General features: G+C 42.0%; 5 protein-coding genes and 3 long non-coding RNA genes across 12 annotated transcripts in view; 3 read left to right on the top strand and 5 right to left on the bottom strand.

Moving 5' to 3' along the window:
* Nucleotides 1-900: 900 nt before the first annotated feature.
* Nucleotides 901-7,380, bottom strand: LOC119008452. 2 transcript variants are annotated; one of them, XR_005071426.1, is made up of 3 exons: nucleotides 6,368-7,380; nucleotides 3,716-3,901; nucleotides 901-3,626 (listed from the first exon to the last, which is right to left on the bottom strand). It is a non-coding gene; the product is annotated as an uncharacterized LOC119008452 (long non-coding RNA). The 2 variants fall into 2 exon arrangements; XR_005071425.1 differs by having other exon boundaries at nucleotides 901-3,901.
* zcchc2 (zinc finger, CCHC domain containing 2) lies at nucleotides 4,340-29,117 on the top strand. 3 transcript variants are annotated; one of them, XM_037078768.1, is made up of 14 exons: nucleotides 4,340-5,337; nucleotides 9,275-9,392; nucleotides 10,462-10,529; nucleotides 13,201-13,272; nucleotides 14,278-14,378; nucleotides 15,869-15,972; nucleotides 16,543-16,605; nucleotides 17,284-17,344; nucleotides 17,831-17,951; nucleotides 20,207-20,274; nucleotides 20,578-20,654; nucleotides 21,229-21,345; nucleotides 21,431-23,059; nucleotides 24,832-29,117. In XM_037078768.1, the coding sequence occupies exons 1-14, from the start codon at nucleotides 4,543-4,545 to the stop codon at nucleotides 24,891-24,893; spliced, it is 3,456 nt and encodes a 1,151-aa protein (XP_036934663.1). In that variant the 5' UTR covers nucleotides 4,340-4,542; the 3' UTR covers nucleotides 24,894-29,117. The 3 variants fall into 3 exon arrangements, with proteins under 3 accessions (XP_036934663.1, XP_036934664.1, XP_036934662.1); XM_037078769.1 differs by having other exon boundaries at nucleotides 10,459-10,529; nucleotides 21,437-23,059; XM_037078767.1 differs by having other exon boundaries at nucleotides 4,341-5,337; nucleotides 10,459-10,529.
* A 394-nt stretch (nucleotides 29,118-29,511) lies between these two features.
* ift74 (intraflagellar transport 74) lies at nucleotides 29,512-45,412 on the bottom strand. Of its 2 annotated transcripts, none has more exons than XM_037079534.1 (20): nucleotides 45,226-45,412; nucleotides 43,653-43,795; nucleotides 42,752-42,887; nucleotides 42,546-42,594; nucleotides 42,289-42,387; nucleotides 40,515-40,575; nucleotides 40,143-40,202; nucleotides 39,918-39,979; nucleotides 35,055-35,193; nucleotides 34,833-34,895; nucleotides 33,599-33,742; nucleotides 33,320-33,360; nucleotides 32,809-32,888; nucleotides 32,265-32,318; nucleotides 31,746-31,843; nucleotides 31,423-31,549; nucleotides 31,141-31,304; nucleotides 30,789-30,914; nucleotides 30,237-30,297; nucleotides 29,512-30,109 (listed from the first exon to the last, which is right to left on the bottom strand). In XM_037079534.1, exons 2-20 carry the CDS (start codon nucleotides 43,779-43,781, stop codon nucleotides 29,994-29,996), a joined length of 1,809 nt encoding a protein of 602 aa, XP_036935429.1. In that variant the 5' UTR covers nucleotides 43,782-43,795; nucleotides 45,226-45,412; the 3' UTR covers nucleotides 29,512-29,993. The 2 variants fall into 2 exon arrangements, with proteins under 2 accessions (XP_036935429.1, XP_036935427.1); XM_037079532.1 differs by lacking the exon at nucleotides 45,226-45,412 and adding an exon at nucleotides 45,043-45,219.
* LOC119008848 (leucine-rich repeat-containing protein 19-like) lies at nucleotides 35,538-39,249 on the top strand. The gene is made up of 7 exons (XM_037079535.1): nucleotides 35,538-35,690; nucleotides 36,600-36,707; nucleotides 36,893-37,143; nucleotides 37,335-37,446; nucleotides 37,624-37,711; nucleotides 38,358-38,549; nucleotides 38,663-39,249. Exons 2-7 carry the CDS (start codon nucleotides 36,603-36,605, stop codon nucleotides 38,980-38,982), a joined length of 1,068 nt encoding a protein of 355 aa, XP_036935430.1. The 5' UTR covers nucleotides 35,538-35,690; nucleotides 36,600-36,602; the 3' UTR covers nucleotides 38,983-39,249.
* A 5,510-nt stretch (nucleotides 45,413-50,922) lies between the features above and the next one.
* Nucleotides 50,923-63,060, bottom strand: LOC119008296 (major histocompatibility complex class I-related gene protein-like). Its single transcript, XM_037078396.1, has 7 exons — nucleotides 63,012-63,060; nucleotides 62,471-62,740; nucleotides 61,727-62,005; nucleotides 61,231-61,533; nucleotides 52,792-52,893; nucleotides 52,336-52,431; nucleotides 50,923-51,949 (listed from the first exon to the last, which is right to left on the bottom strand). Exons 1-7 carry the CDS (start codon nucleotides 63,058-63,060, stop codon nucleotides 51,930-51,932), a joined length of 1,119 nt encoding a protein of 372 aa, XP_036934291.1. The 3' UTR covers nucleotides 50,923-51,929.
* On the top strand, nucleotides 53,404-54,634 carry LOC119008298. Its single transcript, XR_005071387.1, has 2 exons — nucleotides 53,404-53,476; nucleotides 54,165-54,634. It is a non-coding gene; the product is annotated as an uncharacterized LOC119008298 (long non-coding RNA).
* On the bottom strand, nucleotides 55,767-56,587 carry LOC119008297. The gene is made up of 2 exons (XR_005071386.1): nucleotides 56,455-56,587; nucleotides 55,767-56,353 (listed from the first exon to the last, which is right to left on the bottom strand). It is a non-coding gene; the product is annotated as an uncharacterized LOC119008297 (long non-coding RNA).
* Nucleotides 63,061-69,024: 5,964 nt separating the features above from the next.
* The window catches only part of LOC119009118 (microtubule-associated protein 4), a 116,337-nt gene continuing 63,465 nt past the window's right edge, over nucleotides 69,025-121,896 (bottom strand). Inside the window, exons 7-19 of the mRNA XM_037080139.1 lie at nucleotides 118,481-119,923; nucleotides 84,112-84,395; nucleotides 83,230-83,970; nucleotides 82,320-82,574; nucleotides 80,528-80,708; nucleotides 80,223-80,285; nucleotides 77,150-77,454; nucleotides 76,470-76,526; nucleotides 74,668-74,760; nucleotides 73,664-73,745; nucleotides 72,061-72,173; nucleotides 69,503-69,695; nucleotides 69,025-69,169 (exon numbers count right to left, since the gene is read on the bottom strand). Of these exons, the coding sequence (XP_036936034.1) occupies nucleotides 69,162-69,169; nucleotides 69,503-69,695; nucleotides 72,061-72,173; nucleotides 73,664-73,745; nucleotides 74,668-74,760; nucleotides 76,470-76,526; nucleotides 77,150-77,454; nucleotides 80,223-80,285; nucleotides 80,528-80,708; nucleotides 82,320-82,574; nucleotides 83,230-83,970; nucleotides 84,112-84,395; nucleotides 118,481-119,923 (3,818 nt within the window). The 3' untranslated portion in view covers nucleotides 69,025-69,161. The remainder of the gene's footprint in view (nucleotides 69,170-69,502; nucleotides 69,696-72,060; nucleotides 72,174-73,663; nucleotides 73,746-74,667; nucleotides 74,761-76,469; nucleotides 76,527-77,149; nucleotides 77,455-80,222; nucleotides 80,286-80,527; nucleotides 80,709-82,319; nucleotides 82,575-83,229; nucleotides 83,971-84,111; nucleotides 84,396-118,480; nucleotides 119,924-121,896) is intronic.

The following is a 121,896-nucleotide window of genomic DNA, read 5'->3' as shown; positions in this document are numbered from 1 at the left end:
CTTCGAACACTGTGTTTATTGCAGAGGGAGTCTGAGGGAAGTGTCAGTCCAGTTCAGTCTGGGATGCAGGGTCCCCTTGTAACGCATTAAGTCATCTTAAATAGACTCACTGTTCTACTAAATGTACATGCTGTATTTTTGAAAGACTTGTTCTGAATGTAGGTGGAGTAATTGTCCAGAACTTAAATCATGGTCCATCAGAGGACTATTCACATTTGTTCCTGACTGTATAAATCCAGAGAAAATTATGTACTACCAGTATTTTTTAACTCTACGCTCTCATTCACTGTTCTTCTGCAATGAATTTCAGAACGGATAATAAAACCATCCCATGACATGGACAAATTAAACAATTAAACTTTGGCACAGAGTGTGTAAAAAGGCTGCTCCTCACAGCTTTTACTGTACAGCCCTAGACAGTCTCATTAAAACTAATGAAAAACCAGACGCTAATTATGACTATGACCCTTCAGTCTATAAATCTGATCTCACTTTGTTGGAGTAGAGCTCTTTATGTCACACAGGGTCATGCTCAGTGTGGGACTCAATGGTCGTCTTATCTTTACAAATCCGACCTCATGTGTCTTGGCGAGCTGCGGGTCATGTGCTCTGCAGAAAGGATGCGGCTGTTTGACTTGTTTGATCCAAACTAAGCAAACACAGAGGAAGTAAAGCTGCACCAACCAGCCACATTTACACAGTCGGGTTTCCCTTTCTGTGTAACTGTCAGGTTTGGTCTTCAGAGGGCAGTGTTGCCCAAGTGAAAGTGAGTGAAAAACCTACCTTATAAAATATGCAAGAATGTAGATAAGCTTCTATAATAGAGAAAGAAATAGAGAGATCAATAGAGATGAATAGAGAGAATTCTGAGTTTTAAGAATACCTTATTAAAAATTCAATATATTCTAAAACCACAATAAAAAACACAGCAGAGCACATGTTTATAACACCACACACTGTAAAATGTTTCCAGATCTTTCATCATTCTATAATAATTCAAATCTATTTTCAAACGGGCTTTCAGCATTTTTACAAAAACAAAAACAGCATCATCATCATCATCCACGGCTGGCTCTATTCTGTTCCTTCTGCTAATCAGGTGGATCGGTGCCTTCCTCCGTCAGTCCTCAGCAGATACAGCACACTCTGAGGCACCCAGTGTAATGTGTCCCTGAAGAAGTCCACAAGAAGAGCCTGGATCTTTGACAGCAGATCAGGTGGGGGGGTCAACACATGACAGGCGATGCCATAAAGTGGACGATACTAAATTGTTGGTCATGAGCACTCGACCTCTGTATGACATTTTAGTTTTCTTCCATTTCCACCTTACTAAATGGCCTTTAACTTTTTCGGGAACATTCTCCCAGTTAAGAGCAAACGAAGGATTACCGAAACACTCCTAAATATTTCAGCCCCTCGTCTTCTAGATCGACCCCCCAGGCAAACTAAGCTTCCTCTCCACTCCACCAACACTGAGAGCTGAGAGTATTGAGCCGAACTGGATGACATCTCTTACCAACACATCAGTATCCTGCTGGCTGTCCGCCAGGATGACCACGTCATCTGCATAGGCTGACAATTTTAAAGTTTGCGCAACAAAGTCTCAATTGCTAAAGAGTATAACATGCCAGAGAGGGTGCAGCCTTGTCTAACTCCCCTCTGAACATGAAATGTGCTCAAACCATCATTTATCTTCAGGATGCACTGAATGTCACAATATGAAACCTTAATCTTACCAATAAAACCAGGACTAAAACCAAAAGAACTCAACGTAATCCATAAATATTCACGTTTGACACGATCGAAAGCTTTTTCTCGATCAGTTGATATGATGCCAGCTTTGAGGCCAAACATCTTACTGATATCTAAAATGTCACAAATTAAAAAGATATTATCAGATATCATCCTGCCTGAGGTGCAGTAGGTCTGATCACACTGAATCACTGCTCGGCCTGGTCGCCAACACCTTGGAAAGGAGCTTATTGTCGGAGCAGAGCAGCGACACAGGCCTCCAGTTTTTAATGAGCTGCAGGTCACCTTTCTTAGGCTGTAAGGTCAGGAACGCCCTCCTGCAGCTCAGCGGTGAGACTGTCACTCAGAAATGAAAGCAGATCCCTTCCCACCACCGACCAGAAACACTTGTTAAAGTAAACAGGTAGGCCGTCTATTCCTGGAGCTTTCCCACTCTGCATGCTCTGCAGAGCAGCATAGAGCTCATCAGAGGAGAGAGCTGCTACTCTGCTACTCTGCTGCTCAGCCTGAGGAAGTCCAGTGTAGATGCTGTGAAATGCTGCCTGCTCCTGTCTGCACTCACATTTGACCAGCTCACGGTAAAAGGTGACAGCATGTTTTTGGATTGCAGTGTGATCAGTCAGCACCTGCCCAGTGTCAAACCTTAAACTGTCTGACACTGGGCACTGGACTTTCTGTCCATTCTTACGCTCCAGACCAAAGAAGAAGTGCATGGATGGATGGAGCATCCATCTGGGCTACAGTCTGGAAGCAGGACCAAACCAGAATCCCCTGAGCTGAGACACCCAGCAAGTTGGCTAAAAGAGACTTTTTAGCTCTCAGTGTCTCAGTATGGTTCAGGTCTCCGGTGGCCCCAGATAGGTCTCAGAGTTCCTCCACTTCAGACTCCAGACCCTTCTTGACATTCTGAGTGTACTGCTGACAGAGTTGCACCATTTGGACTTTACCAAAATCCCACCACTGTTGTAAAGACACAAACTCAAATTTCATACTTTGGTATTTTTTCCTAAAAAAGACAAAAGTTTCTTTGAAGTTGAAGCCCTTTTCTCATCATCCCTTGCTCCATTTATATTCAAGCTGCCTATTCTTCTGTCTCCCATAGCATAGTCACTGTGAAGAGACACTTTCTTCACTTTCCCAGAAGGCTGACACACGCCACTGCTCACTTTCATCTTCATGGAGGTTTCATCAACCAACGTGTCACCTTCCTCCTCCAGAGGACATTCCTTAGTTTCAGTGTGTGTGTCCACTGTGTCTCTGTTAATACTGTCAGTGTGACTGATCAGTCACCTCCACAACAGCACCTGAATCAATAGAAACTTGACCAGCTGTACCTGAATCAATGGAACCCAGCTCAGCAGCACCATTATCATCAAAAACTGTGCCGATCGCACCTGAACCACCAGCCTGTGAACCAACAGAACCTGAACCAGCATCCCCTTGATGCTCAGTCTGCTGTGAGTTCTTGTTCTGGACCTGGTGCTGCAGTCTCACCATTACTTGTACAAGCATCCTTTTTCTGTGGACAGGTCCAAATGAGGTGTCCCTCCACTCCACAGCCAAAACACTTCATCCTCTCAGAAGACGCATAAACAGTATAATTAAAGTCATCCACCCTGAACTTCAACATCAAGTTTAACTCTTCAGTGTTGTTCTTCAGAATCATGAAGATTTTGCCTTCTGAAGGAGACAACATGTTTCTGGTGTTGAGATTTACAGCCCAGAGGTATCAGCCTGACTGGATGTTAACTGTCCATGTCTCGCCAGTGCAACATTTCATCACTAATGAACGGAGGAACTTTGGACAGAATGATCTCTTTGGCTGGATTAACCAGCGATACCACCTGAAAAAAGGTGTCCTGGATCATTTACACCTCGAGAGAAACAGATAGACAGGTGTTAGAGACAAAACTAAGGAGAAAACAAGTGTGTCTGCAATACTTGAAAGAATTTTTGTACCGACCTGGTTTTCACCATTACACTAAAATAGATGGTTCAAAAAGAGCAATATCGTATCTGAGCAGCATCCGAATACAGACTTACAGCTTGTAGTCACTCCATGGAGCGTACCTGACATTCATATTGTATTAGCGCCAGTTTGGTGGTGATATTTTGAGAGAGTCTGGGCTGAGTAGTGCTCCCTGGATAGCTGGACACAAAATGAAGATTGCAAATGTCAGAAATGAGTAAAAAAAGAGTGTGTATACATGTAGGCTTGCTGATATGAAAACCAGTCTCTATACTACTATGCAGCTTATACAACTGAATTTACAATTAAAAATAAACACGTCTGAAAACACAAAATATTTTAACAGACTAACTGGGCTACAGAAGAGCACACTAGCCAGAGGTAGCCAAGTTACATCCTGTTTGAAAACGGTGTAGTAAATTGCTGGAGGGGTATTAAGCTCACTGCAGTGTAGTGACCCAGTGGTTAAAAAGATCCGAGGGACAGCTGGAACAAAGATATAAATAGCAGTCCAGCCTACATGATCAGTTTGATTTATATAGCCTCCTGCAGGCTGCAGCAGGTCCGCTGACAGTCGCACGGTGGCAGCACCGTGCTGACCGAGCACAGCCACGCTCCCGGAAATGAGGAGTAGAAGAAGAATCCAACGTAGGGAAGGAGCTCCAGCCCCGTCGCAGCGTCGGATAATTAGCTAATAGTAAAAACACTGATACATGACTGACAGTTCGCCTCTATTTTCAACGTTACGAAACGGTGTAAGTTGTCAATAATGTGTAGTGGTCCGTTATTTACACTTTGAAGGCTCTCTCGCAGCGCTGATAATGCTGAAAATGAAGCTACCGATGAAAACGGGCGAGGAAGGAGGCGACGAAACGGCCGAGGACGATTCATTGGATCAGTCGGAACATATTCCCAGGACCGTGCCTCCCTCCTCGGTGTCGGACCGAGTGGACGAGTCTCCGGGACCGTATGTGCACCCATCCCAGCTGGACAAGGAGACTGTTTTCGAGTGGTTCGGCCTACATCTAAACCCCGCTAAGCGGATCGAGTTCATGTGCGGGCTGCTACATATGTGCCAACCCCTGGAGCTCCGCTTTTTGGGATCTTACTTGGAGGATCTCGCTCGAAAAGATTACCATGTTTTACGGGACTTCGAGTTTCGGGCAAATAGTCCGAGCGATTTGGGAATTTTAACGGATGTGATCGACCCAGTGGTTATGTCCAAACTCCTGGTCTGCCTGTCCCTCCTCGGGTCTGACAGCAGGGAATGTGCTGGAATACTCTTTCGGATACTGAGCCATGTAGACCCGGCCTTGTTCTACAAGAATTACGAGTACTCGCTTCCTCCATTCAGGGACACTCACCACCACCCGTCCCATCCACCGTGTCAGGACGGGAATGTGTACGGGCGGTCAGAGCAGACCTGCGGCTTCTCCTCTAACGACGCAGCGGCAGGACCTCTGGAACAGTTGGCGCTGCTTTTCACCATGGCCTCTCTACACCCAGCTTTCCATTTCCACCAACGGGAGAAAGTCCGAGGGCAGCTTGACAAAATCGAGCTTGCCGTAGAGGAGGAGAGACGTCAAAGACGGCTAAGAATAAACGCCCAGACGACGGTAATGTACATCAGTAACAGTTACCTTTTGAAGCTAACTAAGCTAGCTCAAAACTTGCTCAACTTAGACGTGTGCTTTTCAGGAGCAAGTTAATGTTTTATAGCTCAGTTGGCTAAAGTTATGATTTTTTTAAAGTGTAAATGTATAGCTAGTTAATAGTACGCGGTGTTTCCTATCACAAGCTGTCCTCAAAAGGCAGGACCGCTATTGCTAACATATGCTAGTTGGCTAACGTATATAACGTTAAGCTCGCCAGTTAACCTGCCAGCAGCTAAAGTTCGGCCGCTGGTTTCAGCCAGTTACACAACCCATGCTCAAATGTACGGGAAAATGCCATGACTTGTTTGCCTCGGTCCAATGATCTAACGTCGTCTTTTGATGGTGCTGTGGCTCTATACCGGCAACCGGTATCTCGCTGTAAACTACGTACGTTACAGTGAAAGTCATTAACAAGCTTATCGGATTCTTAGCTGTGCCCCTATTAAAGCTACATCCACGAAATGCCAAGTGCTAACAGGCTGCACCTTCAGACCGTCTCTCCCTGCTGCCCTGTGCTGGAACTGTTGCAGAACGAGTCTGACAAAGTAATGATTCACTTGTGGCTTGCACCTGTTACTTTTCATTTTCATTTAGAAGTAACAATGTTACTGAGTCCAGGAAAAAAAAAAAAAAAAATCCAAGTATGTTCAAAGAGAGGGGAAGTCAAAGTGGAACCACTGTGGGAAGAACAAGTAAGCAACCTACAGGGCAGATATCCAATCAAGCAGACATTAATGTACCCATACCTCTATTAGGGGTGTTGATGACTACTAATTAAATGAGTAATCACAGTTGAGAATTTAATCAGTTAAACATGTTTTAACTGAAAATCAGAGATGGGCACCAATACATTTGAAGGTATATTACTACAAATTACAAATACTTGCTTATCAGTCAGTATTTAGAATTGAAAAATACTAGAATGAGAAAATGTATTTAATTAAAACACAAGTAATCGGTAATTTAAAACATACAAAGAGACATTCTGTACCAGTGTTCTTCAGTCCTGCTCCTCCAGGACCTCTGCTCTGCATGTTTTAGATGTTTCCCTGCCCCAGCACACCTTTAAATGATGAGCTGATTGTCAGGCTCTGCTGAAGCCTGATAAGGACACATTCATTTTATTCAGCTGTGTTGGGGCAGGGAGCCATGATTGAAGAACACTGTTCTACACAAACTGATATTATCATATTTTAGACATTTATTAGGCTAAATCTAGCTTGGATTTTGTTAGGCTAGTTGTTGAATAGTGACATACTGGAGCTTTTTTATTATTCATCTTTGTAATTTAGTTTTTTCATTTAATTCAGTTTTTATTTTATTTTTCCATTCTTTTTATTCCTAATGTAGGTTACTCTGTTTGCATTTTATCAGGTTTTGTTGAAATCTACTTCCAAACTGGTTCTAACTGCAGATTTTATTGATTTGACCTATTTCCTTCCCTCAGGTTGGGGTTAATGTTAAATAGAAGAAGCCACCATAGAGTTTTTTTTTGGATTAAGAACTTTCATTTGAGCACAAAGTTACTGTACTCTGTGCCTGTGAGGCAGGAATGGATTACTGACTGAGCTAATGAGACCTCTTACCACAGACAGCCCATGGTTAATTAGCTCAAGAAATTATTTAACAAAGGTTGTAAGAGATTTCTGACAAAATGATTTAATGTTTCTGGCTCAACACTTACTAATGAGTACTGAACAAATACTTATAATATTATCAGTATAACAATATGGCCAATTTCCCAATCGTAGATGCTACATTTTTATGATGAATGTAAAATGTGTCGGAACATATAATATAAATGAAGCTGTGTGGTGCTTCATCTAATTCTCCTGACATAAGAGAACATGATTGTTTGAAACAAACCCCAGCAAATTATTGATTTTTTAGAATCAGTATACCTTTATTGTCCCACAATTGGGGACGTTTCTTTACTACAGCAGCAAAAAGACAGCAGTACAGTAAACATTAACAATAGAGAAAAATAAACAAAATAATAAAGGTAAGAAATAGAATAGAAAGAATAAAATCCTATATGCATAACACATTTAGTGTACAAAAATTACAAAAAAAACCAGCGTGGCAGTGAATTTACAAATAATAATGAATATGGGTATTTATAAAAAATGTATGCAGATGTGTGCTTCTGGGAGCAGTGCTGATTGTAAAGTCTTACAGCAGCAGGAAGGAAGGACCTGCGATACCGCTCATTCACACACTTTGGGGGTATCGGTCTGTTGCTGAAGGAGCTGCCCAGTGCTGTGAATTTTTTTTATTGTTATAGAAAAAAAATAAATACAAAATTTAGCCTTCCAACTAAAATAATTACTTAAATCACAATGGTGTTAAAATAATCAGAATATGAATATGTTTGCATATCATTCAGCCCTATTTTAAATTTAAAAAAAAATCCCATCCCAAATCTGAAGTCATGGTAGGAATGCAAAGCTGTTATGCAGCCAACTCTCAAGTGTCGGAGCTTCCCAGTTTGTCGGGGACATTAAACGTCAACACAGCGAACATGGAGACTCATCTTCTCAGTAATCCGTCTTTGCAGGCCGACTTTAGAGGGTTCCCTCTCTGTGGCACTTCCTGAGTTTTTTTCCCTGCTGCAAGGGTTTTTTTGTTTGTTTTTTTTCATTATGGGATGTTTTTCATTACTCGAATCGGGGGGTCTAAGGACAGATGATGTTGTTCACTGAAGTCCACCAGTGCAATATGATTTTGATTTTCAGGCAATCTAAATGACTTTGATTTGATTTGGTTGCAAACCATTGTAACTCTAACTTTTCAACTTGTAGATTGATACATTTTTAGTAAAGTTCATATTGATTATTTTGGTAAGAAGCTTCAAGGTGGTGAAATCATGCAACAGCGATGTCATTTACTGCATAACATCAGCTTTTTAGCCATGAAGAATATTGTGCTGAACAAAACATGACAGTATTTTTATCTAGTTTTTGCCACAGAACTTATTTTGTGCAATAATCAAAAAATTCCAAATGGAAAATCCCAGAGGCTTTTTGTCGAGGGAACCAGGGCGATGCTAACTTCTTGGTTAGCCTAAATAACCACAATCTGTAGTGTCACAGAGAAGTCATTGTAAAATGTACGCAGATTACATTTTTTTAAATTAAATTTAAAATGTAAGCTTTGGTGTCTGACTTTTACCCTTATCACAGTGGACGTACCTTTAGGCAGACATCCAGTTGATAAAACACTCCACAGGGCACTGTGTTCTAGATGAATCTAATGTGAATCAGGCCTGGTCTGAAGATGCACTGCTCATAATAAAATCACACATGTCATTTTTAGTCTCTAGACTGTGGCACTGTTGAATGTGGTAAAAGACAGAGGGAGAAAGCAGTGAGTGGGGGGAGAGTTGGAAACAAACAGTGGTTATTGGTGTTTGTTTGTGGTTACATCATGTCTGTTTTGTATGTATGCTTGAGTTGCCTTTTTGAAATCTGACATGGATGGTGTAGCTCGGCTGTTTTGCTCATGTCCTTTACTTACATATTATTTTTGCTGTTTACTGTTTGTAGATATTCAATTTAAAGTGGGTTAGTGTGGATATAATTGTGAAGATTATGAATTATTGGAGATGAATATGAGAATGGGCTGTTTTAATCCTATTTCGCGGGTTTGCCAAAACTAAATGATATTACCAAAAAATTTTACAAGAGAGTTACACTGTCCTGGGCCCAAGGAGACTGACCTTACAAGGGCCTTGTTTGTGTGTCTTCGATACTGCCGGTATGATTCTGCAAAACATAAATGTGTGTCAGTGTATTTTGAAATTAGCTAAATATGAAACCTGTGACACATCGAATGGACATGCTGTAATTTATACTCATGATTGTCACAGGCTAACTTTGTGTATTTTTTTTTTCTGCAGGAGCTAGTGGGTCAGAAGGCGGATTACCTGCCTTCCACAGCAGGTTTTGGGGAATTTGCGGCCTCCCATCCTCCGTGCCAGAGCCGTCGCTCCAGCCGCTGGGCAACACAAAGAGAAGGTGAATGGAAAAGGCAACCACATTACACATATACATAATCATTATTTATTTGCGGCAGGTACAATAGGGAAATAGAAACCTTTTTTTTTTTCTTCAGTTTGCTCATTATTTTTGTTATTAAAAGTCTTTGAATAAAGACGATGTAAGGTGCAAAAACATGCCAAACTAACAGGTTTCTACAATAAAACAGGAACATTTGTCACTATAGCAGGAATTCATGTTGTGTAATTCATTTTTATTATTTATCATTTAATAGAGTGCTACAGGGATGACACATTTTTGTAGGCTAGACTGAAAGTTGGCATAATCGTGGTTGATAAAAATCTGAAGGAATTGTTTTATTGCAGAAAATAATACACGTTTTGTTCAGCAAGATGATCTTCTCAAGTGAACACTGATTTTTAAAGAAGTAAAAAGTTAACGAAAGGCTATAAACAAATACATGGTGGTCGCATGACTTCAGTGTCACCACCACTAACCTTCTACACTGTACTATACGCACTTAACTATTAATTGATCCATCTACAAGTTAGAGTTAGATCAGTTTAGTTTTGGCCGGTAATGATGAAGTAGTGAGAACAGTTGGATGCGATGACCTTTAAAGACACCCTCTGTAATCTCATTTAGCCACTTTTTAGCAATTGTTTCTAATGCACAAATGCTCTGTAATGTCTAAAATATGTCAGCAATACTTACTGACATATTTTATGTCGCAAAATAAAATCTGAAAATCTCTTCAGCTTGTTTTAACTGTAGACCTTATTTCCAACATTTAACCAAAAACTCATTCAAAAAACCCCTCTAACTTTTAGACAAGGGAACAGAAAGTTCAGAATGCCAACTTATTTCTGCTTTCTGGGGCTCATTCTTGTGGCACCACATTGGCACATTTTTTCATGCTTTTTTCAGTGGTATAATAGTATATAGGTTTTCAGGAGACTCACACAAGAATGTTTTTTGTGAAGACGATATTTGCTAAGTCCTCATACCTGCGTAACTCTTGTCCTGCTGAACTTGTTGGAGGGATGGATTTACAATTGTTTCTTACTGGTTTCTGTTGTTGCAGCAGTGCATATAGAAGGAATTGTGCTCAGGGGCATCTCTCGGACCAGAATAGACAAGGAGTACAACTTTGAGGTAGGTAACACCCCACCCCACCCCACACACACACACACACACACACACACACACACACACACACACGCACACACACACGCACACACACACACACTGACTGGTCTCCCTCAGGTTAAGATATCTGGAGTAACTTTTCAGTCTCAGCTTTGGAGAATGCCAGATTCATGGTATTTGAATGGTGCAGCCAAAGTTAGCTTGATAGTGGAGTGTAGCATTAAAAGCTTGGTCAAGTTCAAACAACCATCATGAACATCAGACTGGCACAGAGACACAGGGGACAATGGTACTTCCTCATGTTCAGACATGGTGTTTAACAGTAAAGACCTGTCTTTACAGGTAACACAGATGCATATCCAAGCACCATATTTGGTCTTGCTCCAGCAACATTTTGAAACAAGTGTTGTTGATTAGTTTTTACAGTCTGAATAGAGTTACGATTGGTATATGTTAGACAGCAGCTTCTGTTGTAGCTGTCTCATCGCTGAATCACAATTGGGTCAAAACACATCATGGACTCACCTGTCCTCTATCTGTAGTTAGCAGCCTTCACCTGCTATTCTGTGCATGATGGAGCTTTCTGAGGTGTGTACTATTCCTGTACTACTCCATTGTCTCCCTCTGGTGCGGTGTTTTGGTTGTATTCGTGCCAGCCTGGAAGTAAGGCTTTCTTTTTTGCTCCCTCTTTGTGGCTGTTGCCTTGTATGTTGTAGCAGCCACTCTAAAAAAATGCAGTTTCTGCTTGTGTGTGTATTTGTTAGAGGAACAGTTTTTTTTCTTTTTTTATATCAGTTGGCCAACTTAATTCCATAATGAGTCAGTTTAGTGCCAAACTCATGGCATCTCATCACTGCTAATGAGTTTGTCCCTTTAAAAACAAGGTTGACAACCATGGATTCACAGTAACAAATAGGAGTATTACTGCTCATTTACAGAAATAAAATTTAGTTAGACAGATGGAGAGATAGAGCAAGCCCCCTTGGCTTGACTGAGCTTCAACAGTAAAGCCAGAAGCACTCACAACAGTGAGCAGTTCTCTCTCTCCATCTGTTAATACTGGACCAAACCACTGATGGACACACACATTGTAAAACATGTATGTATCCTGCACCTAGTTGCTAAATAGGCATGTGCCGTTTCCATTATGCTGCATGCGACTGTTTGCACAGCTGATTATTATACTTTAGCTTTTATGAAGGTATGAAGAATTTAAATGTCATCAACATGATTTTATTGTAAAGCTATAATATTAGTGTAGAAGAAATAGACTCACAATGGTATAGTCAGCTTTCTTGTTGAGATTGTTGGGCCATAATGAGGTCAGACACAGAATACACAGTTGCAGTGACATTTTACTGATCCTTAAACAGCTGATTACTGATAATGGTTTAGGTACACAAAGCTTAATGAACATTGCTGTAGTCATTTCTAATAAATTTTAGCCAACTGTCATCAGTGGCTATTTGATGTTACGCCATTCACAGATGACTTTGTTTTAAGAATAACCCAGCAGTGCTGTTTCTTCCCTTTTATTAATGTGTTCCAAAAGCACACACAGTTACTCATAGCATTGAGTAACTCATGAGCTCAGACTGCTCAGAGAAGATATCACTTCCTTCTGTGTCTATTTTCTGTACAACCAGACCTGACATACCCGTGGCTATTTTTCTTTATCTTTTCTTTTATGATTTTACTTTGTACACTAATACGTATATAAATGAATATATCTATAAAGTACAAGTTTTAGAATCTCAACCATGTAACTTTATCACAAGAGGCTTCTGAATAGGTATAACTAAAGTCACACATGATTATACAGCAGGATGAAAAGGGATGACTTCAAGTGTGGGGAGCTGACCTACTCTTACTTCTGTCTTATCATCATTCCCCATAATGCTTACTATTGTTGTTTTTTTTATACTGCATGGGACCATTTTCCATTGGTAAAAATCGTGGATGGTACTTGGTAGCTTGTACTATTTTTTAGTATTGTGTCAGTCTGGGTTCCAGCGAGCTGAGCCGATATTAAAAGATGGAAAGGTTTGCCTTTCAATCAGTGGTTCAGTAAATTTAATAACATCTGGGGCCTTTTTTCATAATGTGTCAAAAGGATTAAATTCTCTTCTCAGTATTTAGAATGAATAGGACTGTAAGTTTTATATGTTGATGTTCCATTTTCTGATGTGTTTAGTTTAGTTTTTTTTTGTCTTTTCTGTCCGTTGTTATTATTTGATCTGTACAAACTATTATTAGTCTGTATCTGATTACTGTGATTTGATAAGCCTAATACACACATTTTTAAAAATGAACAAGATCATATCACACAGTTTTAGACAGCATCACTCTGATGATCAGCTAAGTGGTAGTATTTGTGCTAGAAAACGGAATCAAGAAAAGCTTCTTGAGTTGAGCTGAGCCATTCCCATAGAATGAAACTCAGCGTCATTTTGATGTTTTTATGTCCGTTGTCTCATTTTTGTCCTTTCAACAGGTAGTCACCTAAAATAGATCACTTCAATCAATATAATGTAATCATGCCTGTTTGGATGTGTATTATTTTGTGTGTGTTTTATTTTTTACTGTGAGATTGTACCAACATTAGCATGACTCCATTTCCTGTCTTACTGTTGTAGTCTGTGTAATGTGATGAAGAATGTCCTCTGCTGTGTTTCAGGTGAAGTGGTCGGACTCTTCTTCTAGCAGTGTGACCAAAACCCATCTGGAACTAGAGAATTTCCTTCTTAAGGTGAGCACTCTTGTTGTCTTGCTGTGCAATGACAAAATTGCCAAAGCTGCAGGTCATCCAGCCAGTCAGTTGCTTGTCATGACTCAGACTTTTAGCTTCAGCAAGAACCAAGTCAAAGTAACACTGGCCCCATTCATCGGGCATGTCGATCTGATGGCATTCACAGTCTGATAACTAAATGGATCCTTCACTCAACAAAATGAAGAGAAATGACTCACAAAGCAATGTTACAGGACCAAACAACAGTAACGTATAAGTGGTAGTGTCTTTGGCAACTTATATGAGGATAAAAATACTGCAGTTATACATGGAGAAGTGTCAGTCATCCTTTCTGTCCTACTAACTCTTCATCACATTTCTGCCCGAAAAACAGCGTCCATCCCCGGCAGAAAACTTTAACTCACCAGGTGTTTGTCTCCTTCCATTATTGTGTTGTTGTAGTTACTGTCTTGAAAACAAAATACAGCAACAGTCAGCCCTCCCGACTGAACTTTCCCCCAGAAAACGGCATCCCTCCCCGCGAGTGAGAGTCAGACAGCCCCCCATTTATTGATAGCGATTATGTAATTTAGAGTGAAAAACATAGCTTTGTCGCTTTCCAGGATGCAAAGAAAACACATTTTGTAATTATTGAGTGCAGAAGAGAAGTTGGGAAGTCGGAGAGATGTCGCCCTGTAGTTTGGTGGTACCTCAGCAGATAGTTCTGACTACTACTTCTTACTAACTATACGATGGTCCATTTATTGTCTCAGCCATTTCTTAAGTAAGAAATGATTCTAGGTTCTTAAATGTAAGGATTTAAAGCTTATCTTTGGTCTCTGGTAAATTATAATGGAAGTTTGTCAAATTTTTGAGTATTATGGTATCCACTTAATGTCAGAGTCGATGAGTGACACAAATTATTTCAGCTCTAACTTATGTCTGTATTTGTTAAGATAGATGGTGATGATTATGGTGTTTTGCAGTGTGTCCTACCTGTTTCAACTCCCCTCTTTTTCTCTGCAGCTTCCTAAGGATCAGTGTACCGAGTCTTTTGAGAAGAGCATCCTGAGGCTTCTGAACCAGGGGGACCACAGTGAGAGCAGGGATGTGGAGAAGAACCTCAGGTACTTTACATTTAGCCTAGATATAGATCTATTATTCTGTATTAAGATGAATCTGGCCTGATTATTTGAGTATTCTATTATGTATATTAATATAATACTCAATTATCTTGGGTATTATGAGACTATAACATGAATGATTTTCAGGGCTATTTTCAATTAATTGTGAATGTAATTAAAAAGAAACTGTATACACATTGCTTTCAAACAGACAGACTAAGATGGGGCAGTTAGTTTGGGTATTCTTTTTTCATATATTCTTTCAAGCATTTATCCTTAGATTTCCTTTCGTGGGATTTATTGCCAGTCTTCCTGCTGTAAATCTGATTTCAGTTACATCAGCAAAACATGATGGACTTGTTGTGTGATCACATGAAATGCTGCAAATTGCAGCTTTGACCGAGGTCGACTGTGGTCATTTCATTTTCATTTCAGTCAATATCTGTATCATTTTTCTATTTTTTGGGGGGGGGGTCATTTCCTGTATGTGATAGTTCTGGAATACATTCTTTCCCCATACTGTGCCACAGTTCCCTTAGGAGACAACTGAAACTTGTGCTTTCTGGTACTTCGAAGCAGTCCAAAGAATGATTCTTAGGCAGTTTCTGATGTGCACAGATGATTTGTAAACAGATCTATTGAAGTTGTATTTGTTGTGAACATAATCATGTTGATAACGAGAGAGTGAGTCATTCTAAATCTAAAAATACATGCACCGTGACTGTGTGCTTAGATTTGACAGAGTTATGTCAGAACAACATGTCCCCCCTTTCATGTAGCATATTTAGCTCATGTCTTTTCCTTGTGCTACAGATACAGCTTCAATAAGATATATTGATTTTCCAAGACACAAGTCACACACACACACACACACACACACACACACACACACACACACACACACACACACACACACACACAGACAATGGTGTCCATCAGTTTCATTTTTTGCAAAGTGATACTGTGGAAAGTGAAACTTAACTGCCTGACTTCAAGCCTTTCCTCTGTAGTCCAGTCTATAACTGGGCTGCATTGCAAGGAAGTGTGAAACTTGATAATCTGCCTCCCTCTAATGGGTGAAGGTTTAAACGCTACCAGGGAAAGTTTTCGTTTTTATTTATTCTAAAGATTATGTCGAAGAAATGTTAACGAGAAGAGATTCTCAATACAATGACATAGTTCTTCACTGGCTGATTTTTCTCTGCCTATCAAACTAAATAAATAAACTCTTATTGTCTTTATGACTGAATAAACTGAGTAAACAGACTGACCTTAAAGGACAACACAATTTCATACTGTTTTATTTTCTTTATATGTGGCAGACCCTGCCACCTTTCTATCTTCAAACTGTTCTAAATTATAAAATTCTCAGTTTGAATTTCTTTTCCAAACTACTACTGTGACCTCACGTATTCTTCCTGCAAAGAGAAGAACCGTGACAGTAAGGTTCACCGTATTTACTCTCTCTGTGTCTTCCCTCTATCCACCTTTAGGGAAAGGTTCCTGTCTGCCCCTCCAATCTTCAGACAGACCAGAAAGGTCTGCAGCTTCTTCAATTGTGACTCCAGCTACTCAACAAAACCTACTTGCTGCAGATGTAAGTATCACACTGAGGGAGGGAATGTCTATAAAGATGTAAATGTAAGATTTCTTTTTTTCTTTTTCTTAAATCACATGCTCCTTTTTCATGTACCGTTTCCATTTAGTGGCACAACCATGTCTCCCTTTTTTGACTTGGTGCCTGGAAGCAAAACTTTTCACAGGGGGGCATTGGGGTGTTCTGGAATGAGGGGGCGTTTGTGAGTTTACACCAGAAATTTGCACAAAGATGAGTTGAAACTCATCAACATTCAAGGAATATAATTGGCCTACATTTTATTTGACAGGGATGTAAGGGGCTTGGATAAGGGATAGGGGAGGACTGGCCTAAAAAATGTTGAGAATCACTGGTTTAGATAGATAATTGTCAAGAGACACAGTCAGAGCCAGAACACATGGCGGTGTGGTTAGGTAATGGGCCTGACATCACCATGAAACATCTGGTGTGCCTTTATTTTATTTTCATACTTGACACAATGACATTGACATCACAGAAACACTCTTTAGCGAGCCACAGTCCAAAATGGGATTACTGTCTAGTGTAACAAAGTCATCTTTTTGTTTACAGGCAACTGCCAACTGGGTAAAGCCTACCAGGGAGACTGCTCTGACGCCTCCAGTCAGGAGGAAGGTGAGAGGAAGTGAAATGATTCTACATTGATGGCTTTTGTGTTTTTCTCTGTGGAGAGTAGTCAATAGGGGGCGAGCACGAAAGACATGCACAAGAGCATGTATAGTCAGTGAATGAGGCCTGATTGTGTGTACAGACAAAGGAACCGGGGCTGCAGTCGTAGCCTGAGCTGCATAGTAAACATGAAAAGTTAACTAGTGTTTATTTTTGGAGGTTGTTTGGAAAGGCTGAGCCAAATCCTCATATTTCACAGCTATATTTGCCTCATCGTGAGCTGGACAGAGTTCTGCTCGAGCAGCACTAACCAAAGCTCTGACCTGCTTCATACTTACACCACAGTTGTCAACACTCAAATGATCTTGTGTGTTGGATTGATGTTATACTTATTGATGTTATACTTTTGTAAACAAACACTTCCCTTTAAACTTGAAGAAACTGTGCAATGGAAAAAACATTACATTTTTTGTATGTATAAGCACAGTGACAGCACATGATTAAGTGAGATAGACAGAAGAAAGGTTAAATGATACAAATCTGCCAGCATGGCCCCATTAAAACTAATTTGGTGATGATTAGATGTTTGTTGAGTGTCTGGCTATAGGTTGTCTTAGCTATGCTTTACATGCAGACAAACAATTAGCCATGGGTATAATGGAGTGTTGTTCATCTCTCTTTCAGATGTAGAGTCATATGTTCAGGGACACAAGAAAAAGCACGGGACCAAGAGTCCATGTCAAGGGTAAGTAGGTCTTCTGGTTTGATCTGTGCCTCAGAAATGTAAAAAGAAAACATTATAAAAAAGGTAAAGATTGGTTATTGATATAACAACACCAGTTAACTATTGCCACTTGTCATGTTGTTGTCATGTTTTGTAGAATGATGTGTAATATTCATAAGACAAGGCTCAAAGTGTCACACATTCCAGCAGCATTTGAAATAGGATTTGGTTATTTGGGAATGTGATTAACAGTTTCAGATGGCTATTATGATATATGCAATATGTTGGACAAGGTTTAAATGGATATATTAAAGTACGGTTTCTTGTGTTTTCTCACTTTTGGTTGATAACACTTAAACATTGGTAGACTAGACATTTGAAACACCCAACCAATACTACTTAATATTAAATCATCACCAACAAAACTTTTTGCATTTTTTTTCAGTAATTTATGATCAGATACACACTTAAATGGACAACACTTACATTTTTTCTATTCTCCACCAGGCTGTCTAGTGCCAAGGGCTCCCAGGGTGATAGTCGGAGAGGTGGCCATGCTGCAGAGCTAAATGGTCCAGCAGAAAGGAGGAAGAGCTGCACACTTAGGAGCAGTCAGGAGGCTGAGCAGGTGAGGTTTGAGAGCTGTAGGATGCTTAAGAAGGCCGGATATCTTTTCACTTTACTTTTTGCATTTTGAAATATTTGCTGAAAAACAAGTTAATTCTTATCAGCGGCAGTACTACTATACACCACTGAAATACATATTTGATCATTTTGTTCTGTGCACAGATTCCTTTCTTAATAATCCTTCTAAAAGTGTTTGATGTGCGCTGTCCTTTTATAATTTCCAGTAGGAAGCCCATTTTCTTTTTAAATTTTAGTTTAGTTATGTTGGAAGATGAGTGACATCTGCTTTAAGCTGTGATAGTGTATTATTATATATATTAAAGGCAAACAGAATCTGTTGGTCATACAGTGTTTCCCATAGAATCCTGCAGTGGCTGTGCAGCTGGGGTGCCATAGAGCATGTGCACTCCAGACTTCCGATCTGATGCCGTTCACAGTCTGATAACTAAATGGATCCTTCACTCAAAATAAAGAGAAATGTTCCACAAACAACATTACAGGACCAAACAACAGTAATGTAGTAACTGGTAGTGACTTTGGTCAACTTGCATGAGAAAAAAAAACACTCCAGTTATACATGGAGAACTGTCTGTCACCCTTTCTGTCCTACAGACCCATGTCACATTTCTGCCTGAAAAACAGCATCTGTCCCCAGCAGTGTTTGTCTCTTTCCACTATTGTGTTGGTGTGGTTACTTACGTGAAAAAAATCACAGCAACAGTCAGCCCTCCTGACCGAGACTTGATAGAACTTTCCCCAGAAAACAGCCTCCCTCCCTGTGAGTGAGAGAGTCAGATAGAGTCCTGTTTACTGATGGCGAATATGTAATTAAAGTCAGTGTTGCCGTAGTTATCTTGAAAAAGTAACATGATTTCTCCTTTAAAAAGTAACTTTGTTACTTTGCTGATTACTTGTTTTTAAAAGTAACTAAGTTAGATTACAAGTTACTTTCTTAGTTACATTCAGCAGCTGCTGACAACACCCCTGCCGCCTCAACATAAAAATGACAACCGTTACTGAAAAAAGTGGTCAGATTAGAGCATCACTGTTAAGAGTGAAAAATGTAATGTGTCACTTTCCAGGATGTTTGGTGGGTCAGGATCTCAATCACAACACATTATAACAGCATCCATATGATTCTAAACAGAACTGTTTGCATGTATTAATAAAAATATTACCAATAACAAGGAAAAAGGCTTACTTGACTTAAAACTAATTGTGAAACATTAAGGTGATGGATGTTTGTGGGTGTGTCAGCAGCAGTTATTGAGCAGTGTTGGTCAAATGATTAACTCAACTGTAAACTTCAGCACAGCACAGGTCACAGTTGAGGACAATTCCATGAACACCAGTTAATCATTAGAGGTGGTAGTTACATGCTACCCCTTTGTATAAATTGGACAGCTGTGTGTGTGTGTGTGTGTGTGTGTGCGCGCGTGTGTGTACAAGCTGGTTGTGTCACACACTGCCACGTGAACAGGGGTACTCACTACTAATCTCACTGATATAGGTCAAGACTACATGTACGTGTGTGTGGGGGAGAGTGAGAGCACTTTGCTGACAAAGCACATCCTCTCTCTCTCTCTCTCTCTCTCTCTCTCTCTCTCCCTCTCTCTCTCTCTCTCTCTCTCTCTCTCTCTCTCTCTCTCTCTCTCTCTCTCTCTTGGAAATTTTGTGATATTGTCCATTTAGATCTGTAAATGCAATCACTTTGGCAAATAACATGTTATCCGCCAAAATTATCACATGTTCCATGTTTGATTTGTACTTTTTGTCCGTGATGGCTTCCTTATTCCTTCTACTCAGTCCTTGAGTGAATGTCATGTTATTTCAAAGAAAGCGTTTTCCGTTCTGCTGTGTAATTATGGACATTAAACTGTAAAATATCCTGCCTTCAATAAGTACGTATTTTTTCCACAAGTTTTTGAACCCATATTTGAGGGATCATCAAAAAAAAAAGTATGATATATTCTGTGTATGTAAGAAAATCATCCAATTACACTGATATTGATAATATGTTCCCCTTTTATCAATATATTGTAACTACTGTATATGTAAATCATTTTATTGCTAGTAGTGTCTCTTTAACCATATGATCTGTGGCTTTGATCGCATTGGGCGATACGTCGTTAAACAAAATTACATCACCAAAAATGCAATAATGGCGGTAAGAAGCACACAAAGAATTCTCTGTGGTGCTGTGATGGTTTAGTTCCAAACTTGTGAAGCTGTTCTGACTGACTGTTGTCCTCACAGCACCCGGACACTGAGAAGAGAAACCACCCAGCCACTAAAACAAAGAGCAGAGGCCTGCCCACAGACAGGTCAGTCATGTAATTGTAACCCTGCAGATATCAATGTTACAGGCTGAGACTGTTGAGTAAGATGAAAGATAGGAAGATGGAAGTAATGGCACTGTATGTCAGATTAAAGTCATTAGTGGATTTTTGAAAGTCATAGTCAAACATGTTTATGACAGAGTGCAGTGCCACTGACACTAAAGTTACATAAGTGCTCTGTCAGAGGCTGTTCAGTCCATATAATCTGCCTCTGACTCGACTCTTCACATACCACAATTCTATCCCCTATTGCTGTGTTTCTGTGTTGACATAACTCTCTCTTCTCAGGGACAAGGGAAAAGGGAGGGCTGCTACCTTTGTAGCCAATGGGAGGTTGGCACCAGCCCTGTCACCTCAGAGGAAAGGTGAGCGTGTGGATGGCCAGTTGGATGATGACATGAAACTGTCTCCTGTAATAGAACTTGCACAGAATATATTACTTGAAAAAAACAACCTCCAAAAGCATGCTGACTTTTAGCTTAGCGACTACAGAGGATATTTCTGCTTAAAAAAGGATGTGAACAGAGTCTTGTCAAATCAATTTGGGGTTTAGTTTAGTGGCCCCTGGAGACTTGCATTAGCATCAAGGGTGAATAGATATGACAGAATTTTTACTCCCCCTAAAACTCAGAAAAGACCCACCAAACAGAATAGTAAAAAGATGGATAAAATCTACATTTTGATCTCTGATATTTAAAGTATCACATTTATAAACAGTTTCTTCTTATCTAATCAATCACAATCCAGACCAAATATAAAGTACTCTCTGGTTGTAAGTGATGTTTTTACTACATTTGACCAAAACCATATGTGTTCGATATGTCACATTATCTGACATTCATCTTTTAGTTCCAGTTTTTGCTTGAATGGGTACATACATCCTCTATATCCTGATGGTTGTTGGATCCTCTGATATTGAACACACACATGTTGTTGCAGACGGAGGTTCTGGTCCAGATACCTTTGGTGAAACCTCGTCAGAAGGCTACAGCTCTCCATCGAGCCCCCAACACAGAGGACCAGAGAGCATGGACAGTGAGGACGACAACAACAAAGGTACAACTCTCTTCATTATCATCTGTCACATCGATGTTGTAATATTATCTCAACCTGTGCTAATCTAATGTTGTCTCTCTGTAAGATACAGACAGCCACTCTGATGATTCCAGCAAAGGTCGGGGGCCAGAGATGTTCTTCACCCACCAGACTGATCCAGCTGCCACAGGGGACGTCTCCTCCAGCCATCCTTTGTCTTCCAAGAACCACCGGGCCCAGATGGAGCTGCTCTGCACAGAGACCAGCACAGATTTCCCCCCACTGTCCCTCTCCACCTTCATGCATCCTCTCCCCCCTGTGCTCCCCAACGGGGCCGCTGACTCTTCTCTTCCACTGGCCCCTCCTCCCAGCCAAAGCATCATCCCCGATGTGAAGCCCTCGTCTGGGTCACTGATGATGCACATGCCCCTCGTGCCTTCAGGAATTGTCGGTGACCCAGAGAAAAGGGAGATGCTCCCAACGTTTGGGATTCCACCTCTTGGCCTCCACCCTTCAGGAAGCCCTGCCGTGCAGCCCATGGTTCAAAGGTTCAAAACAGCCTTGCCTCACAGCCAAGGTGGCGGTGATGGAGCTCCGGGAAGTGGTTCTACTCCTGCTGCCCCACAGGCTCCACACCAGGTTCCTGTCAGAGCCATCAGTGTCATGTCTCCCGGTCCTACATCATTCTCTGCTCCACCTCTGCCCTGCCAAGACCCGGCTGGTGTCAGCTCAGTCCTGGCCTCGTCTCTGCCACATGTGGAGACTCCACATGCCAAGCACCCCGGATTAAACTTGCCGTCTGGCCTGCCTTCTCCCTACACTCTGCCCCCTGTCCCCACCTCTGTCATGCCTACTGTAGGAGCCCCTGCAGCCACTGGAATAGCACCATCTCCTGGTCATGTACAGGCAGCTGTTCCTCCAGCTGTGCCCACCCACACCCCTGGACCTGCTCCCAGCCCCAGCCCAGCGCTTACTCACAGCACCGCACACAGCGACTGCACATCGTACAGCAACAGCAGTGCTTCTTGTGGAAGTGCCCCTGTGTCCCCTGGCAACCTTCAGCATACCCAGCAGCAACAGTTGCCCCCCCAGCAGCCAACACCACCGCCACCACCGCAGCAGCCGCAGCAGCAACCCATCGGCTGTGGGACCTGTGGGTGTCACAACAACTGCGGTGGCCGGGTCAGCGTCAGTAACAACAACAGTGTGAGTGGTGCCTCCGGCTGCCAGGCGCCCTTATTCTTCCCCGCCCATCAGATGGCAGCACGGCAGGTGTTCAGTGTTCCTCAGTCTCTCTTCCATCTCACAAACCTTTGCAGTAACAGTTACCTCACCCAGGCTCAGCCTCCACACCAGGCCAACGGTGGTGCCACCTTGTCCCCCTTCTTCCCCACCGCTCCACCTCCAGCACACCCGCCCCCCTACGGCCCCCTTCACACTCACTCCCACAGCCATGCGGACGTGCCATCACATATGCTCAGCAGCCAGGCTGCGGCCGTGGCAGCTGTGGCGGCTGCAAACTACAACCTCCAGCAGCAGATGGCGCCGGCAGCGTCGTTCTGCCAGCGTGTCTACCAGCACGTGTACCCAAACCCCCTGGGTATGCTGCCCACTGCTACGCTGGGAGGAGGTGGAATCAACAAGAAGAACGGCAACGTGTCCTGTTATAACTGTGGTGTGAGCGGCCACTATGCTCAGGACTGCAACCAGCCCTCCATAGACTCCACACAGCAAGGTAGAGCAGCTACACGGAACAGAGAGAAACAGAAGAGCCTGTAGTTTCCCTCCCCAGAACCCCCGAGCAGTCACTGGCGTCACAGTCCGTTCTCACCAAGTATCTTTTGAGCCTTTCAGTTTAAACTCTCCTGACATATCTCCTTCAGTTTGGTTCATTTGGCCATAAGAGAAGGGGTGCCACTGAAACAATCAAATTGCACCAATTTAAAGCACTAGAATCCTTTAAAAATGCAATTGTCAGGTGCACTGGGTGGAAGGAACGTGGCTGAAGGTTCTTGTTACTACCTGGAATGAACGCCAGAGAAGGAAAAACATGGCAACAAGCAGACAAGCTTGTCATACATGACTGTCATTGACAATAATTTTTTCCGGCTACATTTCTGCAATCACACTCCTCTGTGATTAGTTATCCCCAGAGTACCATGTCAGAATGAAGCACACAGTAGGTGTGACCACTATAGATCCAGAACAGTAGCCATGGTGACCACAGTCTTTCTAGGCATTTTAGGAAAATGTGAGACAGCATTTCAGGCCCCTGGCTGAACTTTAACACAATGCACTAATGAAACTCAGTGATGAAACAAATGGGTAAACAAATGAGCTCAGCCATTCACAATTATCAGCCTGAAAATGTCCCGTATGTGGGAGCTGTTCAGTTTTTGACAGTTCACTGCCAGCCTGCACCACCCAGAGCAGATGCAGACAACGTCCTTCATGCCAATCAACTTATACTTAAGTAGTTAAATACTGCTGCCACCTTCAGTTTTGTGTTTCTGAGGTTTTAACAAAGCTCTAAAGAACACAAGTGCGACAGTTCACCCTCTCTCCATGAAGGTGACACAACTCTAAACATTACAAACTCTTTATGTATATTGAATAACCTCGTTGGGGACAGTCTCAGATGCAAGTCTTCAAGACTTGAAGTTGCAGCAATGCTTTGAGTGTAGCAACACAGAGCTGCCTCCCTGAGCACCCTGTGGCACCCACTCGCACCGACTGGTTTTAGTTTTTGCCATGTCTCCAGCACCAGTGGCACTAGTCTGCTCTCGTTGACAGCATTTCACACATTGAGCGCGTGAGACTGTCTGTCTCTGGCTGTTCAGCGAAGCCAACCAGTGCACGACAAGAGAAATAACATAAGATGCATCTATGATTTCAGCCACTGGGTGCTTATTTTTTTTATCTCTGCCTCTTCACCAGGGCCAGTTGCAAATTTGGTGCCAGAGTGGTGTTAAAAGCCCTGCCTGGTGTATATCCACAGTTTAGATTGGTATTGTCTCCCCCGTTTGAATACAAATACAGAACACAGAGCGCACAGTCACGTCAGCCGGTGGCTGTAGACTCCGTGTTGTGTTGAAGTGCAGTTTTTGGCCGAGACAAAGGCGACACAGCGGTCAGCCTCTGTGTGGGATTGTTGTGTCTGGGCCCCGAGCTTTTCCATGGGAAGCATGTCTGCCACACACCGAATGACTGTCAGTACCCGACCTTATCTGTCGGTCTAAACTGATGCTGCTTTGTTATTGATGGCAGACATGACGTTCATTGAAACGTCTGCAGTTAAACATTCATCACAGCAAACCGGTGACTGCCAGGGGCGTCCCTTGAGTTAGATTAAGAACCCAACAGTGTACATGAACAGCTGAACAGAACACTGAGAGCCGCCACGTAGTGATGTCCACTGTTGTTTTTCACCTGTCCACTGATTGTGTACCCTCTGTGTGTTTGGATGCATCTCTGTACGTGTGCATGTGGTCTCGTGTGTGTTTGCAGGTGGCTTCCGGTTAAAGTACGCCGCCTCCCACATTTCAGAAGCACTTGACAATGCTGACTGAAGAGGAAGAAACGATGAAGAGGAGTTCCGCCGGTCTGGTTTCCACAGTGACGGCCCTCTGTTCTTCCACAGCTCTGTATGTGAGCAGCGCACTGAAGCTTCAGGAAAAAAAAAAAAAAAGGAGAGAGCGAAAAACATTGAGAAAAAGAAAGAGCGACCTGCCAAGGGCTCAGTGGATGAAGCCTAAGTACTTGTGCCTGAGAAAATCTTGTTACCATGGAGATGATTCACTGTCTGGTGCACAGCAGCAGCCCACGTGACTCCCGATCCCTTCCCTTTCAGTTTGTTTTTGATATTTTTGCACTGAGGGTTGGAAATGATTAACTTATTACTTAATTATTAGGATGTTCAGAGATTTGGGGGTTTTTTTTTTTTTTGTTATGTTTTTACATGAAAGTGGAGACTAGTCTCGATTGAAGAAAAGGTTCTTATACACTTATTTCTAAAATAGCGTATTTATGCTTTTTCCTCATTGTTCAACTAGGATTTTATTGTCAGACAAAACTGTACAGCAGTTTTCAAAGATTACAGAAGATTCAAAAAAGTATTGTAAGCAAAAAAATGTTTTAGGTTTGTTTTCATTTTTAATTTTGTTGTAAGGTTTTTGAATGTACACCTTGTTTAAGGCATTGGACTGTATCACAGTCTGTTGGTCTCGTGCATCTTTGCCACTTGATATACTGTATGTTTAGTTGGAAGGTAATTGCTGCTTTGTCTGTTATTTTCTCCAATTTTAAAATTGTTTTACTCAGTGAAATGCACTAAAGAAAGGAAGGAACACAGGTGCGCTAAAACAGGAGTCGTTTTTCACTCATTTTCATTTTCTTTTCATTATCAAACTTGAAAATACACTTGAAATAATCACTACCTTCAACATGTTGATTGCTTTTACAGTACTTGGGTATTTCAACTGGATATCAGCTTTTAATGGCTAACATCACTCAGTCCCAGCTGACTCGTCAATAATTCATTTAATTGGTCAAGAGCAAATTGTCATGACGACCTGCCAGAATGACATTATTTTTAATTGTCCTCCCTCCCTGAATTTAGGCTCAAGGCCACAATTGGGCAGTAATTCCCACATGTACACAGATACTGTATGGGATTTATTCATGAAGCTGTACTGAACACTCTCAAGACAGGTTTGTTAACCACTACAGGGACGATTGTTAAGGCCTCTGTTTGCTTCAAACGTACTTAACTTATCCAAAATGATTTGAGTTAACACTACAAGTAGTACAGCGCTCTAGGATAGAAGGTTATATGGTCAGTTGCAGTGGAATGACTCAGTAATTAGCAGTATCTCTCCAAATGTAGCTACCATGAGCCGCTTCATGCTCCTCCATACCAGACCAAGTGAGGTCTTTCAGTCTGTGATCAGTTTTGGGGGGAAAATAATATTCAAATGATTGTGGACACAACGAGCTCCCTGTTTGAAGCACACCGACGCTTTAAGAACATATAGTTTGGTATTGTTGACTGCTTGTTGGTGATGGTACACGGTCAAGCTTGTTTTCTTTTTTTCTTTCTAATGTAAGACAAGTACAGAAATTTCAGCCGTCGCTGTCATCAGTGTACAAGTCACAACACTACGAGGGTGCAGCCAGCTTCAAGCTTCACTACTCTGTGGAATCATAGAACGACAGCGTGGACATCAATCCTCACATTGTATAGACTGAGTCATCAAGACCGCTGTTACTGCACTCTGGTTAGAATGCGGCAGTGTGTTTGTTCTTAGCTGTGTTTGTGTTGGATCACCTCTAAAGGTGTAAATTGATCACAGCAGGTTCCGTTTGAAGCCTACAAGAAAGCAGAATGTGTATTGAAGTTGAAGCACTGGGGAGAGAAATAACTGACTTGCTACAGTTGATACCGAGGAAATAAATCTGAAATATCTGTTGAGGGATTTTTTTTGTTTTGTTTTTTCCTTGCAGAAATTGTCTGACAAACTGAACTGATGTCCCTCTGTGTAACACTTACAAAACAGCAATTAGCTAAATGTTCCGAATGCCTAAACAAGTTCGTCAACATTCTTTGAGGGCTCAAAGAAGTATCTTGGGAAATGAGGCAACGTGTGGGAGTGTGGAGGCCCAAGTGTACAGTATTAAATTTTGAATTGTAGAAGTCATTATTGTGAATTGATATGCCATCATTAGTTTTGGTTATATAGTTAATGTTTCATAATGTCGTGACAGTGATGTTTGAACTCTCACCTCTCAGCCTATCACACACATAAGCTAGCAAACTCCACTGCATCTAGATTTAGCCAGTTAACCTCTTAGCTAGAGCAACAACAAACCTTATTCTGAATCCACCACCAAGCTGTCACTGCTAAGAAATGCAGAGCAGACAGAGACTAGATTGTCCTTCTACACATAGTTTAACAAGGCTGCACATGCTACCTTCCTAGCTTAGCTGGTTAACTAGCCAAGTAGAATTGCGAGCTTGGTTTTCCATTAAAGCAATGACACAGTTAAGTTATGTCAGTAGTGTTTTAAATGAAATATGTTGGACGCAATTCTACTAGTAGAAAGGCAGTCTTTCTTTGTGGCTGCTCTTGCTAACAGGAGCTAGCTAACATGGGTTTTACAAGCCAGCTGGGTTGGTATCATGAGCAGCCATGTTGAGCTAAGTTACATATTTTCGCTGCTGTTTATTTGTAGCAGCAGGCCTGTTGTTGAATCAGAACGACTTTGACATTGTCTTGCTAAGAGGTGCTAAATGTGGCAGCAGTTGTCGAGTTTGCTGTTCAATGAGAGGCTTGAGATCAGTGGAGAGGCCACTGTCATGAAAAGTGAAATTATGACAATAACAGATGATGAGGAAATGTTTGGTTTATGTTTTACACTTTTTTTTCCATGTGTTTGTCACAAAATACATTTTTAATTTATTTGATATTGGCCACATCGGGGTTCCATATGAGAAAGTGTTCAAGGAGTTAACAGTTAGGAACTGTGAACAGCGGGCCTGTTGATAGACGTGAGCATCTGTGGGTGTTTTCTTGTCCCATCTCCCTCTGAAGATGACAAAAATATGTAACGTTTATTCGTTTGAAGCCATCAGATTTTCTGGCAGCCCGGAGGACGCCATTTCTCCTCAGTGAGGCTCTCATTTGTTTTATGTTATTCAAGTTCCTCCTAATTACCGTGGGATTGTAATTCTTCCCTCAGCATCATTTTGTCCAGCTGTGTTGTTCCTGGTGAGGGGGGGTGGGGGGGGTTGTGTGTTTGTGTGCGTGTGTGTGTGTGTGTTTTCAGGGCTGCGTCACGCTCTGCTTGTTTGTGTTGTTTTGTCTGCCTTCACTGCTCAGCCTACTGTCAGTGCATTAGTTGAATTTAAATCTATGCATACACACTTGTTTTTCCTGAACGCTTAAAAAGCTGCAATATGTAAGAATTGACCATCTGTCTGATTTATACTTCCAACAAACAGAGTGACCGCTAACTGTAGCTGACGCCGCTAGCTCGTTCAGTCAGCCATGCAGTCAGCCATACCTAGCTGACTCCAAAGCCAGAGCTGGGTGAGAGGGCACGGGACCGCGCTCGGCAGTCTCCCATTGGGCAGACTGTGGCTAGCTGGTTAGCATGCCGACTTCCATAGATATCTCTGCAACACAGTACATAAATGTGTTTTTACATAACGTCGAAACTGTTATTTCTTCACATTCTGTTGATAACCGAGTTACATTTTGAATGTTTGAAAACGAAATTTTACATATTGCACTTTCGAAGTGTCTGTCAGGACGTCAGCCGTGAAGACGTTGTGATATTTGATGTAAATCTGTAAAGGATGCACACCCTCGAGCACACTGCTGTCAGATCGGACTGTGCCCTAAAGCTGTTTCCCAGAAACAACTTCTCCTTTTCGTTTGACACTTGAAGTGGATCTGGAGATCCCAGAGAGTTCTGAGATCCGGTGATCACAAGCAGTGAGCAGATGTGGACCAGTCAGACTGGATTGAGAGAGAAGTCCAGTGTAAATACTGAGGAAGCACCAAACAAACCCAAGTGTAGTTTTGTTAACCGTAATGGTTTGAAAAATGCTGTACTGTACATTTGCAAGGGGTCACTCTGCTGCCACCCTCAGTTGTAATGTTTACTGTACTCTTTGATATGATCTGTACTGGAAAGGTCAAATATATTTCTAGAGTGGAATTTGGATTTTATGCAAATTGTTGATGTTTTTTCCTGTAATTAAAAGCAATAAATATAAAAATGATAAGTGACTTTGGCTCGTATCACATGTCATTTATTGTTGGGTTATTTCTAAAGGTTGGGCAGCCTGATGTTGGTCATGTTTCCTGAGTTTTAAAAGCTGTGCAGGTGTTTCATATGAATTGTTAACACTGAGGAACAGCCCTCAGGATAATCACCCACACACTATGATACCTTATGGAGTAGATTCCTGGTAACTGGATTTGCTAATGTAGATTTAGTGACGAATTTAGGAGAAAGTTGGTTTCAAAAATGTTTTTGTGACTACACAAGAAGACCATTAGCTGTCATGAAGAGCAAAAGTGGATGGACATCACCATTCTGGTATTCTGAGCCAGTGACGAGATGCAGTGTTAACTTCAGACAGAAGCAGCTGGCTTTTCATTGGCTGATATGAGTAACTTACAACATTTGAATTTTTCTCTTCTCTTTATTAAAAACACCAGACCCCTTAAAACTACATTCATAGGAATCTACACTGGATGCAGAAGAATCTCCCAGACATTCTAATACAAAATATAGCAGATACATACTTATAATATTTGACTAAATAGATAAATGTAGGTCACTCTCCTCTAAGTCCATCTGTGAGAAGTGCCACGCTCATCACAACCTGAAAAGTACTCAACTGGCAAAACACACGATCTTGTGTCTGGACAGAAAAACTTCATAAGAAGTTTGAAGTTTCTGATACAACTAATGAGTCTTTTTGTTCAGAGTGAAAACAATGAGACAGAGACACAATTAAGTACAAGTGCTTTGTCCAGAGACGAAGGAGCGTTATCATCACGACCATTAACTGAAATGTGTTGATAACTGAGTGGTAACACAGACACCTGATGTTGGTCTGTGAATGTCTTCAGCAGAACATTTTCTTCACTGTGTGTTTAACTCCTGTTGTTCTGTACGGAGTCTATGAGACTCTTGTTGTACTCGGCCACTTGCTGGTAGACGTTGTTGGCGACTGAGTCGTAGTCGCTCTCCTGAAGTTTAGAAGCAATAACTGAAGCTACAGTTAAGGGAGGAACGCTGACGTAACGCTGGGCAGTTCTCACAGGGACAAATCACACGTCTCTCAAAACTGTCATCTTCAGAGTGCGGTGAGTAACATCACACATTGAGAAGGATACATTCTTTCATCACAAAGTTGTTCTGCTCCAGGTGCTGCCATTTCCTCTCAAGGTTAGCCAGCTGAAACACAAAGTGCGCGCACACACACACACACACACACACACACACACACACACACACACACAGTGGGAAAAACACGAGATAAGCATGAGCAGAATAACACAAGTTGGTATTGCCAAGGGCACTTCAACAGCAGCACGTCTGTGACATCACCTGTGGGGTCATTACAATGTAGACTAAATCCCTCAAAGAACAAATTCAGCCAGAGTTCAGTTGCTATCACTAGCTTCACAATACAAAACTCCCATAAGGAAATTTCTGATTGTACATCTTGTGTTGCACCTCTGCTTTGATGGAACTGGATAGGCCAAACTTTATGTTTTGTATTTATGTATAGGTATGTGTATATTTTCTGCTGTAATACAAAAAGCATACAGTATACAATAAATATCGTAGGGTATCATCCGGTGCAGATATATACAGTATGTTAAAAACAAACAACAAATTAACATCTTTATTATAACTGTTGTGAAAAATGCACTTGTACTAACCTGAGCGTGAGTCTCATTTTCCTGCAGTTTGGTCTTCAGAGCTTCATATTTCTGGTTCATTTCTTCCAGCAGCTGTTTGAATGAATCCTGACGCTGAGTCAGTGACACACGCTCCTCCTGCAGTCTCTGCACAGGCACAACATATGCTCAGTTAGCTGCATTTAGCACAAGAGAACAGTTTTAATTGACAGCATGTAGATGTCACAAGTGAGCTGATGGGACTGATATCTGTAACTACAGATAAAATAGCCAAAACGTTCCCGTAGTGTACAGCTGTGTGCAGCACACTGGGTGCTACATCTTTCTCAATGTGTCACACTGCTGCACATCTCTGCAGCACAGGCTGTGGTACCTTCTTCTTCTCCTCCGCTGTGTGCCTCAGCGTGTCCAGGTCTCTGTAGGTGGTCAGCTCAGACTCCATGGTGCTGACCCGCTCCTTCAGGCTGCTCAGCTCACCTGTGATCTTCCCCTCCAGCTGCTGCACCTTCTCCAGGTCCTGCTGCAGGCGCTGGGACTCTGGGTGGAGGTTAAAGCAGGGACAGAGAGACAGTTTGACAGTTAGCATTGGCATGTTTTCAGAAAGACTGTATCCTCTGTGTATGTGTATGTGTGTGTGTGTGTGTGTGTTACTAACCAGTTGTCAGTCCCCTGGCGGTGCTCTCTGATTGGACCACCTCCGTCTCCTTGCTGACCAGCACTTCCTGCATGTTCCTCAGCTCACTAGCAGTTACTGTATCCACCTGACGTAACCGCAGCATGTTCTGCACACACACACGCACCCACACACGCACACAAACACACTTAGTCTTTTCTACCACACTTTCTTTTGGGACATCCCTGTTGTCCATCTCCCACTCCTTGTCTTCCCAGCCATTTGTTCTCCCCCCCTTTTGCTCTGTTCTTCATTGTCTCTTGTGTCTGTCCTTCACTGACATATTGACACCCCCTCCTCCTCACCCTGCTGCAGTGTTCCAGGAGGGAGACGATGTTCTCCTGGCTCTGTGTCATCTTCTCCTGCTCTTGAGTTCTGGACTCCTGGAAAGACTCCAGGTACCCTGAAACACATGTCATCATATTTACAAGATGTGGTCATGCAGGATTTGTCGCCTCCTGGTGGTCATTTCCAAAGCGGCACTGTAAAGTGCATGTTACAATAGAACTGTCAGCCACCGCATCCCTGTATTAGTTATGGCAGTTTTAAAATCAACATCAAACTCTGCTTGGCACTAGAGCAGTTAGACAAGAATGTTTTACACAGTAACTCGATATTGTCTAAATAATTACTTCTTCTTGTTATATCTACATAAGTCAACTGTCATGCTGTTTTCCACCCCTTATTCACTCTAAATATATGAAAGAATCAATAGTCCTACCCACGACCTACCTGATCTACATCATGTACCGAATAAATAAAATTGTGATCTGATACAAGCTGACTCCTGTCGAATCAGTTCTGTTGTCAAATGTCCGACTTACGGTCAATTTCCTCCTCTTTCTTCTTCAGCTCCTTGTATTTCTGCTGACATTCCCCTTATGGGCAGACATGAAACTGTTAGTTAAGCAAGCAATCACATGGTTATTAAACAGAATTATTGAATGTATTCTTTACTTTATATGGCAGTTTGTGTGTAAGAATGTGTCCAAGTAAAGACACATTTAGATAAAACTGTCGATTAATTATTTGGTTGACTGGTAGAAAATTAATAACATTTTTGAGAGTTATGAAATACTTCAAATTACATGTGTCTTTGTCAGTTTTCCCTTATCTTTGTGTTTTGGACTGTTGATCACACAGAAAAAGTCATTCACAGATGACACCAAGATAAAAAATAATCAGAAGATGAGGCCCTAATTAAAACTATAGTTTCAGATCATGGTATATTAAAAAAAAATAGATTTGTGTCTGTCATCTTATAGTTTGTAACATTTAAACTATAAGATGACAGATTTTAGAGGAAACATTGGGCTGAACAAAACTGTGAGAGAGAAGTTAAAGGCTGCAGCAGCTGTCCTGTGTTACCCTGTGCCTCCTCTGAGTCCTGCTCCAGCTGACGGATCTCCTCTGTGATTTGTGCGGTCCTGTCCCTGATCTCTGAGAGTCTGAGTTTCAAATTTAGAAGCAAGTTAGGAAGAGTTCAAAGGTCACAGGTAGAATGAGGTAAAACATATACAGTACATAAGGACCTCTAAAGCACTTCATTTAGCCTTTTTTAAACCAGTTCACAAGAACTTCCAACTGGATCCATTTATGACAGCCAAACATTTGAACCAGAAATGAAATGCCAAAATGAACCTTTTGGCATAAGATACTGAAAATATGCTGACTATGTTGTTGCCTGATTTGATTTGACTTCTTCAAGTAATTCATAGAAGAAGAAGTGAGATTGGAAGTTGTGCCACAGAGCTCAACTGCTGTCAGTGTTTCATGCTTGAACTTCTAATCATAAGTAATACATTCATCAAAATACAAATGAAAATCAAAGGTAACAATGCAGACACAGTGACATGTTGTGTTCAATATGAAGACATACTGTCTCTCCATGCTGGCGATTTCCTGGTTATCCTCCTTCACCTGGAAATAAAGCAGCATCTTAAATGTTGATGTCTCACTGTGTCATCACGAGTCATCACTACTTCCCCAAGAGAGTCTGTTATCAGTCCATTGTTTAGTTTGCTTGAAATTAATGTAATTATGTGGAGTTTACCTCCTTTTTGTCAAAAATGGTTTTAATTGTGTTTTGAATAAATGCAGCTAGTGCAGGTCTGATAGAAACTTTGTTGTTACATATTGTCTATGTCAGTCGACTTACCTGTTTAAGTAATTTATCTCTCTCCTCCTGTGGGGAGCCCAGGCTCTTGTGCTCAGCCTCCTTGGCTTCCCGCTTGGCCTCCAGCTCAGACAGAGTCCCATGAAGCCGAACCACTTCCTGCTTTATGTGTGAGTGGGCCAGCTCCTGCACAGAGGAGACCGTAAATTAAATCAGCTTATAGTACTACTACTGTTTACACGACTGCTGCTACTGTTAGTACCACAGCCAGTGATGTTACTGCTGCCACAGCAGCTGCTATTTCACAACACAGCAGTGGGATGTGACTGAACAGCTATTTGAATTTACTTCACATGTGCATTTATCTACTTCTTGTCTGCTCCTTTCTTCCTGCTTCTTTAACACACTTCATCTTCCTCCTTTCCAGGCTTCATCCATCTTCAGGTCTTGAAAAGTCCACAGGTTTCCTCAACCTATAAAGGCTTAAATTTAATTTAAAAAGTTATGAGCTATCTTTTCGAGCATGTTGTGTGTCTGTGAGTACTAAACCCGCCAGGAAAATCTACTATTGTTCCACAACTCTGAGCTTATGTCAATTTTATATGTGGACCTTGAATTATGTAGGGTCTTTTATGAAATTGGTTATCCATCCATTCACACAGCAATCCATTTTCTGCAGCATGTGATTAATTAATTATATAATTGGGAATATTTCTTTTTAAATTTTAATGAGGATACCAGAAAGTAGTGATGGGCAGACAAAGCTTAATGCAGCCTCAGGGCTTTCTTTCTATTTGTGCTGAAAAAGATCAGCACAGTGACACCTGGTGGTTTATTGTCTAACTTGCAGCAGCCCTTCAGGACTGGAGCCAAACCATCACAACCACCTCACTGTGCTATTAACAGTGCTGTTCTCTTTTTTCTTTGTTATAACATGTTTTGTCCAAAGAGCTTCAATAGAAAACATTTTTACTGACATGAAAAAGTACTGTTTGTTGTAGTTTAGACCGGTTGCTACTGTGGGCTCAGGTTTTAGAATTTGTGGTTGATATTTATTTTCATTTCATGAGTCAGAAGTGAATGGTAACTATGATTGATTAGAAACTTCACTTTTATGAAATAATTACTTGATACATCACCACGTTCCACAATTATTCTGGTTTCTTATCCCATTTAAGTGCTAACCGCATAGCTCAGCTGTGAAACTGTAGCACTGAATGACATCTGAAGCTTCAGATGTATTCCCTCCCTGACTAAACTCTGTAACTCCACTCACTGCTTCATAATCCTCCTTCCTGGTTATCAGCACGTCCAGCTCCTCCTGGAGAACAGCTAGCTCCTGCAAAAGAAAGAAAACCAGGAGGAAAGGAGAGGAGGTTGAGAAAGGAGAAGAAACACCAAGTACAGTAACACCAAGTACAAACATCACACTTATACTTCAGTAACACAAGGAAAGGAGCAGTATCATCACAATATTAGACTAAAACTACATTAACACCTGTAGCAGTTCCTCATTGGCTCTTGTCATGGTGAAATACTTGTCCTGCTTTGCAGCTGGCATGGCCTGGATGACCTCATCAGCGACGCGTCTCTCCCTCCTGATCTCTTCCTCTATTGCCCTAATGGCCTCCTCTCTCCTGCACAGCAAACACACATGGCAGGGTGGAAGAGTTTGTTTAAGTTTGATTCATTTTTCATGTTTGTTTTACCTTAATAACTTAACAGCAGGAGGTTGGAGGCATGTGACAAAGGTCCTTGGCCTCATAGGACAGATAATACACACAGATATCTAGATAAGACAGCAGGATAGATGAAGAAAGGATGTCGTATCGGAAGGGTGGAAGTGACGTCAGACAGACTAATAAACAGTATATCAATGCTACCTTTTTTCTTTCTTCCCCTCACTGATCCAATACTTTAACCTTTCTCTCTATAAAACCTGAAGATACTTTCAAAGCTAAGAAACAGAGTAAGGGAGGAGGACTGACTTCATCGATAATAAATGTTTAGCTAGCTCTAACAGTATGTGTCAGCCTCTAGCTTTTACAACAAGGAACAAAGGTCATCTGCTGTGCTGGCTGCATCACAGGTGACAGGTTAAAGAAAGTTCGTCTGAGTGCCGGTGGACGGACAGGTAAGTGTATTCAGTTAATATTCAGTAATATGGAATAGTGACAGAATGAGACAACCAGCATTACAGGAACACAACAGTAACACTGTCAGATGTAGATATGTGTCTGCTGAATAACCTTTAAAATTACAAATACAGGTGTTCATAACAGGAACAGGTGTCTGTTCACTGAATCTCAGTCTCAAGAACTTCAGTGAGTTTTTTTCTCTAATAATCTCTAATAATAATTAGGAAAAAAAGAGACATTCTAGTGTAGGTGTATCAGTGTAATTGATGACTGTGTGATGTGTTTTAAAAGAGATCAAATAATTCAGGAACACTGCTCTGATCAAGGTGTTACACAGGCAGATTTCTCAATCTGTAATATAGTCATAAAAGTAATGACGAGGACGCAAGGATTCATTGAAACATTTTGTCTGGTGGGGATATAAACAACAGGACAGCCATGATTACTCTCATTAAGCTGTGCAAGTGCAATAGTCACATCCCAGGATGTGCAATGAGGTCAGATTATAAAACATAAAGCCACTGCTTTTTGGCTGCCTGATACAAAAGTGAAACTTGCTATTTACTACCAAATACAAATACTCAAGTTATTGGGAGGAAATTTGTGTACATTTTTTAATATCTCAATATTTATAGCAGGGAACCAAAATATCACAATGTCAGTTATTTTTCCTGTATCATAGAGCCCTGATATTCAGGCATGTGCCCAAAACACATTTTCTACAGGGTCATGTTTTTTGTTAAAGTAACAACATGGATTGTGATAACCCTAATTCCAATATACATACTGGAATCGGGAATGCAGATTCAGTGGTGAGGCAAAACTCTGAACTCAAAGTGACGAAAAAGGGATGGAAATAGAGAAGTCTATATTCCATGTCAAGTACAGAGTGTTTTTTTCTCCAGGGTATGGAAAGGAGCCGGCGCCCTCTTCTGCAGTGGTTGACTGCAGTGGTAGCAATGACTGTACTGGGAACTAACGTTGTGGAAACGAGTGTGGAAAACAACATACCAGTAGGAGAACTTCTTTCTAGTCTATTTGTGAAGCTGGTGGTCTTCCAGTGAGAGGAAATACATTTCTGAGTGATGATGTGATATCTGGATCATAACTGTTTTTGTTGTGCTCCTAGTGCTCTGTCAGTAAGTGTTTATTCGGAGTGTTTATTTAGTCTATTAACTGTCCATCCATTACCCATCAGCAAGAAAAGGACTTGATCAGAACGACTCTGCAAGCCATTCCTCATGGTAACAGCACCTCCAGTGTTACTAAACTGGTGATTGAGAGCAGCCTCATCACTCTGAACGAGGCTGACAGAATAGCCTTGGCTACTTATCCTGGACTGGTTGAACTCCACCTTGATGGTAACATGGTGACTACTATACCAGCAAAATACTTCTCTGTGGTACCACAACTCAAAGTGCTATCTCTGCCCAGGAACAAAATCAGCAGGTAAGTAAGAAACAGATAAAGGAATCTGCTCTCCACCTTTTGTATATAACAAGGCAAAACATTTGTTACTGATTAATCAAGAGAATGACAACATCACTGGTATAAGTACAGATGTTAAAGTACTACTACTGCTAACATAATAAAATACTGCATATATGCACAACTAATCCTACAACTGGATGTTACTGCAGCCTGGACCCAGAGTGTTTCTCTGGCCTAGATAAACTGACAGAGCTGAACCTGTCCCACAATCTGCTGACAAGTCTCCATACACAGCTATTTACGCAGATCAAACACCTAAAGGTAAACTGAAAATCTTTCAGTAGCTTTAGACACAATCTTGTCGAAGTTTTTATTTTCTCTCATTCCTTAATGCTTAAAGTTCAAACTAATGACACTGCAGTTGATTATTATTAAGTGTAAATCTGCTGATCTTTCAGAAATCTGATAGTATTAACCAAGTTATAATTGATCCATCAGGTGCTGGACCTCAAGCAAAACCCCTGGAATTGTTCCTGTCCTCTGCTGAGCAGTACTGGAAAGGTCAAAGCAGCAAGAGCCAGTATTGGTAATAATTTCCTTCCTGCAACGTTTTTGTAATATAGCGAACATGTAATTCAGGCTTTAATCATACACTTACACATCTATATTCAGGGTTTATAATTCAAATTTGGATGAGTACAAACTGGATAGAAATATATATTAAAGTGATTCAAGTTAGGGATGTTAATGATGAATGATCATTAATCGATAAATCACTGTTAAGAATTTAACTGATTAAAAATGTATTAACCCACAGAGACTGAAGAAAAAACATCACAAATACTAACAAATGACAAAGTACATGCTTATGAAAAAAACGGTTTTAAAAATCTGGGTCTGTTATTTCAGTTAAACTCAGCCTTAAGATAAAAAAATATGCACAGCTTGTCTGGCGGTCTCAAGTTGACTTCCAAAAGGTATGTACTTTTTGCGATGATCTTCTGTGTCAGTTATCTTCCACCTATGCTGTTCTACAGACATCAGGCCCATATCAGCAAGTGAAAATGAAAATGCAAATACAAATATATATGTGTAATCGATAATGCTATTGTGGAATTACGTTTTCATTTTCAATGTATATCATCATCTTAGTACAAGTCCTTGATGGGCAGATTAAGTTTAAGGGGTGCATTTCTGAAAGGAGCTTTTCTATGTGATGTCTGGCTCTACAGTGGAACCAGAAGTGACCTGTGCTACTCTAGACAATCAGGCTGGAAGGGAGTTTTTGCAGGCTATAGCTGCGTGTCCCCCATCACCACCACTCACCATTACTAGACCCCCACAGAAACCACCATCAGTCAGTTTTCAGCACTCTTCCACTATTCTGAGGACCACACTGACAAGCCAGAACCATATCAACAAAGGTAAGAAAAATACATTTGACTCAGTTTCTTATTCTTCAACCCTTCTTCTATTATGGGTTGTAAAATCAAGCATAACAGTCTCTCTTCCCTCTCTCCACCCAAACCCAAACTAGACCAAACACCTGTGCTTGGCAACACATGGAAGTTCACAGCATGTGTTGTAGTGCTGGCACTATTCACCTCCATGCTCATCTTATGTGGCATTAAGGGGCCATCCTGGTACAAGCTCATCCACAACTACCGTCATCGGCGACTACGCCAAGAAGAGGGGGAAGAGGAGGAGGACGTTGTGTCAACAGTGTTCTCAGAGACGGAAAGATACCAGAACCATTTAACATTTACCTTTGAGCAAGAGCACGAGCAGATAGAGGCGGAGGAAGAAGAGGAGGAGGATGGGTATTTTGAGGATCCATACATTAAGAGGGAAGAGTGACATTTAGAAGAGGAGGCATTGACAGTACCATGAAGAAAGAAACATCAGCAGAAGACGGGGAGGTTATCATCACAGACGGATAATCTGTAACAAGTATAGTCATGCTCACTGGGGGATGCTGTATGGTAGCAAACAAATAGTTCCTCTACACGGGACATGTACAGTACATTGCTATGGCAGGCTGATTAATCTTTGTCTTTTTTTGTTTTTTTTTTATGATTTTGGCCTCCAAAGATATTAAAAACAAGCGAACTGTGATACAAAGATTATTGTGCTGTATTCCATTTCACAATGTTGTTTTGTCTTACAAATCCAGAGCACCCCTTTCCCGTACAGTGGTGCTTTAATCCCTCCCTAAAAGAAGAAACCTACTCCCAGCCAGGCTGTGGCAAGCGACATTCCATGTTTAGGTCTACTTTCAGTTGAACTTCGGGGCCAAACATCACTGTAGCCACCACACTTCTGAAGAATGTTAACAAGTGGGTGAAAACTACAGATTCTTTCTTCTGCTTCATTCAGTTTGTGTAATGTAACATTTACAGCTATTTTAAAGGTAATGACAATTTTAAAAGACTGACATGTAAATATGTTGATTCCACAAACTAGATAGATGAACTTGTTGTTCCAATAACTCTATATACATGTATATAATAAAGATATATATGAGACATGACCACGACATAAACAGTGAATCCATTTAGTTAGCTGACTGTTGACGACACTAATTATAAACCACTGAAATCTTACAAAATACTAAATGTATGTTTCTTTCCATGATATTAGATTTCTTTCAACATTTATCATTGAACCATCATAAAACACAAGTTTAAGAACAGGGTGTCCCAAAATAAATTCTTTCCTCAGAGATCTGAGACTGTGTTTGAGGGGATCCCCTGTAAAAATAATGATGATAAGAAGAGGAAGAAGTCGCTTACTCTCTCCTCTCAGTGAAGATGCTATCAATGCCTTCAGCCTCGCTGTTATTTTGGTCTTTCACCTAGGAAGGAGGAGAGGATAAAAAATTAAGATATTAATGGGCATTCTCATTATATTTGTAATAAGGAAAAGTCTGTCCAAAACCAGCCTGCTGAATGACATCTCTGACTTATGAAGCTGGAGGTGTTACAAAAATAATCATATTGCTTTCACGGTGTACTTACAATGTTGTAGTCATTGATCATTTCCTCCATCTCTGTGTTGGTGTTGAGCTTGTCCACCAGCTGGAAATAGAAATAAAAAAGTTACACCAACATGAATTTAAAGAAATCACCTACATATTAGTCCTCATCAGGGGTTCAAAAAGTGCAGCACAGACCTTCAAACCACCAAAGATTTTTCAAACACTTTATACACACAAGTTTTGTTACCTTTTAACTTAAACAAAATGGCTGGACAGCTAGGACCAAACATTTAGCATCATTTAGCTGTTACTCTGGGGGGATATTTATTCCACCTGTTCTTATTTGCATTTTCTATTTTTACTTCTGTATACAGTAAGTGAAAATAATTAAAAACAACAGCTAACACCTTACCATGTTGTAGTCAGCCAGCTGCCCCTGTAGATCCTTAATCTCTACAGCCAGGCCTTCAGCTCTGAGAGGGAAGAAAACAACAAAGGGTTGGTGAATTGTTGGCATTGTATAGTACTGTTAATCAGTATATACATTCATTGTTTTAGAGGAGCTCTCATGGTCATACATGACTTGTACCATTTTTACACCCAAATTAGCATGTATGTGCAGTTTTGACTGTGAGTAAACACGCTAAAAGTTGGTGATTGACTCCTTACAGCCACTGGATGTTTTTTGGTTCTGGTTTTAGATGTCAAGAATGTGCCAGAAAACAGGAAACATTTTTAAAAAGCAGCCGATCAAATAGGTTCAGGTTAGTTTTTAAAAAGTCTTAATCAATAATGCTTTAGAATTAGACACACTGATTCTTCCAGAGTGGATTATGGAAGTAGCTAAAGAGTGAGTCATCCCAAGGCAAGGATCCAGTAGAGACACAGTCTCCCTTTCCAACTTTAGCGCCGACTGAACGATGTTTGAGCGCTGCTTGAACAGAGAAGGATGGAATATAAACAAGCCAGCGTCTTTCACTTCAACACATGTCACAGCATTATGTTTAAAAATGCACAAAAATGAATTTGTCCAGCCAGGTGTTGTGTTTCCATCAAAGTAGAAACTACTGCAGAGTCATGTGATGTGGGAGTGAACATCGCTCATACACCTTCACATTAAAGATAAAAGCCAGATGTCAGCAGATGTTGGTGTTTTTTGTTCTCCAGTGTAAGAGGGGTGTTGGTAACACAGTGCCAACAGGTTTCCACCACTCTCATCTAACACTTCTGGACTACTGGGCTGCTCTTATCAATGAATTACCAAGACATTTATGCACTATCATAGGTGTGATTGGCAAAGGACAAAAAAACAGAAAAATATACGGCTCTCTTTACGCTTATTTTGTCCCATTGTCGGCTTCAGCTAAGAAAGAAAGAGTTCACCCCACACATCCAAAATTCTTAGTGTTTACCCTACACTTTTTTGTTTAAGCTGTGCTCTTAGTCTGTAACCTAGCAACACTAGGGGGGTCGGGGGCAGGCCCCCTCAGAAGAAAATTTTGAAAAATAAGCCTTTAAATAGTGACTACTGGTGAGATTTTTGAAAAAAAAAAACATTTTCAGAATTTCAGAATCTAAGACATGAGACAAAATGGTTGACATTGCTACTTAAAAATATTTTAACCTCTTGAGCATTAGAGAACTTTTTTTGCCATTATCTTCTTTATTATTATATTTTTTTATGGAAACAGAATCTGCTTCAAAAGTCAGTGGACCACATGACATGGAAGCTATTGAGAAAAAAAAATCATAATTTCTGCATATTCATATTCATATAAAATAGAGAATGCACTAAAGTACATTAAAAAGCTGTGTCTCATTCATCCAGTTTACTAATATAATCTGCTGCTGGATTGGAGTCACTGAGCCACATGATGTGGAAGATATTGAAAAAAATGCAATTCAATGATAGTCTCTAAATCATTCTCCAGCGATTCAGTGTGAGGCTCTAAGAGGTGAGCTAACTGTCCACCTGCTGCTTACACTGGGCGAACCTCAGTAAAGTCAATGAGGTAGTGCAGTCCACAAACATCTCCATTTTTGTTGCACAATGAGTGTATTTCATTGTATTTATGAATATTTTAGGGCTGTGGTATCCAATTGGGCCAAATGAAATTGGAGAACATGCTCTGTTTGTAATTGCAAGTTGTACAGTGTCAGTCCAACCTTGTAACGACAGCACTCACCTCTTCTCATAGGAGAGATAAACAGAGTTCTCCTGGTTGTAGTTGTCGATCTCTTTGTGCAGTTTGCTGGTCTCTGTGGTTAACTCGTTGATCTTACTCCTTACAGCACAACAACAAAGACATTTACTTTCAAATGGTAAAAGTTTCCAGTGTGTACCAACAGGTACTCTAAGGGAACACTTGCTTAGGATAGGGCGAAATACATTTTTCACAACAATTTTGTCCCTGGCAGTAGCATCAATAGTAGCATGTGTTACCTCAGAAGGCCCAAATAGTAGGACTTATCCAGAATCTGTCTCTGAGGACCTTTTGAGGATGGAAGGAGGAGGCAGTTAGCGGAGAGAAGTGGGAGAGAGGTGTGACACCATGATGTTGTGTCTGTTTTAACATGGCTCACAATGACTACACCAACATTAAACCATACAAGTACACATCTATCCATGTGAGCTGATGTCAAACTTACCTTTCATGCCAGTCTTCATCCCACTGAGACCCTGTTGGGTCACAGGTCTGTCGGTCACTTTGATTGGTGCTGAGAGGACTCCAGGGGTGGGGATCCCACCCCTCATACCAGGGTGTCCGCTTGTACCTGGAACCATCTGGAATGAAAATAAACGAATAAAATTCAGTGAGACTGGGTTTCTTACCACTTAAATAACAAAAAATTGGTATTAAAAGTTCAGACTAGTTAGCATCCCTGCAAATTGTAGCGATATCAGGTGCTAACTGCATCACAGATGTTCAGATCACAAATGCAGGCACAAACTTTCCTTGAACTAAAAGTAGTCTGTTTGAGAGTTGCAAGATGAATAAGTTGAACTTTTCAGAGATATAAGTCAGCCAGTCAGTAATGAGAGGGGGGATGCAACAGCTACTTTCACATCTTTTGTTTTTTCTTTTTCTCAAAACATGTTGACCTGAGACATGTGCAACTCCTGGTCCAAGCGCTGGTCAATTCCCGCCCGGACTACTGCAACTCCTTCATGGCTGGACTCCCAGCCTCTGCGAATAAACCGGTGCAGCGTATCCAGAATGCTGCAGCGCAACTTAATTACAATCTTCCCAAATTCTCCAATGTGACCCCCCCATCCTCCGTGACCTCCACTGGCTTCCTGTTGTGGCTTATGTACTTATTGTAAGTCACTTTTGGACAACAGCGTCTGTTAAATGCCCTCAATGTAAATGTAAATGTACATGAAAAAGACCATCAGGGCCAGGAAAAGGAGAGATACATTTGGGTTTTTGCACCTTTGCTATTCTGCTGTAGTACATATGTTGCTGTGACTTTAGCAGTGTAACCAATACACTCACAGGAAGAGCACTTATCTTAAAACTAAAATCCATCCAAACCGTGGCTGACTTACCCCAGTTGCAACACGAATCGCTGTAGGGGGAGGTCTGATGGCTGTTGGGGGTCTGCCGGCGCCTGGGAGCACAGACCCACTGCGGCTCCCTGGGCGGCCCATGCTGGAGGGAGGCCGCTGGCTCGCCATGATGCCTTAAATCTCTGGACATGTTAACAGTAACAATAACAAGTGCAATTCAGATTTTTGGAGCTGATGGGTGGAAACAATCTCATGCATCCTAGTGGTGCTGCTGTAACTCAGCAGTTGTTAGCATGTTTGCTTGGTGACAACAGGTGAGTGCTGTGCTGTATATTTTCTGTCATTCCCTGTTCTGCCCACAACTGATTAGCATTTAACTAGCTGAACACAACTGATCTAACCTGATTGGGTACGAGAAACTGTACTTCAAATATGAAGAGCAGCATAGGTCTTCCAAAGTGGTAGTGAGTATTTGAAGACACAACATAGTGAAAAATGTCAAGGTGTGAGTGTATTGTGTCATACAAATGTTGTTTAACAGAAAAAAACTTCATGAACGCTGACATAAAAGTAGGAGAGGCTCTTCAGATGCAAAAAGCCTCATGTTGTCCAGTTTTGTCTCATTTGTCTAAACTTTGTCACACATGGAATAAATAGAATAGTTTTGAGTCTAAAGTACAGTAGAATCTTCTATGATGAATGATATCATTTGTGTCACATTTTACCCATAAACCGCAGCTTCCTTCCATTTAAATATTGCATATGGCCATATTGCACTTTCGATGATACTTCGGTAATTGTGCAGCCTTAGTATACACGCAAGTGTATAGTATGCTATCGAACTGTAATTATTTTGCTGCTTACTTGCCACTATATCTGTGAACCCCGTATTTCAGATGTATGCACCTTGACATAAAAAAAAGTATCTCATCAACGAATGCTGCCCAGTGTGAGCCAGTTTGAGGCTGAATTGTCGGAAGAAATTAAAGACATTTTCTCCTCGTGGTTCATCAACATGATCTTATGTAAGCGTCGTTTTTTTCTGTTATGAGAAGTAAATTACGCTGGATCAGTAAGTTATGCGCTGCTGTTCATTAGCATAATACAGCAATAACGATGAAAGCCAAGGTAGCCTAATAGTTAATGGTAGCTTGGTGTAGCTTTACAGTTAAATCCACTTATCAAAAAAACATCAAGCATTGACTTGATGATACTGACCCGAAAGCTTGACCAAGTATGACGGTAAGTTATATGTAACATCAGCTAACCTATAGCTAAACTCATGGCGGCCGTAGCCTTTGTAGTGCGTTAGCCATTTTAGTTTTTCTTTAACGTAATTTAATGTTAAGATAACTTTGGCATTAGCTTGTTACGACGGGGGAGCTAGCTGTTAGTAGCACGGGCACGCTAGTAATTAAACGTTTCGTACCTTAAATTGAACTGCTTCCTGGTCGTTTTGGCAGACTGTAAAGGCGTATAAAATGTCCAAACGAAGCGACTGTTTAGTACGCTTGTCTCAATGCGAGGGCAAACGTCAACTAGCGTTACTTCTAAAAATGTGTTAGCTGTTAGCTTAAAGACATTCAGTGGCTGGAGATGATGTTGTCGTTACCCCAGTAACCGTCTTCTTCTACTGGCTGAATCACGGTTGGAAGAAAGCAGAAAGTCCCACTGCTGCCCCACACCGGTGTGGCGCCAAAAAATGATCGGCCGACGGAATATATCTCCGTCCGCGGAGCTGTATCGACGTCTACTGCTGCTTTTACCTGGATCAAACAGTCATAATCACACATACAAATAACGATATGTCCGTGGTAATAGCAAAAGTGTGACTGTAACGTTTCTTGTAACCGAATAATCTGTGGCCAAAGTGTTTGCAGTTTATATCGTGATCAGAAATGACGTGATCACAGGCACAACTAGACTGTTATTAACATGATTTACAGATGGGTTATGTATAAAATGAAGAACTAATCTCTATTGCAGTTATCCTTATGACTCACCGTTACCTTTAAAGGGCCAATACAACTCATGAAAGTCAGTATTTCACCTGCTAAAAAGTGATCGCAGCTCCTAAGGTGACTGAAAGGTTGTTTGTGCATCAAATGACTTCATTTCATTATTGGTGGTTATATTTATCAGATTAAAACCAATCCAGTTGAAACCTGTTGAAATATCTTTATAGCGCCAATACAACTCATAACAGGCTGTATTTCACCTGCCAAAAAGTGATTGCAGCTCTAACATGTGACTGAAAGCTTGTTTCTGCACCACAATGATTGATTTCACTCTTGGTGGTTATATTTGACATGCTGTCTTGCATCATGTATCCTACAGAAATATTATTCCTTCTGGACACATAGAATATTTGAATAACCACAGAGTCAGAACAAAACACTCTTAAAAACTATAATGCAACTATAAACAATATACCAGTGTATCTAAATACACACAGAAGCACCACAACTACTGTGTGTATTTAGGTACACTGGTGTATTGTTTATAGTTGTATTATAGTTTCTAATATTGTTTTAAAGAGGAGCAGCAGTGGATACGTATCCGTACCAACTTAGCAACTTTGCCTCTGTACTTAGCAAGTTTTCCTCTGGTGATTCTTTCTCAAAAAAGTGAATAGTGACAGATCTAGTGACTTTTTCTGGTTCTTACTCTTCTCACAGGACAGCGGGTGCACCGTGGGCCCCACCACAGTCCCACAGTCTGGACTGACGCGACCGCGTCCAGACCACAAATGAAGCACAGATGCGCAACACCACCACTGGCTGAAGCTGATCCCGCCTAGAGTCCTACAAATTGAATGATATCAACCTGAGAATCACAGGACTTAAAGGAGAACTTCGGTTGATTTAATCATGCAGCTTCAGTGCTCAAGCTACCCTTAACTTGCCAGTGCCGAAGACACGAACACATTTGGTCCAACCATTACACCATGACTATGCTGTTAGCTGTCAATGCTAACTCTATGTTCGCGTCTTTGGTACTGGCAAGTCAAGGGTAGCTTGAGCAATGAAGCTGCATGTTTAAATCGACCAAAGTTCTCCTTTAACTTTTGTGGAGAAAAAAGTCAGGAGTATCAATTTGAAAGATGTGTGAGCCTCCTTTCATATTAAACAGAGGGGGAACAGTATCTGACAGTAGTATTTCAAGCGGTCGGGAATGCCTTCCCCCTGTTTTAAATGGTTAAACATGATAATATGAGCCTGAAAATCACAGGACTTATCTGTTGTGGGGAAAGAAGTCAGGAGTATGAATTTGAAAGAGGTGTGAGTCTCCTTTCATTTTGAACAGGGGGGGAACAGTATCTGACAGTAATATTCCAAGCTGTCAGGATGCGTTCCCCCTGTTTTAAATGGTCAAATTAAATGATATCAGCCTGAAAATCACAGGACTTATCTGTTGTGGGGAAAGAAGCCAGGAGTATGAATTTGAAAGATGTGCAAGCCTCCTTTCATATTGAACAGAGAGGGAACAGTATCTGACGGTAGTATTCCAAACTATCAGGATGTGTTCCCCCTGTTTTAAATGGTCAAACTGAATGATTTCAATCTGAAAATCACAAAGCCTTGTTGTTGTGGGGAAAGAAGTCAGGAGTATGAATTTGAAAGATGTGTGGGCCTCATTTCATATTGAACAGAGTGGGAACAGTAATATTCCAAACTGTCAGGAGGAGTTCCCCCTGTTTTAAGCAGTCAAACTCAATTATATCAGCCTGAAAATCACAGAAAGAAGCCAGGAGTATGAATTTCAAAGATGTATGAGCCTCCTTTTATTTTGAACAGAGGGGGAACAGTATCTGACAGTAATATTCCAAACTATCAGGATGCGTTCCCCCTGTTTAAAATGGACAAAATGAATCATATCAGCCTGAAAATCACAGGACTTAACTTTTGTGGGGAAAGAAGTCAGGAGTATGAATTTGAAAGACCTGTGAGCCTCATTTCATTTTGAACAGAGGGGGAACAGTATCTGACAGTAATATGCCAAGCTGTCAGGATGTGTTCCCCCTGTTTTAAATGGTCAAATTGAACGATTTCACATTGAAAATCGTATGACTTAACTCTTGTGGGGAAAGAAGTCAGGAGAATGAATTTGAAAGATGTGTGAGCCTCCTTTCATATTGAACAGAGTGGGAACAGCAGAGATGGGGGACTCGAGTCACAAGATTTGACTCGAATCGGACTCGAGTCACAAATTTGAGGACTTGAGACTCACTTGACTAACACTGATGAAAGACTCGACTTTGACTTGGCATTCATAACTTGAGACTTGACTTAGACTTGACACAGATGACTCATAAGTCTTGGCTTTTCTTTCTTTATTTTGTTGCGTATATTGAGACATTTCGTTTTTGATATTTTGCCCTCTGTCACTGGATGACCCAGGGCACGCCAGAGTGGCACTGTGGCAGACAGGGTCAGAGGAGGAGAGCTCTGATTCAAAGATTATTTCATGCCTGGGCGATCAGTGGCGTGCACAGACATTTTGGGAGGCAGGTGCTCAGTGAAAAATAAGGGCACTTTATGCGGCATGTAGAACTGATGGCTGCCTTTTTATAGCAGTGTGAGATTTAAAAAATAAACAAACATCACAGGCACATGTTGAATATAATTGCATATTTATTTATGTCAATATCTTAATAAAATTACTTGACCTTTGAACTGGTACAGTTTCACACTATGGCACTCATCAGTCAATCATTATTGACTCGTCTTGACATATTGACATGGGCCGACGCTGCAGCACATTGAAATGTAGCTGTCATCACACTTGATATTAAACGTTTCAGCATGTGAAGGATCTGTTGAATATTGCATAGCTGCTATCTTTTTAATTGTGTCATCTGTTTCACATGCAGCTGCTACATCATGCCTTTCTTGTTCTCCTGAATTTTGGTCATCAGACAGCACTTCTGATTCTGTAACTGTGCATAGACTTGGTGCTGCTATGGACTCTGCTTTATCTGTAGATGAATCTCTAGATTCATCTATCTCAACTTCTTTGTTGGTAGATGGCCTACTGCTTCCCTGCTGTAGCTGCCTAGAATAGAATAATAATAGTTTTAGTAATTTTTTTTAAGGTTGAATATAGCCTATTAAGGTAAATACAAGATTACTGCAAGTCTTGTAACATAGAAATAACTTGCTGGTACAAAATAATATAATTAGCTAAAATAGCTTAACGCCTAATTTAGTACAGCCAAACCACTTTGTGTAGTTAAAATAAAATGTGGACAGCTTTTAAGATATTTCAGTAAAATTAGAGGAACAGTTCAACTTTAAAATCTGAGCTTTCAAATGCCCGAAACAGTGTACATGACTCTTGACTCTGACCGTTCATCTTCATCTTCCTCTTCCTCCCTGCTGCTGGTGGATGCTTTTATCCAGGGAAGCAGAGAGCTGCTCCCCCGAGAGACCAATAGTATGAATAAGACTGGTTATATTTCAACAAGGCACAGGGCTACGTTTTCTGCAGGCAATTGGGAATTGCCTGTTTGTCATTTAGCAAATAAATTACTGCAAGTGTTAATTATGTAGCCTAGTGTAAACCTACACGATAGCCTACGAAATATTCATCTTAAGTAGGTATACTGATAGATTCACAGGCTGTAGGATACCAATGACAAACTCTGCCGGTGGTCATCATCACGTCATATCTATTATTTATTTTGGGTGGCGTCTAGCTTGTTAAGTAGGTGAGCAGTCGGGCAGCTGATGTAAATGTAACATCAAGCTGATATCAAAATTGAATCCAGACTTTCAATAGGGCACCTGCTTGGTCCAGAGGGCAAAGGGCAGGTGTTTTTAGCGCCACCTAGTGTCTACCTGTGCATACCACTGGGTCCCAGTGTGTGTGTGAAATATTTATTTTATTCACTTGAAAGGGATATACAATACAGTTGTCATGGCCCTCTTTTTAATACTGTATATAATACCACAAAACACCCTTTAGATGGCAGCAAAAGACATGTATGAAATAGAGGCTGAGAGTTTTACTTGTATTTGACGACTTGGGAATGACTACAACTATATTTCTCCAGAATCACCTACTGCATGTTTAACTGAAGGCCCTGAAAATACATCTCCTCACTCCTCAATAAAAGTAATGAACACACACTTTCTGCCACAGTTAGACCAATTCTGGTCATTTCACTTGAGACATTTTCAGTGCTTTCCTCACCATCTGAAGAGGACAGAGCTCTAATGTGACATCACATATTTGTATGTTTCTATCAGGGGCAGGCTACAGGTGGCACCATGTCACTTTGTATCACCACTTACCATTTTGACAATTGGTAGTTACCTCCTGTTTTTATGTTATTTTTGTGTGTATTAATCTTCATCTATCCTGTTTCAAATTTTCTTTGTGCTTACTTTTTCTATGTTCTCTTTGAGCTTCTCCTCTGGCTATCAATAATACCACATCCATGCAAACCTGATGAGGATTAAGATTCGTTTTTAAGACTTAAATTCCTCATAATAATATCGTGAGACTTTTTTGTTGACTTCTGCTTTTTTTTGCAATGTCTTGTGATTGTTACAGAGAAACACTGGAGATTTCTCAGGGCTTTAACACAAAGCTATTTCACTTTGCTGTGGGAAAGTAACTTTGGCAAAGATTTTCTTTAAAAATCTGGAATGAATTTGGAAACAATTGGGCTCTCTGTCTTATCATTTCTGGGCTCTTTACCTGGAGATGTGACTAGGTCCTGTCATATAATTAATAGTATTGCCATCTCATTTGAAGTCATCCAGTATGTGTGTGTAAATGACACTTTCTAAACGGATCCTCTGACCTACTCGGAGGCAAAGAATTACTTATTTGCTCTGCCATGCTGACACCGCTGTCAAAAATACTAATCCCAGGTCTGACACAATCTGTCCGATGAAATGTAAGTGCTGACTACAAACAAAAGTCACTCCGTCATAACAATGATCAGTGCTGAAAACTTGCATGTTAAAGTAAACGTGTATACAACGCTGTGATCCTACCGTTCACTGATACACAGTGCAGACACAAGTGTTACAAGACACTGCACCATCAACATGATTTTTAAGCTGTTCTTTAAAGGTAAACAAGTTGCATAATGTTGCTTCAATTGTCAGAAGGCTCCTTTAACAATTGGCTAATCTCTTCCTTTAGTGCTCATGCTAGGCTAAGCTAACCTTGTCTGGGAGTGAACTCTTCTCAGAGTGAACACTGATATCACTCTTCTCACCCAAAACCCTCTGTGAGAATACCGAATGTTCAGGTAATATAAATGAGCATGTGGACGCAGAAAAAGAGCCAAACTTTGACGATTTTATTGAAAAGACAAAACATCAGAATAAAAAAAAGAAAGAACAATACATTTGACTTCGACATGCATTCATGTTCATCAATGTAAAGGAATCAGGCATATTTAGATATACAAGGTGCTGTCACCCAAACGGGTCACATTCTGTTCCTCCAACATCAAAACTGTCACTATATCTCATAATGTTCTGGCTCCTCCATATTGTCCCATCTTGAATCCCCTTCCTCACCTGGGTTAATCAGATTATTGTTCATTCATCAAAAATCAATACATAGTAAAAATGTGACAACATTTGGTGTCACAGTCTTCATGTTAAACTACATTTGGACCCATTTTTGAACTGCAGTGGGTATCAGACTGTGCCACTACGTGTCCACTGAGCCCTCTGACAGGAGACGCTACTCTCTAACCCTGACCTAGACATCTTTAAGCTGCCTTTAAATCCTTCACTCAGCCAAACAAACACACAAACAAACAGCAGAAACTCTGCAGTATGACCCAGCCTTATATCTGCACTGGAACTACTCAGTCTAAACTGGGTTAGGGTTAACAACCTCGTTCCAGGCATTCAATCATTCTGTTTGGAGGCTAATTTTCCCATTCATTACTTCTTTCTATTTATAGTCACAAAATCGCCAACAAATCAGTTATTAGAAGTCCAAATCCAAACTGAAGAGAACGTAATGTAAGATTACTTTCTCTTCATATGGTGAGGTGCATCGCTCTTCTAACTCTCTCTTACTCAGTGATAATTAGAGCGCATCATCTGGCATCACCTCAGCTGTATATCACTAGAGGAAGAGAACAACAATCAATAAAACAACCAATCAGAGCCATAGAAAATAGAACAGTCCCAGCCAATCCTTTTATATATATATATTACTTCACTGTTATTGCAGGAAGCCTTTAACCTTTTACTCTCTTTTAGCTCTGCAAGGCTAAATAAAGGCTGCAAGCGTCTCCAGGAGAGTGTGTTTGTCATTCAGGTCTCTGGATTCAGCTGCTCAGAGAGCTCTGCGCTTGTCTGCAGGTCAGAAAAAAACACCCATATTAAACCTTTATAAACAATACACACACGGAAACAATGTTAAAAAGTTTAATCTGCACAATAATGTGAAACATCTTTTAATCTAAAACATGAAGTGTGAGTCAAATCAGCTGAAAGAGAAGTAAGTTTTTTGAAAAAGACAAATTATATCAGTCACAGTTGTCTATCTTAAGTCACTTTATTCCCTCTTCCACTCACTCAAACTGAGTATCTGTATACACTCAGGCTGTTTACTGATAACTGTTTAGTGCTTACTGTATTTCCTTTCTCTGATGCTTCTTTTTAATTTTGCAACCTGAATAAAACATTTTAACTCAAAGACTGAAATCCAAGTACTGAAATCTTTCCTTTTTCTTTCTCACCTTTCTTCTTTTTGTGAACGATGAATCCAGCAGCACAGATGAAAGTGAGAGCAAGAACTGCAGCAGTGATGGGGACGGTCTCCTCAGTGGGCTTCACTGGTGAATAAAGTCATTAAAGTAGTTCAGATAAAACAGGTTGGAGCAAAAGTACAACACTTTATTCATACAGTTATGCGGGTCAGTGTGAAGATAACTTTGAGCTGGGTTAAATCACTATAATCAATTTTTTTGTGTCTGTAAATCGACATAAAGACCTGGAAATTGATTTAAAGAAATCATGCTCATTTCTAGCTCTGTATTTTTATTTTTGGACTGCACTAGAGTGGCTTCACATAATTCGCAGTTTAAAAAAAAAAAAATCCATAATTATCTTCGGTTCATCCTGTCTGAAAACACTTAACTTCTGTCTCATTAAGAGAGACCCTAACCCTGAAATCGTTCCTTTTTCTCCCTCACCTTTCGTCTTTCTGTAAACGATGAATCCAGCAGTACCGATGAGAGTGAGAGCGAGAAGAACCACTGCGGCACTGATGGGGGCGGTCTTTTCACTGGGCTTCACTGTTGAATGAAATATAAATACATGGAACTGGTGCAGATGAAGCAGGTTAGAAGAAATTCAAACAAGTAATTATGTTTGTATAACTGTTTTCTTCCAAGATGAATTCCCACGCACTCCCCTTCAGCACCCTCTGATCTCACTCTTACCCCAGCTGACCATGATCCGATCTTTCTCCAGTTTGGTGACGATGTCCTCCGTCACACCATCGAGCTGGAACACACAGTCGTACCTCGACCAGTCCTCAGGTGTGACTGATGAAACGTCCAGGTCGACACTCATCTGGAAGGTTCCGTCGTGGTTGGGGAGGATCTCTCCGTGGTCCACCTCCTCATGAAGCTCCTCTCCATCTTTCCTCCAGACCAGTGAGGCTCTGTGAGGGTAGAAACCTGTAGCGAGGCAGCTGACTGGAGAGGAGGGAGTCTTCTGGAGGAGAGACACTGAGGGAAGCTCTGGAGAGGAAAGACAGAGATATTAAGGGGGGTGGGGGGAACAAGGTGAAGGAAAAGATGAATACATTTAATTTGGAATCAACAACAGAAGTTGTGAAAGTTGATTTTTTTTTTCTTTTTTACTCCATCGACGGTGATGTCTTTCTTGTGACACATGTCGCTTTGGACAAAAGTGTCTGCTACATGCCCTAAATGTAAATGTAAATGTAATCCTAATTCATTTTCATATTATCTGAACCCTGAGCTGGGCAGACTTGTTGATCTGTAATACAAAGCTAGGCAGCCTCCACCCTTGTTCACTGGTGAACTGTTAAATGTTTCATAAACTGCTCTCTGGAAGTCATTCAAGGAACGTTACCTTACCTGAAAATGCAAAGACGCACGAGAGAAGCGAGAGAAAGAAGATCTTCATGTTTTATCAGAAGTGAGGTTTATCCGTGTTAGAGCTGAGTAGAGTCAGCGGAGTTGAGTGTTTATGGTGTGATTAAAGGGAGGAGGTGTTTTCTATTTGGCTAACACACCTCCTTCCTTCCCTCACTGTGTGGGGGATGAGCGGTTTAGACAGAGGTAAAAGTTCTTCAAAAGGTTTTCCTGTTGTCTTTGGTCCTCTCTTAACTCAATAAATGGAAGTTCTTGTACTCAAATAATGTAGTTTCAGATATAGAGGTGTATACTGATATACATTTAGATATAGATATAGATATAATTAGATGTGTTAAATGTTATTTGATGGCAGTTCAACTTCATGAAGGACAACTTAATACTTTTAATTTACGTGTGTGTCTGAGTGTAATTCCTTACTCTGATACTTTTTTTTGCAGACTGAATTTTATAAAAATCAACTCTAAGAATAAGCGAGGCAGCTGACTGGAGAGGAGGGAGTTTTCTGGAGGAGAGACACTGAGGGAAGCTCTGGAGAGGAAAGAGAGAGATGTTAAAGAGAGCAGAGAGAGGGAAAGAAACAAGATAAAAGAAAGATGAATACATTTAATTTGGAGTCAATAACAGAAGATGTGAAAGTACTACAAATTAATTGAATGCATTGAAACATCTGCAAACCCTTTGAAATACAAAAAAGTGTGCATCATATACATCCTATTTCTTTACTTTTATAGCAGGATTTGTCTGCACTGACTATTTTGTTGCAATACTATGTTTGTTGGCACAACACTGCTGTAAACTGTTGATCAGGGGAATCGTGTGAAACCGGCAGCATGATGTACATCACGTTGCCCATGTGCTCGCAACAGTTTGTAATAGTGTCAGCTGACTAAATATTGATTTCAATGATTTTCATTTGTCATGAAGTCTTTTCAATCATAGCCAAACTGAGTGAAACCTTTGACCTCTCCAGTCTCATCATCCCACGCGCAGCCATCCACCGTCTATAAAACATGGACACCTGAGACAGAGACTGTAATTAACAATGATTCACAGCTGAAACATTCAGTGGGACAATGATCTTAAAAACACTCTGTATTGTTTGATGCACTGTGTGTTCATGAATCATCAGAATATTATCGGTTGAGTCAGAACCAGAGATAGGCAGATGAATCCTTATGGAGCTTCTGCAGGCATATTGACATCTAGTGCATCTCAGCACCACAACACTCTTGTCATTTGAACAGTTTAAGCAATGAAAGTCCAAGAAGCCTGTGTGTTATCATCCAATCTGTCATGCTTATTACATGCATTACATGTAGATATTATTGTGCAATATGTTACAGTAAAAGAAGTGATAAATGTCCAAGAAGCCTTTAAAAAAAAAAATCACTGACACAAAATTTGAATGTGGCTTATTGGTGTAGTTGTCGCTGTTGGCTCATCATGTGTTCTAGCTTCATCTTGAGTGAGCAGTGCTCAATGGATACATGTTTTTTTTTTAAAGAAAGAAATACCTTCATGTATAACATTTGCCAAACTAACAAGCAGACTTAAATATTCAAGAATGTGTTGTAAACAGCGTTTCACAAAATGTACATGGTTTCTCCCAATGCAACATGTTTCAAAATTGAGCTTTTTTAAAAGGAGTCCAGCAACTTTGACTGCTTCCTTCTTTCTCCAAAGCAGTAACAGGCTTTTACAGCGATGATGACACTTTTTACCAGGAAAGAAACATCTAAATGTACTGTACTTAATTAATGCCGAATTAGTGAGAAGGCACAGAGGTTTTCAAATTTGCCATGGCCGTTTCACAGAGTTTGTTGCTCCTCACGTGTTTTGGAAGGGAGTCTGGCATGTTGCCGTAACGAGTGACTTCAAACACAATACTTGCCCCATGTCTTTCAAGCACACTTACACACACACGGTCATTGTCACTGTCATTCAGAGAGAGAACCTGTTTTTATCATGAATGTAACAAAATTCATTATTTGTGATTAAATAATGGTTGCTGGTTAGATGATTGATTGGAGACCTCAACAGATGTGTGACTTCACTGCTTTATTCCATTATAAGGTGAACATTCTCATTCTGATACAAACCTGCCAAGAGTGAAGTAGAGTAACATATTAAAAATTAAAAGATTACTGTCAATGAACTCAACATTCAAATATTGTACATCATGACTGTGAAATACTCAATATTTAAATGTTACCATCTTAATTTAGGGACAACACATATAAGAGAACAATATTAATCAACATTGATTCATTCTTACCATAGGTAATATATACACACACATTTTATAGTTTCAATTCATGCTGATACAACCCAAGTGTTGTGAACGATGCACATTGGAAACTGGACGCAAGAGCAAGACACGACAACAAAGAGTCAAGGTGAAAGTGATTTAATGTGCAACAAAGTCACCAGGGTTAATTTCACGAGATTCCAGTGGTGGTTGATGAGTGGTGGTGAGCTCTCCAGATCGTGCCCAGTGAAATAGAGTGGCGTCCCTCCACGTGGCGATGGCGTCCTCTGCGTGGAAAAACAAATCCTTTCCGAACAGGTTTGGCAAGTGATGGGCAAGCAGGCAGGCAGGCAGGCGGAGAGGGTAGAGCACGAAAGGCTAACCGTGACAAAAGAAGACAGGAGAGGGTTAGCTTCACAAGCTAAGGTCACCAGAAAAAACCAACAGATTTAAAGGAGCCAGGATCTCAACAAAAATACCGCTCGAGCTGACTGAACGATCTGGCAATGAGTGAATCTCAAGCCGGTCTTCTTATACTGGGGGGGGAAGGGGAGGTGATTACTGCTGATGATTCCCACCTGACTGCAACCTGCATGGAGATAGCCACGCCCACTAACTCAGAGAGACAGACAGAGCAGGATACAAACATGCACAATCACACACATGGGAAAACAGACAATGTTTTTTTTAATATATAAAGGTATATATACTTCTTTAATTGAGAACACGCGCACTTTTGTCATTTTGTTCTCATTCTTTCATTCATCCTCCATCATTAAGTCATGTCGCGTGTGTTACGACCCAATACAGAAAGTAGACAGAAGAGGTCTAACGTAAATAACCAAACCGAGCTACAGTTAAAAGAAGATTAGTTTATTGAATTAACAACAACCAAACAAATGGAGAAAAAAAAAAACCCACAAAACTATTAAACAAACAAACTGATGTGCCGGACAAAAGCAGGCCAGCCTGGGGACTACCTCTGTACCCGAGCACAAAGAAACAAACTAAACCCAACTGAAACAAAGCCATGAAAACAGGACAACCCATCAGCTGACCATAAAACAAGAGATAATACCCCAATCAGCCTCCAGGCGGACTTACTGCTGCTCTGTCAGAGGGAGGACAGAAGAGAGAGACAGAGCCTAGTGCTCTAACCCCTCCTAACCCCACCCAGACTGCTTTCACCTGGGAACACAGGAGGCCGGGCATCTGCCGAGGTGTTCCAACATGTCACACTCTCATGACTTCTGTCCAGTGTGCTGATCCTGGAGCTGTCCGGGGTACCTGCCATTGGTGGGTCGTTTAACCTCTCACACAGACTGAGGCTGTGTTCCAGATCAAATGTCGACTTCTGTCAGTCCCACATCAGGTATTTGTATTAGCGTTGAACTGCTTGACCTCATCTGACTGGGCACAAGTGTTACACCGTGTTTAGTAATATCGACACATTCCAGATGTTCCACACCGGGAGCTGGGGGTTTTCTGCATAAAGTTTTTGAATGCCTGAAAAATGTCTCCCCGCGTGCCTTCTTTCACGGCCAGTAATCTGAATAGCTCCTCTTTTGCAGTCATATCTGTAAACACCATCCAAATAGAAATGCACAACTGGGCTGTATCACTGGCGTCTGTAGACTCGTCTAACTGCAGTGAGAAACACTCGCAGTCTGTGATGTCTCTCCGAAGCTGCTGTGTCAAATCCTCGACCATTACTTCACAACGCTGTGTGCACCTCTGTGTACTTCTTGATAGCTGAAGAGCTTTGATTGATGACCATATTTGTAGTTTGTCAAGTCAGTAGCACAGTCCCAGAGCTTGTAGGGACAACCTGGCTTTCTTTTTCCAACAGAAAAAAAAAACAGTTTTGCTACGTATTGAGAAGTGTTGATATTCACACAGGCGTCCTCTTCCGTGAGAGAGTGACTCCCCTGTAACGATGCTTCAGTGGTGGCCTTTACTTGTGAAAACGACTGCTGTCCGACTAATTGTGATTTTAGTTCCCTCACTTTTTTCCTCCTTGGCTCACTTTTCGGAGGGAAGTCGGTGTCGTACTTTTTGTGAACAGTTCGAAAGCGCCTCTCAGCATTCCCCTTCTTTGGAATAGCGATGGTAGCTTGCACGTTTGCGAATGCATGGTGACCCGTGACAAATGACACGTGACCCTACAAGAAGAGATCTCAGACTGGCTGTCCTGTATGTTAATCAGATGGCACAGACTCGACCTGTTGTAGAGTGCCCTCTGGTGGACGCCAACACTCATAACATGGTTGAAGGTTGAAGGGTGTTTTGTCCGTTTTTATTTATTTTTTTATTTATTTTTTATTTTAGTTTGGGAAATTACTAATATCGGTCGGGCTCTACTTACTGCTGGACACACCGAACTTCACCTCGGGGATGAATGCCCCTCTCTCGGACATGTCCTATCACTGCAGAGGAGGCCGGCCGAGAAAATGACTCCTTTTGTTATGTAACGAAAGGAGCTGAATCTGAACAGCCTGTCTGAGTGCCATTTTACCAGTGGATGGGCTGCAGAGACCATGCAGGAACCAGTTTATATATGTAAAGACCAGAGAAAATGTGTATATAGTAACATATAATCATTTTTCTCTTAGGAAAACTCTGTATTTAAGTCATTTCTATCATTGTTGCATGTTGCTTGTACATTTAATTTGTGTTAACCTTCAGCCCAATAAACCTGTTTCAACATGTGTGTCACTCCGAGTATCTCGGTCTCAGTTTGTTTCTCTTTCCTTCTAAACGTATCTTCTGAGCCCCTCAGAGGTGAAGCATTACAGGTGTGAAGATTGCTTCTTTTTTTTTATACACATCAGCCAATTTCGACTTCAGGTGTTCATGCTAAGCTAAGCTAACCTTGTCTAGGGAGCTAACTCCGCTCAGAGTGAACGTTGATATCAGTGTAGTCACAAAGTGTGGTCACAAATAAGCATGCGGAACAAATGTTTCAAAATGTGAGTATTTTATTGAAAAAGAAAGACATAAGCACAAAAAGAAAGAGCAACACATTTGAGTTTAACATTCAGTCATGTCCATCAATGTAAACGCTTAGTCTCATAATTTCATAGTCGTAAAATTGTGTGGTTTAGCAATAAAATATTTTTGGAGGCTAACTCTACAGTTAGCATCGACCTGGTTCCCTCCTCAAAAAGTCTGTGGGATCTTTGATTATCACCGAATAATCTCTTTGTCAAATACATCTATAATTCTTACACGTTCTGTTCATCAACATAATCTTCACAGATGAGCACTACTTTTGTGATTTTCAAAGCCTAAATTAAATCTCTATTAGTGAAAAGCTAATGATAAACCGATCAATGTACAGGTCGTAAAGTTAGAGTTTGAAAATTTGTAACCCGATAACCTCTGTAATCTCATTAGACACTTGTTAGCAACCGCCATGTTAGACACATGTAAAAGATTCATAATTCAGTTGTGGAATATTAAATTATGTACTTTATATCGTAGAACAAAATGTTTTCATACTGTGGTAACCACAGCCCTTATTTCAGACATTTAACTGAAAACTCAATAAAAAGAACAAACAGATTGGTTTTGAAACAGAAACAGCTACTACAGACTACACCACTCTATTACAACATGACGTAGGAAAGCACATTTACGGAATATTATGTAGCAGGTTGAATAATCACAGACAGGGAAGTTTTCCGGCAGAACTGGCACTCTACACTGTAACTGCTCAGTCTGCATCACATTTCCTGGCCCAACTGGTTCAACTGGCAAGTTACCGTGAATCCCACTGAGCAGTCCAACCACAGTCACTGCTGTCTGGTTCCACCTGTTCTACTTTAGCTAACAAACCTGGTGGTATGAGGAACCTTTCATGAATTATGTCCAAGATAAAGGTACAATGTGTAGGAATCCTTGTTGGAAACATTTTTCACCCAATAAAAATTACCAACAAGATGTGAAGAAATTACAGATTTGACATTGTGATCACTTTGTTTAGTAAGTTTGCTAACCAGAAAGACCCAAAAACACTCCCCTGGTGGTCTGAGCTCACAGTCTGAACCACTAGCTGCACTGCTAACTGAGCTAACTAGCTAATGGCAGCTACAGTTAGTGTCAGTTAGCCCCTGTCCCCTGGTTGTTTAGAGTATGACTTGGACAGATGGCCATTTCTTCCACACTTCACCTTTAAGTTTTCAACATTGGCCAAGATGGTCACGAGTTATAATCTGTACTTTTTGAGCCGGACCACAACAACCCATGAGAAAGGCCTGGGAAGTAGCTGATGTTGCGAGTATGCAACCACAGCTCTCAAGGCTAATGTTAGCTAGCGAACTATTGTTGTTACTTTAATTTAAAATCTCACCAGCACATCTGACTGAAGGATAGAAAACCTGCACTTACTGCTTCGCCACAGTCATTCAGACTCTTTGGCAGTCTGCTTTGTTTTTTGTTTTTTTTTTCTTTCTGCAATGTGATACTACAGGAAGTAGAAATCTCCAGGGCTGATTGCATTCCGGTGCTGCACCTTTCTCCGGCATACCGGTGTGAGGTTATATATACAGTATATATATATATATATATATATATATATATATATATATATATATATATATATATATATATATATATATATATATATATATGTACTGTATGTGTGTGTGTATGTGTGTATGTGTGTGTGTGTGTGTCTGCCATTCAGGTCTCTGGATTCAGCTGCTTAGAGAGCTCTGCGTTGTTGTCAGGAGCTGCAGGACAGAAACAAACATCCCATATTGAACTTTTATAAACAATACATACTGGAAATAGTGTTGAAAAACCTGCACAATGATGATATGTAACATATTTTTCATCTAAAACATAAAGTGTGAGTAGGATCAGCTGAAATAAAACCAAAGCAAGTTTTACTTACAAGATGAAGGGCTGATGGCTGAAATCAAAACAGAAGACAAATCATTTCGGTCACAGTTGTGAGTGCCAGATTATCTTTAGTCACTTTATTCCTCACTTCTACTCATTGTTCTGTGCTGATTGTATTTCTGTGAAAACTCAAAGTACTGTAGTACTTTCCATTTTCTCTCTCACCTTTCTTCTTTCTGTAAACAAAGTATCCAGCAGCACCGATGAGAGTGAGAGCAAGAACAACCACTGCAGCAGTGACGGGGACGGTCATGTCAACGGGCTTCACTGTTTTGAATGAAATACGTAAGACTGGTGCAGATGAAGCAGGTTAGAGCAAATTAAAACACTTACACTGATCTCACTCTTACCCCAGTTGCTCCTGATCCGATCTTTCTCCAGTTTGGTGACGATGTCCTCCGCCACACCATCGAGCTGAAACACACAGTCGTACCTCGACCAGTCCTCAGGTGTGACTGATGAAACGTCCAGGTCGACACTCATCTGGAAGGTTCCGTCGTGGTTGGGGAGGATCTCTCCGTGGTCCACCTCCTCATGAAGCTCCTCTCCATCTTTCCTCCAGACCAGTGAGGCTCTGTGAGGGTAGAAACCTGTAGCGAGGCAGCTGACTGGAGAGGAGGGAGTCTTCTGGAGGAGAGACACTGAGGGAAGCTCTGGAGAGAGTTCAGTGAAACTATGTTTAAAATACTGAGACGGCAAACCTGCTTAACTCCTGCTAAATGTACACTGGCAATCACAGTCTGAGCATCGATGGAAAGACATTTCACAGCAGCCAAGATGTCAGTGTGAGCAGACTGTACGAACATGATTGTGTCCGTTAAACTACACCAGGTCATGTGATTCTACCTGTTCTCAGCAGAAAGCTCCTCCCAAAGGCCACGTACATCTTCAGCCACTCGGGGAAAATGGTTGTTAGGAAATACTTGTACGATTTTATCGTATGTATCTCAGCATCCCATCTCAGTTTGGTGATGACGGCCTGTGGTTTTGGAGTGGTCCATGTCTCTGTCGTCAGGTCCAGCGACATGAAGTCCTCGCCGTCGTAACCATACTGCTGAAAACCAACGACCTCTCCAGTCTCATCGTCCCACTCACAGCCGCTCATCCTCTGCAAAATGTGGACACCTTGACACAGAGACACAGAAAGACCCGGAGACTGAAAACGGCAGTGAGGTGCAGATGAACCGTCCAGTGGAAAGAAGAACTTCAACATATTGTGCATTTAGTGATGCGCTGCTATTCTCCCAGTCTTCTGGTCTTCTCATGATTTAACAGCAGATAATTGTGTAATTGTCCTGTCTATAAATGATGATGCTGTCTGCTTGTATTCTTCTGGCAGATGGTAAAATATGCAATAGAATCACAATGAAGGATTACACAAGTCTTATCCATCATGAATGCACTAGTAATGTAAGTAATTAGTCAATGAAGTATTCAGTCTTTTTCACTGTGCATGATGAAAGCTTTCTTGCAGCCCAGGGAGGCGGATACAGTTTATTCCAAATATTTCTGATCCAAATTTTACAAAATCATTTTTATAATTATAAAGAACCGTCCATGAAGTAAAACAGAACACAGTACACACTGTACCTCCACTTTGGTTTAAGCGCAGTTTGAAATCACTGATCGTGGCTTGGAAAGCAACTGGCTCCTGCTCGTAACACCCGGCACTGTACAGCTCCATATGGTGAGGATCCTTTTCCAGCACTTTTTCCACCCAGTCGTGTTTTAGTTCGATCAACTTTTTGCTGCCGTCGCAGTGAACCACCAGATTTTCATCGACCACTGCGGCTGCAACGAACTCGGGGAAGTCTGGGAGTCCAGACAGTGCAGTGAAGAAATACTTCAGGGAGTGTTTCCCTGCAGGACCGAAGATCAGTACTTTAATATCAGCATGAAATACTACAACTACTACTATTATGTACTTATTATCATGTACTTCTAACTTCAGCCAGTTTACAGTTAGTGCTGATCTGCTTTAGGTTTAATATCTCTCTCTCTCTCTCTCTCTCACACACACACACACACACACACACACACACACACACACACACACACACACACACACAGAAGTGAAACTGAACTGGAATGTGAAGTTAAAAGAGTGTAAAGGTTTAAGATGTGATCTCACCTGGTGATGAAGCGTGACAGCAGAGAAGCAACAACAATAACGTTCTCATGTTGATCTGGTGAAGACGAGTGAGTGACGGACCGAGCTGTGTCAGCTGTTTCCTGCTCTTTGTCCTGGCAGAGGGAGGTGAGAGTGTTTCTGGCCTTACTGGAGATGGGTGGGCGATTCCTTGTTCTCTCACCTATGAAGAGCTCTGATTCAGTACATCGCGCAGACCCGCTGTTACGGGCGGTCCCCAGGGGGGCCGGGCCCGCCCATCCAATCAGCATCATTATTACTCTAATAAGTTTTCCCACTTATTTTTGCTTGATATTTATTATCATTGTTGTTATTGGATGTAATATTTATTTTGTATTCAACCATCTTGCGGGGCGGCTGTAGCTCAGTGGGTAGAGCAGGTCGACTAGTGATTGAAAGGTCGCTAGTTCAAATCCCGGCTCAGGGCAAGGCTGAGCTGAGCTGAGATGTCGAAGTGTCTTTGAGCAAGATACTGAACCACACATTGCTCATCAGTGAGGGCCCTGCGATGAGCTGGCGACTTGTCCAGGGATTACCCTGCCCTCGCCCTGAGACAAGGATGGGATTGGCTCCAGCAGTAACACCCCGCGACCCCATGGAAAGGGATAAGCGGTTACGGATAATGACATGTTGCATCTTGCAGCATTAGTGTATGGAATATCATTTTATTGTAGGATTCAGCTTTTTAAAATCTTTCACAGTTTTGAAATGATCACAGCTGTAGTTTGGAGATTTTGTAATGTGTGTGTATTGCATGAGCTAGAATGGGTCACATGACCTTAGAGTCGAGAGCAGCTGGAAAAACCCTAACCCGGTACAAGTTTTATCTCTCGCCCTAGCTCTCATTTTACACTACAGAAAGAAAAAACACATCTCAGAGTTCAGCAATGTCTCCTGTTACTCACTGTTCACATATTCTGGCCTTAACCATTACACTTCTATGTTATTCAGATTTTGCCCATTCATTCTAAAGGGGAAATGTTCAACTTTGGTTCTGCAACTGCTTCAGCAGTGAAGTGCAATGCATTATAGTTGTATGCATTTCAGGCAAGTATTTTCCAGTATATGACTATATGTATATGACTGAATAAACAGAATAAACTAACTGTCCTATAAGGACAACACAATTTATACTGTTTCTCTTTGTTTATATATGGCGGACCCTGCCACCTTGGCTTCAAACAGTGTTCTAGGACCTCATTTTCCTCTAAGAATCACTTGTTTATAATAAATAAATAAATAAATAACATGTGTCTGAGCTTGTATTAGCAGCTCATTGATATTGTACATGTTTCAGTTGAGTTTGAACGTATATTCCATAACTACATAGTGCACCTTTTTAATATTTTATGAAACAGAAATTCAACACAAATGAGTTTTAGTCCATTTTATTTCATGTTCAACAATCACATCACTAATTAACAAGTAATCACAATTAACACTTTTTTTTCCAAACCAAAAAATAAAATTCAAATTAATGAAAAAAAAAAAAATGAAAGTAAAAATAAAACCACGAAGAAAAAAAAAAACAAAAAACAAAAAACAATGAGGAGGTTCTGCAAATAACATAGTAAGTCTACCTAACACATCCCATTGTTGTTTTTCAGCATGCTCTGCGGGTACAGTAGGTGTTTAATAGCTAGTGTTACACTTGCATGTCTGGTATGAGGGCACTGGCTGAAGAGAAAGCTCTACAATAAAACACTCCTTACTGAGGAGCATTCATTACACAAACCATTCTGACAACTACAGTTAGTCTTTTTAACTTTCGACAAGGATGTGTTAGGGTCTCGCTGTGTGTGTGACTCTCCTGGGCAGGTTGCTGCTCTCTGAGTGCCATATGTAGCAGCCAGTATGTTGTGATATGCAATACTCCCAAATTTACAGGCCTATACACAGGCCTCTACGCTTAGTGCCTGCTTTAAAAACAAGAAATTCCCTGTGTCCACTGTGATATACAGTGTCATGTGTCTCTGGTGCATTAGCTTCAGTCCCTTTCAGCTTTGTTCTATTATCATATGAACCTGCAGAGGTCACTGTATCCTGAATGAGACGTTTGCCAGCCAGTCAGTACATAATTCTCACCTCTTAAGACTGGGCTTGTGGACATGATAGTGTGCAGGCATAACTGTGCTATTACACATTTTGTTAAACACGTCCCAAATCAATTAAGCTCTATATTTCCAAATCAAGCTGCTGTTGAAAGCGCTTCGAATAAAATCTGGTTAACTGAGATCTGAAAAGACTTTGTGAGCGTCCAAAAAATTGTTGCGCACATCTTCGGAGAAACACCGGGACACAGTTTTGCGAAACTGGCTGTCACAAATCAAAAGTATAATCACTTCAATCATGAGAGCACAACCACCACGAGGCTACAGGAACACAACGATAAATACATATACAAAAGTGTTGTGTCTTTACTACAATATATCTCAAAAGACATTCTTTCACTTCAGTGGCCCCTTTCGAATGGAAAAAAAGGCAGACCTTATCAATTTTGTCATACTAATGATGAGAATAATAGTCATGATAAAACACCACCAGAGGTACATGGAGCCGTTCTGAACAACCGTGACATCCCTGACCCACTGGACCCTCCTCACGCTGTCTTTTGTTTCTCTTCTTTAGGGCCATAAAGAGTGCATCAGCAAGAAAGTATCTATACATCAATGTGCAATCTCAGAAGGGTTCTCTGGGCTAAAAGCAAAGCTAAAACACTGTTGTGGACAGGCACAAGGACAACTTAGCAAGGCGACAGCCGTGACACAAACAAAGCAACTCAACTACCGACCGACAGCTGATCTCTTAGCAAACGCTCCACCTCAGATGGCAGGAAAGTTCCTCCGACGTCCGTGTGAAACGTTTCCACTTTAAGAAGACGCTGAACAGACGTTAGTGCCCATTTTCGTCAAAAACCTCTGTCTTTCTTACAATGCTCCATTTCTTTATATTCAATCAAAAAGAAAGGAGCAATGAATTTGAACTGAACTGGGTGTCATAATTAAGTAGAAGAAGAAAAATGGGGGCACTGTCATTTTCATTATTGCTCTATTCATGTCATCATGCAAAAGCTCATTCATAATTAGGTCATTTATGATCTCTTGTTCACAGAGGGGCCATTTAATTGTGGAACAAATACCACCCCTCTATCACAGTGAGACCTATCGGATTTATTAAAGCAGTAAGGTGCCATTTAGTACTCTCAAAGCTTCTTTACCAATCATTCATAAAGTGACAATTTGAATAAAAAACTCTGGAGTGTTTTTATAGTCTGATGTCTCTCGGGGGGGCAGTCAGAGCAGCGCTGGTATCAATGCTGAATTTACCATCATCACACTTGCTCGTCATTGAATTCTCTTTATTGTCAATCATTACTCAAGAGAAATAACTTTAATGAAGATATTGTTACTGAAGTAATTTCATCCTCTTTTACCAGATGGGTGTTGTTACAAGTGCTTGCTATAAAACCTTGATATTTAATTGGTATAAAAACTTTTCCATGGCAGAAAAATGTCAAACCAAATGTTAGCATCAGATGCTTGGGTCAGATTCATAATCTCCCTTTCCATATTATCTGATTATGGATTTTCAGATTCAGGTTAAAATTTTGATTTTTGCATGGCTGCTAGTGTTAATGAAATATTCAGACATTCAGACATTTTCCGCAAAATAGTTGCGACAAACCCTAAGTATGCTACCTGCCCAACAGCAAAAAGACACCGTCAGCAGCTCGCAGGTGAATACAGTTGAGGTTTTTGCAGCTTAAACGCCTCACAAGAATATTGAGTAATGAATACTGGACTTAAAGTTGCGAGGTGGACGCAAAAATGAAAATCTGCGGGATGTGTGCACAGGTAGCACACTGTTAGCTAGTTCGCTTGCCATGACTAGACTGCTGTTTTTTTTGTTTTTTTTTTATCTATCATTAAAATAAAATACTACCAATAGGTCAGAACCTTTGCTAAAAATATATTCTGAGGAGCAGTTCTGTGTGAAGTATATTTTGCTAATGTGCATCAAGTCTGGAACTACAGTGGTGAAACCAACACACACCAGCTCATCTGCACTCTAAACCACCATCTGAGTAACACCACATCAGCTGACTCAGACTGCCCCAGAGATATACACACTGTACTACCACAACACTTTGAGTCATAATGCACATAGGCTATCAGCTCTGGGCACCGTATCATATAATCTGGCCATGCATTGTAAAGGCAATTGGAGGCAACAGTCGAATACATTGCTACAATAAAGGAAGATAAAGCCACGTCATGTTCCACCGCCAATACCAGACACGTATCACAGACGTTTATGTAATCAGCTGAAGGTTTCATCGACTGCCGACAACACGCTGCTAAACCCTCACACACCAGCCTGATTTACAGAACTTCATTAAAACAGCTATACCAGGTTGCCTCCTAGCATCTGTGTCCGTTTTGTCAACAACAATATTTTCGTATTCTGAGCAGTTTTAGGCGTGAGCCCGCTGTAGTTTTCAGGTAAGAAGGACAGGAGGCACATACGACACACACAGCTCTTTTGACTTTGACCTTTCCTATCCGCGGCATTCAGACATCCTCATCTCCCTCTGGACTGCACACTCCATTAAAGCTTCGCCACGTTTTTTTCTATTGCATTTCACACACTTGCAGGTTTCCACATGTCTTTTGCTACTTTAACTGGAAAACACACCTCAAACGCTTCTTTTTTTTTTTTTTTCACCCTTCGAGCAACACCTTGTTCCTGACTTTCTTCCTCCCTCCTTCTGTATATCGCGTCCTTCCACACTGTGTGTCTTGGTTTATAAAAACCTGTGCGTGTTTCCACGATTTTCTGAGTGCTATCTTAGAAAAGAAAAAAAGACCGCTGCTGTATTGCTTATACAGGAGGAAAAGTACAATAAATAAAGAGAACCTTGTTTTAAAACCAAGAAACTAGGAGGAAAGAAAGAACAAAACTCAAGAAAGACAAAAATAAGATCTGAACAGAACACCAAAGCTCGTTTGTACACAATTTTGTCACTCAAACACATCATCACAAACACAGAGAATAAAGAGTTAAACAGCCTACTTGTTGTCTAGCTTTTTTGTTTGTCAGCTTGTTTATGATAGGTGATAGTGAAGAGAGAGGAAGCGACGAAGCAGATGAGATGGACAATGAACTACTATGATGTTATTGAAGCAAAGAGTAAGTGGTTACTGGGAACACACAGCCCCTAAAGTCACAAGGAACAGAGAAGCCATAGGTGAGTCCAACAGGGGGTTTCCACACTGCTCAGTCGACAGATGAAGCGATCGCTGCTGTTAGTTGGTGTTGTGGAGGTGAGACGATGCAGGCTGACTGCATCGGGCTGTAGGCAAAGAGGATCCAATGAAACCCAATGACTCGAGGTCAGCCGGCTTAGAGAAGACGCAAACCAAATATGTGAGAAAACTCTGCCGTCCCCTCTTTTCCCTCCACATGGATTCCCACCGAGGCCCAAGCTTAGTCTATACAGTCACTTTAGCCGGATAATAGGAGGGGAGGGATGGCGACGATGTGTATGATGTTGTGTGATGATGAGCTCAGATGTGAGAGAACAGGCTTGATAACAGGATACTAGACTGGCAGAACTATTGGATGATTCAAACATTTGTTATGACAGATTGAAGATAAAAGGGGTTTCAGAGCTTGTTGGGGGCAAGAAAGGTCTAGATCCCTTTAAGGAGCTGCTGCTGTCCCCCTGGACCTCCCCCTGGAGATGCAGCGAGGAGGGGGCAGAGGGGGAGCCGACACAGCCCGCAGAAGCCAACGATTCAATGAGGGAGACGCTGCGAGGAGCCGGGTGGTGGTTTTGGTTGTTTTGGTGTAGAGAGTAGAAGGAGCCGTATGGGTGGGGACTGCTGTTGTCCTGGGGGGCGGGCCAGGTGATGATGTCGGCGCCGTGGTCCGTGCGAGAGCGAGCATTCTCGCGGAAGTTGAGCTTGAAAGACTCAATCTGCAGCAGAAAGGTTTGAAAGAAAAGGGCAGGGAGGAGGGGGAGGAGGAGAGGGAGAAATAAAAAAAGATATAGACAGGAGAAAGGGGGGAGAGGGGGAGGTTGTTGTTGTGGGGGGGGTTGAGATGAGGAGGGCAGAGGGGATAGCAGAATTAAATGCCTGCAAGATAAGAAGTCAAAAGACGACGGTGTGATCAGGTGCATTGGACTGCAGACAACATGATGGATACAGCACAGACACAGATACACAGTCATGGCAGTCACAGACATTAAGATGAACAATTGTGGCTCAGTTAGGAAAAAGTCGACTCCCACAAGCTGTCAGTCCATTCATCACACCGTATGTTTCAAGCGCGGTTGGCTTTTCCTGTGCGTCTCCTCCTTCCATGTTAGTTACACGTGAAATAAACCCTGAGCTGACAGGATAAGAAGCTGGCGCACACACACACACACACACACACACACACACACACACACACACACACAAACTTACTTGTCTCTGGGATACGTGAGTCCAGAGCTTGGGGCTCCCGGAGGACCTCACTATCACAGGGAGCCCCGTCCTTCAGCCCATTCTCCTGGGCAGCAAGGCTCCCGGCCTGCCCTGGCTCAGAGCCTGGGGCTGAGGCCGCGGTGCCACCGAGGGGAGTTCCATTCCCCTCTGCTGTCTCCTGGGCCCCCTCAGCCTAGAAACACATAGCAGGGCGTGTCAATTGGTGGGGATGGGGATGGAACAACCTGGCTCCAAATCTCAATTAACTACAGCAAATTTCATTTATTTTGCAAAAGGAGAATAAAGTTCTGAGAGCAGTTATTTAAAGATCTGGTGAGGCAGATGTCCTGATCAAAACAGTTAAAGATCTGGAGCCAGACTAAGGTGGCAAGAGATGGTGATACAAAGAAATAATAATAAAGCAAAAGTGCGTAACAGTCAAACTGAACAGCTGAACATGCCTAATGAACGCAGTGATAGAGAAAACAAAAATTCAAGCACATCGTCTTACAAGAAAAAAAGCAGGTGCAGAGTGTGCAGAAATGATGACACTGCAAACCCTTCCTCATGGTCTGATGTACAAATGTGTTAAAAAGCCTGAAAGCCATTATTTTCACCACAGATACACACAATCGCAGTAGCAGTACCATGAAATACACAAACCAACTATGTGCGCCTACTGCAGGAGACCTGTTCAAATGGCTCACCAACACTTTGATCGATAATAGCGTCCTAAAAACAGGTGACCCCTGGAGTTTTTAGCAGAGGTTACTCACACACATGGAAATTGTGTATATGTTGGGGACTATTTTCAGTGCTACATTAATCCACATTTGGTGCTCCAGTGAGTATTTAGGTCAGCCTGACAGTGTATGTTCATGGTAATAAAGGAACATGTCATCCAGTGCCAGTGTCAGGCTTTGGACACACATGCACACAATACTTGTTTTTTTAAGGAATTTGTTATTAATAATAATAATAATAATAATAAAAAAGACAAGCAAAAGAGCGACATTGCTAAACATGAGGAGACTCAAAGTGACACAGCGTGAGGCAGGGTTTTGTGTTTCTGTGAGCTCCAGAATAAAACATGAGGTGTTTTATACATGGTGAACTGTCTGAAGAAAAGTAAAGAGTAGAAATATCGTATTGCTGTTGGTACAAAGAGCATGTTTCAAAGTGCTACACAGCATTTTCTTAAAAATAGACTTCAGCTAACACTCATCAAAGAGAAAAAAGCCTCTGTCAGACAGGTTATTATTATGTGAATGCTATTTTCAGCTGTCCTCGTGATTATGCATCTTCACCAGGTTCAATGGGTGCAGGTGATAACTGGGTGAGCACAACAATGTGTGAAGATGAGACTGTGAGTGACGGATGAGATCATGCAGTGATCATGAAACGCAGGATGGGCTGCCATAGGCTGAGGGGACAGGTGACATCATTTTCTGATCACTTTGTCCAAAATGTTACACGCCCCTCCCACACGATAACCCCACCCAGAGCGTCGTCACTTTAATCCTGTTTTAGAAATGACCGACTGTTGATCACATGTGGACTGCTGCGTCTGTGCCATATGTCATCACGTCAACATCCCTTCTCTGTGCCTCCACATTCTTTCATTTTCTCTCTTAATATGGTGGGCAGAGCTGAGCTGAGCTGAGCCCTGCAGAGACGCATCAAGACACCAACAGAAGAACAAGAGGCCAGGAGGGAGGGAGCCGAGAGCAGGTGTGGAGGGTTGGAGATGTTCCAGGTTGCTGTAGATAGCCTATAACAGGCCGTCATTATCATCAGCAACCGTGGCTTGAAGCCACGTGGCATCTTTTAGCCTCAGACGTTAGTACGCGTACAGTGGTGGAACAAGACGAGAATGCCTACCTATGCATACACAAATGCCTCTATGAAACATGTTACTAACATGCAGATACACAGGAAATGAAGGAACTGAGTCAGCACCAGTGTGCTTCACATAGCCATAGCTGACCAGGCTCCAAAGTTCAGTGAAGGTTATCACAAGCACACTCTCTATTCTGGTCATTCAATGTTTTATTGCCAGAGAGGAGAGTGATTTAGACCCATTCCTGAGAAAAATGTTTGGTGCTGTACAATATACCGCATGTGGACAACTGAAAACATCTGATTTCCATGAGGATTTCAAAGGTTGAGGCATGATATGCATGATATATAGAAAATAATAAAGACTCATACAAAGTAATCCTCCTTCAACCTTTGGGCAGTGGTGTGCAGCCTCCAGCCAGTAACTATAAAGACACATCAGCCAGGTTACATCTCGTCTCTGTATCCCTGCAGAACTGTGGCTCTGCACGTCTGTTTGACTAAGGCTGGGGCTGAGCTACACACACACACACACACACACACGCACACGCACACACACACACACACACACACACCTGCGCACCAGTCAAGTGACAATTTACAGTAAATCCATGATTGCCCAGACTTATTTAAAATATGCAGTGAAGACTTTAATGAAAGGTGACAGTTAGCATAGCTCTTGGACTGCAATGTGTTTGTGACGTGTGTGATCGTCTCACCTTGATGTTTCCTCCACCAGGTGAATGGCTCACGTTGTCCATGGAGCCCACTTTGGACTGAGCCTTGTCCTTAAAGCTCACCTTGTGGGATTCGATCTTCACGTCGCCGCCGCCTGCAGCACACATGAACACTCACTTTGATGATCATACACACGCATACATGGACAGAATATTCCATTTACATGTTAATGTGCATTAGTAGAACAGCTTCTACACTGCCTTCTTTACCGTGAACCACTTCTTCTTGCAAAATCATGAATTAACAATTAGCGCATTTCTGCTTTAAAATGGGCGGCTGTGGCTCAGGGGTAGAGTCAGTGACTTGTTACCAGAAGTTTCCTAGTTTCAATTCCCCTGGTCTGCATGCCATAGTGTCCTTAGCAAAGATACTGAACCCCAAACTGCTCCTGATGTGCATGGCAGCCACCGCCATCAGTGTATGAATTACCGTAATTCGCTTTGGACAAAAGTGTCTGGGGCTTTTGGAGACTTGAATTACGCTGGGCGAGCTGTATGGAGCCAACCTCGTCTTTAATCGTTCTAATTTGGCATGACCACAACAACATTTGAAAGGATTTTTACACATTTAATATGCACTACATATTATGGATCAGCCATATACAAATGCATGAACATTGAATTCCCACTTTAAATGCACACCTAGCTCAGAGGGTTAGCAACCCACAGCTCTGAAGCTGAATGCACATCTATTGCCCCTCATCAGTGGCTCTCTGTGGTTTTGACAAAACCACAAAAAATTGTCCATCTGTCCATCCATCCATTTTCATCTGCTTATCTGGGCGGAGGCAGCTGTCTGAGCAGGGACACCCAGACTTCCATCTAGACACTTCCTCTAGCTCTTCCGGGAGGATCCCAAGGCGTTCCCAGGCCAGCCGTGTGACATAGTCACTCCGGTGTGTCCTGCGTCTTCCTCGGGTCTCCTCCCGGTGGGGCATGCCAGGAATACCTCCCGAGGAAGGCGTCCAGGGGGACGGCTCAGCTCTCCCTTCACCACGACAGACCGACGACGACCGCATTACTGCAGTTGCTGCCCCAATCCGCCTGTCAATCTCAGGCTCCATCCTCACTCGTGAACAAGACCCCAAGATACTTGAAACCCTCCAGCCCTGCCCTGCCTTTGTCATAAAAAAATTGTATTCTTCTAGACTAAAATTTTAATGTTATCATTGTTGAAGGCCTGAAGTGATTCTTGCATTCTTTGCGATAATGCATAGCTTACACACTGAATGGTCTCTGCTCAAGCAAATTCAGATTTGGTCAGTGAATTGAATGATATGAGCTGATTTCGTTTTGTTATGCTCAGACCTGAGGGCTGATTTCTGTACGTGGCTGAAGCAAAAACAGAATACGGTTGACCTAACCAGCCCTGCAATATCCTGCAATACATTATACTTAAGATATTATCTGAACTTCTCTTGAACCTTATAGCCATCACAAGGGTGAGATTATTAGCAGCATTTAGTTTATCTATGTGCACCTAATAAACTGCCAACTCTGCATATACAGAGAAAAGATCATGCAGCACGACTCATGAGCACCGTGTGCCGAATCAAGCGGTCAACACAACATTTTCCCAGCTCACCTGGCTTGTGTTTGATGTTGTCCTTGGAGCCGCACTTTGACGTCACCTTGCTCAGATCCACCTTCTTGTTGAGTATCTGCACCTGTCAAATGTCACAGGCCTTTTTAATCAGGGGGGTTTGAAACACTACAGAGATATGGATCCCTTCATAGTTTCATTTTTTCAGGGCTATTTATTCTCCAGCTACAGTCAAAGCCCCATTTATACCTTGAATAACCACCATCAGGATAAGCAGTTAAGTCCACAAAACAAGAAGAATTCAGAATGCAACTTTTAGCATCATGCTGCTTCCATTACAATGTGATGTTTCTGAACTTCAGACACTCATTCAGATGTGTTACAAAGATTGTGCTTGAAGCAAGCCTATCATTTTTAAAGTGAGCACTTGAAAAAACACTTTAATAGCAGCAATGTCATTTTAGCCAATGGTGGCAGGATCAGCTGGTACAGTCAGGGGAAAAATGCCAGAAACCAACAGACGAAAGCCCTGGATGAGACAGCATCATTTCAGGAAACCACAAATCCCCACTGTACCTCCAAGTCCTTACAGAACCAGACAGTCAGAGGCCAGTGGTGCATGTCTGCTTGACTTTATTATTTGTTTAGTAAGTTAGTGACAGGGCAGGACAACACAGGAAGAGTTTAAGGAAGCGAGGGACTCTGAAGCGGGTTCTGGGGAATGGCTGGTGCACTGGGTTTGCTAGCATGCTGTCCAGTGATGCCCTCAAAACTCCCAAGGGTCTAACTGAGAGCAGCATGTGTTGGTAGCTTGATTTGAGGAGCTACCTTTGCCGACCTCTTATCATATTCTGTTCAACTTGATTATAGTGTCGCTGAGAAATGGCTGAGAAAGAGATGAGGAATTGCTTTTTTGTGGTTTAATTTTATTTTTTTGGAGTGAAATGAAGAGATGAAGACGTAACATTTCATCTTTGCTCTGGTCAAATTTCTTTTCTAACTGGCCGATGCATATAAGCTCTGGATGCAGGCCACGCAGTACTTACATTCCCTCCACCAGGAACATGCTTGATATTGTCCTTGGAGCCCAAGCGTGAGGTCACATGGCTGAAGTCCACCTTTTTGGAGACTATCTGAACCTACACGGACACAGCATAGCAGCAAGAGGGGAGGAGGGGAGCAAGGGAGGGGAAGGGACGACACAAGAGGACGTGAAACCAGAGGAGAGGAAAAGGGAGAGAATATAACAGGACAAAGGAGAGGAGAAGGAAAGAAAAGAGTAGAGGAGAAGAAGTCACCATCGCAGGAAGGGTTAGAAAGGAAAGAGCAGAAGGATCGAGCGAGGTTCACCTGGGCAAAATCAGACGTGGCTGCAAATACTTTTTCTGTCTTAGGTGTGTTTGATATCAACTGCTGGGCAGTTTAAGCTGTCTGACATGGTCAATCTTGCATATGCTGCCAAATGAATAGTGAAAGGCATTTTTCCAACGAAGTGACACAGCATCTACTTTCTAGAGCATGCACATAAAACACAACATATAAACAACTGTCCCTGTTAAAGAGCACCCAGGGGACCCCAGGAAATGTTATTAACACGCATTGACAAGTGACAGTGCTGCTGTTTAATGACAGGTTACACTGCGAGACCAGACCTGCATGTCCGCACACATATACACATCTCACTCATTCATCAGTGATGTTGATATAAAGACTAAGCTGGTTAAGGTGAGTATTAAAACAAGTAGAACAATTTTACTTTTACTGTAATACAACCTTTAAAACCAGGAGAACATATGATACATATGATATAACAATATCCAAAATATAAGCTCATATGTAGGCTCGTATCTTAACAATGATACAGCATTAATACATTACCTAACCTTTACAACAGGAAGCTGTTTGGGTTGAATGGTTTAACACTACAGTTGGAGGACTGTAGTAGCAGCCCATTTCTTTTCTAACATTCTAACTTGTTAGAGGAAATGCACAGACATGAGATGCTGCCTTCAGCTGTGTACTATATATATATATATGTTACTACTGATCAGCATATGAATCGTTTGCTGCCTTTTCTAATATTAAAACACACAGCCTTTGTCTCCACTGGACTACAGTGGGTGCAATAACACATTTATGCGCCCTACGAACAAACTGTAGAGGAAAATATACCAGGCTCAGACACAAAAGGACTATATGAGTATTTTGCATGTTTGGCTACAACTCACTTAAAAGCATTATCTGTTGGCAGGTATTTCGACGGTGTCTGGGTAGAAACACCTTGAAAAACTTAAAGCGTTCTTGACGGCTCAGCTGTAGCCTGGATGCAGCGTAAAAGAGCCGTTGCTTCAGATGGAGCCATTTCCCACTACAAGATTAACATAGCCAGGCTTGAATGTCGGGTGATAGTGGCATTAGGTGGTAATACTGAATCAGCTTTATAGCCCGAGGTAGTGCCAACACTCAATGAATCCCGCGTCAGGAGTCAAAAGAGACTACAAACTAGGTGAAGGTTAATTACCACCATGGCTCTCTAAGCACTCCCGTGATTATAATTGTTTAAATTCTCCAGAGGCACCTCCGTGTTTCTGTCTATACCGGCACTCAAATGGTGTCTAATGACAAGTGTAAGTCTGAAATTGTATATTTCTGTATGAAATGAGGTGTTTTTATCACTCATGAACTGGTAGCAAGTCATTTAAAACCCGGCTTTGTGAGCTCAGTAGTGCATTTCGTCAAAAACAAATGAAAATATGAGTGCTGCAAAGAAAACAATATGTGAGAACAGGAAAGAGAGGTGGGAGGTGGAGTATGTGGTGATGGTGGGGAGGGTGGAGAGGGAACTCACTTTGCCCTGGCTCGTTTCTTTGGAGGCGAGAGCCCTGCTCTGAGAGGCAGATGACACCTGGGGAGACAAGCCCACCCCGGGTCAACAAGAAAACCTCATAACAACACACAAGGACGGGAGGCGGTGCAGGTCGTGCAAACGGGAATATGCATCAGGATGATAAACGGGGAAAGACAAGAAACGTGATTGAGACAGAAGACAAGAAAGAAAATAAGGCAGGAGAGAAGGTAGAGAGTGAGATGCAGGAGAAAAAGATAAAGAGAGAAGAGAATAAGTATAGATTTAGAGAATAAGTAATGAGAGAGAAGAGAAGTCAGTGATGCAAAGAAGGAAAGGAAGAGCAAGGAGACACGAGGGAAGAGAGGGAGGTGTGGAGTGGGTTGAAATAGGAGGGTATAAAAAAGATACAAACAGAGGAGTGGACACTTTGCTGAAAGGGAGTGCTTTACTGCAACCCTGGGTCTATGAAATTAAGTGACATCACCTGACCCTCTGTCCCGACAACAATCAGGACAGCCTACCCCTGCTCAAAACGGAGGGGTAGGAGCAAGGGGTGTGATGTGATTAAAGTGAGACACCCCAGGGAGCTAGTGTCACATGTTAAATAGGCCTTACAGCACCACCAGACATGCAGCTGTGGAAAGGAGTGAAGCTGCAGATGAAGCCAGAGCAGCACCTACCTTCCCTCCTCCGGGCTGGTGCTTCATGTTGTCTGTAGAGCCGATCTTAGAGCGGGCGTTGCGGATGTCGGGGGCCGGCGCTGTGCTGGGGCGAGCTGTGGTCCTAGAGGTGGTGGTGGTGGTGGTGGACGTGGTCGAAGAAGCGGCCCTGGCGGTGCGGGGCACCGCAGGCTTCTTCTCCGGTGCTGTGCCAGAGGTGGAGGACGCAGTGGCCGGTTTGGCTGCTGTTGTACGAGTGCGGGATGCAGCAGTGGTGGTCACAGAGCTGCGGGTGGTGGTGGTGGTCTTGGGCTTGGTAGAGTCAGCTGGGGGGAGAGTTATTCAGAGTTTTATAGTGAGCACACTGGAGGGAAACTGGGATAACATTTTCCCATGGAACTCACTCAATTTTTTAGGAATGGTTGACATTTTGGGTAAAAGGTTCATATTTAGAGGAGAAGGTCTGTGCATTAACTATAAAGCTGGATTCTACAAATTGTTTAGGTCAAACATCAAGTCAGTAAAACAATCAGTATGTCAAGTCATAACTAGCTCCAGCTAATGTCGCTCGAGCTGGTACCACTGGCTGCTGAAGTGAATACACACAAAATGTAATAACACTGGAGTTAAGGACAATGGAGGCTGAGCCATAACATGAAAGTGGACTGATGCTTCAGAGCATCCCAAATACACTGAACACTTTCTGCTACCTTTACAGAAACATACAAATCATACAAATAATACCAAAAGGCGACGTGCTTCGAATAAGATAGGATTTCCGAGTGTGTCATGTATTCAGAAGCACTCTCTCGAAACCCAAAGCCAAACCACAAAGCACCCTGTCTGTCATTTACAGTCACCGCTGACGGATAAAAGACGCGAGTCCCAGAAAAGACAGTCAACACAAAAATGAAACAGCAGGAAAACTGAGCTGGAGAACAGACCAGAGACAATGTTACAACAGCAAAACCAACAGTAAAGGATTAAAAGGCTGTGCTTGCTCTGGTTAATTATATAGCCTCTGTTGGTTGTTTTGAGAGTGATCATAAGCATGACTTAAAGGATCACCCCAAAATGATAATTCAGTTATTATGTACTCGCTATGTGATAAGGAGACTTGTTTTAAAATGTAAAAAGCTTATGGCAGATCTCTGGTAGAACATTTTATGGGTTTCTTTGGTGTGTTTTTTTTTCTCTTGCTACTTCAGTTGTTTAGGAGAATGTTGCAACTCTATTTTGCTGTGAAGCGCCACAGTGGTGGACCATGAAACATCACCTGACTTTTGATCAGCACTGGGGAGGAGAGGACGACCTCCTTTAAAGTATAAGTAAATGTCACAGTATGAAGTTGGGGAAAGAGTCTTTCTCGAGGGGATTAAGGTTCAGAGACCATTCCTTTTGAAATCTAGGTTTCAGTTGTAAAGTCATCCCTTCCTCTCACCTTCTTACAGGTACACTGGTGAATTGTACCACCTCCTCCTGGTGGATACAAACAGCTGACATTATTATCTCTGTTTAGTTTTGAGTGAATACCCTCCAGAATTCCTCACTTCAGCATGCTGAGCCACTGAGGCAGCGCAGCACTTGCACCAATTAAAAAATGGTCAATTCACATATGTTTTGCTATATGTCAGCTTTTTCTTCAGAGCGCTGAGCAATGTGTCCTGCTGTCAATCCTCCCCGAGAGCCTCTGCTATATCTCCAGCTCCTGCTAAGACATGTTTAATTGAGGAAATCCTCCCGCTTCCCTGCATGTTTCTAAAGAGTAATTTGACTTGCCGTAAGAACCCCGGCAGATTAGACGACGCAGGGCTGTATCAGCAGGAGCTGCAAACTCCTGTCAACAGCGGGGGGACAGTAATCCACGGACTGCTGTGGTGAGGCTTTTTAACTCTCCAGGGCCTTTCAGCAAGAAAGCCTCACTCTGTCTACACGCCTCAACCGCATTGTCATGGTAGGGCAGTGTGTGTTGCAGCGTCACACTCCTGCTGACAGCTCTCCTGTTGCCAAAATGTAAACTAATCTGTCGACAGGAAGAGTAAAGCTGTAACTGTGTTGGAGGAGAGAGAGTGGAGGCAGAACTCAGGAGGGGATTACAGAAGATGAGAGAAAAGAAGAAAGAGGCCCGAAATATCTGCAGAGCGCTGAAGGCACAGAGGGAGGTTGCATTGTAGTGACGAATAATGGCACCAGTTTAGAATTTTGATAAATAAATACAAAAACTTGCCATGATTCAGATCATTTCCCTGACTGTAACACCTGAGAAATAAATTGTGTCCACAGAGGGCGGTGCACTACTTCCTGTAACTCATCATAACAATAGTATCAGATAAGATTAGATCAGTGCTCACACTGCTGCCATCTGAAGAAGTGTCTGCTGCCGTGCCACCAGACTACAGAGCAGCTTCTTTTCTCAGACTGTCTCCTGAATGCATCCTCAACACTCCACCATGACTGCTTTGTTTCTTTAGTTTATACTTGGTAGAGAATTAAAGAATTACGTAAAATTACGTAAAGAATTACAAACAAAAGTTCATAATACAAATAAAACAACATTCTATGCAATGAATATATTATGTTATTGAACGTGGCATTTACAGATATCCTCAATACTGTTTTGATATTGATGATGATAAACTCATTGCCTAGCACTATACTGACACATCTTATCCACGAGCTATTGTATTTAACTGCCTTACACCGTTGCTCAACCATTCATTTCTTTGAAAGTTGTGGAGGAATTTAGATGTTAGAGAATAAAACAGAAATGTACTACGCTACTCACACAAAACATGAGCTATCAGAGGCCTGAGTAAGATAATAACAACTTCAGCATTAGGAAAGCCGAATCATTTTCTATTGTGTATTACAATGGATGTGGATGAGCCATTAGTAATAATGAGAGGCTTAAAATACAAAAAAAATTGAGCTAATCAGTGTAAATCAGCTGGTATGTCAATAAAAATACAAGGACAATGGACATTTCTCACAGTACTTAAGTACTGCCTTCGGCACATTTAATCAATGTATTATATGTGTGTTATTACACTGGTTCTGAATGTGAACATGTGAAGGGTCTCGAGTGCTGTCATACCTGCAGAAGACCTTAGAGTGCTGGGCTTCTTCTCCTCTCCTGGTTTGCTGTCTGTCTTAGAGGCTGAAACACAGACGGAGAGTGTTCAGCGGTTGCAAAGGACAAAATATGTCAATAAGATGCTAACAAGTAAGTTCAATCATCAGCCATTTGCAGCATTCCTACTCAAATGCATCAGAAAATCCACTGAATACACATATCTTATTCAGCATGAAAGACACTGAAAAGCTACGCATACAAATACTGATCACCAAAAACGTGTGTATGTGTATATGTACGTGTGTGTGTGAGCACATCTGCTGTACCCAGAGGCTTTTTGGCTGCAGTGGTAGTACTGGTGCGAGTAGACGCCGTTGTGCGGGCTGATGTAGCGGTTTTACTGGCTGCTGTGGCAGCAGTTCCATTTTTGGTGGCAGCGGTGGAGCCAGTTTGATTCGAGGTGGCGGTGCTAGCCTTTGGCACAGGGGGGCGCTTCTCTGCAGTTGTCTGAGGAGAGGGTGAAAAACAGAAAACACAGGAGATCACAGGTGAAGAGAGGCCAGACAGACTGAACGGTGTCAGCAGCAGCGAAGTCAACGGATAAATCAAAAACCGCCATCAACAAATGAAATGCTGTCCGCGCTAAAGTGGGTCAGAGAACAACTTTTGCATGTACGGCTGCTGTCATCAGCTCAGGCAAATGTTCAGTGACTTCACTGAGAAATTCAGGTCAAAGATTTTGCCCCGATGAGTGTAAATGTGAGTCCAAGCCGCCCCTTCAAGATTGCATATTTCATTCAGCAGCATGTTTCCACCCCAGCCCCTTGCGTGATGCTACGCTCCACATACAGCTGAGCCATCCTGCAACAAGCCGGCCTCGCTGAACTGAGTCAGCCTGCACCCCTGGGCGCTGGGAGGCTAAATAAAGGCTGTTAATTAATCGGTTGTAGTGTCACACTGGTTGCAGTTAAAGAGGCCACCGAAGGAGGGTGATAGAAATCTGATGCGTCTTTTGAGAACAGGGAGCAAGACCTGAATGGGACTTATATAGTTATAACACCAATGTCCAGTTTTAGATGCTTATAGCAGACAAGACCTGAAACCACAGTAATGTGTTCTGGATCCAATGACACCATCAGGGAAATGTGACTCTTTGCAGATTTTTTGTTTTTTTGGATTACTTATCAGCAAAACACTGTAGGCAGTTTTTATCTCTCTTTTCCATTGTGTTACTGTCCATGTCTGTTTGCATCTGTTAAATACAATGAACAATAAACAATTCGCCAACATCCATTTTGTCCCCATATTCAACCTACTACGTCAAGTACCCCTATGGGCCCCTGGGGTCTGAAGCTACTGGCCTGTTGTCCAGTCCTGACAACAAACTGTCAACAATCACATTGAATGTCTATAGAATTAATCAATATTTGTGTTATTTCTGTAGAGCTTTATATCAAACTTTTTTTCTTTTCTATTCTCCCATCGTGGAGGGACATTCATGTTTAGGGGCCATGGGCCTGTATATGTGGACAGGGCCTTAAAAAAGTTGTGTTTTTGGTACCTTAGAATCCAGCAGTTAATTCCTACCACTTTTCCTTCACCTTGACTGAAAACATCATGAGATCAGTGAAGGGTGTGAAGGAAATGACATCAGGATTTAGGTAAAGACACCTGCTTTGCAGAAACTCTAGAAAATGGATTAAAGGTTGGACTGTACCGCAGTGTTAGAATACACTCCTGTGAGTCTGTGCATGCTAACAGGCACAGAGACCAGATGGTCACATTCTCTGACTGAAGGGGGGAAACAGATTTTTGTGTTCCGCAAAACAACATGAGCTTCACATTTAGCAGAGTCTGTACTGAAAAAAATATGATCCAAGCCCATCAGGTCTGTTCTCCTAAAAGGCCATTACAGTTGAATGAAATTCAACCAGACCTCCTCTGGTTGGAGCAGAGAGGGAACACGTATGGGCAGGACTGTAAGGAGGTTTACAGCCTTTTTATTGTGCTGTTGGTGATCATCCAGCATGATGAAGTGCCGTTGAAATCCTTTGTGGATCCGGGCGCGTTGTTCCGTATAACCACTCTTTGACAGATGTCCTGACAGTTGCAACTTACCTTAGGTTTGATGTCACGTGTAGTGCTGGTGACTGAGGATGTTGGGCGGCTGGTGGACGTGGTGGAGGGCCGCTTCGAAGCAGCCGCGGCTGTGGATGGTGCCTTGGCTGCGGGTACTTTTTTGTCAGAGGTGGAGGTGAGGTTGGAGGGCGTGGGGCGCCTAGCGGGGACCGAACCGGCAGCGGCTGCGCTACTCGGCCGCGTTTTGGCGGCGGCAGCAGCAGCAGCGGTTGCTTTGGTCGCCCCGGCAGCAGGCTGTGACGCGGGGCCGAGACAAACAGGAGCGATGGAGGGCAAATTAAGGAGGGAAAGCAAAGAGAAGAACAAAAAATAAGGAAAATGTCAAATCATAATGGCAGGGGAGGTTAAGCAGCAGTAGCAGCGTTGTAATCATAAATCATATCATAAGAATGCAGAAAAATAATAATCAGCATTGGGTCTGATGTTTCATGTTGATACTGTACAAATGCCCTGCATGTACACAGCAGGCATAAAGAAAGCAGCAGCAGAAGCTTTTTGCAGCATGCATGATGAACAGCTTTCTGTCACTCAAACTCAACCTCAACATACAACGCTTCTCCACTATATGTCGCATACAGTCCCTTCTTCCAGGGGCTGTCTGAGCCCATTCGTCATGTGACTTAACAAGGGAAATGTAACCATCAGAAATACAAGAAAAAAAAAAAAAGAACATCTTTATCACCACAGGAACAGGAAAAATAAAATTGTGTTCCCTTAGTTGAAGTGTGCAATAACTGACCACGTGTCAAAAGACTGGACTCAAATAAAGCAAGTAAGACAGAGGAAAGTGATCGTTTCTAATGTGATGCTAATGAAAAGGTCTGACCCACAGTTTCGGTATATGTCAGAGTGTGTCAGTGTGTAAAGCCTCATCTGACATAAATCCTACCTTGGTCTTCTTGTCTGCACTCCCCAGGTCTTTGCTCGGTGTGGCACTGCTTCCATTAGTCACAGGTTTTGCTTTTTTGGCCTTGTCTCCTCCGTCAGCTTTTGCAGCTTTCTCCTTCTTGTCATCCTTCTTCTCCACCGTCTTTTTGTCGGCCTGCTTCTCTTCCTTTTCGCTCTTCTGCGCTGGCTTTTCCGCTGGCTTCTCAGCCGGTTTCCCCACCTCAGTCTCCGTCTTCTCGGCTTCATCTTTGTCGGCCTCTGCTTTCTCCGCTGTCATCTTTGTCTCTGCATCAGCCTTCTTCTCCAGCTCGTCACGGCCGGTGTCAAGCTTGACAGCTGTCAGCTGCTCCGTGGTCTTTTCCACGTTGTCGTTGTGCTGCCCTTTGCCTTCCTTCACCTCTGTTTTCTCAAGATTCTCACTGTTTTTGTTTTCTGTTGTTTCTTTGGACTTGTCAATTTTGTCCACATTTTCTGTTTTCTCCACTTTATCGGTCTTCACCAATTTATCTGGCGAGTCTCCTGCCTTGTTCATCTTATCATCTTTTTCTGTATTCTGCTGCACTGACTCTGCTTTCTCGTTGTCTTTGCCCTTATCTGTCTCCCTCTTTTCTTCCACCTTTTCTGCCTCTTTCTCCTTCAACTTCTCCTCCTCTTTTTGCTTCTCCTTCAACTTCTCCTCTTTTTGCTTCTCCTTCAACTTCTCCTCCTCTTTTTGCTTCTCCTTCAACTTCTCCTCCTCTTTCTGCTTCTCCTTCAACTTCTCCTCCTCTTTTTGCTTCTCCTTCAACTTCTCCTCCTCTTTCTGCTTCTCCTTCAACTTCTCCTCCTCTTTCTGCTTCTCCTCCTCTTTCTGCTTCTCCTTCAACTTCTCCTCCTCTTTCTGCTTCTCCTTCAACTTCTCCTCCTCTTTCTGCTTCTCCCTCAACTTCTCCTCCTCTTTCTCCTTCTCCTTCAACTTCTCGGCCTCTTTGTCCTTCTCCTTCTGTGTCTCACTCTGTTTTTCCTTCTCCGTCTCCTTCTCCAACTTTGCTGGAGTACCACTACTTGTGAATTCAACCTTCACACTCTTATGCTCAGCGTTATCCAGAGGGTCAAACATGTCCACCTTCTTCAAGTTGTCCTGCTTCTCCTCTTTCTTCTCAGCCTTCTCCACCGTGTCCGGTTTTACTGGAAAGAAAAGTTAATTTAATTAGAAAATGATGCCAATAAATTACAGCCAGTAAGCCTCTTATCCAATTCAACAACACACACACACACACACACACACACACACACACACACACACACACACACACACACACACACACACACACACACACATACACACACACACACACAGATATCAGCAGCAGCACTCCACAACAACCCTCATTATATAGCTCATTATATCCAATACCCACTCAGACACTCATCATTGATTCAACAGCATTTCTAAGCGATACACTCAAATGGGACCACGTCACATATAAAACCAAACAAAAAAAGCCCACAGAGCCTGATCAGACAGCTTTAGAAATTGAAACAAAAAGACAGTGTCATACTGCTGTCACTTAAATCCACTCAGTCGACAGACAGATTATGAAAGAATTGGCCGTGGGGCGGCCTGAACTGTCCCCTCTGCCCCGCATCACTCTCAGTCACTCCGCATCTTTTTCAGTGTCACTGTGCAGGTTCACCACAGCAGTCAGTGCTTCGACCACAATGCTCCAGCATCAGTTTACACTGGATTCAAATCCTCATTTGAGTGAGTCGACATCGAATCTTGAGATCGATCTTTCAATGTAGGCTATGCCTTTTCTTGTGGATGCATGTCAAGGTCCAAAATTGACACCTGTCAGGCTTAATTTGGCAAGTAAATCTCTGAAGGCTCTCTGCTGCACCGTCAGGTGAATGTTTACACCAACACAATCATGTGATTAAAAATGACACTGAGAGTCTTTTGACACATTTTGGTGTCATTTACAGATGAGCTGCTTCTGTTCTCTGCTGTCTGTGTGGGAGTTTCACACACACACACACACAATGCACAGGGACAGGAACTTCAACAGGAATTGAAATTCTCTCGTAAACTCAGAAATCTATGCCACATAACAACAAAAGTTGTGTAAAACGGGAAATTCTGAATCTTTTTTCATCATCATTTGTTAGAAATGCATAGGCCTACATCCATCTTTGCTTTCTAGTTCCTTCACAACAGCACTTGATAACTTTTGCTTCATGATGCCAAATCACAACAATATCCCATGTATCTGTCTACAGATCATTCAGGGTTATGGTTAGAGAAAACACAACTAATCCCTCTTCAAAAGCTGTTTCAGTTTAATATATTGGTTTCATTGTATTGGAGTATTTTCAGCACATTTGTTTACAGGCCTGCACTTTACACTTTAATATGTGAAGTTGCTGGAGTAACCTTTTAAAAAAAAAACAAAAAAAAACAAAAAAACAAAAACTTTCAGATTCATTAGCAAATAATAATGTGGGTTTTGTGATATGTTATGTCTCTATTTCAGTACCAGAAAAAAAGATATCACTGATTAAGGTCATGTGGTTATAGAAGAGAAAAGATGAAGTTATTTTTTTCCTGAAAATACACTTAAAGGGGTGCCATATATATATCAGACTGCTGATTTGTACAATTTGTACATGTGACTACTTGACGTGTTCAAAGACCCGGCAGAGGCAAAAGATTCAACATGTGCCAAACAAGACAAACATTTAAACATGTTCAACATGTTCTTAATCATCCAACCACACTAAATCCCTCTGCTTTATATATTCTGCTGTGCTCTGCTCCATCTCATCACAGTCTCCAGGAGCCTGAATGATTACAGTTACCTATGCATTGGTTCCACTCTCTGTATCTGCCTTGTTATATTTTTAGATTTTTTCTTGAAGACAGGCCAATACAACAGATACATCTTCATCATTGCTGTTTCTCCCCATCTGGCCTGACCAATCTCTACAGTGACAGGCCAATCTGATGAGGCACAAACTGCTCATAATGAAAACTGATCTCTTCCGGTTGCTAGCATAGCAAGCGCGAAGGCAAGCGGTTTGGAAAGAAAAGTGGAATACGCGAGGATGGCACGCAAACAAAATCCATTTCTCAAATCTCATCGACACAATATCACAAAAGACAGAGGGTGTAACGTCTGACGAGCACCTTCCAGAAGTAAGGTCTATGCAAAATGGCTCTATGATCTGTAGAGTTTGTTCATAAAATATAAAAGTGTTCCAGTGTTCGTTCTTAACAGCAATTTAAACTGATCATTTTAAAACAAAAATATCACATTAAATGTGGAGCTGATTAAACTGCCTCGAATTTGGTTGAGCAAATGTAATATTTTCAGAGCAGCCTGTAAGAAAAGGCAGAACGTTTCAGACTCGATCTGTTGATGTGAATGAAGACAAATTACTCCGAGTCTGGCTGATGATGCCGCCCTCCTAAACCAAAATATGGTGAAAATAAACAAGCCAAAAGAGGATACGTGTCCTGTGCTGACTCACTGAATGAAACATGAGCATCAACTGACCTCAGGTGATGATGACCTGACAGTTGGGTGAGCTGTGTCCCACTTTAGGAGCTCGCTCCCCCCCGATGTCGATATTTTTCAAAAGGAACACAAGCACATAGCGAATCTGTTGCACGTACAGGATGCACATGTGAAATGTATACATTTGCTTTCAATTGCAGGAACAGTATACCATGAACAAGGCCGACCACACAGCCTTTTGTTGCAAGCTGCACACAGGGACAAATGTACCCGGTTTGAGTTTGATGGTCCATTGTACCACCCCGACAATTCAGGACAATCTGAGATCCAGTAAATATAGACGGGGCTTAAAGTTGTTACTTTTCAGAAAGTGTTATTCACACTGAATGTAAAAATATCGGCATCATGTCTGTGTGTTTGGATAAGACTGAGCTGTTACTCAGAGACAGTTTTGTGTCACAGCCTGCAGTGGGATGAACAAACCACTCATCCAGCACCAGCACCCCTTTACAGATGAACTTGTTGAGTAGAATGTCATTGCGATGTGGAATGAGGGACAAAACTACACAAATAAGAAAATACAATTCCAAATTTGGGGAAGTGTTGCTGGTCTCTCTCAGCCTTTTGTGTACTGAAGCCCACACAAGTATCACACCAGTGTTAATTGAGTGGCTTTTTGGAAGTTTCCCTTCACCTGGCCGAATATACCGAATCCCAATAATGCTGTACTAACAACGACAGTCACTTCTAGTTGATTTGCATGGTGGTGAAATCGGAGGCATGTTCATTTCTGTTCAGCCGTACCTGTAACATTTGACAATATATAATTCAACAAGTTGGCCTGACTTATCTGAGGTATCTATGTCTGCTTCTTTTTTATTATAACACATAATAGAGTCTTTGGTCGGCCCGATCCCAGAACAAAATATTGTATCATATAGACATTATAGCAATATGTACCATATCATGTTTATTACATGTTATTATGTGGGGGGTGGAGGGGATGGTGGTGGAGGTAAGCTAGGTGACGATGCTGTTAAGCCAGAGACCACAGTTTAAGGCCTTGTCAACACGTACCAAAACAATCTTTTTTTCCTCCATCTTCCTCGGCATCGTTTCAATATTTGCGTCAAAAGGGATCCACTGAAAACGACTCAAAACGCTGTAGTTCACATTCCAGGCCTATAGGTGGCGCTTGAAATTCACCAAAAATGGAGACGAGACGGCGCATAAAGCTTGTGTACAAACAGACAAAAGATGGAGAAACCAAACCAAACAAAAAGACGAAAATGGCTTCGTCGTTTGTGTGGACCAATAATGAGGTCGAACTGCTGCTGCCACTTACACTCGACTATAAGGCGAGTAAGCTGCAAGAAATACGAACGCAAGCAGTAGTCCGCCATTGTTGTTGTTGTTGTTGTTGTCGTTGTTATGAGATGTTGCGGGGTTCAGAGGTTGAAGGCTAGAGGTCGAGGGGCGATGGCGTCATTGTTACAGAAAGTATGTGGATTCGCCATCCACATGAAAACGCGAGGTCTGCGTTTTCAGATTTTTCCACCCTAAGACCCAGTTTCAAAAAAGTGTGTTTTCAGGCGCTGCATTTACAGGATCCGTGTGGACGATCGGCCAAAACGATGCAAAACGTGCATTTACACTAAAGAGCGTTTCCGTATGGACAGGGCCCAAGACTGCATTTCATTATCTGTATTTGTAACCACATGTTATATTTGAAGAGGGATCATGGTGTGTCAACTTGTGACAGCACAGGATTTTTTTTTTTTTTTTTACAGGAGATGTGAGGGCAACTCCCAGCTGAAAGAAATGTAAAGTCGCAACAAATCACCAAACCACTCTTATTTGGTCGTTAGGCTTCCTTTTTCTTTGTTTTTGCAGACTAATCAGATAACTGTTAAACAATTTCAGATGGCAGGGAATACTGAAAATAAAGATAAAAGAAAGAGCAAAGAGATGGTGGCCTTGTGAGTCAGTGTGGGAAATATTGATTAGTAGATTAAGGGATCAGTGGGTGGACAGAAGAAGAGCTAGAAGAAAGACTAATGTAGAGGGAACACAAAAGATGAACTGGTTCATAAAATTGTAATATGCCAATAATGACCTTTAAAGTTACCTTGTAGTTGAGAAAAAAAAAAAAACTCAAAGGGACTGAAAAAGATGGAAAGAGAACATAATAGGAAGGGAAGGACCGAAGACAAGGGAATTGGAGTGAAAGGCTTTGAGTAGAATGAAATGACATTGTTGGCTTACATAACATATAACGACCCCCGACCTGGAGCCCCGACAGACATCAGACCGAACAGAGTGAACACAAATAGGTGACTACGGGCAAGAGACACAATACTGACCTAAATAAAGTGAGACAATGGTGTGACGAGACAAAGGAAAGCAACCAAGAGGGAAGGACTGGGAATGAAATAAATGAACAAACAAGGGCTTCTCTTTCTACACTGTAAACAATGAGATGCTCAGGAGATCAACTTGATCCTCTAATTAGGGCAGAAATCTGATCCGTGTCACAGCTGTGTGAAGCCCGGTGAGAATGGCTTCATTTAAGCAAACAGCAGGAGGCGGTGCCCAAAAAAAATCCCTCTCCCACACTCTCTCCTGTGTTTTCACAATGCCCTTCCTTTCTTGTCATGGCAGCGGACATAAGCATCATCAGGTACGACAATAACACTCACACACCCAATCCCGTGGCTTCGATTCTTAGCGGAAACAAGTTGACTTGCTGATTTTCAGAAAAATTCTGGCAACAAATGTAAGCGGATAGCACAAAAACATCAGAGCAACTGGACTGAGCGGGAACAAGAGGAGATATAAAGTAAAAAAGCATTCAGTCACCTCTCCAGAGAGGGGCATTAATTATTGACAGGGCCTATGATTGGAAGCATCAATCACAGCAGGCATTAAGGGTGTAGGTCAGTAATGAGGGGTGTTACTGAGGGACATATTTCATGAGAACATGCTACAGGCCGAGCATGATGTCAGCAATAACTCACGAAGAGCAGTTACGACAATATGAAATATCTAAAAACGACCTACTCGTTGAATTAAGGATTTATTACGACCAAACCAGAAGTGACTGTGGAAAGACAAACCAAGGCTGTTCAGGTCAGTTTTATATAGTTTATGTCGAGTGTGAAGTGTAATGGTGATTCAACGAGGCAATTACATTGGCAATATTTCCTTTCTTAACATTTATGTTGACTTATTAAACCGGCCACTTTTACATCTCCCAGCTGAATCTACAGTGGCTACCACACTATCACATCTCGAGGTACGAAGTGGTGTTAGGAGACAGGACGGGCTGCGGCTAACTGCTTAGCATGCTAACTTCAGCAGACATCCGCTAAGAATAAGAATATCATCGTGCAGATCTTGACACCTGTTTCAGCCCTCTTGAGAAGGAGAATGTGTACATCACTCAGGCAACTAGTCAACGGAGCCGTGAATCTCAAAGAGCAAGCATAAAGAAGAGGAAAACTGCAACAACTACAACTCTCACAGGAACTGCACAATCACACAAGTTCACTTACTCTTGCTGATCAGACCTCTGCTCAGGCTGAAACCTTTTCAGAGCTACAGTACAATAGGATTACATTATGACACATGTAGTGACATCACATAATCCTCTATGTAGTCATAAGACAGATAAAAGATCTGTCCCGCCTATCAGGTGAAAACAAAGTTAACGGTACTGCCTTCCTCTCTGATGCTAGTTTACTGTCCTCTGACAGCCACTGTACTGATTCTCCACATGTTCGCTGGAGCTGGCTGGTAACACACACACTGATTCTGTGCATGTAGTGTGCCTTTTCTTTCGCTTTCCCTCTTGTCTCTGCATGTTAATGAAGTGGAGTGAGTTTATGTTCACACTGCAAAAATTGGCAATGCATGCTTCTGTTCTTGTCACAAGAGCTGGGAGGCTCTGCAGTGGACCATTGCTCTGCATGGGTCCCGAAGGCCAGCACAGCCCCTGATAAGGGTTTGAGCTGAATGTCGACCTGCTGCATGAGCAGAGATGCTGAGGCACCAGGATGCCCTGGGGTTGCCCGACTCTTGTATAATATATGGCTCAGGACAGCACAGAGCAATGAGCATCTGTGTGCAGTGAGACAATTCATTTGAAGGTTTCATTAACATAATGATAACACTTACTGCTCATTTAGGGCTGTTAAGCCTGGACTCTCTTAAGGAGCACTGCCTCAGCTCAAAGATTTTTTTGCCTTCTTATTAATATGGTAAAATATGCCGACTTATCTATTATTTAAGAAAAGCTCTTTAAGCTGTCTCATATTTCTTCAGAAATGTATGTTAAAAAGGCATGTCTGACATTTGTAAAGAAATAATTGGGATTTATTCATTTGCATCACATACAGTACATCTGGATTTACTGAAGAATGTCTTTGCATCTGCATTACGCTGACATATAATGTCCTGTTAATGAAGCGACTTAAGTGAAACAATATGAAGCTATATTTATCATTCATAAAGAATCTAAAGCAAAATAAGCAAAGGTTAAGATAAAACTCTGATAAAGTGATATTTCTACAATTAACAAACTAATCAGGACAAATTCTACAACCTTCATTTGGGTACTAAAGTTGATCATGTAAATCAGTTCTGATAGACGCTGTCTCATTTAAACTCTGTCACTCTTTGCTCGACAACACTTGAAGCTCTTAGAGTTTGTCAGCATTGACAACAGCACTCGCTGTGAAATGAGAGATACACTCCATCACTGCCCTTTGGCAGCACATCAAACACACTAGAAAGTAGGAAGTGGTTATGAAGTGGTAACAAAGTGGAGAGTGAAGATTGGACTTTTTGGCATCTGAAGTGTGAGACCCTGTGTTTGGCTGTCTTAGCGGACATGTTAAAGACTTACTGGCAGCTCAGTCAGACATAGTTTACAGCGGTTCATGCTCTCATTTTATGTGCACGCTTATGACGGTGCATGTCTTATGATGTGTTCCCTCAGAAAGCAAATCATATCTTTTGCATGTCAAGATTCCATATAAAGTTAATGCAAAGAGGCAAGTAAACACAAATGTGTACCTACTCACAAATGACATAAATACAAATTAGTTGCGCATAAGCACGAGTTGAAAATATTCAACTCTGAAAAATTCACCTGTGTTACAGGGCTTTGCCAGGTGTTGTGTGAGGAGGTCCAGGCTGCTCAGCAGCTCAGAGACTCCAGCGCTTGTGGAGAGAGTCAAGTGCAGAGCCAGACCTTCTGGAGGAATAAACACCTGAAGTCACATCAGATTCTGCTCTGATCCTGAGCTGATCAGCAACTGGAGAGCTCAGAGATTTCTTTTTAACTTTTGGGATTAAAAAATTGATTTTTCTTCATGCCTGTTTATCAACCTGACTGCAGCAGTGATTTGTTCTGATCTCAGAAGACACATAGCTAATACTTTAGTTCCAAATCAATTTCTGTAAGTTGTTAGTGAACATTGTAAAATGTGCTGTCAATGGAAAAAGTAAACTGTGCTCATTCCACTAGCATGTGTACAAAGTTATTTCTTCTGAAAACAGACATCAGGTTAAAAATGCATGTCCAAATCTTACGCACAAATATATTCCCAAATGCAAATATACACACATTAATGCAGGGATACTGGATAAAGATACATATGGACAAGCACATTAAATCGCAAGTCAAACCACACCAGCACATCAGCAAAAAAATATGCAACGAGTGCTGCCTTTCAGCACTGTGACAACCATCAGAAAATACAGGCACGTGCCCACGTCCCAAAGCCGTTTACTACAGCCGAACGCAGGGCCGCCGCCAGAGAGAACAGTCAACGTCCCCGACAGAATATCCTGTGACAATTATCTGCTTGATTCTGAGAGTGAAGGCGGCTGAAAATCTCCCTGAAACCAGGAAATATTACCAGACAAAAATAATTTGAAGTGACAGAAGCTCCGCACACTGACTCGAGGCATAGGTTTAGCGTGGGATTTGCTTTGTGTCCGCTGAACTCAAGCTTATGGACTGAACTCTCACTATAACCTTTCAGTTTATTTTAACCCCCCTTTTTATCCCCTCAGTTGGATCTCTGCTATGTGCATTACCGTATTTTCACTTGTTCCTGTTTTTTTTTTCCTTCATTCTCCTCTTTCCTCCCCACATCTATCCAAGCAAGGTTCAACCAAAGCCTTCCAGTTTTCCATCCCTATATATTCATCTGCAGCTCTCCCTCCATGACTTTTTTTCTTTTTGAAATGTTTTTTTTTTTTTGAACCCCACCCAATCCTCTTCTTTTTCTGTTTCAAATATGCTAATCCTTATTTCCAATAAGCCCTCTAGAGAGACAGAGCTAAGACCAAGCACACAGTATATTGCACATGTGCAGCTCATACAATACAGCTGCATGAACTGACTACACTATATCACTGCCTGGGAAATCACTGTATCTCCAAAGGGCCTTTGTTTCGAGGAAAACAGTATTGTTTTTTGAGCTCTATCAATCCAGTGGATATAAACAGTTTGCACTCAGCAGCAGGAGCAAGAGCCATATTTCCATGACCTTGGTATGAAAGCGAACAGATGCATAAATACAACACACAGCCTGTGGCTCGATGACTCTGCCATGCTCCTGATTAGACTTCAGGGGGCAGAAAATAAAGATCATGGCCCCTTTAATACTCCAGTGGCCAGTCTGGCAGCATCTGCTACACTCGGTTTTGTGGCTGACGGTGAAAAACATCCATGGCGTGTGAGCAAAGAGGAAAAGAAAGAGACAAAGAGACAGACAGAAAAAACTGAGACTGAGACAAAGTGATGGTCCTTATAGCACCACTATATATACATACATACACTCATACACACAACATACATCCCAGTCAGTGACCTCGTTTTGGCTCAGAGATGGTCATCATTTGACGTGACCATGACCCGCTTTCAGACATCTTGGCTCTGCCTGTCTTCACCAAGAATCTAATGAGCAACAGGAGGACTGAAGAAGCTTGAAAGAGGCAGCGCTGTAGACAAATAAAAAGTGACGGAAGCATTGAGAGAAAATGAGGCTGGACAAAGACAGAGCCTCCATCAGCCATAATGAACCGCATTATCCTAACCCTGCGTACAAATGTCAGCCGGAGACTCAGCTACTATAACAACCTCATGCTGCAAGCCTATTGTGCTGTAACACACATTTGCATGCGCATGAAGACGCCCACCTGTGAATACAACTAATAAAAAAAAGAACTAAGATTCAATATTTTGTTGTAGCATTCAACCACTATCAAAATAATCTATCCACCCCCTCAGAACAGTTTGTGTAAGATATGCATCTAAAATTAGCACACTGGGTTTTAGCAACACAACGAGACAGACACTACTACCACGGAATATCAAGTAGCCCGTGGGTGAGCTGCTCCGTTGCTGTCGACTTCTCGCAGCTTTTCATTCTTTCTCTTTCACTCTCTTTCTCCCTGTCTGACACTCCTCCTTTCAGTCTGCCTCTGGAGTTATTCTCGACCCCAAGCCATTTGCAAGCTCAGACCAGAAAACCAAATTTAGTTTGAAACAGACTAAATCAATACATGAAGCATTCAAACAGTGAATGAATGAATCACTGTCTTTATCAGTAGACCAATCGACCCAAAATCACACATACTTGCAATATCAGAGCGCAGACAAGATATTTCTAATATTTTCATCACCATACTTTGCCCCTAAATGATAAGAATGGTGTTAGAGTGCTAAGAATGCATGACATCCTGTCTGTATGTGCTTCACTGTAGCTCACACAGCCACCAAGTACAGAAGACAACACTTGATCATGAACTCATCTATCCTATTTAAATCCCCCCCCGCAGTTGTAATGGATCAATTAATTGTTGGACTGGGTGGCGAGATGTCATGCGCAGCACCAGCCTCCTACAGGCAGAACTGAGATCAGTAAAAGTTAAACCCACAAACATGTTTGGCAGTCAACTTTGACATGAATTGATGAACATCACAGATTAAAAAAAGGGGTGCAAGACTGCAAACATGACCTCCACCTACCATCCACTGTGATGAAGGGGTTGGTGCTGGAGCTCAAGCCAAGGTTGGTATAGTCACCAGTGGCAAGGTCACGATCAGTGTCCCCTACCACTGTCGATTTGATGCTAGCTCCAAAGTCTATACCTGCATTACTGCTGAGTTTAGTATCATTGCGGTCATACTCAGATTTGATTTGAACAGTTTCCCCTTCAGAGTCGGAGCCTTCAGACTGAGCAGAGCTGGTATCCATGCTGCTGAACCCCTTGGGGCTGGGAGGCACTGGAAGCACAATACCACCTGGTTCCTTCTCCTCCTTGAAGCCCTGCAGTGGGGCCTCTAGTGGCGACAGAGGGAAGCCAGCACTGCCGTTCTTCAGTGGTGGGAATGGGGAGAGGCAGAGGCGGGGTTCAGGTGGAGCTTGCCGTAGGTCGATGTGTGTGGTACCTGCTGCTGAGAGGGTGGGCGGTGGAGTTTGAGGCTGATCTTCCGCGACTGTCAGCGAACGCTTCATAGAGTGCGGTGAACGACGTGGTCCACCCATTGGTGACACCAACTGGTCCAGCCCCACCCCATCTCCACCTGGGTATTTATCTGGCAGCTCTAGACTGGTTGGTACTGACAAGTGGGAACATTCGGACATTGCACGGCGCATAGCCTTCCTCTGCTGCTGAGCCCGCCCCATAAAACAGGGCTCCAACTCCAACTCCTCCTCTTCTTCCTCTATCTCTTCCTCCTCGCTGTTGTCCCCTGAAGAGCCCTCGGAACATTTTCGGGCCCCCAGGGCAGCCCCGGCTCCTGCTAAATCCTTGTTGGCCTTCTCCAAGTGGTTGTCATTGACAACTCCAATGACGCAGTAATTCGGGGCCACCTGGGGCATGGCCACCTTTGGGCTGGAATCCACAAAACTAGAGTTGTTCCATGGTTCAGATGAAGAGTCTTGGTCTACTGGATAAGCCTCCATCACTGAAGCTCCTACTGAGTGTGGAGGCACTGCACTAGTGGGTGACGACAGCTTCATATGCCTGGCCGGGGATCCAGGAACTGGTGGCAGGGAGACCCTACTAGTGCCGCCACATCCCAAGGCAGAGGGTAGTCTGCCTGGGGAAGCTGGGGAAGGAGATGGGGAGGATGACAGAGGGCTGTCAGGACTATCCCCTGCACTGCCCAGTGATGCGTTTCCAAGCGAGGTGCTTCCAGAAATGCCCCCAACCTTACCCGGCACCTTCAGCTCCACTTCCATGCTGCCCCTGCCTGTCTGCTCGAAAAAGCACAGCTTGTCTTCATCTGTGAGTCCAGTCGGTGCCAGAGCCCCACCTCCTACCCCCAGGCCCGTCGGGGTGCTCATGTCCATGCTTGAGGGGTGCTGCCAATCCCAGGTTGGCGCCGGCACAGTGGGCGACAGGGACGGCACCTTACACAGCTCACTGTACTCTGAGAAAGGAGAGCCAGGCTGCTGATTGGAGAGAGAAGACATGCTGTCTCTCCTTACTATTCTCCTTTTGCCCCTTTCTTTGTTTCACCGTCAGTCTTTGTCTCAGTCTTAGAAGTCTAAAGGTAATCTTCACCACTTCTATTCCTTTCTCTCGCTCTTCCCCTTGTTGCCTTGCGCTGTTGTCCCTTTCGGTCAGTCACTCAGGTGCGCTCTGCTCAGTGTATGTGTGTGTGTGTGTGTGTGTGTGTGTGGCGTCTCTCGTGCTGTGCCTCCGCTCTGAACTCAATCACACACTGAGGGTGAACTGGATGCTCAGCTCTCTCCCTCGTTCCCCCTCCCTCTTTCTCTCTCACTCCTTGGTTCTCTCACTGATTATTACAGTCATCATGTGACCCAGTTGTGGCTGCCAATTGGCTGCTGCCTGTTCCTAAATCCCACCCACTGTGGTGGAGTGAGAAAAGCCCCCTCCCCTCTAGTTTTTCTCTTTCACTCCACGTTTTTCTCCCCTCAACCCCTTTCTTTCTCTCGTCCTGTCTCATGGTAAAAAGCACAATGTACCCACACACACACACACACACACACACACACACACACACACACACACACACACACACACACACACACACACATATACAGAGCTCTGTTTCCCCTAGGGGAGGATTGACTGTGGGCTGAGGCAGGCACTTTGGGGAAAAGTGAATCTGAACTGAAGACCTTCCCAAACGCACTCCACACATCTACGCACACACTCATGTCAGCCCTCTAGAGCCATATAATGAATTTCTACTAACATCTATCTCTCTGTGACCTATTACTACACCTTGCCTCCCCTTCACCAATAGTTACTCTTGTGCCTGACCCAATGTTGCATTAACGTTTTTTGTAAGACCTTTAAACAAACAAATACATGGTTAAAAGGAAGCAGATTTCACCAGCACCACCATGTGCATGTGTGTGACAGAAATAAAGAGTGACAGATAAGATGAGAGAAAGCGACAGCAGGAGTCAGGAAATCATGGCACGAACAACTGTGTGTGCAAATGTGTGAATATTTTTGTGTGCATGTATGTTGCATGTGCCTTAACAGGAAGGTCCACCTCAGCATGCTTGTATGTGTGAAATGATTAGTGCATTCACCAGCATTTCAAATCGAAGTGCTCAGTGTGACATGGTTGGGGAATAAGAAGGGTAGATGGGAAGTCGCGTAATGGGAGACGGATGAGGAGTAAACCCTCTGGTAAAGAGACTTGCTCACACAGAGAATCACACTCCATTACCCCTCATACTTCTACCATGCTCACACACACACATACACAAACATAATTGGTGAAATCCAAAGTGGGCTATGCAAAATACTCAAAGACATGCAGGTTGTTGCACGTTAACACATATACTGTATTTAGACGCACATCGTATTCACCTGGGAAATCGTTCTGCCACGTAGCATGTCAGAAACAGTCATGAGACAGACATGCTTATACATGCAAAAATACAGTCACACCACTAACTCAGATGAACACACTGAGTGGAGCCTGCGTTTAACAGGAACTTGGCTTGGTGTCTGGCAAAGAAACACTTTCAGCTCCATTTCCACTCTTCTGTCTTTCTGATCACACCAAAACTGCAATCTCCAATGAAATTACGTGCAACTGGCAACGTTTTACTGGAGCTCTGGAGACTGAAACAGTTAACAGGAACATATTCTGCTACAATTGCTAAAAAAGTTTAATTTCCCAGACAGAGTCAGTGTACTTCAGGAGCGCTGCACTGAGTCGCCGAGTGATTAACTGTTTCTCCTTCAGCAGCCATTCCAAGACGCCTGCTTTACACACAACATTAGGCGTGGATTTGGCAGAAGCGGGTGAACTGTACCAGATTGAATCAATATGCCTTCCATCTTCCCATGGAATACTGGAATATTGCTGAAATACTTCCTCCTTTGGTCCAAGCAATGCATGACATCAGACATGGTTCTCTTGTTTCACAAAACTCACTTATCTCAAGTCATGTACTCCTTGCACCATTCGCACCAATTTGACACCACGGCTGGTGTGCTCCCATCGTAGATATTTTAACGTCACTGCTTAGGCCTCGTCCACACGTACTAAAATGATCTGTTTTACCCCGTCTTCCTCAACATTGTTTCAAGGATATTTGCATCCAAACAGATCCACTGAAAAGACCTATTGGTGGCGTGTGAAATTCACCAAAAGCAGAGAAGAAGAGACGGAACATGCACATAAAGCTTGTATACAAACAGACAATAGACAGGGAAACCGTACACAACAAGAAGAAGACGAAAATGGCTAGTGCAAGGAAACCAGAATTGTTTGTGTGGACCGATAATGAGGTCCAACTGCTGCTGTGACTCACACTGGACTACAAGGCGAGTAAGTTGCAAGAAACACGAAAACAAGCAGCAGTCCACCATTGCTGTTGTTGCTGTTGTTATGAGACATGCGCGGTTCAGAGGTCAAAGGCTAGAGGTCGAGGGGTGGGGCGATGGCGTCATCGAAACGGAAAGTATGCAGATTTGCCGTCCACACGAAAACGCGAGGGCTGCGTTTTTCCACCCTGAGACCCGGTTTCAAAAAAGTGAGTTTTCAGGCGCTGCGTTTACAGGATCCATGTGGATGATCAGCCAAAACAATGCACCAGCAGTGCGTTTATACTAAAGAGCGTTTCCGTAAGGACGTGTGGGGCTAATGCCACTTCTTGACTTCCTACCCACCTACATCTGGTGTCCTTGCTTGGACCACATCAATCTTCAAACTTATCCACAATAAACAGCAAAGTATACAGTACCATGAGTCTCTTATTGCGCTGAAGCTTTCAAAACTTACTGTATGAGGAATTAACCATGTACACCATTATATAATAGGTAATTCAGTTGTTTTGTACCTGAACAATTCTGGCCTTTACCTTGCCTCATAATGATACAGAAATATACTTAAAAATAATGTACCTATTGTATTAAAGTTGCACAACTCAAAAAACAGAAAATAGTTGGCAACTATTTAAACTGTTGAAGGCTGTGTTACATATAATGAGATCATCTGGGGGTACACAGCTGGCATTTTAGGCAAAGGTCAGTATGTGATGGGAAAGTAAAAGTGGACTAGAGGGAGAGCGATGAGATTGTTGTCCTGGGATAAGCTCTGTGTGTGTGTGTGTGTGTGTGTGTGTGTGCCGATGGTTACAGGCGTTCCCGTGGCAGTCGGTTTGGACTGAAGGCGTAACGTTGGCTGAAAACAACAATTTGCAACAGGCAGAGAGGTAAATGGGGACAGAGCGAGGGATGGCGGGGACAAAGGGTGAGGCGGGACAGAGGCTGAGGAGGATACAGATGGAGAAACAGAAGAGAAGAGCAACCAGGTGAGGTGGGACACAGAGACAAAGACGCCGAGTAAAGGAAGAAAGTCATTAAGGGACAAACAGGGGAGAGAGCAAAGAAGGTCATAGTGCCAGTGGTGGAGAATAAAAGGGAGAAAAGTAAAGAAAAAGGGCAACAAAGGACACAGGAAGTAAACAGGAAAGCCAGACTGGAATGAGGGCAGCAGAGATTGGGCGTGGGGTACATGTCACCTCCTAGAAACATCACAGAACAGGGCAGGACAGGGCAGGACAGGACAAGATGCATTGCTGAAGGGTACCGTGTTTCTGTCTGGTCTGTCCACTGCATCTTGCTCTGAAAAGTTCTGTTTCTGCCTCACTTGAGGATACGGTGGGGCTTTGGAACAGTCACACTGAATGTCAATTAAGTACAATTTCAATATCAAACCCATATCAACAGTCATTTCCCTGTAAATTCTATTCCTTCTAACTAGAAAGTTTTATCTTAAACTCTCTTTTCATTTAGAGTCCTAATGGCTTACTAACTGTCCTGCGTCAGGCTTCCAGTTATTTTTGCAATGTTTTACCACCCCCTAGTGATGGGTTTGTTTGAACAGGAAGTGACCTGTCTGCTGAGTAAGTAGTTCTCATGTGACCTGAAAGCATCCTTTTCTCCCTAAGCAGACCAAGGTGCAGACACGTCTTATCCGCTCATGTTAACTAATATTCTAATTCAGAGTTTTCACGTGACATCATGCTCCCAGCAGAACGCCCCTCGGAGGGCAAAAGATCACTCCTTGCTGCCTGTCAGCATAGGAAGCAAGTGATACATTTCGTTTGGAACCAATTTCGTTTTACCAAAATGCCAGACAGTTGTTGTGTAATCGGATGTTCTAACAGATGAGAGGAGACAAGCCTGGGCTATGCTTCTACTGAATTCCGTCCGAAAAAGAAAACAAAGAGAAGAGGTGAGTGGTTCCCCACAACGTACAGGTAAATGTTACCGAAGTCGAGCTTTGGCAAGGACCTGGTGGTTTTTAACAGCTGAAATACTGCAGCGGGTGCTGTATATGGATCTCAAGTGCCCAACACTAGCATTTTAGGTCTATATTGTTCCTTTTCTATGGTTGACAGGTGATCTAAATAACTGTGCAAGAGGAGACATTCTCCAGCTCCTGTGTCTCTACAGGAAGTCCGGTATGAGCCGCCGCCTTGGTCCAGTGTTTTGCCCTACAAGTCACTCTTCATGAATGCGTATACAACGGCATCTTGTCAAAAGGCACAACTAAGATGGTTCCTGACTCTTGTGCATTTATTGGATGGCATTTGGCTTGGTGTTAAATTGTGTTGCCACATAATGAGAACAGCACACAAACAAAAGCACTACAACTACAAATGGTTCTTAACACCCAGAGGAAGCATTGCTTCATAAAACAGTAAATGAACAAGGGCTTTGTTTTCATCGCAAGTTTCCCACTGGAAAAAAGAGCCGTGCCAAGCTGGCTTCGAAATAAGGAAAGGTGTAGCGCTCCATGAGTAAAGATTCTACTAGCTCATGAAGGGGCAGGACAGGAAAGTGGACAAAGACAAGAGTCTTGCTCTGGCAGGCCCCAGACACAAATAGTTTCTGTCTCCAGCCCTTTCAGATAAGAACTTTATCTGACATGACATGAATCGTCAATTCTGGACCCATTTTAAAAAGCAGATGTCACAATGCCTTAGAGTCAACTAACGCTGTCAAATTAGAGAAATAAAACAAGCGCTTGAGCAATAAAACAAGCAAAAAGAAACTGGTTTAAATCTCCCCCAGCTTCATTTATTAACTGGAAGTCGACAGTAAATGGCATTTTAGAAACGGAAAGATTTGTAGAATCAGAAATTAAGAGTTGGAAATTTGTTATGGTGGAATTAATGGATGTTCATCTCCGTTTCTCATATTTGTGTGTAGGTTTATGCAACTGCTGTGTATATATGTATGTGTATGGATACTCTATGTATGAAGGTGTGTGCATCACTACGCTAACTTATTTCATTTGTAATCCTGACAAACTTATTTTCTTATACCTATGTAGGGAAAAGTTGTCCAAAACAATGACAAATCACTCTCACTATGTAACATGGACTAACTCTTTCCTCATGTATGGCAGCAAATGTTTGACTGTTATATTGTTTTTCATTCTGAAGCCTTCCATCTGATTTACCACGTTCACGAATAACACAACGTCATGTGGGACAAAAGAGCTCTGTTGTTGTTATGGCAGCACGCCGTGAATGGAGGAACTTTGCTTCAGGGATTTGGCATTTTCATCACGGTGCACACCGGTTTGGTATTTTGGTGTCCTACTATGAGCTTGACTTTAAGGAAGTGTGAAGAGATGCACAGCAGGAGGTATGTCACTAACAATCAGGCAGCAGAGAGCAGGTTTAAGGGGGCTGCACTCATGTTTTGGGCTCTTCGTGTGGTTTTCACAGGTGATGCCTGTTTGACCGGGTCAACCTCAAAATGGTGCCACCAAGTAGTGCACGCACATCGCATTATTTTATCAGGCGTGAGGACAAAGAACCAGAGATATGGGAACATTAATGCATTTATATTGTGGATAACATCACCAATTTGACTGACATTCTGAAAACACATCCTAAACAAATATAGTGGTTTAAAACTATGTATTGTATCATATTGGTATATTAGTATTTTCTATGTTTCATCGCTCGTAATTTGTACTGTGTTGATTTGAAGGTTTTCCATCTTTGTGTGACACCTGTTGAGCCTTTTTTTCAGTGAGTTTAGGAAATTTGCAAGTTACAGCCTCTAACGACTAGGTTTGTTACCTGGGTGGTCAAAGTACAAAGGTCAGGTCAAAGTACACATTCAATCACAATGTCAGATTTTCTCGAACTTATTTCTGACATTTGAAATTTCCTGAACCTGAAGGTCACAGAAAGATGGACACCTTTAAGTCAACAAAGTTTAAATATCTACTCAAAAAAGAACCACTGAATTACAAAAATGATTGAATTCAGCTCAGTGGTCCAAAATTCCTAACTGTACAGCTACAGTGTCAGGAATTGAATTTTCACAGAATGACTCAGATAAGATCGCATTAAAGAACTTTTCCTGCAGCAGCATATCAGACCAGACTGTTCAATTAGTGTCATCATCAAATCACAAAAAAGATGCAGCATTGAATTGGGTGACATATTCCTACAGTGCTCCGTGTTGCTCATTTCTCCAAGAACGTCAAACAGAAAACTCTGTTTCAGGACAAGTTGCCCTGACTGTCATTCCACCAGGGAAATCAGTTTGTACTACTTTTCTTGGACATCAGAGTTTGGAGGAATAAGCTATAACAGTTTTATACATCACTGTATACAGACAAAAACTCTCTTACTGAACACCTGTAGCCTATTTCCTTTCCGGCTCATCTGCCCATACAGTATGTCTAGCCCACTATTTGGTCAATGGATTCACAGTTTGCCCTCTTCCTTCCTTTCAGTTCAACCATCAGTGTCCTTTCAAACAGCTCCTGATGACTCCTACATATTTGGACACCATTACGAGGCAGCCTGTCACCACAGTTGGAAAGCTTGTGTCCACCAAAATGTCAACCACCTTCAATCAATCTGTGCACCTCAGTGAACGGCCTGCTGCACTCCTTAAACCTGTCTGCACATCTGTCTTTCTGTCCATCTGCATCAGTCACCACGCTACAGAGTCACTATCAGATTTACACGTCAACCCCACACAGACAGACAGACAGGTGTGCACAGACAGGTAGTAAGGCAGACATGCCGGCAGGTGGGTAGACATGCTGGAGGCTGGTGTACTGTCCCTGCCTGTGTGTCACATCTGTCATTGTTTTTTTTTCCTAAATGTCTTCTCTCCCTGTCTGCTTGCCTCTTGAAGTACAAAACTGACACCAGAGTCCCATGGACACACACACACACACACACACACACACACACACACACACACACACACACACACACACACACACACACACACACACACACACACACACACACACACACACACACACACACACACACACACACACACACTAAATGGATGACCTCACCCTGTCTGACTGGTTGTCTGGCAGAGAACCAAACAAACACACACACACACAGACTATACACAGTCTTATATAACTCCACTGGGTGACACAAGCATTGTGCCTAATAACCCATGCAGGCCACTCGGAGGGCACACAGACCAGACAAAAGCTGTGGCCAAAATAAGGACTACATGCCACCTTTAAATGGCCTCACTGATTCAGGGTAAGAGTGACAGGAAACAGCAGTGTTGACCACAAGAAAACATGAACCTTTCTCCTTACACTGCAATCCCTCTCATGTCTTGTAAGACTAAAGGTCCCCAAAGTCATTATTTCTGTTTAGCTCAAAAGTTCATTAAATTAAAATCCAATTAATAAAATGCTGCCAGATGTTTAGTTAAAAACGTTGAAAGAAACGTATATGTTGTTGTTATGTCAAAGACATCTACAGTATGTATCGTGCTGCGCAGAGATATGAAGTTAACAAGCTAATCAGCAAGCCCCTGTCTCCTAATACCACTTTATACCTCAAGAGCCATTAGTCTCAGAGCCCCTGTAGTTCCAGCTGCCAGTTCACTACTAAGTCTGGTAATTAAACAAAATAAATGCACAAAATGAGAAGAAACACAATATTCTTACACCTGTTTCCCTTAATAAACAGACAAATAAAACCATCCACCTTCTGAATTCAAGGTTCTCTCTTTTACCAAACTGAAACAAATTTAATTGCCTCATTAACTCACCGTGAAACCTGACATAAACAAGTTTGAATGATGTGACTCCTGTTAGCTATTAGAGCCACTTCGCTCCACAGCTAAGTGCACTACTTGGTGAGGGTGGCTAGTCAAATATAGCTGGCACAGAGATAATTCTGAGCAGCAGTTAGTGGTTATGCTAGCCCTTTAGTTCTCAAGTAACTTGAATTCTGACTGTTTCTTACAAATTACATGTTTAAGCTTAAGATCCCTTGTAGTAGAATTAGAACCCTGAAAAATGATGAAGAATTGTGTGAGCTATGAGCTGAACATTTTTCTTCAATAAAGATATTTTACAAAAATTGAAAAAAACAAAAAAAAAACAATTCATAGTTAAACTGGGTCCATTATGTTCAGTTATTGTGCATCATTCGCACCATGTTTACCATGGTCATCACAAAGACCAGCTGAAGCTTATGTACAGGTCTGCAGTTTTTACAGCTATTTAGTCATAACCAAAGTCATTTTGATCTGATCGTCACCAAATTGAATTAATTCAGTCCTTCGAAGAACATGAATGTCTGTATCCAATTTTGTGGAAATCCATTTAATAATTATCAGAATATTTTCTCCCTGAGTTGAATTTTAGGTAGCAAAACACTTGGTTAGGTTTTGACATTTTGAGTTTTCTTGTATTTTTCCAGCCTGCGTCAAGGAGTGATACGGTATATTCCTGTACATGCTGTCCTGAGCTGTGGCTGATTTGAAACTGCTGGACTATAAGAGTGAGAAATTCCTCTGCCGTGGCATTTTAGCATATGCAAATACACCTCTGAAAGGCAGGAATAGAGAGAAGGAGTAAGGATCACAGGTGTGGAGATACAAGAGGATAATCTCAGCAGGTGGGTGTTGGAGACATGGATGATGGAAGGAGACAGACAGTCTTTCGTCTATTTATAGCTCAATCGCATCTCCTACGCAGCCCGCCACAACACCCCCATCCTTCCTAAACATCCATTGTTTCTTCCATATAGCCCCTCTTCCTATTAGTCGCCAAAGCAACTGCCTCCTGTTGCTATGGCAACTGGCTCCTCATCAGTGTGCCGGCTCCAGCCACATAGGGGGTTGGGGGAAATGGTTCGAGGGGATGTTTGGTGCTGATGGAAGGAGGATGGATGACAGCACTGAAAGCTTACATTGTGTGTGTGTGTGTGTGTGTGTGTGTGTGAGGAGGGGAGGGTTATTAATATGCTACACACCCCAGGGAGTATATTCCACTATGCTAACGTACTCCAAAGATTCCTAAAGACTCCACCAACTGGCTCTTCCCACAGGTCAAAGAGTTCGCTCCAGTCAGTGGGGTCTTTGTATTAATTACAGGCATCAGGCTCTCCTTGGAAAGCAGTTTGATGATGGAGAAATGAGTGTTTGGATTTGTACATGGTTAATGCACAAGATGAATAACAACGTATTACCAACGAGGAAAAACGCAACACAATATACAGTATGGGCAAAGAGATAATGCTCCCTTCAGAAACAAGAGACAATCCTGGTGACATCAGCAGCTCAGCATGGCTCAGATGAATACCAGTAGTCCCAGAAGTATTCACATCTGCGTTAAAAATCCTACTTTAGACACCTAATGTGAAATACTGCACAGTCTGACCTCTCTAATTAAAAAGTTATATAACTAACCATGGGACACGTTTTATGTGAAAATGTCCCTTCAGCGGAACTGCTAACAACCAACAGACATCTGAAACATAACAAGGACACTGACAACAGATACTGAGTGCTAAATCAGGGTCTTGCCTAAAGTTGGAACAACGTTTGAGGCGGCTATCATTTTGAGAAATGGAACATTTTAACTGTTAAATGGTAACTCAAAAACATTTCATACAATTGAGTGTATTTACAAGTATTGGAGAGTACTACTGCAAATGTGGAGTATAAGGTATTTTTTGCCTTCATAGAAAGCTTGTCTTATAAGTTGCCTCCAGTGATGTCACCCAGTGGCTAAGTAGCATTGTGGGTAATGTAGGCTTCGAAAAGGAAGAAGAATGAGTGGAATAAAAAGGCAGTGTCTCTGGATCGATCTTGAGAATTTGTTTCCAAACTGTCCATGATGAGTCCAAAAGTGTTATAAGAGAACAGTACTAGACCTGTGGACTGCTCTTCAGAAACTGGCACCTACATTCCCCACAATGCGAGTACCTACCCTGCTTGCACACTTGTTGTTCAATGTATCATCGAGAGAATGTAAGATGAACAAACTCTGTCTTCAGTTATAAATCTAATCTAATTTTGCATGTGCCCAAACCAAATTTCAATTCTCATTCCTTCGTGCCACTAGCAGTAAACATATGGGAGACACCGGTGAAAAATGTGGACGTGAGAAATAATATAATAAATAAATAAATAAATTAAAAAAAAAGCTGCACAGATTTCACTTGAGTCAATCCATTCACACCCTGTCTGTATTTTCATCTACCCATCACACATGGGGCCATTCTTTGTCATCAATATTCTGGCGTTGCTCAGTGTTAAAAAAAAGACAACATTTGCCTAAATGGTGCATAATTGAGGGAGTGTCTCATTCATTGTTAATAATTAATGACATAATAACCATCGGCTCCACTACTCCCTATGAAGCAGCTGCAACTGCTTAATGTCGGTTCATCATTCATAATGAATGAAACGACCGCCCTTGGCTAATTTAGACATCTACTCCCCCCATCACCGTCTGTGACTCTCTGTTACAAACACACACACACACACACACAAGACACGCAAAAACCCAAACTCTGTCTGTGTTTACAGCATCCACTTCAACCATCACCAACTGCCCACATACAGTTTTATTCTCCTCCTACCATCACCTGCATTATCTCTGAGGGAAAACCGTCTGCTGGTCGTATGGACAACAGCAGAGTGCTGAGTTTGGGTCCTAAGACTTAAAAGCTAATTGGACAAAAGATCCATGTTGAGTGAGAAACTACGAAATCTGAATCCACAGAATAAAGGACAATATGGAAAGGGAGAATGAGACATTGATATCTGTTATCACTACCATTAGGTGTCAGCCTGTCAAGTTATACTGGAATTATACAGCCAACTTACAAAACATGAGGAAACAAATTAATCAGTGCTGCATTTAATTTTGAAATAACAAAGGTTGGATGTCAGGTTCATGCATATAGTATAAAATGTAATACTGCATAGTACGTGTTAACCTGAAAACAGGACTACATGTGAAATGTTTGTGTTTTCACAGTCAGACCAGATTTGTAAGATTTGGACCATTAGCGGTATATTAATCTTCTGAGTCTACAGCTATGTTGGCGGTTCTGTGAGGCTATACTAACGCACAGTGATGCTTTTAACTCATTTCTGTGTGCCAAGCAGTGGAAAAGATCCAATCTACAACAGTGGCACTACCAGAGAAACCCATGGTTACTACAACACTGTGCAGCTGCAGGTCTTCTAAAAATGACAAAGACAGAATAATTTTGCTTTGATTGCCAACTTCCTCTATTTGCTAGAATTTGGCTATTGTGTAAGACTGAAGGAGATGTGGTCTCTTGGTCACTTAAAGATACCATGTATACTGTGAGAAGCTCTCAAGTATGTGTTTGTGGTAAGCCCAAGGGTGGCGTAGTCTGTCAATATCCTAAATGTTACACCAGAGGGGACGCTGTGGTTCTTCTCTCCATGCTACATGTAATAAAGAGATCTGATTCATCTCACTCAGTTATTGAGTCCAAATATATGCACATGGTGAAGTTAGCATGCACATCTGTGTGACTAAGTCTATGGCATTAAAATCTCACTAAAGCCACTTCCCCCAAGAAGGCAACTGTGGTGTTACTGTGCACCAGCCCTATTATCCTGTTGAGCTCTGAATACAGCACAGTAATTGGTGTGCTTGTATTGTGAGTGACCTTGTTATCAAGCATTGCAGCATTGCTAATGCTAATGTTTGTATTGTTAAGTTGGGGAGGGACATGGACTTCCTGCTGCTGGGGGAATTTGTGAGTATTCATCTTCTGAGGGCCATGAATGTTTGCGCCATATTGTATGACTAACCTTGTCTGTCATTATTAGGCTGCAGCTCCTGTTGTTTGGTTTTACTGGACAAAGTCAGTTCCCTGCTAATGAAACAAAATTAGCACCATATTAAGCCACAGTTGGTATTGCAATTCCATTTTTGGTCTGGATTACTTAACCTCTGGCGGAGACACACACATGCACGCACACACACACACCAGGAACGTTACCATTTTTACCTTACCGCTATTTTCACACCAGTGACAGCTTTAGTCTCTGCCTCATCTATTTCACTCCCCACTTCCTTCTTCAAAAGCACAGCATTCAATTTGTTTTTTTATAGCACACTGTAAATAATGAAAGGCTCCTGACACCTTTCTTTCTTCAATATGACACACAAATGCCATGAATATAAACCTCGGCATGGCTCAGTGTAGAATGTATAATTGTGTTGTGTTCAGCTCAGACTGTTCTTTGATGGCACTAAGTCAAAACATTTCATCTGTTTTCCCTCCTCCTCTCTCTCCGTCTCCTCCCCTGCTGCCTGCTGGTTATGGATATCTCCATATTTCACAGTCTGGCACAGAAATGCACCAGTGCCTGCCTTGTTTACTTGTTTTGCATAATTAAGATGATGAAAGAGGAGGCTTTTGCTGTTTTTGACTGCCTCCTGCTGAGGTTTGTGTCGTGCAATCACTTACCAAAACCCACTGCCACAGAAAACCTGCACAGCCTCATGTTTGCTTTTATGTTACCAGTGTTACTGCTCCATGAGCTTTTCACCCTGTTTTTCACCCAGTTCATGTTACCACAGACCTACACTGAGGAGATTAACGCAACAGTTTTCGCTGCATTATTGTCAAAGCAACAATAAATGACAAACCCTGTGTGCAACAGTACATCGTCCGCTGCCCTGAGGTCTCTGCTGCTGGGAGGGAAAGTTAATAATTAAAAGCTGAATGGAATTTATCACTTTGAACACAACAGTGCTGTTTCAAAGTCATTCACTGTGGAGAGAGAAATACAATAAAGAGAAATAAATAAAAGGACACCCACGGATGAAAATACAGAAACAGGTTTTGTCAGGCACTGATAGAGACCAGTGGCTTTTTAAGTTGGCTTTTGAAAGCTTCAGAAGACTGAGAAAAACTGAGAAAGTTTAGTTTTGGGAACTTCTGAGAGAACCCTGTCGCCACGGCCCTAAGTCTTGGATCTAGAGAGAGATTTGAGAGGCGTAAGTTTGACTGACTCAAATTTGACAAGATAACTTTGACGGAGGACACCAGGCGCCTGGATGAGGAGTAAGCAGATTCAAATTATATAACTCTGTTAAGCCATTACATGAAGAAAGTTCAAAGCCATCCAGATTTGCTATCCTGTAAACAATAATGAGGCATGTGAATATGGGGCTGAATTTGTTACAAGTTTTTAAAATAAATATCCATCATCAGATACCTCATTGATTTCTGGCCATCATTTTTCAATAACATGTGACACCTGTCATTTCCAACAGCCTTGAGCTGTCAATACTGGTTCAGATACCAGTATTCTGAATCGATACTCCATACTAGCAGCATAATTCGGTTAGTACCCTTAAAAGTACAGGGTTTGGTATCCAACTGTTGTCACCAGGATAAAGTGCTGGCACGAACTGCAAATTAATCTTACTTTCACATGCAGTATTATTTATTAAATATCATAGAATATTAGACTTACAGGCAAGAAGGCTGCCAAGCCAGTGACCACAGGTCAAGACTGGTTCAATATTTATAAGTGGGAAACCACTGGATATTTTCAATATTATAGACAATTTGTAGTTTGTGGCCAAAACACTTTTCTTACGTCTAAGTCTGCCTAAATCTAACCAGGTCTCAAGCACAACATCACAACATCAAATTGAAAATTTGATGTAAAAACAAATCTAACTGCAACATGAAGAAAAGTAACATGTGGCAACTGATTTATGCCCCTCTCATAGTTTATTGTGTGTGTGTGTGTGTCTGTGTGTGTGTGTTCGTGCGTTGAACAGACACTGTATCATCAGCGAGTGTCTTTCTTGTCAACGTAGGGTCTCATTAACTCCAGCATGTGTTGCTGTTCCTAGAGCAACATTAACTGATCCTTAGTCTCTATGGCAACTCCTCCATCCCCAATCCTTTCCTTCATGCAGCTCCTCCCCAAATCACTTCATGTCTGTCTACCACTGGAAACTTGAAAATGACATTTTGACCTTTATCAAAAGTTTATCTAGCACATTCTCCAGCCTTTGTTAATCTGATAAAAAATTGTTCAGAATAAGCACCTTTGTGTGTGTGACTTTCAGTCAATCAGGGTCAAGGAGTCAATTACTGAAGTGACAAATTAGAATGCTGTTCATATCTTCATCATCATCTAATGACTTTCAGTTCAGGTCCGTTGTCTGGGGTGTGTCAGATGGGGGTGCTAAGTGGACCCTTCTTCTAGCTAGATGAGGCATAAAGGGCCAGTTGTGCACTCTGTTACCTGCTCATCTGCCTGAATACGAATTTGTTAGTCTGGCACCTCTTAAAAGTCATAAAAGCTTCTGGTTGAGCATTACTGATGCATCCTAATGGAGGCAACCCAACTGTTTTTGACGCATTCATTCAAATGACATGCTAACTTGGTATTCATTGCTGGCAGATATTCATTTAAAGGGGTCCCATGCAGTTTTCAACACAGTTAAATACTAAACCCAGTCCACAGAATCAGTGTTGGCAATGTATGTTTCTGCAAAGCACAGAGCTGTGGAAAGTATATGTTTTTAGGTTCCATTTTCAATTGTATCTGACAATGCTGTACTAATGGGCTGTGGCTCAGGGGTAGAGCAAGCTTCTTGTTATGGGAAGGTAGCTGGTTCGATTCCCCTTGTCTGCTTGCCAAAGTGTCCTTGGGCAAGATACTGAACCCCGAAGTCCTCCTGATGTGCTGGTCGGCACCTTGCTGATTACTGTTCTTTAATAACTGTGAGTTGCTTTGGACAAAAGCGTCTGTAATGTTCTACTCATTTATCAGGTTCTTCCTTTCAGATGAAGTTCAACCTCTCTTTGCATTTATGCATCTGGATAAGTGCCTCAGTGACGAGCCCCACAAACATGTAAATATCAAGCTATAGTTATTCAGAATAGCTGATTATAGAGAAGACCTTCCACTAGTGTTTCTATGTCTGATTTAAGGAACACAGTAATGACATAATGATTCCATGCAATAACAATACAATACGATGACATATATAATGCAATTCAAGTGTACCTCAAGTGTGTCTTGTGGTGCAGTGATGTTTATTTCTATTTATAAACACATACATCTGTTTAGCTTGTGCGTGTCTAACATTTTTATTCTCCATTTTGATCTGCCTCTCTATCTATAAGTGTATCTTAAATCAATGTCTACCTGTCTGAATCTGTTTGTCTGCTTTTCTCTCTCTCTGTATTCAAAAATCTCTCCTTGCCTAAACTTCCTTTCCTCTTTTTGTTTATCTCTCAGCTTTCTTTATGATCATTTTCCACGCCACTGTCGGTTTAATGTTTTTTTTCTTGACACTCCTCTGCCTCATATATGTTTGTTTCCTGTCATTTAATTTTCTTGAATTCTCTCAGACTGTCTGACGTCTGCCTGGCTGGGGAAAGGCTCGGCCTCTGCTGCTCTCAGGTGCATTCCTCTGGGCGTCTCTTTTCACTTATTTCTATTTAACAGACAGTGAATCCGCAAAACACATTTCTTCAAAGCTCCTCACAAATGTCTCTCCCGCCAAATACAGAGAAGGCTTCAGCCAAGGTGACATACTGGATTTATCTTGGTGGGACACTGAAAACTTACGATGCAGAGCAGACCTACTTGTTTACTTAGCTGCTGTCTAAGCAAAGCTCAGGCCATAAAGTTGCTCTACTAAATTGGAAATCAGGCCAAATTCTTCTTATAGAGGAAGAGTTTCAGAGGAGTTTGGAAAACTTTTCCAGTTCACATGCTACACAGATTAGCTCCCAGCTTTGCTATAGGCACCATTCACCCCCTTTGCAAATTAATAAATGAAAGGGTATACAGCACATGCTCCTTCAGATTTAGTTGAGCGTCACCTACTCAACATCCAGCATTCACACTGAAATGTCTTCTTTAATATGAAGTGTTTAGTCCTCAAAAAATGAACTTCCAATCTTGTTTTCTAGTAATTTGACTTCCACAAAATAGTCCTCCTTTCACAAAGGTCAGAAAGGATGACTGTAATAGTGTAAAGCAAGAGCAGAAAGCTATAGTGTCTGTATAGAACGGTTGTTAGGAGTAACAGGGATGGTGGCTCCCTCCACATGGAGTTTCAGCACCATGGACAGAGAACATATCCCCCCTTCTAACATTAAAGGCCAACTCCACTAATTAAAATTCAAAAAGCCTAATAGTAGTTATGGATAATAGTTCCAGCACATCAAGACATTAAAAAAAAAGTTCTGTTGCTCTGGACACGCTTTGCTATATCTGACAATATAATCCCTGTTAATGTCATCAGGTTATCTCAGCTTGGTCTTGAAGAATTCAAATAGATAGATCAACCAAAGTATGGGCAGACAGATGCCAGACACAAACATACGCACTCTAATACCCCTTTTAACCAAACACACCATCCGCCTCTGTTCAAGCAGCTCTCGAACACTGTTCAGCCGGTGCTGAGACTAAAAGAGACTTAAAACTGAAAGTAAACGATACAGCTTACTTATTCACAATGTGACTGATTAAGATGTTTTAAAACATGCTTAATGCCTTCTGGATGTGGTCTGATGAAGTTTAAACAGAAGTTCATGCTCAGGTATACTCATCCAGTGGCAATGTGAAGGGAGTCAATCACCTATCATTTCAAGGGTCACCGACAATTACAAAACCTGCGTATATGCTCTGACCCTGGTATAAAAACTTGGTGATGGACGAGATGGAAATAGTAGGGGCTGTTTTGACATCTTTTGTCGTAATAGCAGAGTACCTAACTGGATAGAAATAAGGTCATGACTCATTTCTGAGCTGAACATTAACAAGGAGCACATTAATATTAGACTCAGAAGGGAGGATGGGCACAGGAGGGAGTCTTATTGGTCACATGTTTGAATGTGGAAGGCTATCTATGTGTCAGACTCAAGGAGTAAAGAAAACGATCAAGGAAACGATTCTGCGAGAAGCTTTAATGGAACGTTTGATTAATAGACATGGGAATCAGTCTCGAGGTGGATTGTGCCATCAGATCTGTTACGTTATGATACATATTGTAAGTACAACTGAAGCATGAAGCTGGAATTGATTTTTGCACCACTACATCTATTTCATAAAATTACAAAGACATTTTCACTGCCCTTTGGTGTAATATTCCAAACCAGAAAAAAAAATAAAACTACCGTAACTCATGGTCAGATTCAGGTTTATTCTGACAGATGTGATTTACAGGTGTAACCTGGATGGTGACAGTAATGTATGCAGAGCATATGGTACCCAAATGATTTTCTACAAATGCAAACCACCTTTGATGTTAATATGCTTCATGTTTGTCATAGAAACATTGAAATAAGCCTATGCGCTTTCAATAATGTGTTCTGCACATTCAGAGCTGCTTTTCATGCAGGAGACAAACACTAAATGCACTAAAAAAAATTCCACTCTGATGCACTTGCCTTTTTAAAATGTCAACATCAGAACTGTCCACACTGCTGGCCTGAAGTCATCTCTCTATAGGCTGAGCATCTATCTGCTGCTGAGGCATGGTACATCTAACCCAAAGTGACTCACACTGCACTTCTAGATAGCTGGTTGGCTTCTATAGTGGCAGCACCAAGGTGAAACCCCACCACTTCCCCAGAAGCCGTCAAAAGGAATTAGCTCAGCCCAGTTCAGGGACGAGAACATACTGTACAAATCTTGCTTCTGGGCAACCATCTAACAGCCTCTGCCCCAATGAACAGATCCTAAACAACAGCGAAAAGCACTATGTGGTAAAAATAGACCGCTGATACTGTATATTCACGCCTGTCTGCCTTTTGAGGATTTGTATTTGTCCTTAAATAGCTTGATGACTCAGTTGTGCACAGTATGTTTGTCTGTGCTGGTGTGTTTTTGTGTCTGGGTAGGAGACAGGACCACAGTGGTGGTATATTTGAGAGAGAGGGAATGGTGTTGGTGCTGGAGGAGGACAGGTGTTGTGGCGATGTGGTCTGACTCTCCCTCCTGGTTATTTTGTTGCCACATCTACTTTTTACTTGACTTAATACATTTTGAGTAGAAAGCACCACATGAGGAAAGAGAGTCAGAGACAAAACGGAAAGGAAGGAAGAAACTTAGAAGTAATACAAAATAAAGAATAAAAAAACTGGAGGCAGCAGAACTACCTGTGACAAACCAATGAAATTATGGTGAAAATGTTTGTTAACAATTAGCTTTATATGTTAGGTGCTGGGCAGGGATTCTACAGTAGGCTCAAAAGGAACTGCTTCCAGCTGCTGCTGAACACTCATCTAATAGTTAATTTCCATAACATGACATAAAAGCCAAAGCAATGAGCTATATATATATATATATATATATATATATATATATATATATATATATATATATATATATATATATATATATATATATATATATATATATATATATATATATATATATATATATATATATATATACTTACATACAATGCAAAGATTTGTAGACCGTTGCCATCTATTGTTGGAAGGACACACCTTTTACAATGTATTTTCCGAGTGGTTTATTAATAGCCTCATAGGTAGGTAAAAGAGTAGACAGAACTCTAGGCACAAGAATCCACTTTGAAGAAGCACCAGTCTCTGCTAGTTCAACTTTCAGAAGTGAAATATAAAAGATTTAAAAATGTCCCAACACGCTCCACATTTCCCAGTTCTAAAAATGACACAACACTGAATGACAAGTATTGTGTATCTGTTTCAGTTTTCTGGCCTTTTCGGCTGTTAAATCAACCGTGTAGATGCAGATTGTCCAGCGCTGATACTTCTCTGACCCTCGTTCTCTCTTTTCCCTTTTAAACATCACCCTTCTAAAGATTTACATCGTTCTCCATCTCCATCTAGGCCTTTGCGCCTCAATATCACTCCTTTATATCTCTTTCATCACAAGAACAGTTTATGAAATATCTTAATTAATTCCCTCTCAGTACTCTGTTCACCTTGTCATATTCCTGCCACAATCCATCAAGTCTTCCAAAGCATAATCTCCTCTCCCCTTATCCCTCCTTTTCTCTCTCCTTTGATACAAAAGCAACACTTTCCATCCCTGCTCCCCTGATATACATCCCTCTGTTCCTCTTTTTGAAACCCTTTTTTGTTTCATCTGACTTGAGCAGTGGTTTTCTGCATGTCTAACTCTCTCTTCCTGTACTGTACAGTACAAAAGTCTCTCTCCTTGCTCTTTATTGTGCTCCACATGCCTTCCTCTCTTTTGTACAAGGCTTAAATACCACTCTTGGTGACAAAGATCCACCCCTGGCCTCTGACAAAAGCTCTCATTACACAGAGGGAAGACAGAGCCAGCTGCAATCAGCACACTGTCTTCTGCATTCTCTCTCATATGTACACACATTTATACAAACACACAAAAGGACCCAAAAACACACACAATATTTGGTGTGTATGCATCATGTACGTCAAATCTGACGCACACAAATATGCAAAGACAGCAAAAATATCCCCCCTGTACACACAGACATGCCAGACGATACATACGCTTTCACACAGAACATGGCCTGTGTATGTAAGAGAGATCACACGTTAGTCCAACGAGCATGAATTTAGCCTCCAATTCATGGGACTTGGAAGTGACAACAATACTAATGTAAGCCTTTCCGTTCTAGTAGAAAGATGGGGGGCATTGATCAAAGCTGCTTAATAGCCAGGTTGAACACTCCACTGTTCCTCTGGAGAGCTGAAGGCTGCCTCAGTGCTCATTACAGCCTCCAATGGGAGGCAGCGACAGGAAACGTTGAAAGGAAGGAAAAGGAAATAAATCCTCTGTAACTGTGCATCTCCATACATCAGCTTCTCTGGAAAACATACACACGCAGGCATACACACAAACAAACACACAAGTATACATGTGCACACATGCCAAATAGCATCTATAAGTAAATAACCATAGGGATGCATTTACATACAGCAACATCCCCTAGTACTATTTTTGGCGGGTGTAAACATTCCTCGCATTAGCATTATTATTTTCCCTGTCAGCTACAAATCAATTCTAAGATTCTAAGAGCTGCTCACGGTGCCTATTAACATCCCCCATTTGACTCCCTCTTTAATCTCATAACTGATCTATCAATTAACACACACAAGTCAAACAGTATTCTTAACTGCTCATCTCTGGCTGGCATAAACTATGATATTCTCTAGTTGTCTAAAAACCTCTTCTTAATAAGTCATATTGCTACAAAAGTATTCTCCATGAAAAACAAGAGACAAATATATCCAAAAGACAAAAGATATCTAAGGTATGTTAACCTTGCTTAGTAGTATATGCCTCAGGGAACCAATAGTTACTGTAGGCACTGCAGCTAAGCAAGGTAGTCGAGACATCCTTTTACCCATTATGTTTTCAAGCTCCTCCTGGGTGATCCCATAGTATTCCTAGGCCAGATGAGATATCTAATCCATCATGGTCTGAATTTTCCTCTGAGTCTCCTCTCAGATAGACATGAAAAAGTCTAAAAGAGTGTTTAGGAAGTACCCTTGTTACATGCCTCAAATAAGTTAACCAGTGCCTATTTAATGCAGATACATTTCCTTGCTCTTTCTGGATTTCTTGGATCCTGTGACCCTTCCTCTAAAGGTAAGCAAAGCCACCCTGCAAAGGAAACTACATTCTGTCACTCATTTTGGCAGTTTCCTTCATTTGGTCATTCCCCACACCCATGATAAGCATTGGAAACACAACAACTGTCACAACAAAAATGGAGCAGCCTGCCCGTGTGTGCAGTACTGGTTAGGCCCTATGAAGCAAAAAGGACAACAACACCTGCAAAGAGAGAGACAGCACCCCACTGTCACCAAACAGACACTCTCTAGCTTCCATTCTGTGCATTGGCATCTTTTCAGAATCCAACGCCTTCAATGAATATGCTGAATATAGCTCAGGTGTTCAATGTATATACTCCGTCAGCAACTCATTTCTGATGTAAGTAGCCTTGTGACTGAAACTTCCATTCGATAAGCACTGTCTGCATATTCTGTCAACAACTCTGCAATAGCTCAACCGTTAGTCCCAATAACGATGCACAAGAATCACACAAAAACTGCAAGAGAAAATTAAAAAGGACTCACCTATGGTGGGGTATCAGCCAAGGCAGCAATCATCAGAGAACATGGAAAGTAAAATCAACAAAAACAACAATTAACATTTGAAATGTCTTAAAAGTTGTACTCTCAGGATACACACCAGGATGTGAACTGCTGGTGTATAACAACAGAAAGGGGTTAACATGACATCAACAAAGCCTCTTCCTTCAACATCCTTTTCTAGGAGAAGTTGTAAAGAAACATGCAGCTCGTGAGAAAAGGAGTTAATTGGACTCAGGACAGAGAAGAAGGAGTGATTTCAAACCTAGATGCAAGGAAATAGAATGTGATTACAGTGTTAACACACACCTGGAAAGAATAGAAAAAAGAAGGATTGTTTTGATTTGGTGAAGTGGTGTCACTAAGGAGAAAGACTCTGATTGGTTAGTAATAGCACAATCGTCAACAACAACACTGTTAATTATGAGAACATCCCAGCAGTGCATCATTGGCAATGAAGATACTCACAGATTAAAGTCAAGCCAATCCACAGCCTCAGCTGGTCAACACTTGAGCCCATGCATTAGTTACTCACAAACAGTCCAACAGGACAAGCCAAAAAGCCCCAGCCAGGTTTTAGACAAATGTATCCATGCAAGGGGCAATAGAAATGGGTCTGATTATCCATCTAAACCCCTAAAGTGTGAGGGACATCCAAGGAATAAATTCTGTCCAAAAGATTGTTAAAAAAATCAGGTTTGAATATCTGAATGACTCAAGCTTGATGGAAGCCTCATGCATGACGACAAATCACTAATTTATTTTAGTCATCTACATCTAACTTTTTGGTCCAGGGCTGACTACAACCAACCTTCAATGATGGGGATAACCGAAGGGACCGTAGCAGGTTCTTCCGTGGAGTCCGCAAAGCTTGGAAAGAAAGGCTTAGCTGAGGGGTTAAGACCAGATCCTGGAGATGCAAGAGGGTTGGCCGATGGAGGGGAAGAAGGGCTGATGACTGGGGATTCCTGTAGAGGGAACTTATTCTCTCCTGGGGAGGTGGGACTCTTCACAGAGGAGGAGGAAGATGAAGAACGAGATTTCTTGGATTGTTTCTGGGCCAATTTGGCATCTTTGTGCTCTTTGGGTTGGAATTCTTGTGCTGTGGTTTTGGGGGAGCGGAGAGGGGCTGGGCTAGGAGTGTCGAAGGACAATCCTAAGGGTAAAGGATGACCTGAAGTGCTAATGTCACTGAAGTCAAATAGCTCATTGTTGCTGCTCATCTGGGAGTCGTTCAGGAGCCATGAAGCATCTGATGGTGAGAGAGGTGGGGCTGAAGCTAACACCTTGCCTTTTGGGGAGATTCCCGGGCTCGGCTGGGAGGCAGGGCTGAAAGCAGAAGTGTCTCCTTCAGGCATCCCTTGCACACAAGGCTCTTGGAGGGGACTGGTGCTGTCAAACATCCCGCTGTCAACCATGTCACCACCTTTTGCTTCATTCTCTGGAGAGAAAGGTGGCAAAAAGGCCTGGCTCCTGTTCCCCAAGCTAGCACTTTCGGTATCTATAAGTTGGTCAAACAGGTCAGCCGGACAGGAGCCAAGGTTTGCACTGTTGTTGGTGGAGGGCATGGTGAATGGAGCAGCTGTGGCATTCAGCTCGCTGTTCAGGATCAGCGGGTTGGTCGGGGTAAGAGTTGGAGAGAAAAGGTCCTGGGACAGGGGGGAAGGGACCAGGCCTTCTTCGGGTAAAGCCTCCTGTTTCCAGGGGCTCTGGCTGGTGTCCATGTCTGCAAACGAGGACTCCAGGTTCATCTTAACAGAGCTCCCTAGATCCATCATCACCTCCTCTGTGATTTGAGAGGTTGCAGCAGGTGCAGGGACAAATGGTTCAGCCATCACTCCCCACTCTTCTGGAAGCTTCTTCCTGCTCTTACCCCTCTTTCCTCGGCCTCCACTCTTCCCAAGTTGCTCTTCCCAGCCACCTTCTCCTTTATCCCGCCTTGGACCAATCCTGTTGTAAAACTCCTCGGTTGAAGGAGAGTTTTCTCCCTGTGCTTGCACCTCAAATTGACTCCTGCTTTCGATGTTTTCAAAAGAACCTTCATCCTTCTGTCGCCTTTTCTTCTTTTTCCTCTGTTTTCGGTCTGATCCATCTCCCTCCCTTTCGTCGCCTCCAGCATAGGCTGTACTCTCTCGGCTAGGCCAACTCTCAGGTGGGTCATCAGGGCTGGTTGCGAGCTGGCTGGCATGAGGATTGAAAGGAACTTCTGTTGGTAGGAAGCCAGCCTGGCCTGGCCAACCATCGCCTAAGGCACCTTGTTGTGGGTGAAGAGGGGAGAGTTTAAGGTTGGGGGAGATGTTTGAATTGGTTCCCTTAGTCTAACTCAAATAGAAAATAACAGAGGCCATAGAGTTTATGACAAAGACACAACAATTCAGAGCCTCAAAACAATATGACAAAGAAGATAACAGTAAATAACACAAAATAACAACAACAGAAATGTTTCAAATTATAGACACTATTATGGTGTTATATTGTGATGCTGAAAGGGCTTAGGAGATGACAAAAAGGATCAGACACAGCATAGCAGCATCTGAAGGAATTCAATCCAAAGCCACAAGGGGTGCACATTCCTCCAAAAAGACAAGCCTTAATCACTACGACCGTAGATCTTAACTGAATGGATGTTTTTTCTCCTTCATTCAATTGCCAGTCAGTCAAACAAACAAATGTGTGTTGTATTGATCTTAAATTATAACCAAATAAAATTCCACCCAAGCTGGATTTCAAGTCTTAAGATTCTCTCTGTGTCTATACTGAGTGAATGAGTGAGTGCTGGGAGGAATGAGAATCAAACACACACACACACATGCTGGAGAGTATTAAATCTGTTACTTTTCGGTGGCTGACTCACTACAGCCTCAGGGCCTATAGTACAGAGTTGCACACTCATGCTGAAACTATTGGGGAGCAAAAGAGCTCTGTTTAAGATCAAAACAAGATGTGTATCTATGTGTTTGTGTGTGCATGATTGTGCATCTGTGTACATAGGCAATTAAGGTCATAATATAGATATACGGTGTTCTACATTTACACATATATGAACACAGAGATTGACACGCAAAAACAAAAGGACTGCTTAATGGTCCCATAGAAAGGAGGTCAATTATACGCAGCCATTCTGTAACTTAAACAGCCTGGTCTTGGGCATTGTATGATAAAGCTCAGGTAGACAAGCGGTTACCAGAGTAAAGGGGACATTGCCCGCTGAGACAAGGCTGCTCTGCTACTTTGGCCCAGTTTGCTTCCACTTCTTAGTTATCCACACAAATGCACACACAGAGATACAGAGAAAAAGAGCGAAAGTGGAGCAGCTGTCAGGATCCATACAGTGCAGTTACTCTCTGGAGTGCCATATTTCATATGAACAAACCCGTGACAGAACTCTGCTCTCTATACTGTATGTGCAATAATTGGGAGATGCAGAAAAAGACATCAGGCAAATGAATCACAATGACTTAAATGCTGTGTCCTGCAACCTCATTAGGCCAAGAAAGCATAGAAGAACAGTTAACTTGCCTTAGCAGCATATACTGTAGAAATTCTACAGTTTCAGTGGTGGTACAGTGAAGTAGATGACGCCTTTTTTATGTTAACAACAACTGAAAAAAACAGTGTTTAGGTTGCTTTTTTGACTAGTTTCTGTGTTTTAAAACTCCTGTAAAGTCCTGAGGTACTTCAGTTGTTAAGAACAACACTGCAATGCTGTTTTGCTGGAAAGCTCCAGAAATTAACCTGATTTTCCATCGGTATGGAGGGAGGGGATGATGACTGAATTTCACCCTTAACTTTAGGAATGTAAGGTATTCATAATGTTCCCTCCTTCCCCCTTCACCTTTTCAGAGTTTAGCACTCTACATCTGTAATAGGGAAGGAGGGGTTGGTGATTGCTGCATTGGTGAGTCACCATGTTTTACCTAGCAGTTGCAGACACACACACACACACACACACACACACACACACACACACACACTCTCGAACAGGCACACAGTCTTACAATCAATTTCACAGTGGAGGTATGGGGTTACCAAGCAAGAGCAGTTCTCCTCATCGCTTAAAACAGACTGATTGAAAAGTCTGTAAATGAATCATCTCCATCTGCTGCAGTGACTCAAGTTGAAGCACTACCATTTGCAGTTAAACTGAAGTTCCTGCTGTGTATCAGGTCTCTGCAAGTTAACATTTATGCAGCAGGAGGAATCCAACAAACCAGATTCTGGTCATGT

This window comes from Acanthopagrus latus, chromosome 19 (genome assembly GCF_904848185.1).
Source record: "Acanthopagrus latus isolate v.2019 chromosome 19, fAcaLat1.1, whole genome shotgun sequence".
In the NCBI taxonomy this organism is placed as follows: domain Eukaryota; kingdom Metazoa; phylum Chordata; class Actinopteri; order Spariformes; family Sparidae; genus Acanthopagrus; species Acanthopagrus latus.
This window is presented reverse-complemented; position numbering and strand designations above follow the sequence as displayed.

Bases quoted from the DNA above. Each gene is read 5' to 3' on its own strand.
- zcchc2 (XM_037078767.1), top strand. From the start codon at position 4,543: ATGCTGAAAATGAAGCTACCGATGAAAACGGGCGAGGAAGGAGGCGAC. The intron at 16,606-17,283 runs GTGAGAGGAAGT...TCTCTCTTTCAG, and splicing joins CGCCTCCAGTCAGGAGGAAG to ATGTAGAGTCATATGTTCAG. The intron at 17,345-17,830 runs GTAAGTAGGTCT...ATTCTCCACCAG, and splicing joins ACCAAGAGTCCATGTCAAGG to GCTGTCTAGTGCCAAGGGCT.
- ift74 (XM_037079534.1), bottom strand. From the start codon at position 43,781: ATGGCGAGCCAGCGGCCTCCCTCCAGCATGGGCCGCCCAGGGAGCCGC. The intron at 42,888-43,652 runs GTAAGTCAGCCA...TTTTCATTCCAG, and splicing joins CGATTCGTGTTGCAACTGGG to ATGGTTCCAGGTACAAGCGG. The intron at 32,319-32,808 runs GTAACACAGGAC...TCTGCCCATAAG, and splicing joins GGACTCAGAGGAGGCACAGG to GGGAATGTCAGCAGAAATAC.
- LOC119008296 (XM_037078396.1), bottom strand. From the start codon at position 63,060: ATGAGAACGTTATTGTTGTTGCTTCTCTGCTGTCACGCTTCATCACCA. The intron at 62,006-62,470 runs GTACAGTGTGTA...CTCTGTGTCAAG, and splicing joins GCGCTTAAACCAAAGTGGAG to GTGTCCACATTTTGCAGAGG. The intron at 52,894-61,230 runs GTAAGAGTGAGA...TTCATTCAACAG, and splicing joins TCGGATCAGGAGCAACTGGG to TGAAGCCCAGTGAAAAGACC.
- LOC119008848 (XM_037079535.1), top strand. From the start codon at position 36,603: ATGGAAAGGAGCCGGCGCCCTCTTCTGCAGTGGTTGACTGCAGTGGTA. The intron at 36,708-36,892 runs GTAGGAGAACTT...ATTACCCATCAG, and splicing joins GTGTGGAAAACAACATACCA to CAAGAAAAGGACTTGATCAG. The intron at 38,550-38,662 runs GTAAGAAAAATA...AACCCAAACTAG, and splicing joins CCAGAACCATATCAACAAAG to ACCAAACACCTGTGCTTGGC.